Source organism: Thermobia domestica, chromosome 3, assembly GCF_964235325.1.
Source record: "Thermobia domestica chromosome 3, izTheDome1.hap1.1, whole genome shotgun sequence".
Lineage (NCBI taxonomy): Eukaryota > Metazoa > Arthropoda > Insecta > Zygentoma > Lepismatidae > Thermobia > Thermobia domestica.
In genome coordinates this window covers 18071291-18183981 of record NC_137456.1, presented here as the reverse complement: position 1 = coordinate 18183981, position 112691 = coordinate 18071291, and the positions used below count along the sequence as shown (strand labels likewise).

General features: G+C 37.1%; 2 protein-coding genes across 3 annotated transcripts; one reads left to right on the top strand and one right to left on the bottom strand.

The window, feature by feature from the left end:
* Nucleotides 1-9376: 9376 nt before the first annotated feature.
* Nucleotides 9377-39310, bottom strand: LOC145680210 (josephin-1-like). Of its 2 annotated transcripts, XM_081750523.1 has the most exons (6): nucleotides 39097-39310; nucleotides 38803-38890; nucleotides 34783-34887; nucleotides 26299-26516; nucleotides 24315-24495; nucleotides 9377-16128 (listed from the first exon to the last, which is right to left on the bottom strand). In XM_081750523.1, the coding sequence occupies exons 3-6, from the start codon at nucleotides 34885-34887 to the stop codon at nucleotides 15730-15732; spliced, it is 903 nt and encodes a 300-aa protein (XP_081606649.1). In that variant the 5' UTR covers nucleotides 38803-38890; nucleotides 39097-39310; the 3' UTR covers nucleotides 9377-15729. The 2 variants fall into 2 exon arrangements, with proteins under 2 accessions (XP_081606649.1, XP_081606648.1); XM_081750522.1 differs by lacking the exon at nucleotides 38803-38890.
* An 87-nt stretch (nucleotides 39311-39397) lies between these two features.
* On the top strand, nucleotides 39398-101431 carry GTPBP1 (GTP-binding protein 1). Its single transcript, XM_081750521.1, has 13 exons — nucleotides 39398-39526; nucleotides 44855-45194; nucleotides 46840-46951; nucleotides 50527-50707; nucleotides 52254-52432; nucleotides 53655-53818; nucleotides 57610-57848; nucleotides 61499-61643; nucleotides 63947-64129; nucleotides 67752-67887; nucleotides 80373-80506; nucleotides 85186-85353; nucleotides 96684-101431. The coding sequence occupies exons 2-13, from the start codon at nucleotides 45078-45080 to the stop codon at nucleotides 96894-96896; spliced, it is 1971 nt and encodes a 656-aa protein (XP_081606647.1). The 5' UTR covers nucleotides 39398-39526; nucleotides 44855-45077; the 3' UTR covers nucleotides 96897-101431.
* The last annotated feature ends 11260 nt before the right edge of the window (nucleotides 101432-112691 follow it).

Genomic DNA, 112691 nt, shown 5'->3' with positions numbered 1-112691 from the left:
CGTAGGTATGGGCTTGCCCATTTTTCGCACGGGGGTTTCAAATGACAACACGGAATAGTACACAGATAACTTTATCCGGAGTAGCAGACGACATCTAAGTATAGACCACACCTCCAAAACAGAAAATGGACATGACCGTGTCGTTGACCTTTCTCCTTTTCTCCTGTTTTAGGGTTCTTCTCGTCATCTGTGAGCTGTACAGGCATCATTTCTCATCTCCGGTAACAAACACGAGAGAAAACGCTGACGTTGTCTGCATTGAGTGAATAAGGCACCCACGACTCCAATTTCTGAAGCTTTTGCATACATTGAATGTGACGCACAAGAGTCGCCTGTACATTACTCGTGGTTAACTCGCAGTCTCTTTGACGTAGATCACAGTGGATCAAGTCGTTCTAATGTTCTCATCAAAATGTAATGGGCGACAAGAATGTGGGGCGTCGCTCAGGTCAAAATTTTCACTTCCAAACCTGTCAAACCATTTCCGGGATATGCTTTCAGAAATAGCATCCTCTCCATACACCGCATAGGTTTGTTTGGGTGTCTCCGCGGCACTAGAAACTTTGTTCAACTCGTACAGGAGAACATGTCGAAGATGTCCCATCTTTTCAATTTGACACTTTAGACTCTGAAAAACAAAAAATGATTGTGTACCCAGAAAAACAACAAATGTGCCACATATTACTGGTAACATAGTAATACAATTTGATATATTCTACAATACTGCTGGAAATCCTGAAAATGAACGGCACGAAGTAATGAATCACCCAAATATATTATAAATATTAAATCTCAATACAAAATTAATAAATATGTTCGAACACAGTGTAAGTTTATTTAAAAATAAATAAATATGTTCCATGAAATTACTCGTTGTTTTCTTTGATAAGGAATTTGAACTTACTGCAGTCAATTTATAGGACAAAAGATAATGAATGTCCTCAACAGGTAACAAAACCTTGTACAATCTTAAAACAGGGTTGAATTATCTCTTGAACTTGCTATATAGGATTTTGAATTGTATTCGAGTTCTCCACTGCTAATGGTGAAACAACTCTTGGACCCAATCGACAAATGGACATTTTTTTTTAGCACAAATACTAACCTCTTTTCAGCTGCTTCTTGAATTAGTACTTTTTAAAGTATTTTATATTTGAATTTAGTTCTGGTAAGAGTCAAATACAATGCAAATCCTTATATTGGACTGTATGTCCATATCTAAGAGTTTGGGCAGTGAAAAGATACATTAACACCAATATACAAGGATGGAATCGCATTTAAGACTATCTCGCTTAAAGTCATTATAGAAGAATAAAGCTGCGTACGAGACAAGGTGAGACGGAGCTTTTGCAATAGAAATACATACATTTTTGGAGACATCACTAAAATGACTTTTAAGACGAGACAGTCTCGACTCATCTCGTGCGCATCTCTATACAAGAAGATGTCAATTCTAACATCGTATTCGTAGGACATCCCGATCTACAGTTTAAAGTGAAACTCGAACCACCGCAAGACTTTGAAATTAAGATCAATGAGGTGAAGACGTTTCGTTTTCCCTTCCAAAACCAAAAGCAAGTTTTGTAAATGGCGCAGTGTTACTCTCAGGAAGAGCACATAAGTCATGTCGTTCCAGCATATTTGATAACGCATTTTTGTGAGGGAAGTTCGGAATAAATGCAAAACGAGCGAAATTCAGCATTAAAATAGCAATTAAGACCACATACTGCCTCCCCTCCTATATTTGTCCAAACTTACATCATTCGTCTACCAACATAAAGAAAAGAAAACCCTCAATCCAAAGATCAAGACTATTGTTTGTAAGTAAATATCAAAACTTCCTTATAAAGTCTACATCGAAATCTTTACCAGTGATCTATCAGAAGCAACAACTCCCATAAGAGAGTCAGAACTTATCTAATCTTATACATGTAGTACCGTCGTTGTCATAATTTCGAACATTTAGGCACCAGGCAGCTCACAGTAGGATTTAAAAATGGTGCGGTAGCTCAAAAGCTTCATAAGTTTAGCGACCACTGCCCTACTGCCAAGGACGCCCATCAGAGGGGACAAGGTGGGGCGCTCGCCCCTCCCCCTTTAGAGGAAATTGTGCTTCGGAAGATCGAAAACTCAATAGATATTTTCGAATAGTTACCGCAAAATTTGAGACTACATTTGAAATGACGCTTATACTTCCCCCCCCCCTTAGAAACCACAACATGGGCGCCCTTGCCTACTGCCTGTGCAGCAGTGTTTCCGAATACCTGGTACCCTTCCCGCTTATCTAGTGGCTAGCGTGCGCAACTTTTGTGCAGATAGTCTCCTGTTCAATTCTTGGTGGGAGACTTGAAATTTGAAAGTCTTACGGTGGTTCGAATTCCACTTTAAACTGTAGATCGGGATGTCCTATGAATGCGATGTTAGAATTGACATCTTCTTGTATAGAGATGCGCATGAGATGAGTCGAGACTGTCTTGTCTCAAAATGTTATGAATACATTCGGGTCTGAAAGAAGTATTAGAGTCTCTTGGAGTATGGTAGAAGTAGCCAATTATTCGTGAAACTGTCGATTAACATACTTCTTGACCATGAGCGCCTGAAGGGGAGGGCAGAGTGGGGTCCGAGCCCCCCCTGGCTCATGAAAATATTAAATTTCTTAGGATTTTCTTAATACAAATAAAAAAATACCAAACGTAATATATCAACCTGGGATTTGAGCCCCCCTCTAGAAAATTTTCTTCGGGCGCCCATGTTCTTGACAGCAAACTTTAATCATGATTCTTTAAGAAAGTAATTTGGAATAATTAGATTACTTTTGTATTGTCATTATCCATCTACGCTTGACATTTTTTTTTTCATCTTTACCTGTTGCAGTTCGTATATGTCTGTCAAAACTGTACACAGACTACGTGCGAACTGTGAATCTTCCGTTTCGAATGTGAATTAATTGTGTGTTTGAAGAAAGTTGGTCCACGTAAAATATCCTCAAATAATAATAATAATAATAATAATAATAATAATAATAATAATAATAATAATAATAATAATAATAATAATAATAATAATAATAATAATAATAAACAACTAGCTGAACCTGCGCTCTCTACACAGCGAATTATTCATATATAAGCATAAATTTCCTTGTTACTCCTCATCTGTACATGTCCCTTACAGACACAAGTGAAAGATGTCTTGATAAAAATCGGCAAGTGGCATCATAAAGGGAAGATTTTCTTCGATTATTTTTTTCAATATCTCGCACCGTTTGCAAGATTGAGCCTACTTCCGGTTGCAGTTTCTAATTCATGTATGGTCAGTGTTTTCTTTCTTCTTGCATGGAGTATGTAATAAGCAAATACATTACACACACAATTAATTATAATATCAGTGATATATGATGTTCATTGGTAAAACACTCCAACCAATAAAGATGAATCATTCATTAGACTGGAGAAATGGTTATCCTTCGTTTTCCATTATCATCTGGCCATGAAATAAACACCTGAGAGATATACAACCCGTACATACAACACAGTTGTGTTGGAATGTATAACTCATAGGATGTTTTCTTAAATTTCAACACTTCCAGTGTACTCTAAAAAATGTAATAAAGAAATAACAACCACGTTTTCTAAATATTCAGTTGTAACTGGACAATATACACAAAATTTGGAATCGACCAGTGAAAACAGCACGTTTCTAGCACTTGTGGTTTTCGAGATCTTATTGTCGAAAGGGTTAGAGACAAACATAAACTTTCCTTTGGAGACAAACATAAAAACTTAGCATTTTAATATATAGACTAGCTGAACCTGCGCACTCTACACAGCATATCATTCAGATATGAGCATGAATTTCATTGTCATTCCTCATAACATTTGTATATGTCTCTTTACAGACACAAGTGAAAGACGTCTTGATAAAAATCGGCAAAAGATAATACTATAAAGGGGAGATTTTTCAATTATTTTTTCAATATCTTGCACCGTTTGCAAGATTTGAGCCTACTTCCGGTTGAAGTTTCTAATTCATGTATGATCAGTGTTTTCTTTCTTCTTGCATGCAGTATGTAATAAGCAAATACGTTACATACACAATTAATTATGTCAGTTATATATAGTGTTCATTGGGCAAGACACTCCAAAAAGACTGGAGAAATGGTTATCCTTCCTTTTCATTATTATTTGTTTATGAAACAAACGCCTGAGACATATACAACCCTTATATACAGCTATGTGGTATTGGATGTATGAGTAGGATATGATGCTTTATTTTCTTTTTTAATTTCAACGCTTCCAGTGTACCCTTAAAAATGTAATAAAGAAATAATGGCCATGTTTTTTAAATATTCAATTAGAACTGATCTACGCAAAATTTCCAATCGATCAGTGAAAACGTAATCTTTCTAGAGCCTATAGTTTCCGAGATCTCATTGTCAAAAGGATTGACCACAAACAGTAGCGTCATTTCAGATTTGGCTTGGGGGGGGGGGCAAGACCCCTTGATATAAGTAAATTTCGCGTTTTCCACTGACTTACTACTATAAAATCTATGTAAATCTCAAATTCAGAGGAAGGCAAATGCCCGTCCCTGCCCCCAAATGACGCCCCTGACCACAAACATATAAACGTCCACAACATATAGTTTAAAAGAACTCGGAAGATGGCAGCACAATTCACGTGCATTGATTTTGGAGAAGGCTTATTAAAATAGAAAGACTTTGAACAATAATTTTAAAACATAAACTTTATAAAAAAGATGTATTTAAATAATTTATTTAAAGTACACATACTTTAAAATATTTATCTTTATTAAAAGTGGATCACAAATAACCATAAATCAAAGGTTTGAAATCCAAAGTTAGAAGTTGGGAGTTCAGGCGCTTTTCTTATGCCAAAGAGAGGGCGTAACCCTCTAATGGCTGGGGTTAGTTTGTTTGATATGAAGGCAAGTATGATTAAATAAACAAAAATAGATGATTAAAGAAATTTTTTAAACCTAATCCCTTACCTTTAAAAAACACTTTTATTGCTATTGTACCATTTTAATAGTAGATAATAATAATAATAAAGTACATTTTAAGTGAGTTCTGCGACAGAAAATTGTTTCCCACCTTCACACAGACCAAGCAAAAAACAGTTTCTAAGTCATAACTTTACAGTCGGTTCCTCCAGTATCACATTATTAAAAGAAAATGCGGCCTTCATTTTTTAAAAAATGAAAATTATTTAACGGATCATTCAGAAATGCTAAACATGTTATTGTGAACTGGCCATGTTTTAAATGTTCATAGTTCATGTATAATCTATAACACTATAGATAGTTCACGTGATGTCCAATCCAACACTAGGTTGTAATGAAGAACCTGCTCGAGCGTTGGTGCCAAAGCTAACTTTTCATTGTGTGTAATGTCCATTTTCATGTAAAGGAATTGCAGTCATGCCAAAGTTTCTCAAAGAGCCATTTCAATTTTCCACTGAAAATCCCCACAGCTGTACAGAAAATTGACAGACTAATCAACGTAGCTTTTCGTACTGAAGAAAAAGATATCTTAATTATCAAGCTGAGTCAACACATTCGAAAATTATCGCATGTTGAATTTAACATTAGAGTATATGGCCAGAAGTACGTTTTTCGATTTTAAAAGAGCGGTAAGGGAGAGAAATGCAGTTCTTAGGAAGTTTCCAAGAGAAAATATCAAGGCATATCCAATGGTACTAGAGCTGGTTTCCGGAAAGTTCTGGAATATCGCTTAAATCGGGATCAGTTTTACTGAACTTGTTTGAAAGTAGACTTATCTACACAAAACCAGTTCCAACATTAACATAAAAGCCAGATAAGACAATTTGATGCAGCATTTGTTTGAAACATATGGTTGGAAAAACATTGTAAGGTAAAAAGAATTGTGAGGTGAAAAAGTAAGCAATTAAACAACTACCTTGCTCTGCAATACGTTCATCATATTAACTGTGTATTTCTTGTTAGTATACGAATTCACTTTTCAACTTTCTCGCACAGATCACAATTGTTTTTACTTTACAATGTTTTTTTTTCCAACCGTATGTTTCAAACAAATGCTGCATCAAATTGTCTTATCTGGCTTTTATGTTAATGTTGAAACTGGTTTTGTGTAGGTAAGTCTACTTTCAAACAAGTTCAGCAAAATTGATCCCGATTAAAGCGATGTTCTGGAACTTTCCGGAAACCAGCTCTAGAATCACTGGATGTGCCTTGATATTTTCTCTCGGAAACTTTCTAAGAACTAGTTTTCTCTCTCTTACTGTTCTTTTAAAATCGGTACTCTAATGTTAAATTTAACATGCGATTATTTTTTTTTTTTTTAAAGTCTCTCTTTCGTCAGTACGAAAAGCTGCATTGATTAGTCGAAGTCAATTTTCTGTACAGCTGTGCGGGGTGGGTGGGTGCGTGGGGAATTTCAATGGAATATGGTCTTTCAGGCCAAAGAAAGAAACTATTATAGATAAATAGTAGTAGTTAATACGAAATTGATATGAATAGTAATTTAACTTATTTTGTTTCTCTGCACTAAATACACAACTAACGGTACATCATGGTTCACACTGAAATTCTGATGTTGATTTCCCTCAGTTTTCATAACTGAATAAGTAAATTTTCCCTGACTCGTACACATTATAATTTCTGGTTAGGCTTAGAAAAAATATTTTTTTAATGGCCTTTACTATCGCCATAGTCACCCAACGCCCTCCTGTTTATATTTAAGTACAGTATAGGCCTAAGCTTGCATTCTTTCTGTAAATATAGTGGGCCGAAAATCACGAAAGAGTTATGTGAATAACTTTTTTTTTTTTAATTTATCATTAGTTTTCCTTGACATTTCACAGACTTAAAGACCAAGGATGGGGATTGTTTACACTTATATGTGGAATATCTACTGCAAGACGCACAATAGTCTCAAGCATGTTTCGATATCGATCACCAGTCACCGTTACTACATTGGTTTCATTATCTTCAAAGAAGTATGGCCATTGGATTATTTTCTTTGGGGCTATCTGAAGTACAAAGTGTATGTGTACAGTCCGCAGCAGAAAACCTGCAACATAAGCATGAAAGTTTATTGTGAAACTACGCCTAATAGCCCAGAGAATCAACATAATGTCTAAGTGGTACGAATCATGCCAGGAGAAACCTCGGCGTCCTCCCCTGCACAATTATTTTGGAGTAAAAGACTTCGTCGTTTCACAATAAACTTACATGCTCATGTTGCAGGTTTTTTGCTTCTGACTATATAAACCACAAACAATTCAGCAGCTCAAGAACAATATTCATGCTGAAATACGGACACCCGGAGCAAAAGTGGTTGACTTCTGTTATGGATCATGTATGCTACACAAGGCCCGTACCTGTGTGGCCCATGATGGTGGACACGTACCAGAGATTATATTCCACACATACTTGTAAACAATCTCCCATCCTTGGTCTTTAAGTCTGTGAAATATCAATGGAAACTAATGACAACTAAAGAGGTTATTCACAGTTATAACTTCTTGTTGACTATTGGTCCATCCTGTACTTATTATGAAACTTCCTGTAATTGGAATCCAACAAAACATTAGTACCAAACAATTAATTCTCCAGTAACGATATATTTAATATTTCGGCATTCTGAATACACTTTAACATACACACACAAGAAAATATGAATGATAATCTGAGTTCTCTTTCCTTTGTATCATTTGAATTTTTTATTTTTTCTTTATTCACAACTTGAAATTTTAACATTTTTGGGTGTTCCTCAAGCTTGTTTATTTCTGAACATAATTACCCTTTTAATATTCTTTTGGAACCTAGCTTCTTTGAGGTAGTGTTTATAGGTCGTTTGAGTGATAGGAGTTTTCTGAATAAAATAGATGGCATTTTCCATGGTTTCTCTGCGAAATATAGTAATTTTCCTGCTTCGGCATATCTTAAGCATTTCCTTAACTTTCTCTGATTCACGTTAATTTCCCCGACTTTCAAGATCAGTGTGAACCCTGTACTTAATATACAGGGTGACCCAAAAGAAGGTATACAGTCAACTCATTGCTTTTTATATCATTTCTTATTGTTATCCATCAGATAGACTTACTTTCTTTATTATTTGTTCTTAATGTCTTTTTACTTATATCTTAAGCTCGGAACAACCGAAACATTTAAGTCTGCTACTTCTTCTACTTGGGTGTTCCAATTTTAATGTCCAGCACTTTCAATCCTTCCCGACTAACTAACTCTATGACCTATGGAACCCGGAGGTTCAATGCCGCGTTCACAAAAGCTCTCCATAGACTTCTATCCTTAGCCAACTGGATCCAGTTTCTACTTTGTATTTCTATTTCTGTAAGATCCATCTTAATTTTATCCTCCCATCTGCGTCTAGGTCTTTCAAATTGTCGTATTCCGATTGGATTTCCAGTTAAAATTTTGAAAGCGTTCCTACATTCTTCCACTCTGGCTACATAACCTGCCCACCTAAGCATCCTAGACTTGATGACTAACAATGTTTGGTAAACCGTATAAATTATGTAGTTCTTCATTATGAAGTTTCCGTCATTCTCCATTCCCGTTCCTCTTGGGTCCGAATATTCGTCTCAGGATCTTGTTCTCAAATACTTTCAGTCTATGTTCTTCTTTCCGAGTAAGTGACCATGTTTCGCAACCATACAGAACAACATGTATGATTATCGTTTTATATATTTTAAGCTTCAAATTCCTCGATAGAAATTATTGGAATCTTTCCCAACTCCACTACGAAATTGAGAGTAAAGTAGACCTGTCCATCAGTGGCAGATCGAGAAATAAAAAGTGGAGGGGGAGTCAGCCAGAACAAAAACGAAAAAAATCATGTGCCGCCTCTACCATACATCACGTTTTAAAGCTCGTAGCTCCACAACCATTGAACGATTGGGTCTGTCTTATTGATTTGAGGATGTCCCGCCCAATGAACACGCTCTGTCTTATTATCGTTTCGTCATCTACCGTGGTTTTCTTCTGGTGGCTTAACGAAGTAAAAAAATAATAATAATAATAATAATAACCCTCGTAGATTTTTGCCTATAGGGTTGAGCCAAAATATGTTATCTTAAAAGTCATAAAAACCAAAAAAGTAAGAGATCACGCTCTCTAGTGGACAATTAATTGAATTTCGTGTTAAAACCCGCGACACATGATTGTCATATTAGCGCACTCACATGTTCATAGAACCGCTTCTTAGATTCTTTCTGCATGGTAGTTGGTATGTGTGTGTTTACTATAAACTAGGTTTCTATTTTAAATGTCAATATATACATAACACAAATCACTGGACGCTAATGGAAGGGTGTACTCCTGAGAGCTATACTTTAAATAATAAACACTGACCTTTCTTTTTTTCTTTCAAGCCTTCATTTTCTCGAGGTACAAGACCGTCATCACATATATATATAATCATTTTAATAATAAAACATCTCACAACCTGCTCACAAAATCAGGTACAAACAATTGTAATTATTTACACATTTCAAATGACAGTAAATATCTTTAAATAGCTTTACACAACTTGCATGGCAGTATGTATCTTTTTTTTTTTTAATGTTTTGTTAAGTACTTTCACAAAACAGTTAAAAGTTTTACTCGTCTATGAAAAACACGAATTAGATATATGTACACATATACAAATAGAGAACTCTTTGACGGAAGCTCAGAATTAAGGATGATCTGATCCACTCTCTCTCTCTCTCTCTAAATATATGTTTAGACTGTGTATTACATAAATATCTAAGATTATGGCGACGACCAAAAAATGATCATAATGCAACAAGCTTCAAATGCATACAGAAACACAAACTAGTGGAATGACATGAATACAAAATGTTTTTTACCGGGTATTTTGCGGCGTATTCGACGAACTTTAGACTTCTTTCCTGCACTGCAATAAAACAATTCTTTTATCATTATTATGCATACATATACACGTTAATGTAGAGCCTTTCTATGACAAGTGTGCCCTCGGAAAATATGTGAAACGTACTTCGTCTCTACCCCCGCCTCCCTCTTATGGAGGAAAGAAGTGAATGACCTCGGCTATGTTGCCAATTTGTCATTCCGTCTTGACGAGTGAAGATTGTAGGCTACTTAGAATGGCTAATAAGACAGTGCACAGCGAAGTCCGTGAAATAATTCAATGTGGCAACGCTTTCGCATCTAGCTATTGAAAGATCTCGGCCACAGCACTTTGTCCCTCTTCTTCCGAGGGAGTTGCGGGAAAACCACATTGACAGCAGACCCAAGAAGGGACACAGTTGAAATAGAAAGACTAACAGTGTATTAAATAAATGTTATGTTATTACTCTTACTGTTTTCGTCGTACAACAGTTTTCTTAATTTAGCGTCCCACGGTTATGCCTTTTACGCTAACAAGACGGTTGATTAATGGAAGTGAACAATTGTGAAAGAATAATTGGTGTAATACGAATATGGGCAAAACGCGATAAAATTTACAACCTGACTACGATAGGTCCCATAGTAGTGGAGCCCATTTGTTTCACGTTTTCTGCACCCTATAACTCCGAAACTATCTACTTTTGAGCACAGGTCCAGATGAACTTTTCTTGTTATTTTGACGTGAAGAATCTGTTCCCAATATTTTTGTAACACCCTGTATATATACATATCATGAGTTAACATTTAAAATAAGAGAAGAGATACTCCACTAGCAACACTGCGTTTCTCATGTCTTGTGAAGTATATTCTAAGTAAAAATTCCCCCACACAAGTTAAAACACAAGAAAAAAAAACTCTTTTTATGATTTCTTATTACGTAATTATTTACCAGTCACTTCTTTAATCTCTTATTCACGTTTCTTACTCTTAATGAATACATGGAACAGTTTGTTCAGTACGAAAGCAGTAAGAGTAATAAATATGGTATGTTATTATGTACTTTATCAGAGATGCGTTATTCACATAGTCATGGAAAAGATCTAGGAACAAGTATACTGCAATTAGAACATCTTAACTGATGAACGTACTACATTATGATTCTGTTGGCTTTTCATGACGGGGAGCAGTGATGTAATGCTCAAAATTTTAATGAGTATACGCTAGACAGTTTTCAGAAATATAGGGTATACGTAAGTTCTTTCGTAAATTTAAGGTGGGTATACGCTAGTATAAACATATTAGGTAGGTATACATCGTATACGCGCCATCACATCCCTCGTAAGGAGCATCATTAAGAAATATTCACAAGCTACTAACTTTAGTGCAAACCTAATATTATTAATTCTATTAAACGTACGTTTATTTACATGTGTTGGTAAAATACAATTGCTAGTATACCATCATCACTTTCCTACATAACGTTAATTTAAATTTTCAAATATTTTCAGTTGATATGGAGTACATAGTTGCTTTGTCACAGACTACTTTCATTAAAATCTTTGCTATAATGAGGTCAGACTGAATATTGTCAGCGTCCTTAGTGCCATAATTAAAGAGTTCTTCATACACTTTTCAGTACCGAGCGATTATATATATATATCACAAAAATCTTTTGTAAGCATAAAACAGGGCTTCAAATTACTATTTGGTATACAAAAATATACGACTAACACAGAAAATAAACTTCGCTTAATTCCACCCTATATAAAGTATTTTTTTTTTTTTCTTTTGTATCTCTACCGATTCGAATCAAAAGTAAAATGCTACAAAAAATGAAATGAAATTTTTGAGTTTTGCGTCCCACGCTTATGCCGGTTAGGCTAAAGGAGATGGTGATGATGAGAGATGAATGAAATGGTGGAATGAAGAAAGTGGGAGGAAACGGGAGAATCCCGAGAAAACCCACGCACACGGTGTTTGTCCCCCACAAAGTTCACTTGGCGGGAGCAGGGTTTGAACCCGGGACCCCAAGCACCAGAGGTGAACGCTCTACCACTGAGCCACCGCAGCCCCTACTAAAATGCTACAGAAACAAAGAACCGTCATCTGTGAATCTAATACAACCAGGATTATTAAAATCCACATCAATAAAATCTAGCTTACCAAAAGGCCAAAAGATCTATCCAAGGGGTTTTGACTGAATTTTTATAAACAAAATGATTCTTCATCTGTGCAATACTTCCTGTTCACCGTAAGCGCTGTATTTTAACTATACGTAATATGTATGCTGATGCATATTGTACACACATATTAAAGACTTACAAGTGAATGTAAAATCCGAAATATGAGCTCAGACCGGAAATCGAACCTGAGCAATGCTTAGCCACATAGCCATAAGAAACCTTTGTATACACCATAGAGTTTTGTTTTATACATCCTCCTCCTATTTTTTTAAAAATTATTATTCCGATGAAGAAGTATAAATGTAAAAAAAAAAAAAAAAAAAAAAAAAAAAAAAAAGTTAGCAATTTTAGCAAAACAAACAAAACCACAGCGGATGGAGCGTCTATCAGAACAACTCGGAAATAGAATGAACAATTACACGTATGTTACTAGAAATGAAATTCTCTAGATTATGCACACAATAAAAATAATGGTGTTACCCTCTAATGCTAATTGATGCACCAAACGATACAATAAATATATATCAGTGCTGCTGTGCAGTAAAAAGTGATAATATACACACAGCTATTTTCAGAACCTGTTTAATGTACTGTGTTCACCAGGGTACTTACTATGCCATCACCCTGTTTGTAGTCGCGTAAAACGAACTTTTCTCCAACAATTAGTGACTGATTAATTTGTCTTCCTGTATAGATATTTAACTTTAGATCCACTTTCTTTTTTATCCCTTTTCACGCGATGGGTCCAATAACTTTCTTTCTGGAGAGTTTCTATCGTCTCCTCAGTACAAATAACAATAAATTTAATTTATACATATAATGGGAAGGGGGGGGGGGAGGATGGTGGCTCAGTTGTAGAGCGTTCACCTCCGGTGCTTGGGATCCCTGGTTCGATCCCAGCTCGTGCCGTGTGGACTTTGTAGTGGACAAACACCGTGCTCGTGGGTTTTCTCGGGGTTCTCCCGTTTCCTCCCACTTTCTTCATTCCACCATTTCACTCATTTCTCATAATCACTGTCTCCTTTAACCTAACCGACATAACCGTTGGACGTAAAACTCAAACATTTCATTTCATTTCATTTTTATACATATAATCTCAGTTCCAAAGGAAATGAAATGAAATATTTGAGTTTTACATTCCACGGTTATGTCGACTAAGCTAAAGAAGACGGTGATAATGAGAAATGAATAAAATGGTGCAATGAATAAAGTGGGAGGAAACGGGAGAACCCCGAGGAAATCCACGCACAAGGTGTTTGTCCTCCACAAAGTTCCCTTGGCGCGAGCTCGCATCGAACCACGGACACCATACACCAGAGATGAACACTCTACCACTGAGCCACCGCGGCCCAATCTAAGTTCCAACAGTACTTTTGGTGGTCATCTAGTTTTCACTGAAAACACATCAAACTTTCATTCACGACAGCGCACTAACGAACTGTATATAGAACAAGATGGTGGTAGTGGCTGGATTGGGGTAGTCACTTTCAGCAACGAGACTATATGAGACGCGGATCTACAGTTTAAGGTGAGATCCAAACTCCAGAGTTGAATCTGGGAATCAAATCTGGGTCACCTGCGCCGAAAATGCTTGCACTAATCTTATATTTACATCAAGCTTTTGTAAAAGAAAAAAAAAATGCTCAAAACCGTCAGCCCTGTGTCACTAATCAGCCACAATGAATGGAAATATAATTGGACACTTTGTGCATTTTCATACTTTTCTTACCTATTCGTCCATCTTTTCTACAAACTGTTTTCTAATACTACATATCCGGGATAAGTCACTGTGGCAGACAGCTCAAGCACTTCCATTTGAGCACTTACAATGTGTATTTGAACTGCTTCAACTGAGATCCGAACCACTTCTTGGTTTGAGTTTACATCAAACACTCCCTACCGAGAATTAAACTCACGACCTTGCACACAGAAAGTACGCGGGTTAAGCCATTTGGCCATAAAGGAGTACTGTGTAAATAATCATATACGCAATTTATTATTTTAATGTGTCCATGCCGAGTATCCTTTATTCTGGCCAAATAATTATGTTTTAAACCTTAGTATACTCTAGGAGTTTGATTCTTTTCAATCAACAGCTTAAACTTCGGCATCCAATACGCAGCGAAAAATCATTTCTGTTCTAACCGCTTTTCCACATTTTGCTTTATTTTTTATTGCGCATATGTCGATATGCAAATTTTTGAGTTGCCTAATGCAACATGTCATTATTTCACCCAAATAAATAAAGGAATTTGCCAAAGATTTTAAACGCCTGTAAATCAAAAACATGTTCTTTTATAGTTATTCAAACGCATTATTAAAACAATGACATGATTCAGTCTAGGAAAGAAGTCTGGTCGCTGTGAGACTTAAAAAATTTCCTTACATTTCAGCTCTTCCTTACTAGAGTCTTTCTATTTAAAGTGTGCCCTCGGAAAATATGTGAAACATACTTTGACCCCACCCACGCAGCCCTCTTACAGGGGAAATCTTCTCTTTGGTATGGTGAAAAAAGTGAATGACCTCAGCTGTGTTGCCAATTTGTCATTTAGTCGTTTGGTTTTGGTGAGTGAAGATTGTAGGCTACTTCACATGGCAAACAACATAGTGCACGGCGAAGTCCGTGAAATAATTCAATGTGGCAACCCTGTCCGCATTCAACTATTGAAGAATCTCGGCCACAGCAACTTGTCCCTCCTCTTTCAAGGGAAGTACGGGGAAAACACATCGACAGCAGGGCCAACAGGGACACAGTTGAAACAGAAAGGCTCTAGGAAAGCTAACAGCTGCTCCTTCTTATGCGGGTAGTACTTAACCATACCAACCACACAAGGAGACCATGAAGTTCGCTTTATGTGCCTTCGGTTTATACATTTTTTCTCTGACTTTTTGACGAAATACAAATATAAAAGTAAATACAATTGTATACACAAATTTGACCGTTTATGTATCAATATCAAACAACGAACAAAACTTATAAAAAAGTCGTTTGAAAGTAAACATCATTCTTTAACACATGATTATAAACGCAAGAGGTTCTCTGGAAAGTTTGTCGAATACGTCAATAAAATACCCTGTATTTATGGTGTCAACACCATCTTACACACATATAAATGTATTATGCAAATGCAAATCGTAAACAACATAGCTTGTTCCTCAATTATTATTTCTAATTTCACCACATAAATCTCGGATAAATGAAATATTTGAGCCTTAAACCCTCTTTGATCAATACGCTAAAAAGGAACAACGTAATTATTTTTTACAAATTAATAATCAAAATAACTTAGAATAAAACGTCTCTAGAATGTAACAAAAAAACTCTATATATATATATATCTATATACATAATCAAAAATTACTTATCAGTATTACAAAAATATTGTGGCATCTAGGAAAAAATCGAAGAAATAAAACTTAATAATTTCATATGTTTGTTTAACAAGATGTCTTTTTTTAAAATATTTTCATTACACAGTGTTGAGGAGTATTTTAAGGTTTAGTTGTAAACCCATTCAGCGTATGTGAACGAATCTATTCATTACTCTGTCTTAGTAATGCCAGTACACAATGCATCAGGAGAAGTATGAACACAAGTCGGGGGGAAGAGGAGAGGAAGTGGTTTGACGTCGGAAATAAAACCACCTGAACAAAGGGAAGGAAAATTTTACTATGTGTGTTCGCTTTGAATTAACGGTGTGTTCATTGTTCTTTCTCCGTGCGTATCTTCCGAAACGATATTTAAGTTCAGAGCGTCCATCATTTTGTCGTCAAGAAACTCGTTGCCCACCCCACCCGTATCACCACAATGCCTAGTTTCATTTGCCGGCGGACAGTTGCACACATTTAACTCTTGCCACTCGACTTCGGTCTCTGTGCTTGCAGTTCGTACCATTTCATTCTGACAGCCACCGGTAGTGGGGGCCGTCGATGGCACACAATTATTGGCCACAGTACACGATTCCAGCTGCCAACTATGGCTTCGCTCCACTTCCTGAGACACAACCAGGAACAGCTCCTTTTCTTTGCACTCCAGTTGTTCGCGTAAATAAGCTATCACTTCCGTGTCCTGAAAACAGAAAAAGTAAACATTAGTACGACTATTACTACTATAGACTGATTATAACTAATTCACTGATGGACGCAGGATACATATCAAATGGCTACCTGTGTACTACCTGGTGACGAATTTCCTGATTTCCTATTGTTTTCAAGACAACCCCACGCTTTTTATAATTTTCCAGGGAAACAACTTTCAACAATGATTAAATAAATAAAAATAAATAAATGAAATGAAATGAAATCTTTAAGTTTTACGTACCACGGTTATGCCGCTAGGCTAAAGGAGACGGTGGAGATGAGAAATAAATGAAATGGTGCAATGAAGAAAGTGGGAAGAAACAAGAGAACTCCGAGAAAACACGCGCACACGGTGTTTATCCACCACAAAGTTCACTTGACACAAGCTGGAATCGAACCAGGGACCCCACGCACCAGATGTGAACGCTCTACCACTGAGCCACAGCGGCCCAAATAAATAATAAAATAAAATAAGTTCTACAACCCCTGTTGGTGTTGAGGAAGGTCTGAGAGCACCGATATGATGCACGAATAGCGGCCCCACGTAGCGTAGCTGCTCAACGATCTCGCCTTTGGAGCGACTAGTCTCGGGTTCGATTCCCGGTAGGGACACTCGGTCGAAAAAATGTACAAGCTTTTTTAAGCCAGCCATCCTGAGTGTGGTTTTCCCCATTTACACCAGGCAAATGCCGGGATGGTACCTAACATATAGGTTCCAGGTCGTTTCCTTCCTTTCCTTTCTCCGGATAGTGTGATCGCCGAGGAAGGCACGTCATCCCTCACACGTGACGAGCTAACATGGTCATAGATGCCGAAAGCCCAGAAAACTAATTCCTAATCCCATTCTATCTTTTCATGTAAAAGTTTATTACATCTGACAATGTAAATGAGCATCTTTAGTGTGAATCAGCTACAGTACAAGAAATTGGTGTATATGTAGAAGAAATTAATACAGAGGACTCACCCTTTATGTTAAAACAACGACTTAACTCCAAAATTATGTGCATAGTTACTGAACTTTTGAGTTGTAAAAACACGTAGTTTTCACTATTTTATGGTATATACAGGGTGATTCTTTTAAAACTCACAGATTTCATTGGGGTCTAGAATTTCTAACTGAAGTCCGATTTTCATGCGGTTTGTGGCAAATGATCAAGGAAGGATGGGAGATTTATGGGACTATGTTTACTGGTTTAAATTCACCCGGGGTAATATCGATTGCGCCTCAAGAAAAACAGCCAATTTTCACCAGTGTACCTTACAACTGGAATGAAGTGTGGTGTGGTGTGACGATTTGAGTTTTCTTCGTTAAATGGCAACCTTGCCAAGGTCAATGAGAAACAGAAAACTGGGCCGGCTGTATTGGGAACTGTGCTGTACAATTCTGTGCTACTGTGTGAGTATGATCTAAGGACAGTGAGAATAGTATACTCTTTGGAATAACATAAATTTATCGTTAAAACTTTGGAAAACGGAATCTGTTGTTGCTATGCAAAGGGCATTCAGAAACAAATTTGTCTCACATTCTTCCTCAGACAGGAACATAATGTGGTCGCTAGTGAATAAATTGGAAGAAACAGGATCGGTTCTGAGTGAGATAGGGAAGCATCGGATCCCAAAAGTGTGTTGTGAGAGATGTCAATTATCGACTCCTTAGGTCACCCAAAAAATATCTCCGTCGTTTGTACCAAGAAACCGGCTAAAGCTATTCAACATGTAATTTATGGGCATTACCACTAACACTTAATTTGTATGCTCACTAACACTTAAAATTGTTTTCTGCAGTTTCGCTTCAAAAATCCAAAACCTAATTCTAATTCTAAGGTACACTGGCGAAAATTTGCTGTTTTTCTTGAGGCGTGATCGATATTATCCCGGATGAATTTAAACAACTAAACATAGTCCCATAAATCTCCCATCCTTCCTTGATCATTTGCCACAAACCGCCTGAAAATCGGACTTCAGTTAGAAATTCTAGACCCAAAATGAAATCCGTGAGTTTTAAAAGAATCACCCTGCATATGTATGTTTGTCGTTTTAACATTTATGTAGACAGAAAATGTTATTTTTGTCTCAGAAGTTAGAGGGCAATACTTTAATGGTGAAGATGTCACTTGGTGAGAAATTAGGAAATTCTTGCTTCACTGTTCTTTAAAGCATATTACATCTGTTAAAAATTCTAGCCCCAAACTTGTTCGCAAAAACTGACTATCTTTCGCATAAATGCTTCTTAGAACTACCCCCTGAGGAATTTACAATGTTACTGATTAGAACAGTTGCAATAGGGGCGGAGAGTTCTAAGCTACATTCTCCAATTGTGTTATTCCTTTCGCAAGTTGGTTGAAGTAAGCTTTTGACAAATGTAAGCTGACTTTTGATACTGTCAGCATTTCTGGCCTCCATTGATTCCTGATACACTTAGCACTTTTTAAGATCCAAACAACACCAGGAATGTAAAGGAGACGGGATTTTTTTGGAATTAGAGCTTTAGTGATATGATTTAAAATTACACTTGAAAAAATATAAATAATAATAATAATAATAATAATAATAATAATAATAATAATAATAATAATAATAATAATAATAATAATAATAATAATAGAAGAAGATGATGATGATTAACTTTTCACGTAAAACAGTGACTTACACTTTATGAGGAAAAGAACTTGAAGCGACATCTTCAATGGAAAAAAGTTGTGTGCGATCCATGTTGGTTTTATTGCTTTGGACTTGAACCCTCCTTATCAGCATCGAGGCTAAATGAGACGTGCACCTACAGCTTAACGTGGGATCTAACTATATGGGCTCTCACTGGAAATCGAACCCTGGTCTTCCGCACAAAACGCTCGTAAAATAATTACTTCAAATTTGCTATTTACTGTAATTTCTTATTTTTATTTTTAGGAGTCCTTTTCATGCGGTCTGTTCCATCGATATTTTATTGTAAAAATCACAGCTTTTATTTGTAAGTTAGTGTACTGACATTAAATCCATATAGGTACTTTAAATGTTCCAGTGCACTAACATTCACCAGCATCGTAAAAATATATTGTGCAACATTTTATTATTTTCCCACTGTTGAAATAAAGAAAGATAAATGTGGAGATCTTTGTTAAAGAAACGATTTAAGCCTTGTGATCCGGGCAACACTTGAAATTTAGGAAAGTTAAACACAACTGGAATGATCAATAATTGAGGGAGTATTCTACTAATTATTATTATGTGATCTATACATTCAATGAGTAGTTATTCATATATAACCTATTTCGAACTGATGACATACTGCATGTCTTTATTCTTTGTAAGCGTCAATTATGTCCAATGATATATACAAATGACGTTTAATCTACAATACTTACGTTTATATTTTAGCAATTACATGTCATTTTTCCTATCAATGTGATTATCTGGCTGCTTTCTACGCGCATTAACATGCCTCACACGTATTGTAACCCCGCAGTTTTGAGAACCACCGCAGAAATCTTCCTAGAGAGCTTCGGAAATACCAAAAGTGACAGTCACATGGCATTTCAAAGTGTATTCAAGAAATTCGCCGTTAAAATGCTAACTTCACGAAGTAACGCTGCTGATGCTAAGCTGACTTTTAGTAAATGGAGGAGAAAGCAAAACAAAAGCAGATTTCATAGTTACTTTCAAATGTTTGTATCTAGTTTCCTAAATGATTTAGACACATGAAACAAGAAGCAGAATACCCATAATGGAACAGTGAATCAGAACATGTATAACTAACCGCCATGGAAGGAAACGCTGCCTCGGAGTTGGAGGGGACGGAAAACAGAAAGTTAACGGTATTTCAACTAAATTATCGCGGTATTCTCATTGCCTTCCTTTCAATCCTCCTCCTCCTCTTTTATCCGCAACCCGTGAATTTCAATAGACATAACGGAATGTAATAAATAAAGCGTTTCTTTCAAAAACGCATCTGGAACTCTGAAAATAAATTATTCTGCAGTATAACAAATCGTTTTCAGGGTATTGAGAAAAAAAAAATCAGGTTGCATTAGCTTTAGCAAAAGAAAAGGAAGACACAACGATAAAGCTATTATTTATCATCAGAAGTTTCCAGATTTTTGTTTTGTGGCCAACCAAGAATAAGAGTCAACATTGTTCTTGTTCAGCTTAATTAGTGCTTTTAAGAAAAAAAAAATATAAAATTTTCATAAATTCTAATTGTATAGATTATATTTGAAATTATAGAGCTAAATTTCTATGACTATTTATTCGTGCCAATTTGTTAACAATTTACATCATAACAGATTAAAAAAAAAAAAAAAAAAAAAAAAAAAAAAATTCGTCATTAAACATTTGCCTCGTTAAACATTTGCCTCGATCGTGGTATCTCTATGATACTTCATTAACATCTTTATGAAATGACATTGTTATATTGCTTTAACATATCCAGATTCTTCAACATGATTCTCAAACATATTTCGTTAGTACATATAGAACCTATTATTACTCAAAGAATTAACGATCCATCCCTTCTAATTAGGCGTTCATCACTTATCATATTCCTGTCGTTCATCAAACAACATGTAAATTATGCAGCCATAGGCAATATCATCGCTACTACAACTCCATTTTTAATAATAAAAAAAAATGAGTAGCATCATGCATTACTTTACTTTAACCTATGCATTGTTCGCATAACACATTTAATATGAAAGCACTACTATTAATGAAAGTGATATATTTACAAATGTCTAGCGAGAACGAAAAAAAAAAAAATTCTACATATACTCGACAGGGTCCAATTACTGAAACGCCTCTTAAAGAATTATTATCATTTTAACTTTTTATCTTTGTTTACAACTAATTAAACTTAGAGGGATGGATACGCATAAGAGCAAAGCAAGTTGAGACATATTTTAATGTTATCGGTTTCGATGAGGCAAATATATATAGGCACGAACAGTTAATTACGCACTGTAACTATGGCACGTTCAAAGTAAATATCTACCTAACGGAAAATAAACAAACATAGCACGAAATAGTATTTTATAAATAGTAATGTCGAACTCCGGAGGTATGTCCAGAGCGAAGTTCTCCCGCATCGGCACAGATCTATTACTCGCACTCATCAAGATACGATATTAACATCGGAGGACATGTTATATTCAAATTTTCCTAACCTACAAAACTAAATATATGGTGCAACGCAATGAGATCATACATACGAAAGAAGACTTTAAACCACTAATGTATTAAGAGATACTATAAAAGGGCACACGACAAAATAAGAATAATAGACACGTTCGAAATACAATTTTACCGACATTACACGTATTTAATATGCACACGACAAAATATGGCAAGCACGGATGCAAAATACATTACAAATTAATATTAAAGGGACACACGACAAAAAAATATAGGAAAGCACGCTCAAATCATAATTGTTAACGGTTCTATACATAAGAAATGGAAATTTATCTATCTAACCTACATGCATGTATTACAAATACGACTAAAAGACACTTTAATATATTAGAGCACTCTCAAAAAAAATTTTCATCATAATGTTTACGACTGACATACATCATAAAGCAATATTGAATCAAATGAAATGAATTACGAAATACTTAAATTCTCAGACACGGAATATTCGTGTGTGCGTTCATAGTAAAGGTTTCCCAACCAAAATAGTATATCTCTCAAAGAAATTTCATCATCATTAACACTTACAAATGACATTCGTCACTGAGCATTTAACATTTTAACATAAACCGTCAATTGATCATGAGTGCGTCCAAAGTAAAATTCACCCCGGCAAAACAAAATATATCACACAACAAAAAACAAAAGGCACATATTCGATTTGACATCACGGACAAAATTAATTCCTCTAACCTAACCAAAATACGGACAAAATTAAATTTCCTAACCTAATTGACATAAATACTATGGATCACACATTTACAAATTACACCTAACCTAACCTACAGCAAAAATTTCACAAAATAAGGCATCATCACGAGACATAATTCAGTAACGTGTTTAACATAACCTATTTAACCTAAATATTCAAAATTTTCAAGGTACATTGCCATCGAAAGGTGCGTACAAAGTAAAGTATTACCCTAATATCAACATACACATTTTCAAATTTACGTAGAGACACACATAAGATTTAGTAATTCAATTATACATGCTTGTAGTATGAGTGGATGATGACGATTGACAAGTTTAGAGACGCGTAACGCCCTTTAACTTAGTTACCCATCCTGATTCTTAAAGATGCCATTTGTTGAACTGCTATACTGTTTATAGAAAAATAAGAAAAGATGTTACCCGGTTATCCGCAGGTTTCACAGAATAGTCCTCAGGTTGAGCTGGGTGATCAAACTCCAACTTTGCAAAGTAGGTTTCATCTACTTGCTTATTTGAAAATCGAGAGATGACTCCTTCGGTACACCGGCTACACACTCCACGAACGTAGAATATCTTTCCGGTATGCCGCCGCAATTAACTTCGACAAATTACATCTCCCACTCCATTACTGCATATGTCTAGTAATGGCGGAGACGACATTCGATGGCTTGTAGCCGAAAAAGGTTTCACTAAATTTTGACTTTTGTTAGACTCCTCCGTATCTATTTCTTCCAAATAACATCTCAGGTTAGTCTAAATCACGATTTTGACTAGGTTACAGGCCGAATTACACTTTTAGTTACAGAATTTCTAACTTTTTGGAGGAGCTAACAAGCCATCGTTCTTCCACACTGAAATCTATCAATTCACTGCGTCCTCATACACTCGTAGCCAGGCCTCGATAAACGCGGTTTCTACAGTTATATCTTTTACTATAATTAACACAATTTTACCATAAATACCTATCAATACAAGAAACTAACCGTAAAAATCATGAATCTCTATATCTATTTTTTAATATCTAACTTACCGAAAATCCTACGCGATAAATTATAAAGAGGAGGTTACTTCCTCCAAGCAATTGTTTAGCTTTCGTCATGGCGACGGAAGAATTATTATCACTGTCAAGTCGCCATGTTTGAATTGTCAGCTTCACGTAGAGCGATTCGAACGCCCTCTTGTGGCAATAGCTAAAGGGATCGCCATATCAGCAGTAATATAGTGTAACAAATGAACGTCGAGATAATTAACAAATAAAGGGATCTGATAACACAACGATATTAAACATTTGGTAAACTTTTAAGCTAACATGTAGTCTTACTTGATTTTATTTATATTAATTGTTCCAAAGTACTGTATAAATTGTAAAGAAACGGTTACATGGTTTGGAGTGAATTGGTGAGAACTAGATTTAAAGGAAAATATTTAAAATTTATTCTAACTTTTCGGATGTGTTTACGTGCGTATCTCATATCAAGATTGAGTACATTTATACTTTTGTGCCATTCCTTATACTAACAATATAAAACGAATTAACATTAAATTAGTGTAAACTTACACGTAACAAAACTGGGCACAGTAATATTATGCGGGAACCAACTTCGACTTTACCGGTACACATAACAATACGGATCCAATGTAAACAAACCGGTAATCGGTCTGTTACAGCAGAACTGATTAAAAAAAAAAAATCTCATTTCCTCGCCCTCTTCTTTAGATAAATATATTTTTCATGGAAAATGGTAAAACTACTAACAGGAAGGTATCAACTACTACCAAGATCATGGATTTTAAAACAAAAAATATGAATGATATTTATATAGGAATTTACACCAAGGAAACTATACATAATTTCTTGCTTATCAAGGAGTTTAAGTCAGTGCTATAAAATTTAGTTACTTGGTCTTTCTAAGCGTAATCTAATGACTTTCCAAGTTTCTCACAAATTCAACGGGAGACATGTGAAGCGGTAACCACACATCCAACTTTAAAAAATCACCGACTGGTCGAATTAAGCTCTTAGGAACTTTGTACCAATTAGTTTTTGTTTAGTTATACAAATATATATATATATATATATATATATTATTTTTTTTTTGTTGTAAAGATTAAGAATATAAATATACTACTCAAATGTAGTATCAAAATACACAAAGCAAACTTTAAATAACTGATGATTTTTTTCTTTAGAAAGTGTGTGTAATTACGTATCAAGAGAACTTATGTAAGAAAGAATGAAACCAAAAACACACACACACGCACCCAATACATACTACTTACCCTTCCAATAAGCTCAGGGGATTCCAATTTCGAGTCTAAATTGTAATAATTTCCTTGGATCTCCCGAATTGTCACCCAATGTTTTCTCTTCAGAGGTAAGAAAACAAATCCGAATTTGTAATCACTTGGCACATTCAGAATAAATCCTTTGATATTGTTCAAATTTAAACAATTAGGGTCTCTGAAATACAAGAAAACAATGAATACATTAGTGAAAATTATTTTTTACAGCAGTCAGGCAAGAGTCACGATATATATATATATATATATATATATATGAAAATGAAAATGTTTGTGACTTAATAACCACCCCACCGATCTCGATCAAATTTTCAACATAAATGAGGTTCGGGTCTGAGATGATTTTTATTATTTCACATGGACGGTGCAACTTCGGCGAATGGGAAGGGGAAGGAGGAAATATATACACAAATGATCGAAAATGACCGATATTAGTGACGAATCCACAATTTTTGGAGTCGCTGAGATGAACAGTGACACTTCCGATACCGTTTAAATTCAAATTCATCCCCACAACTTGGGAAATGAAATGAAATCTTTGAGTTTTACGTCCCACGATTTTGCCGGTTAGCCTAAAGGAGACGGTGATTATGAGAAATGAATGAAATGGTGGAATGAAGAAAGTGGGAGGAAACGGGAGAACCCCGAGAAAACCCACGCACACGGTATTTGTCCACCACAAAGTTCACTTGGCGGGAGCAGGGTTTGAACCCGGGACCCCATGCACCAGAGGCCCCGCAACTTGGGGTAGGGGGAGATATATAAAAATGATCGACATCAGAGAGTACTTCAGTAATAGTAGAGTGATTGACTAACGGAACAGATTACTATTTTTTTCTTATTTTAACCCACCGAAACGGGTAGGGAGACGGTGATGGTGAGAACGAGAGATAGCAACGAAGCGTTCTGGGAATCGATATGGCGTTCTAAGAAAAGGTACCATCTTCTCGTTTAACCCTCTATTCAAACTGAAAGTGGCAGAAATCAACCGCTTCCGGTTTTAACGTTGATTGCTATGGGGTGAAAATGACAATAGATAGCGAGAAGCTGTTTTCTACAATCAAATTAACCGTTCCAAGAATATGTTCCATCTTCACTCTAATATTTTCCACTAAAACCTGAAGTGGTTGAAATTGCTACTTCCGGTTTCAATATTAAGAAAATATCACGCCATGCAAACCAAACTCCTTCACGTGATGTACACTCATGACCAAAATTATTGTCTCATGTCTATAAAAATCTTGTTGTAGGAATATAATTTGATAGTGAATTCGCCCAATATTTCTTTTAATGTTAGTATGTGTATAATGAGCAAAGACGTGTATGTGACAAATTTCATGTCTACAAGAGCAGTAAATAAAAACATTAAAAACGAAAATAAAGTTTTCTAGTTCATTTAGCAACATGTTATTTTACTCATTACAATCTTCGTATTTATAATTGTTTTCCTATGAAATTTAGCACAAATATACATTTCCCGATTATACACATCGTACCAGCATTAAAAGCACCCTGCAAAATCATTATCAAATTATATTCTTACTAGAAGACATTTATAGATATGCGACAATCATTTTGGACATGGGTGTACACGTGACACTGCTACTTGTTATTAAAAAAAGTCTTGCTTTCGAAAACGAAGAAAAGATGCTGACACTTACTGGGTTTGTCCGGAAAGTGGTAGGACTCCTACCCAACCAACCTAACAACATACAAACAAAACAATACAGATTTTCAACAGGCTTCAGTTATATTTTGCAAAGTACTTTCCTTCAACTTGAGTAATCTAAATACCATTCCGTCAAAAAAAAAAAAAAAAAAAAAAAAAAAAAAAAAAAAAAAAAAAAAAAAAAATCATCTGATCAATCTCGGAGAACGGCCATATAAGTTCAAAATTATGTACTTTTTCGTTGGAGCTCTGAAAAAAAAGTACGAAATTTACTTGAAAAAAATTTCTACTTACTTTCTTTTATCAAACCATACTGCTTCACAGTTTTTCCTCTGCAGAGCTGCCATGATAACATTAATATCGTAATTGCCTAACCCAAGAAGTGATTTGTGTGGATTGATCCAGTCATTGGGAGAAAGGCTGTAGCAAATGTTGTCAAGTTCAGCCTTCGTGAAAGCGCCTTTCTCTTGGAAAAGATTGTTCAGTGCATGGAGTGCACAAAGTTCTTTCACCTGAAATTAAAGGAAAAAGAACAACTACAGCAATCAATTCATATATATTTTTTAAATATATATATAAATGAAAGTGATTACGTTTGTGACCTAATAACTCCTGAACCACGAGACCAATCTCGATCAAATTGTCAACATAGATGAGGTTCTGATCTGTAAGTGATGTTACCATTTCACTTTGACAGTACAACGTAGGGGAGGAGGAGAGGAAATATATAAAAATAAATAAAAGTTAATAAGTCTTGAACCACGAGACCGATCTCGATCAAATTTGCCACATAGATGAGGTTCGGGCTTGGGGTAGTTTTTATCATTTCGCTTTCCCGGTGCAACTTAGGGAAGAGATATTTAAAAATGATCGAAAATGACCAATATCAGTGGCAAATCCATAGATTTCGGGGTCACTGAGACAAACATTGACACTTCCGATGCCGTTTAAATACAAATTCAGCCCCCATTAGTAATTTATGACCAAAATGAAACGTATTCTCCCCGTGTGAAGAACGCGTATTCTGCTAATATTTAATGTAGAAACATGGATAATACGTAAAAGGGATGAAAAAGACTGGAAGTTTTTGAAATGTAGGTGTAGAGAAAAATGAAGAGAATTAGCTGGGTTGAGCGGAAAACAGACGTATTAGAAATGTGGGGGGAGAAAAGAAAGATTTTTGATGTAATTGAAAATAGGATGGTTGGAGCATTAGCTGAAACGGAACTGAATAAATGGACGTCATACTAGAGGGTATGGTGGCAGGAAATAAAGGGAGGCGGCGAAGGAGATTACAGTTGATGGACGGTATCAAAACAGAAAAATCTTACGTAAAGATGAAAAGATTGGCTAAAAACCACGTGGAGCGTCAAAGCTTCTCAGTTACAGCAAGCAGGGTTGGCTGGTTTAAACCAGCTGTTTTTTTTTCTTTCTTCAGAAAACCAACTGGTTTAAAAAAAAAAACGAAAAATGGTTTAAATCGTGTGAACTTACGTGACACATATCAAACGTTTTCACATATCAAACCATCTGCATTAGTTTTATCTCCTTTTCACCTTATAGTCAAGGCGACCCATGTTCAATTGTCGGTCGAAACACAACCCTTCTTTCAAGTGTAAACCAAGCAGCTGTTCGGATGTCACTTTAAGCGACAGTCTTCTTGATAACCTCGGTATTACATAAAAATGTTAAGCCTAAACACACGAAGCGAAAGCAAATTGTATACCTGAATGCCTGTTCTTTTATAAAGAAGCTAAAGTTGCTTAACAACATTAGCTTGCATTGGACTTTGTTTTAATTTTATTGAATGATATCTACATGATAAATTTGTAATTTAATACCTCAGTTTTAGCGTACTGATTATGATACGTTGATCTTAAAACTCTACATTCAAACCAATAACGAGTTTTTCCCGTTATTGCTTTGCATTTGAAGTAATAACAGGCTTTTCCCAATGCCTAAGGTGGGAGTTTCCCGATTTATATAATTCTGTATCAACTGTTTATCTTTTTGTCCTTTCGAAATGACTCTTGATAATTATATTAATAAGTATGTAAAGATCAGTACAACGTATTTTTATCAGGAGTCCTTCGTGAGTGAATCGGCAGACTCATCGCATTTGTGGCCAATTAGTCCCGGTTTCGAGTCAAAATGGAGGGCAATTTCTCTCGGATGTAAGCCGAGAAGCGGTTTGGATTCAGTTTTAAGCTTATGCGACCCCTTTCAGCACAACTCCGTTGTTGCATAGTAACACCAAGGTGAAACAAACTTATTTCTGTCCATATGTAATATAAATACATAGAGCAAATTATTAAAAAAAAAAAAAAAAAAAAAAAAAAAAAAAAAAAAAAAAAAAAAAAAAAAAAAATTAAAAAGGGTTTTTGCCAACCCTGACAGCAAGTGACCTGCCAATAATGGCAGAATACCTACAATGATGGTAATATATATCACGGTAAAACGGTTGAACCAACCGAAATGAATTTTTGAATATAGTTACCAGTTACCTCGAACTGGGTTTTTACCATGTTACTTTGATTAAAATGCATATCCTAAGGACAGCAGGGCATGGAGTATCATAACTTATGACGAAAAAATAAATGTCTCAATATTGTCAAGTTAGAAAGAACACAATCGCTATGTAAACTATTCACTAAAAATAACTGGACATGTGTCCCAGCGTTTTCGGAAATTCCAAATTTCAGGGAAAAGGAGAAATTATATATATTGAGCGAGTCAAAAGTCCCTTGCCATAGGCCAACTCGATAGCTATTAAAGATATGAAAAAAATGATAAGAGAGCATTTTGATTGCCAAGTGTGGGTTGTCAATCTAAAATGGTGGAATTTTCGTAATCGGACCAGCCGTTTAAGCTCGACACTGGTATAGAACCCAATAATAAAGAAAAATGCAACGTTGCCACGTCAGTGGGGAACAAGGTGGAATGAAATAATCTGGAGCATGAAATACCTGGGCCAAGGAGAATAGAAAGGGGAGCAAACTAAAGAACAAAGGAACAGACCTATTTGCAGGGCCCAGGACAGTGGCGTCAGCAGCACAAGGGGGGACGGGGAGGAGAGAGGAGGTATTTGAGGAAGACAGACAAATGAAAATAAGTCGTGTCGTTTTCTGACAAGTTTACTGTACATGTTAGTGAGAAGAAATGTATGTACTTCACCCACGCACAGCACTTGCTTCTATGCACGGCACGGCAACGCATAAGCCAATGGCTAGACCCGAATCACCATTTACATAATCATACTACTAGTACTACTACTACTACAAATAATAATAATAATATAGAAAAGAAATATACACAAGCAAACACCAGTGATAGACAATTACATGGACACAAGGAATGACAAGATCCAGTCATTCCGACTGCGGTTTTCCATGGTTTTCCGCAGTCCCAGCAGGCGATGCCGGGATGCTAACATCTCTCCGCACTCCTCATCTTACCTAACAGGGCCGCTGTGACCTCGGCGTTTGTGGCCCGAACCATTCCCTTAGCCCTTTCCTTCCACACATACCTAAATCAATAAATCAATGGTAGAACCCAGCCATAGAAACAGGCGACTTCAGTAGGGATATTAGCTTCCGTACGCTTACCTCTCACAGTAAACCTGTCAGAAAACGACACGACTTATTTTCATTTGTTTGTCTTCCTCATATACCTCCTCTCTCCTCCCCCTGCCCGAGCTCCCTCGTGGCTAAGCGGTTAGCGCACGCGCCTTTGGCGTGGGAGACCCGGGTTCGATTCCCGGCGGGAGCTCATGTGGTTCGGATTCCACGTTAATCAGTAGGTCCACGTCTCATATAGCCTCACTGCTGAACGGGACGCTAAACTAAAATCAACTCAACTCCTCCCCCTGCCCCTTTGTGCTGCTGACGCCACTGTCGTGGGCCCTGCAAATAGATCTGCTCCTTTGTTCTTTAATTTGCTAACCTTTCTATTCTCCTTGGCCCAGGGTATTTCATGCTCCAGAGTATTTCATTCCATCTTGTCCTCCACTGACATGGCAACGTTGCATTTTCCTTTATTATTGGGTTCTATACCAAGGTCGAGCTTAACACGTTCGTTGCTGAGGACGCCCATCGGCGTCCAGTACTGGATTTGGCATATGCGCCGGCCGCCAATCGGCGCTTGTCACTGGAGCTGATTCACTTTCCCGCCAATACCTGCCTGTGCACACTAGCGCACTCACACTTTGTACAGTAATTATTAAAAAGGAGTGAAGGTACATTGCAGTGTGCTTTGTTTCGGTCTACAGTGCTTTGTCTTTTTGTAGGCATTGTTGAACAAAATAATATCTGTTCTTGAACTTTTTAATGGTAATTTATGTGTTTGTGCCAGTGAAATACATATTGTGTTGATTTTTTATTCAGTATTTCGCTTTTTTACGCCTACACCATGAGTGGGCCATCCAACAGAAAGGCAAATCCACAGTATATTAACGTTGATACACTAACAGTGAGTGAATTAGACAAGATATCTTGCAGTTCAAATTCAAGTGATGAAAGTGAACTCGCTGAAAACGAAAATATAGTTTATTTTCCTAGCTCAGGTGAAGAATCAGTGTCTGACAGCGATTCAGAAAGTGATAAACACGATGTTTTGCAGCCTATTTGGCAAGATAATCCTTTGCTTCTGAAATCGTTTCCTTTCGATAAAATAAATCAGCTTGTGCCTGTCCCAGGTAACAACGAACCACATGATTACTTGCAACTGTTATTGGACGATTCTTTCCTGGAGGAAATCGTAGGCTATACTAACGTGTACGCCGCAGATACATTTCTTAATGGAAACCATACTGAACATTCTCGTATTACAAGGTGGAAAGACTTGGCAATTGAAGAGCTGAAAGTATTTCTAGGCCTTGTACTTCACACAGGAACAACTGTTATGCCTAGACTTCAAGATTATTAGAAAACGATAATTTGTTTTTGTGTTGCTTCCCTCAGTACATGAGCAGAGACCGTTTTCTCTTGATATTGCGCTACTTGCACTTCGGACAAAATCCAAATGCTAATGATTCAGAACCTACAGATCGGCTGCATAAGATAAGATGTGTTGTGGACTACTTCAATACAAAGATGAGCTCTGTTTATTATCCAGGAAAGGAGTTATCTTTAGACGAGGCTATGGTTTTATGGCGTGGTAGACTTGTTCAGGCAATACATCAAGGGAAAAAGACACAAGTATGGTGTAAAAATCTATGTGTTGGCGGAACCAGATGGTCTTATACTAAAAACCCTTGTATATATCGGTAGAGTTGACGATCTTGGTGGGAAAGGTAATGCCAGCAATGTTGTTCTACATTTATTGCAAGATTTTCTCAATAATGGACATGCATTGTACATGGATAATTTTTATAACAGCTATGATCTTTCTAAGAAGCTCCTTGACTATAAATCTTACTCTACTGGTACACTTCGGTCAAACAGAATGAACACGCCACATTCTGTTTCGAAAGCTAACTTGAAAGTTAACGAAACAGTAAGTAAATATGTTGGCGAAGGTATTATGATTGGAAAGTGGCGACACAAATCTGATGTCGTCTATATTTCGACTGAATTTCCAAACGACATTGTCTCTTTCGTCAACAAAAAGGGACAAACCAAAACAAAACCTCTGCCAATTGTACAATACAACACTTACATGAAGGGTGTTGATCGGCAAGAGCAAATGGTAGCCTATTATCCGTTCGAACGGAAAACCATCAGAGGTACAAGAAATTATTTTTCCACTTTTTTACAGTTGCTGTTATTGAATTCTTGGATTCTTTACAACAAATACAATTCGATGAACAAAATGTCGCTCTATGATTTTCGTCTACAAATTATACGCCACCTTTTGGAGGTGAAACCACAGGGACATGTAACGCCGCCACTGGATGTACCAAAGAGAAGACGAACGGAAATGAATCACCTGCCAACGAAATGCCCTGTTGGACCAAAAGGACGAATACTGAGAAAGAAATACAGGAAATGCAAAGAGAAGAACAATAGAAAAGATAGCATTTACCACTGCGTGAAGTGTGCTGGTCAGCCTGGATTGTGTTTGGAGCCGTGCTTTAATGATTACCATTACTAAATAAGACTTGTAGAAACTGTCCTAAACTATATATGCGAAATTCTTATATATCATATTTCTTTCAGGTTATAAAATTGAAAATGATGGACGCCTATTGGCGTCCGCAGCACATAGGATGAAAAATTGATGGCATATGCTGAGGACGCCCTTTGGCGTCCTTACAACCATTGCGCATTAAACATATATATTTCAAGTAAAACTGTTATAATCTTGTAAAACAAAGCAAAAACAACAATATAATTTTTTAGCATATCCGACCTATGCGACCAAGCTCAGCAGGCAACGTGTTAAACGGTTAGTCCGATTACGAAAATTCCACCATTTTAGATTGACAACCCATACTTGGCAATTAAAATGCTCTCGTATCATTTTCTCATATCTTTAATAGCTATCGAGTTGGCCTATGGCAAGGGACTTTTGGCTCGCTCGGTATACATATAGATAGATTAACAAATAAAACACAGTTCTGACCAGAGCAGAATGAAATATATTAAAAACTATACTTACAATGTGTTACAGTTTCAAGGACCTAAGGTCCTCTTCATCAGACAAGAGTGTTTGTGTCTGATGAAGAGGACGTTAGGTCCTTGAAACTGTAACACATTGTAAGTATAGTTTTTAATATATTTCATTCTGCTCTGGTCAGAACTGTGATTTATTTGTTAAGTTACTTATCCAGAGCCATGGAGTTTGTTCATATAGATAGATATATGTATTTTTGCCACACTGAAACAATCGCTGTTTGATGTTTGTGATCCCACCACGGGAGAAAATAGATGAGCTGTTTTGGAACATAGTATCTACCTCGAGTTATGTTTCACTGTCACTTTGATTCAGGAGCGGTCCTAAGGGTCATAACGGGTAGATCCTAGAATTTGGCACTGATGATAACCTGTTATATACTTCGCTAATATTAATTGAATGTTTTTTTACAGGTGGTCAGCTTAGTTCATCATCTTTGATCACATGGCGTTTTGTTGGAGCGAAGTAATTTATAAGAGGTTGCATCTGAATCATAAAGTGTATGCCTTTTGTGATGGGGTCCCGGGTTCAAACCCTGCTCCCGCCAAGTGAACTTTGTGGTGGACACTCCTCGTGAGTTTTTTCGGGGTTCTCCCGTTTCTTCCCCCTTTTTCATTCCACCATTTAATTCATTTCTCATCATCACCGCCTCCTTTAGCCTAACCGGCATAATCGTGGGACGTAAAACTAAAAAAATTCATTTCATTTCATTTTGCAATAAAGAAAAATTAAATCTCTTCCCTACCAAGTGATGTTTTATGAATTTTGGTGATGAATGTAAAACAGGTATTCGTTACGGATGTATGTACAGTCTGAGTAAAGAGTACTGACACTACCACATTTAAACAAAAGAATGCCTAAGGGCCATGTAAAGCTAACCACCATGCAAAATGAAAACTCTTTCAGTTTAACGTCCCACGTTTAGGCCCTTTCCGCTAAGGGAGGCGATGATTAAGACAAGTGAATGATGATGATAGAATTAGTGGAGTGAGAAAGTGGGAGGAAACGGAAGAACCCGAGAAACCCCACGGACACAATATTATTTACCAGAAACTTACTTGACCCGGAGATCGAACTATGGACCCCAGGCAGCGGAGATAAGCGGCTGAACCTCCTTTCTTCAGCCTTTTGGGGACATTTTAAAGCAAGGTTTTGGATGATTGGAGATTCCAGTGTCGTAAGTGTCGAATTGTCCGCGTCCTTTACACGTTCCTTCGCGGTAGACAACAAGTCACGGCTTTCACTAGCTAGTCATCAAAATAAGGCCTATCACCATCGTTAAGTCAAACCACTTCATGCTACATAACGTAGAATCCCCGTCTTTTAAAAAGGTCGCTCCATCTCTTCCAAATGACTCCAACATATCGTTCAGGGGCTTAACATAGCTTAAATGGTTCATAATTTAGTTCCTCGGAAGGACTCATACCACCACAGCTTGAACAGGACGCTTAGAGAACGTCTTATTGTTACACATACCTACCGACAGCGCATGATATAGCACCAGATAAACAATACAAGCGTGTTCAGCATAACTGACAATCACAAGTAAAGTCGCTCTATCAGTCCATAGCACTTTTTCTTTCAGTCCTCGACACTGAAGTCACTTAAAAAACCTTCTTTTAACGTAAGTCGTTATGTATTCTCTGTTGTACCGCACGAGTGGACACACTGGCAAGGAACTTAAGTTGTCCAACAGTTTAGGAATACTTTTCGCGCAGTCTTATATGTAAGTTTGGAGAAATACTGCAGTGGTGTAATAGTTTTTAAATATTTTTACTTAATTGGCCCATATGTATATTCATCACATTGACTTCCTAATTTAAGATTAATAACTCACGAAACCAGCAATTCAAAATTACAGCAACAACCACTACGCCGGAATTATGTAACTCAGAAGAATGTATAATTTAGTCAATTATCAAGTACTCCTAAACCACAGAAATTCAAAGAGTGGAACTTCTTAATTCTGAATTTCATTGAATTCTTATCTAAAGAAACAACAATGGACTATGAATAGGTAGTTCCGTCCATATCTCATAGAGCCTTACCTCTACGCAGTCGAAACCTGGCCCTTCCAGAATAAATGTCTAGTCAAGACAAAACAGTAAACTATAAACGTTAATATATAGAAAAAAGTACTCATATTCAATTTTTTTCTTCCCTTACCTGTTTTTCATGATATATGTTACCATTCATTGCAACACCAATTCTGTTGTCACCATATCCCCAACAAGCATCTAGTCTGAGATTTTTGAAACAAAGTTTCTGCATCTATAAGGGCAAACAAGAAAATGAGTAGAAAATCAATAGTTACTAGTTTTAGTAAATTCGACAAATCACAACAGACAAATTTACATTACAATAAATGATTACATTAATAATATACAAATTGTAGTCATATTTGAGAACAAAATTGCTTATCGGTTCCATCTATATTCTATCGTTAATAGCTTTGGAATCGTTGAAATCTTTTGTCTGTTTTAACGATTGTGTCATGAAGTTATGGATGATCAACACAAGTGAATGATTAAAGAAGATTTTTTATATTCACCTCAGTATTCCCTGAAGACAGATATAGTGCATACACAATCTCAATATCTCAAATGCTACCCGATTTTTCTTCATGCGACATTACTTTTTTTTTTCCACATATTTTTATTCCTTAGATCTGTGAATCTTCTGACTAACGTAAGCAGGTATCTTATACTTCAGGAATTTTGTTTCACACACACACACGATAACCAATGATGTTAAGACATTTCGTAACCTTGTTTTCTCATAATTACATACACATGATTTTGCTTGCAAGTAAGTTCATTAGAAATCCCACTTTTAGAACTTTATATATAAAGAGAAAAAAGTGATACAGCTCTCCCTTCTGGTGCGTGGGGTCACTGGTTTGATCCCAGATCATATCAATGGACTTTGTGGTGAATAAACAGTGCGCGTAATTTTCTAGGGGTTCTTCCCAGCATTATCATATACCTTATCATTCACATCCCTTTGGTGCTAACACTTATGGGACGTTAATATATATATATAAAACTTAAATGTAACAACAGGCACACATATCTAAGGAATCGCAATAATAAAATATTTGTTGAACGTCTTGTGTAATTTAACCCAAAAAACATTACAATTCTATAATGTGCAGAATGCAATGTAAAGTTATTGTTTTGGTCAGTAACTTGATTTTTTTTTTCTCTAAGTAAAGCATGTGTATTATCCACCGTGTCTCTGCTACTTTCCGGCTTTGACTTACTAAGGCTCCCACACTCCCCAATTGACTACAACATAAATCCCCAAGGTGCAACCACAGCCCTATCTGGTAAAAGTTGCAAGTCATTGAACACAATTGAAGTTATCATAAGGCGACTTTTCCGAAACCATCATATGCGAAATAATCATTTTCTGTCTTCGAAGCATTTTATTTGCACACTTACAGCGATGGTTGGTGAATTGGGTACTTTTGGATTTTGAGGGCCAAAATCACGTTTTTTTTTTTTTTTTTTTATTATTTATTTATTAAAAAAGGGGAAATGAGTTGATGTTACGAGAATATAATTAAGTATTAACCTAACTTGAAGAAACAACAAATACACAAAATATAGCTAGAAAGTATGAATTTTAACTCCAAAAATTCTGGCCCCAAATCCAAAAATATGCCGGTGTATTTATGTAACGTTGCAATTGAAATATAGGTTATCAGGAAAGGAAATAATTTTGTATTCATTATTGTTATATACATATATCCTACCTCTACACAAAGATATGTTTAAAAAGAAGGTTGCTGATGTAGTATTGGCGCACCACATTTTGGAAGATTTACAGGTAAAATTTAATACATTCCATGAAAAGACATGTTTATAAACAACAAATTTCCACAGGCGACAGAATTAAAGGGTTAACTGCTGTATCGCCGGACCAATTTTAGGAAATTTGCTGTGTCAATTGGAGAATTTATTTAAGTTTGTGAGGAAGAATGAGTGAAAGTCAGGTAAGGGGAATAGTAAGTTAAGAAAATGGTTGTATTTTTTGGTTGTTTTTGATGTCATAAGCGGCACTGTATGAGGAGGCAGATGGACTATTTCGCGGAGAGGTACACTTGTTTTACTATACGGGTCCATAAATTGTAAAAGGGGAAAGAAAAATTTGCGAGAACAGAACCCAACTAATCCCTGCGGGGCTTCTAACCCGTTCCTACTACTACCACTTATATTATGGATCCGTATAGTAAAACTACACGCCTAATAACGTAACGCAATGTAATCCAACCAAATATAACCGAATGCAGTAGATTTTGGTACTTTTTTCGATTTACAAATTGGTCCGGCGATAAAGCACTAATGCCGAATTAAATAATACAAAGTAATACGGGTGTATTTTGGGTTTACAAGTGTAGGGTTACTAGTGTAAAATCATTACAAGTGCTTTACGACAGGCAAAATAAGTGAGTGCACATGAAAGATGACTCTACTAGATGCTATTTTCCACCGGCGATGTATTCCTGCACAATGTACAGAACCTGTACTTTATGTTTACAAATGGAGTATTACTAGTACAAAACCATGACAAGTGTTATTGAAAACTTGTATCACTGTCAAAACCCACTTCTTTACACTACTCTAGCTTGCGTATACCCATCACAACTGACGCGCCTCCTCTCATCGTATCCCTCTTTCCGGGATCACCAGCTTCGCCCTGTACTCTGTTAGCATTCGTGCTTTTTAATGGCCACCTAGCACCGTTTTGTGGTTTTTGTGTTTGTTGCACTGTACTTTTTATGCTACACATCCGGAAGCCGTATTTATGGTACGCAAATCGTAAAAGATTGCTTTACCTTACTTTACAGAAACTAACAGTACAGTATTGCTTGTTATTAGGTTCATTAATCCGTGCTCTTCACAATCTTTTAGAAGATCTTGCTCGTTATCAACGCATTGCTTCATAAATGTTAAAACTGTTAGTTCATTGCCCTTGTACATTCGCCATGTTGATAACATAAATGCTGGTTTCTTTCCTACAATGCAACTGTTCAGTTACCTTCCGCCAAGTAGTTCCCTCCGCTCGCCGTATAGTCCCATGTTTATAACCGCTTATATATAACAAATAAACAGATTTTTCGAGACTCTTATATATTATCAAGCACACAAAGGATCAAATTATCCATATCCTTCCTGTAAATTTTAAAAATTTTGCTGCAAACGGACGCCCAACTTTGGAACTTAACCCTAAAAGAATTGTAAATTTTCAACAATTACTATTTTTCGTGACTTCTTTAATTTTATCTATGCCAAGTGAGATATTTTCATCGCACAATGGAAACCTTTCAGGAGATAATAAGAAAATAAAATAGTAAAAGAATTATAATTTTTCAACAATTCTTTCTAATGGTACATCAAAAAGTAAGCCAGTACGAAAACAATACTTGTACAAATATCTTTGTATTATAATGTTAGCAACAAACAAAATTACGGGTTAGTTCCAATTGCGGGGGGCTAATACAACGTAATGTAACCTAACCTAACCAAAATTAGGTTACTTATAAAAAAAAAAAAAAAAGTATGAATTCTTAGGAACAAATTCTGACTCCCTTAACGGAACATTGACCATTAGAATTTATCCGACAAGTGAACGGCACTTTTGTCGGCCTTTGTGCCGCAGAGTAGGTTGAAGAAGGCTTAGGTTAGTTTAAGTTTCATACTTCTGGAGCTACTGTACTCTACAGCACTTAACACTTTTGTCAAATGGAAAGTGCAAAATTAGTGCCATATTAGATTAGAACTTGAGTAACCATCAATTTAAGGTACCACTTAACTTACCTGAAATAACCAATTAAATGTACTCAAAAGATGTATTGATGTAATTCTTTCCTGTTGGACGTGGTCCCTTGTACGACTTGTAAGATCTTGCAATTTAATCAAAGTTTAAGCATTTAATCACTATTGCGCAATATTAGCGTAATGTTAGATAAATATTATTAATAAAACATTTACTGCACATTTGACACGTCGCTTGTAACTGACCATTTAGTTCAAGGTCTGTACAAGGCAAGACACGATAAAAGTAAACTTAATATTTCTTAGGAATTTAAACAGCAAAACCATAAAGTAGAATATTATTCTTACTCCATGATAGGACATACAAATAGATCGTTCTTCGTAGAGACCTAGAAGCAATACTCACATGATTTCCAGAGGAGAATGCAGAAATCGACAGTAGTTTAACAAGATTACTTCACTAACTTGGTGTAAGTCAAGTTTTCGATTTTAAACTGAAAGAAAGCAATTCAAATTTCATTACCACTCTACTCCTTAGTTGTCACCGGTAAAGACAGGTGGAAACAAACACTAGATTTACTACAAATGAAAAATGATTTTCGTGAATCCCTTGCTATCGACAAGAAAAATTTATATTAAGAGAAACTAAATAATAAATACTATTTAAAGTTTCTGTCAGGTTTTTACATGATCTACAAACCTTGAAATCCTTGACTGGCTAGTCATCCTATAAAGATAGACGCCAACAACGGAGTAACCCAAATTTTCGTGCTTTATGAATTATCATGGTTCTTCACCGATCTTCAAGTAGCAATGAAAACAAATTCCCGAAGATCACTATACAATACGGAAGTAAAATCAACAGACACTAAAGAAGTCATTGAATACATTTACACGCAATTTTTCTTTCACCATAGTAAAATATTTTAAAATCTTTAGATAAAGAAAAATTATTATCTTTTTATTTTGTAATTTAGGATCAACATTTTAGCTTTTACATAAAACAAAACAAAATCAATCGTAAAGTCACTACGAGCGACACAGGAAGTTACGTTTGCTCCCTGTAGGGAAAGGGAAGTGATGACATAAGTGGCAACAGTAGCAGCTCAATATCATTGAATTTATTTTTGGTAAGTTAGAATTGTTTACAAATTTCATTAAAAGTTTATCTTACAAATGTATTCTAGGCCATAGTTTAGAGTGCCATTGTAAGTATGAAGCTTCAGTTGAACTCAAATTCATAACGTTTTAATTGTAAACGTATGTTTGTAATCAACCGTGGTCGTTGGTTTAAAGGACTATCCTTTCATAGTGACAGATATTTAAAAGAGAATTCTGTTGTTAGTGACGTAAAATAAATGCTGTAGTAAAACAAATAGAATTAACTGAAAGAACTCAAGATTTAGAAAGACTTTTATAGATTATACAAAACAAATTTTCCTGTTGAAGTTTATATGTGAACAGATTTCGAAGTCTTAAAATTAATTCTATCCGAATTTGTACGATTTCCTAAATTATGTATCATTGGGTCCTAATCTTGTCACTTAGGAATGATTTTCGGTGCAGATTAACAATAGTCCATCAAATTAAAAAAGCATTTTTCTTTCACCTTTCTTGCTTTAAATGATTCCCTAATGCGTTCAGAATTGTTATTAGTTTGGTTCATACCCAAATAATTGCGTACAGATTGATAATATGCGTGGAAATTGATGTTTCCTAGTAATGATTACGTGCTGTCTTATTATATGCAATTACTTAAACACAAAATTCATTCGTAGTGCCTTAGAAATTGTTCCTTAGGGTAGAAATTGTGTTCATCGGTGCAGATTCTCTTTAGAGGACGTTCCGTTATGGGTATAAATACACGTCTGGACGTATGCCATAAAAGCGGCTGTCCAAAAATACAAACCAACTTATGCCTGGTGTGCGCTAAAACCGTGAACTGTCTAAGCAAGCCAAGGCAGAACAGTTGAGTCCCCCACACTGCAGCACTGGGTGCAGAATGTCCATTCTTTGTACGGCAGAATGCGTTTCATTTTGGACATAAAGGGCAGTAAGACTGTCACCAATCAACTTAGGGTCCGCAGCAAAAACTATGAATTCGGCACTAATATCAGTCATTTTCAATTATTTGTACATGTTAGAAGTACTAATGGGAGCTGAATTTGGATTTAAACAGCATCGGAAGTGTCACTGTTAATCGCAGCAACCCTGAAAATTGTATTTGACACTAATATCAGTCATTTTCGATCAATATATGTAGGGTGTCTCAAAAGTCCCCTGACATGGGTAACTGTTATTATCAGAGTTACAACAAAATGTAAGAAAAGAAACTATCTCCAAATAGGCTTGGACGTCCGATAGTTTTCTACCAAAATCTTAATAAAAGCTTTTTTTTTTTTTTTTTTTTTTAATTTCTACGTTCTTAACTGACTTTAGGGTACCTTTCGTTACATCGCGAGGTGGGGGAAAGATTGGGTTAGGATCTAGAACAGAGGTACCCTTGGACTTATTACCCGCCATGTTGATAATATAAATGCTCATTTCTTTCCCACAATGCAACTATTCTGTTACCTTGCGCGAAGTAGTTCCCTCCGCTCGCGAATAGTCCCATGTTTATAACGGACGTCCAACTTTGGAACTTAACCCTCCAAATATGATGTTTTCAATCTAAAGTGAAGGAATTTTTTAAATCGGACGAGCCGTTTGGGCTGTACACTCTGTATGCACCAGGGTTGGCTGGTTTTTTCAAAAGAAGAAAAACCAGAAAACGAAAAATGTTCGTAAAAGTGTAAGTGTTTGTAAAATTTTAATGAACACACATTTGTAAGTTATCACGTTTCATTCCCATATATTATTCGTATTATGTTCAGACCTAAATTCCCCATTCAGTACTCAAAAAGATTATACTACAAAAGCAACTTTTTTATATATAAGTTTATGATTTTTTTTTTTTTTTTTTTTTTTTGTAGTTTGTTGTTATGTAATTGCAATCAAAGAAAAATTCTAAATATTGTTTCGTTTCAATAATGTTTACTATTGATAAAATACATCGAAATGCCGTACTTTGTGTGTTGTGTGTGTGTGTGTGTGGGGGGGGGGGGTCATACAAACCCCACGAGAACCATTTAGTGAAATGAGAAGTATTTAAGGTGTGAATCAGGTTTATTGTCCCAAAACGAAAAATAAGAAAGAAAAAAAATGAAGCGTGATTCCCAAACCAAAACTGTGTATTTCATAGACTACAGGATACATACATGAATTAAAATTTCTTCAATCAGACAGCATATGGGCCTTTTTTTTTCCTGCCACGCATCTTCTTGAAGTTGGCAAAAAGGCGTTTTCCGTGTTTTGCAACCACCTGCTTCGAAATACGGGTCGAATTTCGCTTAAATTGCGTTATCTTTTCGCAAAGAAGCTTTTTAGCAACAATTTCTCTCTTCACCATAACTCAGAACCGCTCTATTGGTCTACACTGTGGCACAGACGTTGGGTTGTCAACTCGTGACACATATGAGATGTGATTGTTCTCCAAAAACTGCACGGTGATCTGAGCATAATGCGGTGATGCCTTGTCCGGACAAAATAAAATGGGCTGGGTAATGTTAACACTACGTATCCATGGCAATAAAATGTTTCGTAGACAAGTGGATACATACATTTCACTGTTTAATGTTTTGTCGGTCACAAACGCTGGAGAAAGCCTCCCATCGTGTGTCAGTGCCTGCCACACCATCATTTTCTTTGGAAATTTGGATTTCGGTTTTATCGTGGCTTCCAGAGCGGGTTGGCATCCTGGTACAATAGAGACGTATTCATTAGCATTCATCTCTGAAGCGTCCCATTCGACTTTAGTTTCATCATCGATGATGAAAAAGTTACCTCCCGAAGGTATGGCTTTCTTATAAAATTTTTCTTTGCTTTCTCCAATTCATCTTTTCGTATTTTTGCCACCGTCTGTCTGTTTTGTGAGTGAATTCCGGCTGTTTTCCGATTTCTCATTGATGCTTGCGAAATGTTTAGTTTTAGAGCAGCTTGTCGCGTTGACGGATTTGGTTGTTTCACGAACACCTTCTTTGTTTTTTCCACCATCTTCTGGTTACATGCTGTGCGCTGGGACCCTGAATTTGTGTTGTATCGAACTTCACCAGTGCAAAGAAATCGTTTAATAACTCTGTTGATCCTTCTCACACACACATCTTGTTCTTTGAAGTAAGACATTGTCACCTGTCGATCACAATTTTGCTCCTGGAAGAACCTGGCAGTTGCAATGTTTTGCTTTTCCGTCTCTTTTGATTTAGGCCTACTGCCCATGTGAACCGTACTATCGCTATCAAACACTCATAGGTCACTGCACAATTTGGGTGCAAGGCGCCTTTACTCCTTGCTCCTGTTCGCAGTGTCGCCAACTCATAGTTTGGGACAATGAACGTGAATCACACCTTATATATGTATAAATGAGTCTGAGCCAAGTGGACTCAAATAATTCGTATCTTTATTCACTTTTCTTACTGATATGCAAATTAAGTCGTTGTATTTCTTTAATTTGGACTAATAAAAGTCGTTGTTAACTAACTTAACTAAATTAGTTCTTCTGTACTCCATAGTACTTTGAAATTGTCCATATGTAATTCTGTTTAATGGTTTCACTTGTGCAACTGTTTATCTTTTGTCCTTCTGAAATGACTCTTGACATTTATGTTAAGAAGCATGTAAAGATCAGTACAAAGTATTTTTATCAGGATTCCTTCGTGAATGAGTCGGCAGACGTATCGCATTTGTGGCAAATTAGTCCTGGTTCCGAGTTCAAATGGAGGACAATTTCTGTCGAATGTAACTCGAGAAGCGGTTTTTATTCCGCTTTAAGCTTATGTGAACCCTTCCAGCATAACCCGGTTGTTGCATAATAACACCAAGGCGAAACAAACTTATTTCTGTCCATATATTATATGAATACATAGAGCAAATTATTTAAAGAAACAAAAAAAAAAAATAAAATAAAATAAAAAAAAATAAAATAAAATAAATAAAAAAATAAAATAAAAAAAATAATAAAGAACGGTTTTTTGTTTTTTTCAATAAAAACCATGGCTTTTGCCAACCCTGGTATGCGCCCAATGTTAAATGAAACAGCGATGTTGCCATTTACCGGGACCCACAACATAAATGAATAAAGTTAATTGTCTTTTACGCTAATATATCGATGCCCAACCTTCATGTCAAATTGTAACTTCATGTATTTATGCTTCAGCATAAAATGAACTAAAAAGCAGCAAATACTTATATAGTGTAAACTTAATTTAAGAGTCAGTGATTGATATTTGGAGTGATAATGTACTTTGATAGTTACATTGTATTTACTAGTCTTTATTACATACAAATAATGCAAACTGATACTATCGTTACAAATTTGTATTTTTTACAAAACTGTGTGTGGTGAACCAGGCGTTGCTGTATATACCATGAAAAAATAAAGAGGGTTATTTAAGCGAAGTCGAAAACGATAAAGCTATTTATTAATTTTAAAACTAATTGTTTTTAACCAGTAATTAGGGGAAAATAATGATAAAATGAGCGTCTTGTGGGTTTCTTCCATTGCATTTTCTTTTGAATCGAAACCTCTTGTCTCGTTTGGAATTCAAAATACGAATCTGTTATCCGGACCCCGGACGCCCGAAGGGTAAGGACAGGGTGGGACTCTGGCTCACGAAAATATATACGTAATATAGCAAACCACGCATATTAAATACCAGGCGTAATATAGCAACACTCTAGAAAATTTTCTCCGGGCGATCATGATCCTAACTGAGAACCTTTGGCTTTTCTACATCGCTATTTAGACATCAAGGGCCTAAAAATATGAGTTGAGTGCGAGTAGAGTAGTAAATCAAAGGCATACACATGCATAAAGAAATCGTTTGTACAATTGATAATAATTTACATCAGTTTTAAGTCTAATAGAAACCGAAGAAATATAAGCGCACTGTTAATATTAAACAAATTGAAAATAGTTCGCAAAATGTGTTGGTAAATATCGGTGCCCATTTGCCGATACAGATATATAAGTGTCAATGTTAATATTAAACAAATTGAAAGTAGTTCGCAAAATGTATTGGTAAATATCGGTATCCATTTGCCGATACCGATATATAAGTGTCAGTGTTAATATTAAACAAATTGAAAATAGTTCGCAAAAGGTATCGGTAAATATCGGTGTCCATTTGCCGATACCGATTAATCGGTACATCCCTAATTAATATCTGGCGGTTGAAAGCAACAAAATTGTTGCCGATATCATACCAGAAATGTAACATCTAGTTAGGATTTTCAGGGTACACATAATAGATTAGGTAATTGATCTTGTCATTTCGTTGTGACATAAACACATTTTGCATAAATTGAATTCTATTGTGATGTCATAAAATGTTGTTGCTATTATATTATTATTTATTTTTTAGGTGCAAGCAGATTTGACAAGTTCCTTATGATCCAAATTCAGTGAGAAGTGGTAAAATGCAGTAACCTATATACTGCTTTTAACAAGTAGTGCAGTTAACCTGTGTACAGGGGGAATGTCCACTATACTGAAGCTTTTCTGGTTTATTTCGATGGTTGACCATCGAAGACGAAAGACAGTGATTATATAAGAATTTCATGTGATAGGAAAACCCAGTATTAAATATGGCAGCTGTTGTAGATCAGACTCCAACAAAGGCAGAAACCGCTGCAAACTTATTTAAACCTCTTTTGGACAATACATCTCCAGTGAAGATAGACTACTCCAGCATTCAAGGCAAGGTAATTGTCATGTAAATATTCCTGTTGTAATTGCATAAGCAAGTTTATTGTTTTTAAATGTGAGATTGGTGAATGTTTATTGAATATTCTGGTACTGTGACTTACCAATGTTTTACTTTCATATGGCAGGTAGATAAACGAGGTTGTTTTAAAATAGGCAGTGTCACCAGAAATATTCTACTCCGCGATGCTGCAAAGTAAGAGCTTCCATGCGCCACAGGTCTCAGTTATTTGCTCCATCTTGATGTAGCAATGTTTTAATACCTACCATCAATTACAGCCTTTCTATCGTTCCTCTTTTTCGTTTCGCCTACCTCCTAGCACGTTCCTCATAAAATAAAATGAATTCTGTTTTCGTTTCGCCTACTTTCTAGCACATTCCTCATAAAGTAAAATGCATTCTTTTTCTCGTTTCAGCTACCTTCTAGCACATTTCTCGTAACATAAAATGAATGTTTATTTTAATGCCCTAGGATATTGCACGGATGTTAAGTAAGATGACGATAATGAATGAAATGGTAGAATGAAGGAAGTAGGAGGAAACTGGAGAACCTCGAGACAATACATGCACACAGTGTTTGTTCAGCACAAAGTCGGGGTCGAACAGTTACTCCACACACCAGAGGTTCGCGCTTTACCACTGAACCAACACGACCCTCAATATTCCTCATGATGCAATGTCCCAAACAATTTCTGTTCTTTTTTTCTTTTTTTAATTATTTCTAATTATTATTCCTAACACTTTCTGATTCGTTTTCCCTTCGACCCAGCTAATGCTTTCCACTCTTAATTAAATTTTTCGGGCATCCATTCCATATCCTATTCGGGGATTTATTCCAGTTCGTCAGACTAGGAAATTCTCCATATAAATGTTTTTTGGTTTCAGATTCTCTGGCAGCCTCAGAACTAGAGGATAGATTATTTTCCATTTACTTTGTAACGCCTCCACTAGCTTCATCCAGTACACTTTCGCTTAGTGGTCCGAAATGAGAACACCGACCTGGAAGTGAAAGAATGAGTTGCTGTTCTGAGAAACGGACTGGGTGACGTAGTGGTTAATGCATCGGCACGGTATGAGATCCCGGCTTCGAGTCACGTTCCAGTCAGCCACTTTTTCAATCTTTATGTGTTATATAAGAAAAGTTTGTCTTAGATAAGAAAATGCGCATAATTAAATCATTTTAACCCGAGAAAGCCCACGCTAATTTTACCTTTAAAAGGCCCAGGGGCTGCCTCTGAGGCTACCTGAACTCACTACGACCATTTGTATTTTCCATCATTAATAGGAAAGGCTAGTCACTACTTTGCTACGAAACCATTTGTCAGTGGTAATAAACAATGAACAGTATCAAATAATTAGAAAAGTACATACTTCAATAGGAGCCTCAGAGGCACCCCTTGAGCCTTTACGATAGTATAAAAAATAACGCTATATTTTTCTGAAGTAAAATAAGAAAACGTATGAACAACTCAATCAGGGAGCATATTCCAAAGAGATAGGAGAATTCTAGAGCGGAAGACACGGGAGGAAATATCTATTAAGAATAATTGCATTAAAAGTTTACCAGGGTGCCTCTGAGGCACCCCCTGGGCTTTCTCGGATTAACAAAGTTACTAAAATCAGTATTTTTTTTTCTTTAAATAGACATCCCTTGTGAGTCCAACAGAAGAACAGTTCGATCTGCTGCAGAAGAGACTGCAAGAGCGCATTGAGGATGGAAGAGGGGAAACGATATTTGAAGTTGGCGTTGGAGAAGGTTTGTGGAAGGCTTTCTAGTATTATTTTGCATGTCAGTTGAATAGTTAATTGTAAACAATTTTACTTACATTTGGTTCTAATTCTAGCCGTCATCGTAAGTATTCAGCAGTCACTAACAATCAACTTGTCGCTACTTTATTGAGAGTTTTGATTTACCAACTAAACCTCCTTTATATTGCAATATTTTGTTTGATAGAGTCTAATAAAAGTGCGGGATATAAAGCCTTTCATCTATTTTATTTACAAAATAAATCGCTATAACAATTTTATAAAGTTTCTTTTAAAACACTGAATGTTTTCAGAGTTAGCACAGTCCTTGGTATACACAATAGATGCTTCGGTGTAAAGGTTCAATATTACTTTAGATTACGAGGAAACTGCTTCGCTCATTGCAGGCTCCAGAGATAGGTTTAAAGGAACTCCATAGCCCATCGCAGCCTCAGGAGAAAGATGTTGATAGGTTATTGCTCAGCTGTTGTTTGATGCCTCTGTTCTCTTGAAGTCTTCTTTTATAGACGTCTCCTTGAAAGGGAGGTCGGCCATCTTCGGTTTTCTTCCGATCCGTCTTCCATCGTCTGCTGGTGTTTGTGTTTTGAACACAGTAACACGTGTTCTTGATTGAAGCATATGTTTATAGTAGTTACCTATACGTGAGGGTGTGAAACCTTGCAATATATTTACTCTATCTGTTCGGAAGAGAAAACCAAGTCTGCCCGTGTGTTAGAGGTCTTCACGGGCTTGAATTTTTAGCCCGGCCGAGCTTGTGCCATAATCAAATGATTCCGAAATAAGCTCGAATTACAGGAACTTAATAATTCACGCAAAATTCCATTTTTATTTACAGCAATTAGAGGTTTAATTCTGCAGCTGTACTTTAAAAGTTCTCCAGAAAAAACGGTTCAATAAATATCGTTGTACAGTATAGTTACAAAGTTAGGCCAGAAAAGGCCCGAGAAATATGGTTGTATATTTACAGATTTAGGGTCCGAGCCCACACAGACCTCTACCGTGTGTCCGTCCGGGAAACAAAAAAATCTCAAGAGATACGTAATGGATCATCATTAAAGATGAAATGAAATGAAAACCAAGAGAACGATTATGCCGGTTAGGCTAAATGAGACGGTGATTATGAGAAATGAATGAAATGGTGGAATGAAGACAGTAATAGGAAATGGGAGAACCCCTGAGAAAACCCACGAGCACGGTGTTTGTCCACTATAAAGTCCACATGGCGCGAGCTGGGATCGAACCAAGGACCCCAACCACCGGAGGTGAACGCTCTACCGCTGAGCCACCGCGGTCCTTAGGATCATCATTAAGTTTGGCCAGGATGTAGAGGGTCATAAGCAGTGTTGCCAATTTGGGGTAAAAGTCACTAAATCTAGAGGACTCTACTTCCAGATAGCGACAAAAAATGATATTTCCGATTAGCGACCTTTTGGATGATTTTTAAATGACGATTTAGCGACTTATTTACAAATCTAGCGACTTTTGTATTCGGAACAAATCAAGTACTTTTTATATGTCCGTTTTCCTTTGACTTATTTGAATCAGTCCAAGCGTCAAGGTGTTCGGCAAATATACGTACAGCCTATATTGCGAGTGAAATCTCCAGAATCCCGCTTTGTTTTCTGATAGGTTACAGTGGATTAAGATTTTTTTTTTTATTTTAATGAACTTCGTGAAATTTCACGCGAGAGAGAGAGAGAGAGAGAGAGAATGAGAATGAGAATGAGAATATATCACGAATAACTTTTTAGGAATTATTCACCCAGATTGGAGTCATTTCACCTTCCATTAGTGGCTTTTTGTGTCAACTTCTTGGCAACACTGGTACTGGTAATGTTACCTAACGAGTTCGTTAATGGAGGGGATCCATCCGCCGGAAGTGGTAGAAATCAAACATTTCCGATTTTGGCGTTGATCACTATTTAGCAAAAAGTAATTTCTTGCAATCGATTAACCGTCTCAGGAATACATTTCATCTGTAACCTTGACTCTTTAATAAAATCGGAAGTGATAGGAATCCATTACAACTTCTAGTTGTAGCATTCATGTACATAGAGCAAAAATTTGATTTGATTTTCAGTTCAGCGTCTCTTTGAGCAGCGAGGCTATATGAGACGTGGACCTACAGCTTAAAGGGGGATTCGAACCCATAAGCTCCTGCCGGAATCGGACCCAGGTCTCCCACCTAGAGCGAAAATGATAAAGAGATAGCGAGGAGCATTTCTTTTGGAATCAGTTTAGCGTTCTAAGAACAGGTACCATGTTTTCTATTAACCTTCTATTCAAGCCGGAAGTAAGTGGCAGGAATCAACGGTTTCTGGTTTCAACGTTGATCGCTATAGAGGGAAAGCATTAATAGATAGCGAGAAGCGTTTTTTTCTTTTTTTTTTTTTTTTTTCAATCAGATAAACGTCCCAAGAACATTTTCCATCTTCACTCTAATATCTACTAAATCTGGAAGTGGTAGAAATCTGCTACCACTTTCGATGTAAATGTTAATTCAGCAAATATCACGTCATACAAACCTCGTGGTATCCTTATCGTCTTCTCGTGGTATCCTTATTTATAAAACTTCCACATACTGTGTTCCTCCATATCGTCCATATCATTTGCCTTTTTATTCTTTTTATTTATTTATTTATTATTATTATTATTATTATTATTATTATTATTATTATTATTTACTATGCCTTCTATCATTATCACTAATAAGGTCACTTCTTTTAAGGTAGTGTCCTAACCAGTTTATTTTTCGTTTCTAACGCCTTTACTATTACAGTTGTCACCAGTTCCTCCTTCACAAGCTTTACGCTTAACGAGCTTCGAAATTTAGAAACTTGTATTTTACCCCCAGATAAAAATCGATTGAAACTAAAGCTTATAGATAAGGAGCAAAAAATTAGGATTTCTCCTGGACCAGAACAAGCCTGCGGCTAATCGTTACTATTTCCTCTCGACTACTACTTATGATGGCTCTATATCTTGGTATGTTTCATCTTGACTTCATAACTGGTTTAGTACCTGGCCAGAAAAAGAAAATGGTACGGATGTGTATGTGTAAACGTGACTCTTTATATGCAGATATCATAAGTTGAAGTTTGGTGGAAGAACTTCTGATTGGTACCATTCTAAACAAATTACATTGTGTCATCGTTCGTGTACATAGCATTATCATCTTCCTGGTGGTTGTTTGCTTTAGTTTTAGTCAGTGTTTCTCCCTGAGAATAAGAAATTTTCGAAAATTTTCAAGTTTAGACTTCTTAAACGAAAGTGTTACTAGTCAGAATAGCAATAATGATGCTTTCCAGAATGAATTTAATTCTGTCTGTGCCTTTTCTCTCCAATTATTGCTAACACACAGATTTTTTTTCTTTTCGCTCCATTCAGCTATTTATGAGCTCCATATCTTCATTGCTAATACTTCCACGTGTTCAGTTCGTTAATTCAAGCATATCTGCAAGTAGAGCATAAAATTTATTATAATTTTAATGATTTTCGTCGATACTACGAGTTTACAATGTTAACGAATTGTTCTATAATAGCAACTGGAATGTTCCTTTTCAGATGGTAGTGAGAGTGGGCTGAAGGAAGATGAATATGAAGCCTCGGTGGCGACACTTCAGTCTCTCGCTGCAACACTGGATGCTGACTGTGTCCTTTTACGCCAAAGGAAGTTGGAGCAAGGTATCACGGGACAGTACCTGGTTAGGCGACGCGTAGATGAACAAGACTTTTTGGAAATCAGGTGATTTTTTTTTCTGGAAAGTAAGTTTAATATTAACACTAATAGACTTTTTGTAAATTAATCGTTGGTAAAGAATACGAGTGATACTTGTGTATGTATGATCGAGGAAAATCATGCACGCCAAATGTCGAACTTCTCAGTGAATTTCAAATAATAATAATAATAATAAAAAAAATGTGCGACTAGACTAGGAATCAAACTCAGGTTGCCGGCTTACCGTGCCAAAGCAGTCACCGCTATGATACCCAGAGTAAAGATGTGTAGCTGAATAGGGATTGGACTGAATGGTTAGTACACTTGCACGGTAAGTCGGGAACCAGAGTTCGATTATTGGCGCAGTCATCGTATATTTCCCACACACTGAATTCCGTTGAATTTTTTACCCATATAGTGGGTAGTCCAAACTCAATTATTCTGTTCAGTTATGATCCATGTCTAACTGATTGTGATGTACGTTTTCAATGGTGTAAAGGGACAAGATTTGCCGATAGATGTCACTACAATCTTCGTATCTCTCCCATGCATTTTTTACCTTTCACGAAAATTTACAATTTCTTTTACAAATTTCAACCTAGAGAGTTCAAATTTTTAGAGAAGGAACTTCATAACCTATCAAAGGGAACAAACCGTGCCGATTTTTTATTTAGAATTTTCTTTATTGTTGAAGCAGTTCCATTGTTAAAGATTTAGATAACCATTTCAACAATCAAGCAATTTCAACAATGAACAAAATTCTAAATAAAAAATCGGCACGGATTATTGCCTTCGATAGATTATGACGTTCCTTCTCTAAAAATTTGAAGTTTGTAGGTTGAAATTTGTAAGAGAAATCCTGAATTTTCGTGAAAGGTAAAAATATATATATATATATATATATATATATATATATATATATATGGGAGAGATACAAAGATTGTAGTGCCATCTATCGGCAAAACTTGTCCCTTTAAACCAACCTTAATATATATAACGGGAAATCGAACTCAGGTCTGTAGCTTACCATGCTGTTACATTAATCAGTATCGTACCCAGTTTACACTCTGGTTAGCATTTACGAGTAAAAGTTTTTGTGTTGATCAGGAAGCGGACTGGGTAGCATAGTAGTTAACGCATTGGCACTGTAAACTGGAGAACCTGGTTCGATTCTTGATCCAGTGGTGTATGTTTTTCCTCTTTGAATATCATTCAGTTTGCATACATGTGGAGGAAAAAAAATGAAATGAAATCTTTAAGTTTTACGTCCCACTGTTATTCCGGTTAGGCTAAAGGAGACGGTGATGGTGAGATATGAGTGAGATGGTGGAATGAAGAAAGTGGGAGGAAACGGGAGAACCCCGAGAAAACCCACGAGCACGGTGTTTGTCCACCACAAAGTCCACACTGCGCGAGCTGGGATCGAACCAGGGACCCCAAGCACCGAAGGTGAACGCTCTACCACTGAGCCACCGCGCCCCCTACACGTGGAGGAATTGGTATGGTATGCGAAAAAGAAAATGAGTTATTTCCTTCATTTACTATAAGATTTACATATTTGTCTTATCTCCAGGGTTGCAGTGGTAGGAAACGTAGATGCTGGGAAATCGACGCTTCTTGGTGTATTGACGCATGGAGAGTTAGATAATGGAAGAGGCCACGCGAGACAGAAGCTTTTTAGACATAAACATGAAATGGAATCAGGAAGAACAAGTTCTGTTGGGAATGACATCTTGGGATTTGATAGTACAGGTAAATTGTTCGTGATCTTTCCAACGTTGTAAAATTTTCTCTCGTTTTTCTTTCGTATATATATATATATATACACACTGATAACCGTGTTCCCTTTTCCCCCAGTATTTGGGATGTGAAGTAACTAATAATTTTGTGTTCTTTGTAGGCATAGTTGAAACGTCAATGGATGTTGGAAATATTGTTTCCATTTATATGAGGGGATATTCCCGATTTGAATGATTGGTTATCCCAGTTCAACTAAAAGTAAGTAAGTATAATTTATGCACGCGAAAAGGAAGCAGTAGAGGTTTTATTTCTTTCGTACTGCAAGTGTTCAATGTGAGATACAAGCATAACACATCAAGTATGGAATAAATTTTTGCAGTGATGTGTGCCAACATGTCAGCCAATATTACTGGAAATGGCGTGGTAAACACGCGATCTCTGACAAAACTCAATAAAAAGGAAGTAATCCGGAATGATATTTAAGGACCGTACTGACGAACGCAACAATTGAGACTCTTTAAGTAATCATTGAAAATTGTGACAGTTCTGAAAACTGCAATGATAAAGCGCTGTCATACTATTCTGCTAAAACACGAAGTCCAGCATTATATTCCTGGACCTGCGGGTATAGCTATTGTGTCAGCGCCCAAATACGTAGAGTTCTTCAGAGTGCCTTCACAGATACTAACAAATAATAATAATAATAATAATAATAATAATAATAAATCTATCGATAGGGAATGGCACAAAGAATGTTAATTTGGGTGGCACCACGTTTGTTGTTATAAAACAGGATGGAGATTTGTCGAGTATCCCCATGTCTACTCGTATTCACTTCCCAGGAATGTGGAATGCTGTTTCATCATTAAACTCCAACTTTCTTTTCCATGAAGTATAGCTGATTTGCAGAGGAAATTAGTATAATTTTTTGCGAACCGTGTTATCAAGTTACTCATCCAAGTATGATCTACTACAAATCATGTTTCTAATTACATCGTATGACCAATGGTATGATCTTTGTGATACAGCGTTCGAGCGTTGTTATATCGAAAAACTTTCTGTGAGATCATTTTTAATAAATTAAGGAAGGTAAATTTTCATCATATTGGTGACGTTGGTTGTAAAGCGTAAATATTTTTTTTTTTTTTTTCAGACTTGAATTCTCTGTAGTATAGTTTATTCATGAGGATAAATAAAATAAAATAGTTTTTAAATTTTGTTTCTAATATTCCAGGAAACGTTGTTAATAAACCAGAACATGGATCTCTTGATTGGGTGAAAATATGTGAAAAATCGTCTAAAGTAATAACGTTCATTGACCTGGCTGGCCACGAGAAGTACCTGAAAACCACAGTGTTCGGAATGACGGGTCATGCGCCAGATTTTGGGATGTTGATGGTACGTATTTTTCTGTTTTATTCAAATAAAAATCGTAGCAGTAAATGCAGATATAAGTAAACTTTGCGAAGAGTAGTTATAGAGTTTTAATTATCACCTCGAAAAATCGAAGCTACGATCATTAAACTTAATAATGTTAATCTTCTGTACATATTCACCTCTCAATGCGACGCATTTTTCCCAACGATGGATGACTTGGCGGAGATCGTGGTTGTAGAAGTTTTCATTTTGGTTGTTCGGAGAACGTTCCAAGAAGTCATTCCGAAGGTTTCTTCATGCGCGGAAAAACGAGGAGGTCACTGGATGCCATGTCTGGAGAATCCGGAGGCTGAGGCAAAATTTGATAGTCTACAGAAGCAGCATGTGTGACTATGTCCTGTGAAGAATGAGCCGAGGTGTTGTAGTGGAGCAAAGAGAACCTCTTGGACAGTTTCTCTCGACGTTTCATCTTGATAGCTGTCTGTTAACTCGTCAGGACATTTCGGTAGTATGCTTCTGTGATGCTTTCCCCGTGCGAGCATGATCTGTTAGCACTACACCATGTCAGTGTTAGAAAACAGTCAGCATCACCTCGCCCGACGATGGTTGGATCTTTGACTTTTTCGGCAGTGGTGTTCCACATGTGTGCCACGCTTCCTTTGCTCCTTTGTCTCGGGGTACACGCAGCACTCGTCCATGATGATTAGGCGGTTTAAAGAGGTCACCTGGATTGGCCTGTCACATCGTTCGGCAGGCTTTTTGAATGCTTGTGAGCAGTTGTGGAACCCAGCTGGTGGCGACCTTTGTCATGTGCAAAATGTTGTGCAAGATTTTGTAAACTGATCCATGACTGATTTTCATTTTTTCTACTTTCGCCTCGATTGTGATACGCCGGTCTGCGAACACCAAGGCCTCTACTTCTCTTGCGATTCTCATTTCTTCACAGAGAGATGGTCTGCCACTTCATTCTTTGACATTCAGACTTGTCTATCCACACTCAGGGGGGCACGGTGGCTCAATGGTAGAGCGTTCACCTCCGGTGCTTGCGGTCCCTGGTTCGATCCCAGCTCGCGCCGTGTGGAATTTGTGGTGGACAAACACCGTGCTCGTGGGTTTTCTCGGGTTCTCCCGTTTCCTCCCACATTCTTCATTCCACCATTTCACTAATTTCTCATTATCACTATTTCCTTTAGCCTAACCGGCGTAACCCTGGGACGTTAAACGTAAAGATTTCATTTCATTTGTCTGACCACACTGAAAGCGTCTGCGCCACCTAACTACTTGTCATATGATGATGCATTGTTGCCATAAACTTTCACCAACTCAGCATGGCTTTTTGCAGCGTTCTTTTCCTTCAAATGCAGACAACGAATTACTGCACGAAACTCTACTTTATCAATGGGTGGGCTGTTCCATTTAGTTTTGGCTTCGGTAGCGGCGTGCAACGGTACTGTGGCGCGGGGATTTTAACGTGTACGAGGACTACAGAAATGTACCTGTAAAGAAACAAAAATTAGTTAAGTAACTTTATTTATCTGAGGTGATAATTAAAACGTTATGACTAACCCTCGTACATCCCATAAAAACCTTGGAACAATTATATCGTTGTAATAGTGCAGTACTGGGATATCTATTATTTCGAGAATACATTTTTCTATTTCCTACTGTACTTCAGGATATTGTTGGGTAATTGAGCGTTTAATGATTATTTACTCTCCCAAGTATTTAATTCTGTTCAAATATATGCTGCCGGAAACATGAAAAAATGAACTTTGAAGGTCCATAGCTCTAAAACTATGTGACTTACCGCAGTCGGTTCAAGACTTCACTTAGGAACTAGTATGTACTCTATTCAAATTACCATGTTTCAGAATCCTGTGGTACTTCCGCAACATTTTTTGCAGAGGCTGTTTGGCTACGCGCATATAATTTGAAGTACTCACCAACTACCTTTATAAAAATTTGCAGAATTCTGATAGGATATTAGGATAGGGCACATACTAGTTCCTAAGTAAAGTCTTGAAGCGACTACGGTAGGTCCCACAGCTTTGGAGCTATGGACCTTTAAAATCCATTCTTTCATGTTTTCGGCAGCCTAACTCCGAAAGGAAGCATTTGTGCACCCAGGTTGCTCTATACCTCCCAAATGTTGTCGGTGTTGTTTTGAAAAACCCTGTATATATATGTACTAGACCCTCGCTAATCCGGCCATTCCTGGCACATATGGGTGCTGGATTATTGAGTGTCTGACATTTATTTGATTTATTTATTTATCTTGTTTTTTATTTATTTTGAAAACATAGGGGATATAGTGTACTGTACTTTATTAAATCAAAGGATATAATTTTAGAACATAAAGGATACACTTTATTAAATCCAAGTATACGTTAATTTTCAAAGAAAACAGTCCTTGAGTAGTATCACTCACAATGAAACATGTCCCTAATTTTTAACTGTCGCAGTGATGATACGCGACGGTGGCATGCTTTGTCACGCAACCGAACTGTAAAGAATGCTACAATTTCGAATACGTACAGTATATAAAGCATTGCGTTGATGATTTTCTGTTGAATAATTATTTCATTATCACTCCAAAAATACGTCATCTCTAAATAGTAGTAAAATGGAAATCTGTATTATTATTATTTTATTTATTTATTTTCTAATACAATCTTTGTCCAGAAAATTCGGTTAACACTTTCAGCCCCATGTGTATCTTTTTGATACACAGTGAGGGTTTACTGATGGACCACGTGTATCAAATAGATACACATTGGCTGACAGTGTTCATAGCAAACTGTAGTCTGGTCCCGGGATGAAATTTACTCAAACAGGGTTGGGGCTGAAAGTGTTAATGTATCTATGTTTAGAATGGATTGTTGTCTTACCTGTAACAACAGGCACTCTCCTTAATCTTATTCAATCAATATCATCCGTTGAAATGCTATCCTTAACTTCACTTAAGCACCCGTTTTATTAATTTATTCGTATACGTTTCGATGACTCCTTGTCATTAGCATCGGTATGCGATTGTAGGGAATTTTTACTTCGAAATTACTAACTTTGTATACGGTCCTGTAGTAATTTCAGTTTATAAACATATACCCCATAGAGGTCAGTAGTAAAATTTACACTGATTCGTGGTCTGACATAATGGTAAATTTTCACGTACGTGGAATAAAACTACTATTATACTTCGTTAACCGGAAAAAAACTGAATTTTTTACTCCAATAAACAACTTAAAGGATTGATGAACTTCAGTTCCACACAATGCATAGTTTTCTGTTTATGTCTTTGGTAAAATAATTCGTGGATGAAGAACCAACTTAATTTTAATTCTGTGGCTAGAAATAACATAAGATGAGAAAATATTCTCTGTTGAAAATTGTTCAATCTTCAATGTCGGTTACTCGTTTCTTTTTTTCTGGGGGGGAAGGGGGGCGAACTTCAACTTCTATCCAACTGTTGAACCCATCTATAAGAACGTTTCCTCTATGAAAAACGTTTTGGCATTATATTAACTTAAAATTTAACATTATATGAATTCACATCAACCAATATACAAATTCTTTAGTCATGTACCGATGATGATGACAATGGATCGTGGAAACGCATATGAATAAATCAATAAAACGAGTGCTTAATTGGAGTTTAAAGTTAGTGTTTCACTTACAAATATTGTCAAGTTCTGTATTGATTTTTTTTTTTTTTTAAGAAGTTACTCGAATAAGCCTTCGAGAAATTAAATTATTTTCGTAGATGATACCTCTCCTGTTTTATCATTAGTAATTTTTTGTGTTTTCTTGATTAGGTTGGAGCAAATGCTGGAATAGTGGGCATGACAAAAGAACATCTTGGGCTTGCTCTGGCGTTAAACGTACCGGTGTTCGTAGTCGTTACAAAAATTGATATGTGCCCACCAAATGTCCTTCAGGATACCCTTAGGCTTCTGGTTCGAATTCTCAAATCTCCCGGCTGCAGGAAGGTTCCTGTCATGGTCAAATCAAGCGACGATGTAGTCATCAGTGCCACGAATTTCGTATCGGAGAGGTACAGCGTTCATTAATAAGCATGAATAATAGTATTTCATGTTAACTTTTGTGTATTGGGTTGGAGGTGCTCTTGAATTGAACGAGGTATTAACCCATATATTAAATTTATCTATGTACCTACACAGCAGCTGTCATTGGCAATGCAAATTTGACATTTTTTAAGATGATTATTTATTATAGAATGTATCTGTATTGGTCATAAAATGCCAGAAAATAATAGAAATAATTTATCTCTTTATTGGTTATATAGATAATAAAGATTATACGTTTTTCAAGTTTATTTTTCAAGTTAGGAGAATGGATCAAAAAGTAATGCCTTCTGTGGCATAAAATATGTCTTAATGAACATATGACAGCAAAAGGTATTACAGATCATAGCCTGAACTGTCTTCTACAGAAAATTACCATTCAACATGGGACCGCGGTGGCCCAGTGGTCGAGTGTTCACCTCTAGTGCATGGGATCCTTGGTTCGATCCGTGATATATGTTCTAAAAACGGCTCCCACGGACCACAGAGCATTATTCTACAAGTCAAAATAAAGCAAAAAATATGTATATCTGTATACCTTTCGAGTCTCCGTCTGGTGACACAAGTTACACTATATAGCAACGTTGAAAATAAAGAACCGTAGATTAGATCTACCAGTCTATCAAATAGTTATATCGATTCTTTCCAGATGGCAATAAAGTCGATATTGATTAACACTAGGATCACTTATTAGTTTGAGCTCCTCCGTGGCTAAGCGGTTAGCGTACGCGTCTTTGGCGCGGGAGACTCGGGTTCGATTCCCGGCGGGAGCTCATGTGGTTCGGATTCCACGTTAATCAGTAGGTCCACGTCTCATACAGCCTCGCTGCTGAACGGGACGTTAAACTCAAAATCAACTCAACTCAACACTCATTAGTTTAGCAATCGATTCAACTGCTTGTTGTATTCGTAGAGTAACGGTAATGGCTCCAAGTTAATCTGCGGCGTTGCCACATTGTGCAATTTTGATTCCTCATAACGACTGAAGGAGGCCCTGGAGCGTAAACAATCATATAACATTCTTGCTTTATTTTGGCCTGTAGAATAGTGCTCTGTGGTCCGTGGGGCGCCCAAAAGTAGGTATATAGTCCCGTACAGATCAACTCATTATTTTTTATATCATTTCTTATTATTATCCATCAGTTCCTTTATTATTTGTTTTTAATATATTTTACTTATGTCTTAAGGTCGGAACAGCCGATGCAAATAAACCTATAAGCTAGAATGTTACACTTGATCAATGCAGGGGTGTATATCTACTTTTGGGCCACCCTGTATATATATCGGGTATTCTAAGTATATATCTTAGGCAAGACATTAGGTTCATAAGAGATAAAAGAAGTTATATCTGAAATATTCTGGAGACTTAAGCTGCCATCATCAAAAGATTCATGTTAACAAAAGAATGAAAGCATCATTTGAAGAGCTGTCGTATGAATAAACATATTCTACTGTTGCTTTATTATCAATATTGTTTTATTGCTTTATTCAGAAAGAAAAGATCGATGATTGATGATGGGAATAAGTCTGTTGCAGTGTGGAAAAGGTAAATATCTTTTGAGCTATAAGGATATTTCGGTATGAAGTTGGTAAGAATGGGTAGTCGAGATTTGTTAAAAGGGAGCATCGTCGTACGAGTGACTGTTCTTCCTCCGTCATAGAGTAATAATATAATATTGATTCTTTATATGTTAAAAAAAATTTAAGAGTAATTTTTCTTTAGGCCATATCAAATTTCTGTTCAATTAGTGTACATATTTGATTCTGATACAAGCGTATTTTGTGTGTGAAGTTCGCTTGACATAGGATGTAGTCAGTTAGAGTTATTTGTAGCATATAGTGTATATACACACACAGCGTATTCTGCAATCTTCGTGTAAACGTATCAACATCATATAGAGGATCTCAATGTGAATGGAAGATGTCAGGGAGCCGTTCCTTGAAACCATCTAGGATATTTCAACATTGAAAGTGCAGTAGAGATAGCACAGGGTTGGAAATTGAAGGTAATTTCTCTGATTACTTGCAAAGTGAATAGTACATACATAGTCCAGCCATGTTAACAATGTAGTATTGAGGGATTGTGTGTCCATGCTATCCTTGACTGTAGCTGGATCTGTTCCAGTGGAAAGTAAATGGTGTGTATTCAGATCCGTTATTACTTGATGGATTGGCCCTACAAAGATATACAGGGTGGCCCAAAGTAGGTATACAGACCCGTACTGATCAACTCATTGCTTTTTATATCATTTCTTATTGTTATCCATCAGATAGATTTAGTTTCTTTATTATTTGTTCTTAATGTCTTTTCACTTATATCTTAAGCTCGGAACAGCCGAAGCAAATAAACCTATAAGCTAGAATGTTATACTTGATCAATGCAGGGGGTGTATACCTATTTTTGGGCCACCCTGTATAGTACGACCTATATTATTAAGTTATATTGACGACCAATTTGGAATTCCTGTTCTGTATTGTATCGTTTAGTACTTGTTTGCTGGTTCGGTTTTTTAAATCAGATAACCAGAATATTTGTTTGGGATTCAGTAATCCTTTCGAATATTGAAGGTAAAATATAATTTGGAATCCTAACCACATAAACTCGTATGGGAAATTACGTATGTGACACGTGTCAATTCACATATCACCTTTTACGTCCGGTGTACATTAAGTGGTGGACTGAGTGAGTTCACAACGTCCATTGTTATGGGTCTGTACATCTAATGGATGTACAACTTGATTCAGAGATACAGTGTCACCCCTTTAATTTCATTGTTGTTGTTAGACAATCCATTGTTTTCAACTAAAATCGATCGTCTATAAGGGTGAAAGAGGGTTAAGGGATTTACCAAGGATTTTCAAATCAGGCTGTAAACTTAAACAAAGGGAGGCTGCAATTGAATTGCAGGGTGTATTATGCTTTCAGTTCCTTTTTTAAGTAAAATTTTTGTTGTAGAGGTGGTGATGCCTAGATAAATATTTTTTAAGCTTTTGACCAACTCTGAAGTTTGGAGATCAGCCCACAAACTCTTTGACAATTAGATAAATGCATAAAATCGTTCCTTGAGGGGAAATAATCACTGGAGTTAATTTAATAATAAAACTGACTGTACCGTATTATACCTGTATATTCTGTGAAAAATTTCAAAAATATTTCTGTTGGATGGAGCGGAGAATCGGGCTCGATTTCTGGTTGGAACTCGTGTGGTTTGGATCCCACGTTAAGCTTTGGTGCTGAAAAGAACGCTAAATTCTAATCCATCAACAATCCTCCCGTCGTAATTAGTTCTATTTTTAGGATTGTGTGAATCAGTTTTTCCAAAAACTCGTACAAGTGACTTTTTCTTCGCTGATGCACTTCGTTTCGCCACAAACTTCCCCATCACAAACAAGATTGGTGCAAATGATAGCCGTGTGTAGTCTGTAACTTCGTTGAAGGTGACTCATTTTTTAAATTTGTCTTGCTTATATCTGGACTATAGTTCTTCGACATTTTTGAGTAATTTTGAAGACTTCTGTGTAGTCCTAATGTATTTAATCAAGTATTACCGAACATTTTATATTACGGTACCTATACACATATTATATATTATTATATATGTATTGTTTTACTTTGTAGGTTATGCCCAATATTTCAAGTCTCCAATGTAAGTGGTGAAAATCTTGATCTCTTAAAAATGTTTTTGAATCTGTTGACCACGAGGATGTCAAGTCACGATGATGAACCAGCTGAGTTTCAGATTGATGATACCTACTCTGTTCCTGTGAGTATCTAAATAAAAAAAACTTAACTAATTAATTCGATTATCATATTATACACAACACTGATCGTTCTTACAACGTCCTCCTGAGATATTAGTTGTAAGTTAAACCTTGTAATGTGCAGAGGTGCCACAGTACTGCGCGTATATTACGGTAATATGTTTTTAAGTGATATTGTTTATACATGATAAATGATTTAAGAGGGTAGACTACTAAATATTTTTCAAAAGCTAACAATTTTTCTTTTGTCGGTTTTTTGTAAGTGAAAAGAGATAATGAAATGTAACCTACCACAATAATAGATAATGTTATACTACACCTGAAAATACGAATCGGAAGAATGCCATCCATATAAACTACATTGTGACCAGAATTTGAATTACCCAAAAATCTAGGTTAAGGCAGCGACTAGAAAAATGAACTCAACGGTAATTGATGACTTATCATGTTGTCTATGTTCCTTGTTAACTACTTTTTAAATAGTATTTGTATTTGTTTTGTAATAACTTACATAAGTTTTACAAAATAAATAACTTACATAAGTTTTACAAAATAAATAAGTTATTACAAAATAAATACTAGTTAAAAAGCAGTTAACAAGGAACATAGACAACATGGTAAGTCATCAGTTACCGTTGAGTTATTTTTCTAGTCGCTGCCATAACCTAGATTTTTGGGTAATTCAAATTCTAGTCACACTGTAGTTTCTATGGATGGCAACACTGAAAATTATTCCGATTCGTATTTTCTGGTGTAGAATAGCATTACCTATTATTATGGTAAGTTATATTTCATTATCTCTTTTCACTTACGAAAAACGGGAAAAAGAAAAAATTGTTAGCTTTTGAAAAATATTTCGGAGTCTGCCGCCTTAAGTGATCATGCCAGAAGTAGAATTTGCCCCTCATACCAATTAATAGTTTAAATTAATTCTAACAGTGTAAACTAGCTTCTGAGCGAGGAATGTTGAATGATTTTATTTCTTTTATTTACTAAAAAACAAAATATGTTTCTGTATTCAAAGATGGAAGGAATTTTAATTTAATTACTTAAGTTCTTATTTTTTAACTGTTATCAATTGTTAACTGAATCAGGTTATTTCATTTTAGAGGTACTTCCACCGACATATGAAAATAACATATCTTATTCACAAATTTAAATGTGATATGCTATTTTCTTTTCTCGTAGATTGTACAGCGGGGGACACTTCTAAATGGTACAGCCATATGGAGATTTACGGCTAAGGTGTACCATTTAGAAGTGTCCCCCGCTGTACCAAGTTGCCTGTTGTGAGCTTTTTTCCTGAAGCAATCTTGATGTAATTTCACATATAGACGGGAAAAAGGGCTTTTTGTTTTCTTTTTAGTTAATCAGTATTTTTGTAGAAAACGATTTTCGTAATACTTCTTTGAATCGAAGAATAATGCAATTATATGACGATTAATTGTGTTAACTACTTGTTTACCAAATTCTGAAAGTCACGTTATTTACCGAATGGGATTTAGCGGATATATATATATTAAAAAAAAAGATAAATGGAATTATTAATAGATTGTTAGTATAAATACGAAGATTCACTTTTTCTTTTCAATGTTATAATGTTAAAAAGAATGCACATATATCAATAATTTAATCGTAAAGATTTGGTAAACTAATCATATATTCGATGTATCTTATTGATGTCAGCAATTTTAGAGGTTAATTGAAGGACATCTTTTCTGGAAAATTAAGAAAAAAGTCTTTCACAAAGATGTGAAAACAAGAATAGGCATTTATTCTTAACTAACAACTAACTAAAGTCATAGTAGCTCTTTTTTAACGGAAATGGGAAAGAAGCGAGAAATTCTGATATATATGCAAACTGAAGATTAGTATATACGTAAGCATTACGTGTAGGGAGATGGATGGATGAATATAATAATCCCCATTAGTATATAGCACAAGGAATCGTGCGTTTCAAAGGTTTAACCTCAAATTACAACATTACAAGACATTACAAATAACAATTACAATTATACGTAAAGCTCGGAAACACATACCAGTGTCATCTAGAGTTTTTCGAAGTAGCCTCCAAGGAATCCACCACACACTGCCAACGAGGAATTGACCACACCCGAGTTCGTTGATGTGGTAGAATACCAACCAGATAGTCGGAGTTACTCAGAATAATTACTTTTTCGTCTTAGATTCAAATAGTAATGTTTAATAAGACCTAAAAAATATATTAAATGTACAACGTAATAACGATAACCTTTAATGTACTAGAAATAATAATAATACGCTTTTTGTCTTTCCTTTTTTTCAGGGCGTAGGTACTGTTGTATCAGGGACAACATTAAAAGGAGTCATTAGATTAAATGACACCCTTCTTCTTGGCCCAGATCCTTTGGGTCATTTTATCCCAATTGCTGTGAAGAGCATTCACAGAAAAAGAATGCCTGTGAGAGAAGTGCGCGGAGGGCAAACAGCATCATTTGCACTCAAAAAGGTATATTTCAGAATACTACTTGTATTTTGGTAAACTTAGACCCAATCCAGAGAAAATATATGTTAGTCTGTAAGCATAGTTTGTGAAATAACTTTTTCTTTTTTTTAATAATCAGATGATCATTCTCTAGCTAAACTTAGTAAACTATTTCATATTTAGTACTAGAATTCTCAGGTTCGATTCCAGGCTGTGTGAGGGGGGCGCGGTGGCTCAGTGGTAGAGCGTTCACCTCTGGTGCTTGGGGTCCCGGGTTCGATCCCAGCCCCCGCCAAGTGAACTTTGTGGTGGACAAACACCGTGCTCGTGGGTTTTCTCGGGGTTCGCCCGTTTCCTCCCACTTTCTTCATTCCACCATTTCACTCATTACTCACCGTCTCCTTTAGCCTAACCGGCATAACCGTGGGACGTAAAACTTAAAGATTTCATTTCATTTTTTTCCAGGCTGTGTGAATCGGTGATGGACATTATCATGCCCGTGGATTCTCTCGGAGTTCTTCCGTTTCTTCCAACATTCTCATTCCACGAATTATTTGATAATGATCTGCTTAAATTAATCATCCTTTAGGGTTGCTACTGGTCAAAGAAGTCAGGGAAAACTCAGAAACAATGGTGCAGGTCATGGAAACTCACGGAAAAAGACTAGAAATCAGGGAAAGTCAGGGAAATTTTATAAACGAAATATATATATTTTTAACATTGATTGCACACCATTTTCAACTTAGCCAACCATTAATGATCACAATGTGGAACGTTGTTCAGATTTTTATGGGTGGTAAGTGGAATGTACGTATGAGCAATTGATTATTTCTCTCTATGGAATAAACGTTCCCATATATAAATATTCATCGTTATTTATTCCTTATTTATATATCAACGTTATCCGACACTTGTCATGAAAGTCGGGGAATTTCCTGCCAAAGGTTCAGGGAGAAGTCAGGGAAATAGATTTCTCCAGATCAGTAGGAACCCTGTCCTTAGACTAAAGAACATAATCGTGGGACGTAAAAGTGAAATATATCTTTTCATTAATTACAATAAATTGTAATTTCAGTGGCAATTACAGCACTGAAACTTACTATTTTGATGTTTGCTACGTTATATAAAGGTCACTGCAGGTATTATTCTAGGTGAGGTGCGAGGGAGGATCTAAGGTTACAAGGTCGATATTTCTGGAGTTTCGTCTGTTATAGAGGAGTGAGGAGTGTACGGTAATTGTAATATATGGAGTTGGTAATTGTGAGAGTTTCATTCACCCGCCAACCACACAAATGGCAACTCGTTTGGAAAACTGGTCTCGTGAAGAAGTGCGCTCAGTTATTTAATTTCTGTGGGCGAAACATATAACTGTGGCTAAAATTCACCGGCAGCTGGTAGAGGTTTACGGAGAGACTGTAATGTCTCATCATCATGTCGCAGAATGGTGTCGAAAGTTTGCGGTTGGTAGAGACAGAAGACCACCACGCTCTTTTGCTAGGACATCATCGACCACCCTCCCTACAACCTGGACCTCGCTCCAAGCGACTTTCATCTGTTCCTGCACTTAAAAGAGCACCTAGGAGGACGTTGCTTCGCTTGAGACGAGGAAATGAAACATTTCATGACAACGTGACTGAACACGGAAGGACAGGATTTTTACCAGGAGGGAATCTTCAAACTCATCCCACAAGTGCCTCAAGCGATATGGAGACTATGTCAAAACATAACCTAATGTATATACTATCTGTTGGCTGTATTGGTTGTATGAAATAATAAACACATGTTTCACTGCAGGCTTTGTAACCTTACTTTCTGATCACTCTTCGTACTAATATATGATAAATCAACAAGTTATTCTGATCCCTTTTAGAAATGTCGACTAATGTGGCTAAGTAGTTCGTGCATGTGGCCTATATCAGATGTGGTAATCTTCCTCGTATTGAGTATTACGGTCATATATGTAGCGAGCAGAAGACTAACTACCTATACGGCACGAATCTAGCCCACGCGGACGACTTCGCAGTTTCATCACTTTGATGGCCGTGTTACGAAACTTTTTCCATTAGAATGTACGTATATATATGAAGGGTACAATTCAAACTAACAAAAATAGTAGCTACATTCAATTGCGTGTGGCGTAGTCGCCAACGCTCTTACCTTTGGTGTGAGCGGTCCCGAGTTCGATTCCCGGTAGGGTCACTCGGTGGAAAAAGTGTCAAAGCTTTTTGAGACCTGCCATCCTGAGTAAGGTTTTCCTGGGTTTTCCTCATTCACACCAGGCAAATGCCTTGATGGTACCTAACACAAGTCCCAGGCCACTTCCCTTCTCTCCCCAATCCTTGCTTCCTTCCTTTTCCTCAGAAAGTGATCGCCGAGAGACTTCATCCCTCATACGTGATGGGCTAACATGGCCACATATATTAGAAAGATGGTTAGTATAAACACAGTAGAGCCTAGAATAGTATTGACTCTTTCATCTTTATTTACTTTCTATATATATACATTCCTTTTAAGTACCTAAATCCCTTTTTATAAAGATTTTACAAAAGCTTGATTGAAATAGTGGAAAACACGATGATTCATGAAAATATGAGTTAGTAACTTTTTTGATTACACAGAACAAAAGTAATTGCAGCATTTTCCGCTAGCGCGCGCACAACTTTATTGAATTCACAAAAGAAATTACAGCCTTGCTCGCTGGTCTAGTGGCCAGCTCGCGCGTCTTCAGTGCGTGCGATCCTGGGTTCGATTCTCGCTGGGAGAACCTTGAAAAAGTTTAGATGCATTACGGTGGTTCGGATTCCGCCTTAAACTGTAGGTTCACGTTTTACATAGTCTCAGTGCTGAAAGAGACGTTAAACACCAAACCAGCCAACCAACTGAAAAGAAATTGCATCATGTGCAACAACTATGTTATTTTTTTTTGTTTCAGTCTAGCCGAAAATGCCTGATCATATTTGAAATAGCATGCTATGGGCTCATTTTTCACATTAAAACATAATCAGTTGTAAAAAAAAAAAAAAAAAAAAAAAAAAAAAAAAAAAAAAAAAAAAAACCTACAGTTATATTTTGAAAGTCTCTTTTCGATTAGATTACTCACGGTACCTTAAAAAAAAAATCGACCCATATAGCACTGTCCAGGAACTTGATGAAAGAAGCAGAAGCGGCTTTCGAAGCCTTATACACGGGTATTTTTGACAGTAAATATCTGTTTTGGTGATACTTGATGCATATATTTAATATATGCTTTGTATGTTTGCAAACGAAATTTTTCAGTAGGTCGCTAAATGACAATGTAATTGATACGAATAGACCACCAATTATTCCAGATTAGTTCAAAATGCATTGAAAAATCTGAGTTTCTGTTAAGTATTGTTCTAAGTTAAATTAAAATTGCGTAACTGGTAAGAATGATTAAAAGAAAATCTGGCGTTAGTTTACTGTGTAATAAGTATATTTATTGTTGGGATAAACACAAGTTTAATCTTAAAATCTGTTGAAATTCCGATGGTTACTGAAATAGGGAATAGTCATCAGCAAAAGAAACTTTTGTATGTGTGTGTATGTTGTGAATAAAATGAGTTTTGTTAGAGAATATTTTTTATTGTATGTAACCACTGTTTAAAATATACTGTTCGTGTTACAGATTAAACGCTCTCAGATAAGGAAAGGAATGGTGATGGTATCGCCGGCAGTTAATCCAACTGCATGCTGGGAATTCGAAGGAGAGATCCTAGTGTTGCATCATCCTACGACAATCAGCTCACGTTACCAAGCGATGGGTAAGCGGATGAGTCATTGTAAATTTGAAAGTTCATTTTAGATTTTGAAGTTGCTTCATAATATTTTAAAAACACAGCAAGTTTCGACTTTTAGATAAATTAAAAGATATTATTTTTCTTCCGATGAACATACGAGGTGTGTTCAGAAAGTATCGAACCTTTGATTGGCAAAAATGCATTTATTGATTTGGAAATCTGAAACACTAATCCCCTTCAAAGTAGTCTCCTCGGGAAATCTGAAACAATAATCCTCTTCAAAGTAGTCTCCTCGGGAAATCTGAAACACTAATCCCCTTCAAAGTAGTCTCCTCGGGAAATCTGAAACAATAATCCCCTTCAAAGTAGTCTCCTCGGGAAATCTGAAAAACTAATCCTCTTCAAAATAGTCTCCTCGGGAAATCTGAAACACTAAGTAGTCTCGTCGGGAAATCTGAAACACTAATCCCCTTCAAAGTAGTCTCCTCGGGAAATCTGAAACACTAATCCCGTTCAAAGTAGTCTCCTCGGGAAATCTGAAACAATAATCCCCTTCAAAGTAGTCTCCTCGAGAAATCTGAAACACTAATCCTCTTCAAAGTAGTCTCCTCGAGAAATCTGAAACACTAATCCGCTTCAAAGTAGTCTCCTCGGGAAATCTGAAACACTAATCCCATTCAAAGTAGTCTCCTCGGGAAATCTGAAACAATAATCCCCTTCAAAGTAGTCTCCTCGGGAAATCTGAAACACTAATCCTCTTCAAAGTAGTCTCCTCGGGAAATCTGAAAAACTAATCCTCTTCAAAGTAGTCTCCTCGGGAAATCTGAAACACTAATCCCCTTCAAAGTAGTCTCCTCGGGAAATCTGAAACAATAATCCCCTTCAAAGTAGTCTCCTCGGGAAATCTGAAAAACTAATCCTCTTCAAAATAGTCTCCTCGGGAAATCTGAAACACTAAGTAGTCTCGTCGGGAAATCTGAAACACTAATCCCCTTCAAAGTAGTCTCCTCGAGAAATCTGAAACACTAATCCGCTTCAAAGTAGTCTCCTCGGGAAATCTGAAACACTAATCCCCCTTCAAAGTAGTCTCCTCGGGAAATCTGAAACAATAATCCCCTTCAAAGTAGTCTCCTCGGGAAATCTGAAAAACTAATCCTCTTCAAAGTAGTCTCCTCGGGAAATCTGAAAAACTAATCCTCTTCAAAGTAGTCTCCTCGGGAAATCTGAAACACTAATCCCCTTCAAAGTAGTCTCCTCGGGAAATCTGAAACAATAATCCCCTTCAAAGTAGTCTCCTCGGGAAATCTGAAAAACTAATCCTCTTCAAAATAGTCTCCTCGGGAAATCTGAAACACTAAGTAGTCTCGTCGGGAAATCTGAAACACTAATCCCCTTCAAAGTAGTCTCCTCGGGAAATCTGAAACACTAATCCCGTTCAAAGTAGTCTCCTCGGGAAATCTGAAACAATAATCCCCTTCAAAGTAGTCTCCTCGAGAAATCTGAAACACTAATCCTCTTCAAAGTAGTCTCCTCGAGAAATCTGAAACACTAATCCGCTTCAAAGTAGTCTCCTCGGGAAATCTGAAACACTAATCCCATTCAAAGTAGTCTCCTCGGGAAATCTGAAACAATAATCCCCTTCAAAGTAGTCTCCTCGGGAAATCTGAAACACTAATCCTCTTCAAAGTAGTCTCCTCGGGAAATCTGAAAAACTAATCCTCTTCAAAGTAGTCTCCTCGGGAAATCTGAAACACTAATCCCCTTCAAAGTAGTCTCCTCGGGAAATCTGAAACAATAATCCCCTTCAAAGTAGTCTCCTCGGGAAATCTGAAAAACTAATCCTCTTCAAAATAGTCTCCTCGGGAAATCTGAAACACTAAGTAGTCTCGTCGGGAAATCTGAAACACTAATCCCCTTCAAAGTAGTCTCCTCGAGAAATCTGAAACACTAATCCGCTTCAAAGTAGTCTCCTCGGGAAATCTGAAACACTAATCCCCCTTCAAAGTAGTCTCCTCGGGAAATCTGAAACAATAATCCCCTTCAAAGTAGTCTCCTCGGGAAATCTGAAAAACTAATCCTCTTCAAAGTAGTCTCCTCGGGAAATCTGAAAAACTAATCCTCTTCAAAGTAGTCTCCTCGGGAAATCTGAAACACTAATCCCCTTCAAAGTAGTCTCCTCGGGAAATCTGAAACAATAATCCCCTTCAAAGTAGTCTCCTCGGGAAATCTGAAAAACTAATCCTCTTCAAAATAGTCTCCTCGGGAAATCTGAAACACTAAGTAGTCTCGTCGGGAAATCTGAAACACTAATCCCCTTCAAAGTAGTCTCCTCGGGAAATCTGAAACACTAATCCCGTTCAAAGTAGTCTCCTCGGGAAATCTGAAACAATAATCCCCTTCAAAGTAGTCTCCTCGAGAAATCTGAAACACTAATCCTCTTCAAAGTAGTCTCCTCGAGAAATCTGAAACACTAATCCGCTTCAAAGTAGTCTCCTCGGGAAATCTGAAACACTAATCCCCTTCAAAGTAGTCTCCTCGGGAAATCTGAAACAATAATCTCCTTCAAAGTAGTCTCCTCGGGAAATCTGAAACACTAATCCTCTTCAAAGTAGTCTCCTCGGGAAATCTGAAAAACTAATCCTCTTCAAAGTAGTCTCCTCGGGAAATCTGAAACACTAATCCCCTTCAAAGTAGTCTCCTCGGGAAATCTGAAACAATAATCCCCTTCAAAGTAGTCTCCTCGGGAAATCTGAAAAACTAATCCTCTTCAAAATAGTCTCCTCGGGAAATCTGAAACACTAAGTAGTCTCGTCGGGAAATCTGAAACACTAATCCCCTTCAAAGTAGTCTCCTCGGGAAATCTGAAACACTAATCCCGTTCAAAGTAGTCTCCTCGGGAAATCTGAAACAATAATCCCCTTCAAAGTAGTCTCCTCGAGAAATCTGAAACACTAATCCTCTTCAAAGTAGTCTCCTCGAGAAATCTGAAACACTAATCCGCTTCAAAGTAGTCTCCTCGGGAAATCTGAAACACTAATCCCCTTCAAAGTAGTCTCCTCGGGAAATCTGAAACAATAATCCCCTTCAAAGTAGTCTCCTCGGGAAATCTGAAACACTAATCCTCTTCAAAGTAGTCTCCTCGGGAAATCTGAAAAACTAATCCTCTTCAAAGTAGTCTCGTCGGGAAATCTGAAACACTAATCCCCTTCAAAGTAGTCTCCTCGGGAAATCTGAAACAATAATCCCCTTCAAAGTAGTCTCCTCGGGAAATCTGAAAAACTAATCCTCTTCAAAATAGTCTCCTCGGGAAATCTGAAACACTAAGTAGTATCGTCGGGAAATCTGAAACACTAATCCCCTTCAAAGTAGTCTTTTCGGGAAATCTGAAACACTAATCCTCTTCAAAGTAGTCTTTTCGGGAAATCTGAAACACTAATCCCCTTCAAAGTAGTCTCCTCGGGAAATCTGAAACACTAATCCCGTTCAAAGTAGTCTCCTCGGGAAATCTGAAACAATAATCCCCTTCAAAGTAGTCTCCTCGGGAAATCTGAAACACTAATCCTCTTCAAAGTAGTCTCCTCGAGAAATCTGAAACACTAATCCGCTTCAAAGTAGTCTCCTCGGGAAATCTGAAACACTAATCCCCTTCAAAGTAGTCTCCTCGGGAAATCTGAAACCGTGCCGTCACATTCCGCATGTCTTCTCTTGACTCAAATCGGGTTCCTGTTATTGGCATTTTTAGCTTGGGAAATAAGCAAAAGTCACACGGAGCCATATCGGGTGAGTGAGGAGCCTGACGACACACAGGAATGTTTTGTTTGGCAATGAAAGCGTGAATCAGATTTCGCGTACACTCTTCTTATGCTAAAATTCTCGTTCAAAAATTGAATGTACCGATCCGATTGAATGATTTCCGCTTGGGTATCGCCAAGCTTTTGGCATAATTTGATGCAATATCACTGCTCAAGTTTTTCTGTCATTTAAAAAAACAAAATGAAATCCGACGACTACTCACTACACGTCTTCATTCGTTGGCCAACTGCCGGCGACTGACGCTTTCTGCGGGCGGGGAAAAACACGATTGCGCATGAGTGTCCCCTCTACATCTACACAGAAGAAAGTTTTTCACGCTTCGTTGGTTTACACGGTAAAAAATAAGGTTCAGTACTGTTTGAACACACCTCGTAAGTTGCGCGCATGACTATTAAAACGAAACTGCCGTCTATAATAAAACAAGTAAGAAATATTAATATTTTAATAGATGTTCCTAACTAGTGCAAAACTACTAAAAAGAGAAAGGGTTTTTATTTCATAGAAAGCGCGCCCTTCAAATCCAAGAGGATTATAGAGAAGCATTTTTACTTGAAATGTTAATTTACCGAGCTTTTTTTTTTTTTTTTTTTTTTTTTTTTAGTTCATAGTGAGGTCTACAAAGTCATTTGTAACTTGTAAGAAAATTAGATCGAAAGAGCATATTAAAGATGTAAAAAATGAGACTCCAACTGCAGGCTTTGAAAACACTATAAAGAAATGTAAAAAGTCTTAAACTTACGATAAAATTTAATATATAAAAATGAAAGTGACACTTGTTTGTGACTTCGTAACTCTTGAAACACGCGACGGATCTCGACCAAATTTTTTAACATAAGTGAAGTTCGGGCCTGGGATGGATTCTGTCATTTGACTTTGACGGTACAACTTAGGGGAAAGGGAAGATACTTAAAAATGATCAAAAATGATCGATATTAGTGTCGAATTCATAGTTGTTGAGGTCGCTGAGATGAACAGGGACACTTCCGATGCTGTTTATATCCAAATTCAGCCCTGCAACTTGGGGAGGGAGAAATATATATTTTAAAAAAATGATCGAAAACGACCGATATTAGTGTTTACGGGGTTGCTGATACGAAGATTCGTTTAAATCCGAATTCATCCCTCATTAGTGTTTTATGTACAAATTTAAAAATATTTTTCCTTGAGAAGAACGGGTAGTCTGCTAGTCAATAATAATTTTGACAAACTATTCATTGATGGTGGAACCGTCTCCTTTAGCTTTGGCGGCATAACCGTGGGACGTAAAACTTAAAGATTTCATTTCATTTTAATTTTCATTCGTGTTGGACTACTTGGTGCGAGTAGCTTCGATAGGAGAAAGTAAATATTCTATTATAACAGACGTGTTGGCAGGATAATAGACCAGCTGCGACAAGAAGCAAAGATGAGAAGTAAGAATACGTAGATTGTTAATGGTGCATATACTCCATTGTTCATATATCAGGTAGTCTAAAAGGTATTGAGCCTTATGTGCATGAGATGGCGTTGTGTCCCAAATGGCATGATATATAAATTGCAGCGCGTCAAGTCATTTGACATCATTTGACAGCTGACAATTAAAGCTATTAGATGTGTAAAAAAGCGTTGAAATTTTTTTAATCAAACATAAGGTATTGGGCCGTGAAGATGAGTGAAAATCCGCAAAACTGCACTATATTTTACAGTTTTATTTTCATAAAAGTGCAAATGCTGTAGCAGTCCGTGAAGAAATTTGTACTGTTTATGTGCAAGATACCTTATCAAAACCAACAGCCAAAAGATGGTTCGTCGTTTTCTTTCTGGAAATTTCGATGTCCGAAATACTCCTCACAGTGGGCAAAGAAGTACAGCAAGAGTGGATGATATTCTGGCAAGGTCGAGCAACACTGGCATGTAGCAGTCATAATATCGCCAATGAACTTAACATAACATCCATCACCAAACAATGTTAAACCATTTAGAGAAAGCTGATTACAAATAGAAGCTCGACGTTTGGGTGCTACATGATCTGACTCAAAAATATTTACTCGATCGAATTTCAATCTGCGAATATCTACTGAATTCGAGCCATTTCTGAAGCTGTTGATCACGAGTGATAAAAAGTGAATAACCTACGATAACAGTGTGCGAGAAATATGATGGTCGAACCGTGAACAAGTTCCAGTCTGTGGCAAAGTCTATAACTGGCGCCCAGGAAGCGCATATTGCATCACGAGCTGCTTTTTACCAGTCAGAACGATAAACTCGGACCTGTATGTCGACAATTAGCTCGGATGCATCTTAACAATTCAAAAGAAACGTTCGGGACTGGTCAATAAAAATTTTGTCACATACCACGCTGACAACGCTAGGCCGCATACATCTTTAACAGCCCGTGACATTAGAGCTAGGCGCAAATTGAGACGTACAGCGCGTGTGAGGTGACGCAGCACAGCACGCTATTTTGTAACTTAGGTGATTTAAATATACAGGGTTTGTCCGGAAAGTAATAGGACTGAGTCGATTTAAAAAAAAAAATTGAGCCAATCGTTACAATTCTTTAAAAACTTTCAAAATAGGCTCCTTCTGCGTCGATGCAGCGTTGCCAGCGCGATTTCCAAGCATTGAAGGCGTCACGGAAGTCATTCTCCGGAATAGCCTTGAGAGCCGCGGTGCAAGCTGCTTGGATCCCCTCTGTCGTCTCAAAATGCTTGCCTTTCATCGGGCGTTTCAGGCAAGGAAACAAAAAGAAGTCGGGGGGGGGGGGGGCACATCTGGGCTGTAGGGCGGCTGCGGAAGCGTTGGGATGCCGGCCTTGGTCAGGTAGCTGTTCACAAGAAAGGCGGTGTGAGCCGGGGCGTTGTCGTGGTGCAGCTTCCAGTCGGCTCCGATGTCTGGTCGGACCCGATTGACCCTTCGTTTGAGTCTCTTGAGCACTTCCACGTAAAACTTGGCGTTGACGATTTGTCCAGGAGGAACAAATTCATGGTGGACGATGCCTTTGATGTCAAAAAAGACAATGAGCATCGTTTTCACTTTGGATTTGCTCATTCTTCCCTTTTTTGGGCGAGGAGACGCAGGCGTGTGCCACTCGGAAGATTGCCTCTTTGTCTCGGGATCATACTCAAAGATCCATGATTCGTCACCTGTGATTACGTTATTCAAAAATTGGGGTCACTTTCACACATGTTCAAATTTTCTTGGCACATTTCCACTCGCCGCAATTTCTGGTCGTCAGTGAGCACTTTTGGGACAATCTTCGCGCACACCTTCCGCATGTTCAAATGCTCCGTCACAATTTCATGAACCACAGTTTTTGGTAAATTTAACATCTGGGCAATTAAACGAATACTTAGTCGACGGTCTGAGTTCAAAACTTCGCGCACACGAGTCACATTGTCGGTATTTGTCGAAGTCGAAAGTCTTCCAGCACGGTCTTCATCGGCGACCTCTTCCCGGCCCTCCGAAAAGGCCTTGTGCCACCGAAACACACCACTTCTTGCTAAAGCATCATCTGGGTAAGGCTGCTTGATCATATCAAACGTCTCTGTCGCAGATTTACCGAGTTTAACACAGAATTTAATCGCGTACCTCTGCTCTAACGAACGCTGCATTTTCGGCTTGCACCACTCACAGAAACACGTCCCGCGAAAAAGCCTGTCCTGACTCTCCGTGTGCTCGGAGACAACTGACCAGCCGTTCGTTCGTTAGCTAGGAACGCCCTCTACCGGATCCAGTCGGTGCGCACACGCTCCGAAGTACAGTCATGACGGAATAAAATTAGTCCTATTACTTTCCGGACAAACCCTGTAAAACGCCGCAAATTGGAAACATGGCGCTAGGCAGCACTACTAGTGTTTGCTGACAGTTGTGTGGCACTGTAGTTGAAACAGTTTCTCATACTCCACGTGTTTAATATTTCACATTTATATTGTAAAGTTCTGCTTGTAAAGGAGTAGGTAAAGCAAATTACAGTCCGGAATCGTTTTCTCCCACTACCGATTCTTTTAAAAATAAAATTCTCTATAAACAGTATTTTACAGAAATACTACAATAATGTAACTTCTCTAATATAAGGTAGAGAAAGGTGACCCTAGACCCAAGCAGCCTAGAGCAGGATCTCCACAGAGCACCGAAGCAAGCTAGGTGGAGTGGATTAGGAGTTCGAAGCAGACAGAGAAGGGATTAAGAATCACAGAGCTCCGAAGTAAGCTAAGCGGGAGGAAGGAAAGCCTAAAGTTCTGAAGCAAACTAGAGGCTTTGGGTTAGGTATCTCCTAGAGCTCCAGAGCAAGCTAGAGGAGGGGTTGACCAGTCGAGGCTGATAGCTGTCGTAGTATTCCTGTCATATAGACGCTCTAGGTGAGACTGTAGCGCTGCTTTTCCCTCGTCATCACGTGACTGCTAATGTCGCTGTTTTATCCGTAGTCTGCAGTTGTAGTACTCCATAATAAGGTGCACGTGGTGGTTGTTTGTAAATAAGAGCACATGTTAGATGTTTGTAAACACAAGCACGTGGGACATTACAGTATTATTTGTATACCTACATACATACACATTGCAATTGACATTGAAAAATAAAAATAAAATGAAATAAATAAATAGTTGCAACATTTCGTGTATCTTACAATAATGCAAACTAATATCTATGAAATAATTTGCAACAATATTGTGACATATTTATCATCTACCCAAAGAAAACTGTAAGTTTTTTTAAGTTAGGAGCATATTTTAGGCTCAACACCCATTCGAAGCAATGACTTACTGAATTGTTCAATGTGCTTGAGAAAACTGGCTTCGATACATTCGGAAGTAATTGATAAAATCAGCATGACTTATCTTAGATGTGGTTTTAAATTGTCTACAGCTTCTCTTTCACACAGTATATACTTATTTTGTGATTTAAATTTTCTGATTTATCAAGAAATACAGCATTCAGATTCGGAATTCAAATTTCAAATTAACAAATGTTTTCGTAGTGAGTTCGGTATCTTTGGATGCAGGTCACTTGTGAAAACTGCATCTCAATATGCAGACCACTACACTAAGCGTGTGGGGCGTGCGCATCATGCCATTTATATCGTATCACCTCACACGCACCATATGTGTCTCAATTTGCGCCTAGCCAGTGCGGTAGTTATCTTATATTGCCTCGCTGCTGAAAAGGACACTAAACTCAAATTAAAGCAAACTTTGACTAGGTATGCGAAGTGATCGACCTTTACTGATTATTCGTAGAACTTTTTAGTGCATCAATAATTTTCACCAGTGAACACGACATGGAAATAGTTGAATTTGGCAATCAGCGGAAATCATAGTGGCTTTGAAAAAAATATGCTTTTTTAAAAAAAAAAATAAGAAAAAGTGCTTTGTCCTATTTCTGATGCTGAAAATTCTATTTTTCATTGTTTATAATGGGAATTCGCCCGCCAAATGTTTTCCCAATGTTAAGTCTATGGTCATCCTGTTTTTCAATGATTATTCTTCAATGGCATGTCCCGATTGGGACATGCGAATCCCTTAGAACACTCAGCACGCGCTCTCGAATCACCGTGTCAAATTTGGTTAAGAACGGTTCAGGCATCTCGGAGAAGTATCCGGCCAAACGAACGCCTAAGTCGAGTAAAGAGGAATTTTGCTCCAATAAAAAGAACTTAATTGGTTAAGAACGGTTCAGGCATCTCGGAGAAGTTTCCGGCCAAACGAACGCCTAAGTCGAGTAAAGAGGAGCTTTCGCTCTAACGAACCGTCAAAAATTCAGAGAACTTGGCATGAGAGGTTTTAATGCATTCACCGTATAGCCTGGACGTGGCACCGTCAGACTTTCATTTATTTCTGTCTCTGCAGAACTCCCTGAATGATGTTATTGTCAAAAGAGGCCTGTAGAAACAACGTGTCACAATTTTTTTTAACGGAAGCAACGGAATTTCTGTACTGACTGGATTATGGTGTTGCCTTAAAAATAGCAGGTCACTGAATAAAATGGTGTGTATTAGGGTGGTCCTTAATTATATGGAGAAAAATTGTTTTCAGAATTTATTTGCTCCCAACTCGTAAACTGGTTCCATGTCGGACCAAATTAATCCATGAAAAAAATTGGCTCAATTGAAGAATATTTATCCAATCCCCAAGCGACCTAAACTTTTGAATGCATTTATATGTAGTATATGGCAAAAGGTTGGAATAAACTTTTGTAACTTTGAAACGGGTAAAGAGAAAAGAATCATATTTTGTATAAAGGTAGTTCCACACCTAATACTGAGTGGTACCATGATGGCGGCCATCTTGAAGTACGCCATCTGGGATTCAGACCCAAAATTTTAAATAGAAATTGGATCGTGCGACATATCCTTTTTGGGGTAGCTTTTCACCATAAATACAGATCTGTCTTTATTTTAAACTTATTTCTGATCATGTAATAGTTATTACCTTTATAATAACAGTTCAATATCCTTCAATATGTCTTTTTTCATAGTTTACAGAAGTATTTAAGAAGAGGTACATAAAAGTAACAAGAAAGCAATTATATATGTTTATTATATAATAGCACATTCCGTCCCAATGCACATCAGCCTATGTTGAAATTATTTACATGAAAAAATCATAATTAATATAATGAAGGTTTAAAATGACAATCATAATAAAAGCTGAAGACTGTGAATATCTAGCCATATTTTACTGCCTGATTAAACCTATTTTTGTAGCGCCTAGATACTTTTCCCTGTGTTCACTGACGATCTGCAGTATGTATTGCTTTCCTTTCTTGTCCTTGGTTAAAATGTTTCCATATTCTTGTATCAGTTTCACACCTCTCTCTGACACATCGTTTACCAACATAATGTATTTCAATACCTGCAACCCACGTTGGAAGTTCACATCTTGTTCCCAACTAGATGGGCATATTTTTAGAAAATTTGTATCTATAGAAAATCGTGGGAAACATGTCTTCGAATCTGCAGAAACGAAGTCCGAGAATTCTTTTTCTTTAAAACTGTTGACTTCTGCACTATTCATAGAGTGTCGCTTTACTTGGTTTTGTACATCATATTCATCTCTACTCTCCGTCCGTTACATTAGAAACCATTTTTTCCTTCATGTGGTATGGCACATCATCATCAAAGAATGCGAATATCGCAGATTCTAGTGACAGATACCATAAATGGTTTCTGAATTTTTTAACATAACAATTACTAATTTCAGGATCTACTTCCATGTATTTGATTAATTTCTGTAAAAACTTGTAATCGTGATTCCGAATTTTCGCAGCCAATGGTGCAAGGAACCAAGATTGTAAATAGACTCGGACAAGGAGAATGCATAGTCTCTTGATTCAATTCTTCTGTTTTCTCGTCAGTTCAAATTGATCTTCGAATCTTCATATATATATAGTCTTTGCCATCCACTAAGCATGGCTAACAGCTCCAGGAATGCGAAATGAAACTCCTTGTGGAAGGGTGCCGCCTAGAACGATCGTAGCCATTTCTATGGAGTTTCTGGTGTATCTGTTGTATAAATTCCAGTATACTGAAACAGACATCTTCCGTAACATAATCTCTCCCAGTTCGATTGCTTTTGTCGATGGACGACCAGGATTGCCTAAATCTTTCAAACAAAAGCACATCAGGCCCGGAACGTATACTGGTAGCAGTAGCACCATACATTACTGCGTGAAAATTATGCTGAAGAACTAATTCGAATATGTGATGTCGGCACGGTAGGAACAGTAAATCACGAATCAACTTCTCAGGGTTTGTACAGCGAGGGACACTTCTAAATGGTACACCTTAGCCGTAAATCTCCATATGGCTGTACCATTTAGAAGTGTCCCCCGCTGTACAAGCGCCATTTATTCTGCCGGTGTTGCTTGCAGTTGTATCGAAGCATAACGCTTGTATTTTGTGTTTTATGCTCCAATTTTCCACTGCTTCGTAAAGAGCTGTAGCTTGTGCTTCTCCTGTAAATGATTTTATTTCAGGGATGCCAAATAATTGTTCTTTGCCGTTAAAAGTTACAAATATCGCTAGTCTGTCAACCTTCGCTATGCTACTTGTAGCTGGGATACCCACATAGTAGAATTTTCGATATTAGCGCATTCCGGTATCATTACAGAAAATAACCTACATGTATATTTATAGTCCAAAGGTGTTAATTATTACATGATCAGAGATAAGTGAAAAATAAAGGCAGACGTGTGTTTATGGTGAAAAGCTACCCCAAAACGATATGTCACACCAATTTCTATTTAAAATTTTGGGTCTGAATCCAAGATGGTGGAGTTCAAGATGGCCGCCGTCATGGTACTACTCAGTGTCAGGTGTGGTCTACCTCCATTACCTCTATCCAAAATACGACCCCTTTTCCTTCAGTTGTTTCAAATTTACAAGGGTCTATTCCAAACTTTTGCTATATACTATACATTGTAATAGTCAGAAGTTTAGGTCGTTTGAGGGTTGGTTAAATATTTTTCAATTGAACCAGTTTTTTTCATGGGCTAATTTGGTCCGACATTGAACCAGTTTAGGGGTTGGGAGCAAAGAAATTTGGAAATCGAAAATTAAGGACCACCCTAGTGTGTATGTGTAGTTTCATTATGTTATTTTCAAATCACAATAAATATATTCTCATTTTTGACCTTCAACGGTTTTACTTTTTGTAAGATGAGTTCTTATTTATTTCCTCATGTTGTGTTTTACATATGTTATTACTTTATCTTTACAGTTCATTGTGGTAGTATACGACAAACAGCGTCTATTCTCTCTATGTCCCAGGAATGTCTCCGAACAGGAGATAAAGCAATGGTACACTTTCGCTTTATTAAACATCCAGAATATCTTAAAGCAGGACAGAGAATGGTAAGTGTTCACTTTCTGTTATTAAAAATTCCTTTTTTAATTTTGCAGTAGTTGGATCTATCGTAACTTTTTAGTGCTTATTCTTTTTTACTGTTTCTTTTTACCGTGACACCTGACAGCTCGTATTCCATGTTAACCACGACTTCATAACTAAAGAAAGCTGATTGCAAGAACTGTCTCTTCAGTAACTTCTTTTACTATTTTTATATTGATATATGTAAAGAAAGTTGAACCGTAGACCTAAAGGAAAGCATGATGTTATGTATTTTTATTCGGGAGAAAACAGAATCAACCTTCAAAATTAATAAGTACAGGCTACTCATCAAATTTGTTCTTATTCAGTTGCCAAATCTGGGGGGCGCGGTGGCTCAGTGGTAGAGCGTTCACCTCTGGTGCTTGGGGTCCCTGGTTCGATCCCAGCTCGCGCCGTGTGAACTTTGTGGTGGACAAACATCGTGCTCGTGGGTTTTCTCGGGGTTCTCCCGTTTCCTCCCACTTTCTTCATTCCACCATTTCACTCATTTCTCATTATCACCGTCTCCTTTAGCCTAACCGACATAACCGTGGGACGTTAAACTTAAAGATTTCATTTTCAGTTGCCAATTCTGTCCCAAATGGAAGACATACCTTTTAATTTTCACTCGAAATCATTCTTAAACAATTATTGTATATTATTTCTAAAACTTCATCTCAAAAAACGATACATAAGAGCAACAAAACATTATATGTATGTATGTGTCAAGAAGTAGACGTATTGAGTAAACTAAAAACGGAGGGAACAACTATTTGTTTCGATATTAGATTCGTACACGGAGAAATACACTGAAATTCAGAGTGAAAAATTGCGCATTGAAACCCTATGTCCGGCTTAGCGTGAAGCTGTACTAACCACCACACTACCCAATTCTTCACTAGATTAGTCATATAATTTCATTCTCAAGGTCGATTTTCATTAAACTTAAATCACGTGAAATATATCAGAAAGTGATTCATTGATCAGTTGGGGTTTAATGGGATCGTCAGCGGCGGAGCTACTTGTTTCCGTCACGGACATGGTGAAGCCAATCGTATAATATATATACTAAAGGAACTAAACTGATACATGATCAAAACTTTTAAATTAAACTCAGGAATGCATCTATTTCATAATCCCGAAATTTTCGATGGAAACTCCTACCTTCGTCAGCGGCTTATATATTTACATTAACTTACATTGCTGATTCATCACGTCTCATGGTTCCAATTATGCAGAGGAGAAAAATGTACTCACTGTTCGTGATTAAATAATTTCTAAACAAAAAGACTTACGCTCATTAATCTAATACATAATGTAGTGTAAAGTATTAAATTTGTCGTGATAGACGGAGCTGGCAGTTTATCCGCGGTGGTTGCTGATGGAACGAACCAGTAATATTAGTCAGTGCAGCAGAAGACAATCGAGTAGCATTCGAAGCCGACGGAACAGCTAAAAATGTGCACAAGGAAAGATCTGCCCGACTATAAACAGCTACAAGTCCGGCGTCCAGTGCTGCGATGTTACAACATTTCACTTAATCAACGCAAAAATCAGTGAACCAGGGAGCGCGCGAAAGTGGGGTGAGCCGGTCAAGTGTAAGACGCATTCTGAAGAGGGCAAAGTGGAAAGATGCGATGCTACACGCGATGAATGAGGATGACCCAGATCGAAGGATGGTATACTGTGAATGGTTTCAACACAAGATTGAGGATGTGGATTTACAAGAAAGTTTGTGTAGACTGACAAGGCGCAGTTCAAGCTTAACAGTACTGTGAACCGCCACAGTTGTGTCTCTGAGGCCCCTGGAAATCCTCACGCTCATGTGGACAGAGCAGTGAGTGAATCTACCTTGAGTTGCTGTGTGGTGTGGTCTATTAGTGAGTGGTATGATTACGCCCTTCTTCGAGGGTATCGTAGCTAGTGAGGGGTATCTTGGTATGCTTCAGACAAGGATTTTACCTGTCATCTAAAACCTGTGTGGTGATTCACTTTTTATTTTATTTTATTTTATTTTAATTTTAACATGCACGTCACTACCATCAAAATGTCAGGTTGTACTATATAAAACTATACCCGGTCAGTGAATTGGTCGAAGAAGTTCTATTGAGTACCTACTTCGGTCTCCTGATTTGACATCTGTGGACTTATTCTTTCGGGGGACCGTCAAGAATGACGTGTATCGACCAAAACCAACAACAATCGACGAGCTACGTGAAAAAATTGTAGAGTCATGTGCTACCATTACGCCAGATACGGTAATAGCCACAGTTCAGCACCATGGGCGGCGTATAGAAGCAAGTACGGTAAAGTTTACTTTTAACGTTCTAAAAGCAAAACACATAAACCATGCTAATATATAATGGAAACCATGAGACGTGATTAATGAGCAATGCGAGTTCATGTAAATAAATAAGTCGCTGACGTAGGTTCGAAGGGGGGGGGGGGGCATTGAAAATTTCGGCATTACTAAATATTTAGATTCATTCTTGAGTTTATATTCACTTAATAACAGTAGGTATAAAACAGTATTGCAATACGACAGAAAAAGTATCTTCATATAGTCAGGCGCCCTGCAAGCGGAATTTTGATTTGATTTAAAGTTAGCATCCCGTTCAGCAGCGAGGCTCAGCTCAACCACATAAATTTCCACCGGGACTTGCAAAATGTGGAGGTTGAGGTTCGAATTCTAAAGAGAATTAAGTAATATCTACTGATAGAAGGTATAGAGCACGTACTCCTATTTGGTCTAGGAATTAATTCGTGCGGGTGGACAAGAGATGGCGCAACGAACGGAGCGTCCCACAGTTCCGTGTATCCACACATGTGTTGCAAACCCCTGTCATCGCGTATCGTTCGTAGTATAGGGCAGTGGATTAAAGCGTCAACAACACCAGTTTGTAGTTAAGTGAACATGGCGCAATTTGTGCCTGATAAAGTGTTTTTGCGGGGTGTCCTGCTGCATTACTTTAACATGCAGAAAAGTGCGACTGAAAGTCATCGTATTTTGGTGGAAGTGTATGGTGACCATGCTCTAGCTGAGCGAACGTGTCAGAAGTGGTTTGCACGGTTTAGAAGTGGTGATTTCGGCTTGGCAGACCAAGAGCGAGCTGGACAGCCAAAAAAATTTCAAGACGAAGAATTGACAGCATTGCTCGAGCAGGATTCGTGTCAAACGCAGGAACAACTTGCAGCAGCATTAGACGTTGATCAAACATCAGTCTCCAAACGCTTGAAAGCTATGGGAATGATTCAAAAGATGTCACATTGGGTTCCACATGAATTGAAAGACAGAGACGTTGAAAGACGAAAAACCATTTGCGAATTGCTGCTTCAACGACAGAGCAGAAAGGGGTTTCTGCATCGAATTATTACGGGTGATGAGAAGTGGATCCATTACGAGAACCCTACACGAAAAAAGGCCTGGGTGAAACCAGGTGAACCAGGTCCATCACAACCAAAACGAGATATTCACTGTGCAAAGGTTATGCTGTGCATATGGTGGGATATGAAAGGTGTAGTGTACTATGAGCTGCTGCAACCGGGTGAAACTATGAATGGAGAACGTTATCGACGACAATTAATGCGTTTGAAGCAAACTCTGGCCAGAACACGACCAGAATGGGAGAACAGACATGATAAACTTATTGTTCAACATGATAACGCTCGCCCACATGTCGCAAAACCGGCCAAAACCTATTTAGAAAATGTCGGATGGGAAGTTTTACCCCACCCGCCGTATTCACCAGACGTTGCTCCTTCGGACTACTACTTGTTCGATTGCATGAACAACGATTTGATTGGACAGCGGTTTACTTCTTCAGAAGATATCGAAACATGGGTCTCTGACTGGATCGCTTCCAAGGATGAGGACTTCTTTCGCCACGGAATCCGTACATTGCCTGACAGATGGGCGAAAGTGGTGGCTAGCGATGGACAATATTTTTCTTAAGGTATTTATGTATTTTGTGTTTGTACTACAGCTTCAATGTGTGCGTACCAACCGCACGAATTAATTCCTAGACCAAATAAGAAAAGTGGCTTATACAGAGGCACAAAAGTAAGTCACTTTTCTTGAGAATGAAACAGGTGACAAGTAATGGAAATGAGATTCTTAAGAATCATTTTCAGAAAAACAAAGAATTCATTAGGACTTACTTATCAAGAGTGTTTGAAAAAGAGTAGGAAAGCTAGAATATGCTGATATGTACATGTACAAAGAAAATGAAAAGAGAACTATTACCTAAAATGCTTTTATGCATAAAAATTACAGGAAGACACTCGCGAGGAAATCCAAAGAATAGATATCAGGATAAATTTTGTACTTAACGTTCTTCAACAACAGCAAGGGTGTATAGAATGTGAGCCCTGGCAGCAGGAAGGACATCTGGCAGACAAAATCGTTGTGGGAAGGAAGAGAATTAGATAAAGCTAGATCTAGGATGAAGAGGCCTCGTATACACATCTTGCCCAGGGAGATGCTGGAATCAGGAATTAATGGTCATGATGAATCCTTGAAAATCATGCGATTAAAATTCGTGTTATTGCATAACTTTGTTCTTATTTTGTTTATGTTACTTGTGCTATTCTTAAAGGAAAATATTAATATATAATTTTGATTTCCATTTTTTTTTTATTGGATATTTAAAGATTATTGTTTGCCTAGGTATTCCGTGAAGGAAGAACGAAAGCTGTTGGAAACGTGGTAAGGTTAATACCTCAGGCAAACCCAGGAGCACAAATTCCTCGCTCGAAGCCGAATAAAATGCAGAAACAAATGAGCACTCAGACTTCGCCAACAGTACAATTGCCACCGGTTTCTCCCATGCAACAGGTAAGTGTGTTGTTAAATGATAAAATTAAATATAACCTGAGAAAAGTGCGTGAGAGCATGGTTCAGACTGAAATTCTGATAATGATTTCTGTGGCTTTTCATGCATAAATTTTCCCTGGCTCGCGATCATTTATGGTTAGCCTTAGAAAAAAAAATCCATATTTTTAATTAGCTTCCATCTCCCCATCCGACGTTCTTTTTACATTTTTAGTTCAATGTAAGCTTTCTTTGTTTCTGTAAATTTTTATTTTGAGTCAAACTTCCTATATTTGGAATACAATAAAACATTAGAACCAAACAATAACAATACACTAACACTAACAAAATTTTCAATATTTCGACATTTTGAATATACGAGGGAGAATCAGAAACTAAGCAGGGTGTCTACTGACCTGGAAAACCTTGAAAACCTGGAATTAGCCTGGAATTTACTTTTGGACCTGGAAAACCTGGAAATAGCCTGGAATTAGACGAGAAACCTGGAAGTTTTAAAATTGTTTTTAGGATTGGTATGAAATAAGTATATTTTTGTAAAATGCAAGAAAGTTATATACTACAGCATAAGTTAAAAGCCAGTAATAACTTGTTCAGTGGAGACGTAGTTGAGAAATACAGACAGACGTGAGCAGAGTGCGGCGGTGAATGTTTTTGGAAAGTATGTTGAGGGTACAAGAAGAGACTGAATAACATTTTGTTTGGTATGGTCGTTGTGAATAACAATTACTACAAAAAGAGCTAAATTAGTCCCCGATTATGAGAGTAAGGTAATTGAAAAAGTTAAAATTTATGATCTATTAAGTTTGTGTCTTACACTGAGGGGATACTGGCATACAAGCCAGAAGCTTTCTCTGTAGTTGCTGCTTTGTGAAGACATTGGTTTACATGTTTCTGTAGCAAGAGTAGTAGACAGGTCTGGAACAACATTCCGCTTATACTCCTGTGCCGAAGCTTTTTAACAGAAGTCCAAGCCTGCGGATGTCGCAGTGAACACCATTCCCGGTGGCCGAAAGGTGTATCACAGGAAAAAAGTAAAATTGCCCACATCATAACGGAATCACTTTTTGTATTTAGGTTAACATTTTACTAGTCTTGCAATAAATCCTGTTACACACTAACAATTAACATTTTATTTTTCAGCCATTAAAATAGGGAAAAGTAAAACTAAATTCCAGGACTCGTGGAAGGGCCAGTGAAAATGGTTATTAGGTCCAACGATCCATTTAAAGCTGGTTGTAAACTCTGCAGAACTGATTTTGACATTTCAAATATGGGAGCTGGATCATTGAAATCTCATGAAAAAGGAAAGAAACATCAAATAGCTGTTAAAGCTCTTAATACACAATGTTCGATCCTCAAGTTCTCAAGCAATGTTAACAAAGAGCCTTCCTGTTCAAAAAATTCTACAGCGTCTTCCAGTTCAGTGATTGGCACATCATCTACTCCAGTTGTTCAGGAGAAAAATGAAAGCCCAGCAAAAACTAGTGGTGTAATAAATAGTTGTCTTATCAAAGATCAAGTGACAAAAGCAGAAATAATCTGGACATTACACAAAGTTACAAGTCATGCATCGGCCAGAAGCCAAGCGAGTGCAACGGATTTGTTTCCTTTAATGTTTCCTGAGTGTGAAGTCGCTAAAAATATGCAGTTACACAAAGACAAAATAGCTTATGTCATCATTTTTGGATTGGGTCCATATTTCCAACAGACGTTACTTCGTGAACTACAAAATTGTGAATTTTTTGCAGTATCGTTCGACGAAAGCCTAAACACTATCACACAGAAAAATCAAATGGACTTAGTAGTTCGTTTTTGGCACAGTGGCGAAAATAAAGTTTTAACACGTTATTTAACATCAGTATTCCTCGGACATGCTACTGCCCAGGATTTGTTAAGTGCATTTATAAATACTTTCAAGGAAAAGGGTCTCGATTTTTGTAAGTTATTTCAGATTTCTCTTGATGGCCCCAACATTAATTTGAAATTTCTGAGTGATTTGAAAGCCTATCTGAGTGAAGAAAATGGTGAAGGTCCACAGCTTTTGGAGACAGGAACGTGCTCTTTACATATTGTTAATGGGGCTTTTAAGACTGCGCATATCAAAGCTGATTTGAATGTGACAGAGTTTTTGAGAGCGTTGTACTATTTATTCAAGGACTTCCCTTCAAGAAGAGCAGATTTCATGGCAGCATCTGGAACAGCAGTTTTCCCTCTTAAATTTTTTTCTATTAGGTGGGTGGAGAATTCTAAAGTTATCAACCGTGCCATAATTATGATTCCTGCCTTAAAAGCTTATGTTGATGCAGTGAAAACAAAACCTCCTGAAACATCAAACTTCTCTAAAGTAAAAGCTCACATCTCTGATGTAATGTTGCCTGCTAGATTAGGGTTCCTTCAATCCGTATCTGTAAAACTAGAAGAAATCCTCACTAAGTACCAGACAGACAGTCCATTACTACCGTTTCTATGGAATGACCTAAACACGTTGATTCGTAGTTTGTTAAGCCGCTTCGTAAAATATGGTCTTAAAAATAGCTAAAACTTTAAAAAAACTGACCTCAATAGATGTTTTCGATAAGAACATCTTAAAACCACTTAATCTAGTTGATGTTGGATTTTCTGCGGTTACATCGCTTAAAGGAGTGAAGGATGTTGATATATTGAACTTTAAGAATGCAGAAGATTCTTGCAAGAACTGTGTAAAAAAACTTATGATAAAATGTCCTTTAAAATACAGTGTAACAAGAGCCGCAAATTGCTTGTCTCCAGAAACTATGACCAAGGAAACCCTTCGTATCACACTCGCCCTGGAGACATTTGTCGAGAAGGAGCAAATAACACCTGTAAATGCTGATATGGTGAAACGGGAATATTTAAAAGTTTGTTCAGACCAAGACACAGCACGAAAACTGTCAAATTTCAGTTACAAAAATGACAGATCAAACGTTTTTCTCCATGATCTGTTAAGTAAAGGTGTCCCCAATGCGTTTAAAACATTCAGGCGTAAGATATGTGTACTTTTTCATAGCAACGCAGCAGTGGAAAGAAGTTTCTCCATTAACAAAGAGTGCATTGTTGAAAATCTCCAAGAGGAGTGCTCGATTGCCCAGAGAAGTGTGTTGGATGCTGTGCGTGTTGCTGGTGACATACCTACGTAATATGAATATCACAAAGAGTATGATCCAGTATGTGAGGAATGCATCAAGCAGAAGAAATGAATATGTGAAAGACCGCGGTGAAAAAGAAGACAGAGCAGCTCGAGAAAAGAAAGATATTAAGAAGAAAATAGAGTTGGAATTAAAGAAGAAAAGAATACTAACTGACGCCGAAGCAGAAGTAGATGAGTTGGAAGAACAGGCGAAAAAGTTGAAAGGGATGTTTGAACTCTAGAAGTTAAATGTCAAAAACTGTTCACTGCGACCAAAGTTGTTTTCTATATTTGTTCATATAATGTGCGTGATTCCATAACATTTTCAGTTTTTTAAACTTTTATGTTACAATACATTTTTAAATAAAATATAACTGATGGTCAGTCCCCATCCAAGAAGAATGTGCAGTAACGTTTAACAATATGGACTACTTTGCGTTAAGAATTTGTATTATATATGATCATTTTCTTTTTACTTCTCAACTAATACTAGTTTGACAAAAATGGCGGGACAATAGCTTACTCACCGCTAAGTCCTACCAGTACTTAGCATAAAATACCACAAGAATACTTTAAAGGGAAGTGCTTGTAGTAAAATACTCTTGTGGTGTTTTATCCCATAACTTAGCGGTAAGCTATTTTCCCGCCATTTTTGTCATTGTTCATCAACACTCACGTGCTACTACTATAATATTAGTTTATTTGAAGTAATGTTTTTGACGGAAATTTACTATTATACAGGGTGAACCTTAACTAAACCGATAAACTTCGGGAGGTGATTCCCGAGCCCGAAACAAGAAAAAAATTCCTCTAACTTTTCTCCACGGTACATAGTTTTGGAGCTACAAGGTGCCGAAAGTGTGGGAAAATGAACTTCCGAGGCCTATATTTCCAAATCTATCCAACGTAGAGAGTGCAGCTTAATATCTCTTTAAAGAAGTCTTATCTGTTCTGAACATATTATTTCCTTTGTGAGATTTTAAGCAGCACTCTCTACTTTGGATAATTTTGGAAATATAGGCGTCGGAAGTTCATTTTTCCACACTTTCGGCACCTTTTAGCTCGGAAACTATGCGCCCTGGAAAAGAGTTAAAGAGGATTTTTTTTTTCTTGTTTCGGTGCCGAGAATCTTTTCCCGTAGTTTGTCGGTTTAATTAAGGTTCACCCCTGTATAGTATTCTTACATTAGGATATTTAAAGCTACTGCACATTTTTCTCAACTGGCCTTCTGGTAGGGTATATTTTAATTAAACATTTTCTTGTGTAAAATGTTTTGAGAACCTACATTTCAGTCATTTTTTTTCTTTCTTTTCATTTTGTCACTTAAAGAAACTATCATTTGCTATATGCATTCTCTAATGATAACCAGTTTTTGTTAAGAACTATATAAAATTGCATCAACTTGTACGTGTAACAATATATGTCACTCTAGTGAATAGACCTGGAAAAAAAGGAAAATAAACCTTGAAAACCTTGATAAAACCTGGAATTTGAAAATGAACATTTAGTAGACACCCTGCTAAGGTTACAAGATCGATATTTCTGGAATTTCGTCTGTTATAGAGGAATGAGGAATGTGCGGTAATTTTAACACATACAGTTGGCAACTGTGCAGTTTCAGCCACCCGCCAGCTATGGCGCTAGTTGTAGGTAAACATAAATGGCGACTCGTTTGGAAAACTTTTCTCGCGAAGAAGTCCGCTCAGTTATTCAATTTCTGTGGGCGAAACATGTAATCGCGACTGAAATTCACTGGCAGCTGGTAGAGGTTTACTGAGAGAGTGTAATGTCTCGTCAGTATGTCGCAGAATGTTGTCAAAAGTTTGCGCGCCTCCATACAGTCCAGAAGACCGCCACGCTGTTGCAGCAGTTTTGCTGGGACATCATCGACCACCCTGCCTACAGCCTGGACCTCGCTCCAAGCGATTTTCACCTGTTCCCGCACTTGAAGGAGCACCTAGGAGGCCGTTGCATCGCTTTAGAGGAGGGGAGTTGAAGCACTTTGTGACAACGTGGCTGAATACGTAAAGACACGATTTTTACCAGGAGGGAATCTTCAGACTCATCCCACGATGCGGCAAATGACTCAAGCAATATGGAGACTATGTCGAAAAATAACCTAATGTATATACTATTTGTTGGCTGTATTGGTTGTATGAATTAATATATATACGTTTCACTGCAGGCTTTGTAACTTTACTTTCTGATCACCCCTCGTGTCATAAACAAGTACACATGTATCATAATTTGGTCTCTCTCTCTGATTACCTACAATCAACAAACCTAATATCTTTTGTTCTGTAGCATTTAATTATTTTTTATATAATTTGTTCTACTTTCAAAGCTTGAAGTGTTATCACTAGGACCCAGAAATTGAGGAAAAATCCTCTTTTTTACGGGTGCCCGAAGACAAGGCTTAACATAATATATGTTCATTTTGGGTCATTGTAGGCCAAAAAATGGAAGATTTTATTTGTCCTTTTTTCCTTTTTCGGTGTTTTTTTTATTGGTCTTTTTTAAAAGCTTTTCATAGGTTTTTTTTTTTTTCACTTCATCTTTCTACAATAAATTTACCGGCCTTAACTCGAATCACCACCATTTCTAAAACGCCTGTGTAGTTCAAAAGATAAGACATTCTTCAACGATTGGACTGATAAGACCAGATCTGTAACAATCACAGGTCAGATAAGGAGGCGTAACAATGTCCTCCAACAACGGGGAGGGGGGTGAGGAAGTTTTCTTATTTTAGTTTGTAGTTCAGTTTGTGGAAGGACAGACCGTTAAGCTACCGGAAGCTTGTATTTCTTGAGCATTACATTAATTAAATATATAATTCTAAGTAAATTAGGTCTTATTTTTAGTCCTTTTTTCCAGTTTTTAGATATTTTTAGGTCTTTTTATAGGTCCTTTTTAGGCACTTTTTAGGTCTTACTTCCGAGCCCTAGTTATCACCTTTTAGTATTTCTCAAGCTTCATTATCGCTAAAGGATTTTTTTTTTTTCCCTTTTTCTGTAACATCTTTCTGAATCTGTCCTGATTCTTTGAGATGTTCTTCATATCTCTCTTGCGCATCGATAAAAATAATCTTAACTCATCCACGAAGTATAATAGATTTCCAAGACATTCGTCATAGTTTGAAGCATTTCTCTAATTTTCCCGAAATCCCTTTAATTACTCCGACTTTCAAAATCAGTATAAATCTTGTTGAGTAAAAAGTTGTTACTGACTGCTCGGAACAGAGCAGGTGATGGTCAGTTATTGTTAGTGTTTCCACAAGTAACTAATTTATGTACGTACGTCTACGTAGGAACGCCAGATCTCCAGGTATAGCCCAGAGGGCTCGGGCTCAGAATACGGGCCAACAAACTAAATCTACTGGCTAAAATACCGGGTATATCAAAAAATGTATACATACTTTGAACTGTCGTAGAAAATTTATTTTCCAACCTACAAAGTCAAACTTCTGAGACAAGTAAGGCTACAGTGTACTTTCTGGTCAAACTGAATTTTCAAATGGTGGTTAAAGTTAGTGTTCAAAATGGTGGCCTTCAGTATCGATACACTTCTGAGTATGAGCCACGACTGCTTCCATACTTCACACCAAAGTATCCAATGTGATTCCTACACACACAGTTTGAATCTCATCCCAAAGTATGTTCAGGTTACGTGGTTTACGGCGGTACACATGCTCCTTTCCTCTGCCCCATAAGAAAAAATTGAGCGGCGTAAGATCTGGAGAGCATGCAGGAAAGTCGATTGGTTCCCTGCATTCTGTCCACTGGCCTGGTACATTCTGATACAGGTATGCTTGCATAACCCTGTTAGGAGCAAAGTGTATTAGTGCGACTGAGCATTGTCTTGCTAGTAATGAAACCCGTCATTACTGTACATTGCACGAATGGTAGTGAAAATGGAACCATCAATCATTGTTAGGTACTTTTATCCAGTTACAATACCGTCAAAACGGAAAGCTCCAATAAATCACCTAGGAGACAAGCCAAACGACACATTTACACCAGGCAAATTCGCAGCTTTTTCGGAAGTAATGTGGGGATTATCTTCAGCCCAGTGTACACAATTATACATATTGACAGCTTCATTAAGTTTCAATTGTGCTTCATCTGATCAAACAATACTAAGCATAAATGCCAGTTCCCGTGTAACCATCTCCTGAATCCATTCACTAGATTGTATCGTGGGATCTGAGTCGTCGTCACTTAACTGTTGCACCAGCCTTGGAATGTACACACGCAACTTTCTTCGGTATGCATAACATGCTACTAGCACCACTCACGTGACCCTTGCCTTGAAGATTTTTATGGAAAACGCTGAAGTAGTTCCAGCACTTCTAGCCATGCGAAGTCTCTCTGGTCGCCCTTTCTTCACATCATACACTGTTCTATGAACCTCGAATCTGTCTCGTAGACGTGTAGTTGTTACCCTTGAAGGTGGATCAGTTTCATAGTCCCATGTTCACTGTTTCTGAACCACAGCAACATTCTCAAATTTCCAATACACTTAATAACCTGCTTCCGCTATTCAAAGCTCAAACGTCTGTCCGCCGTTTTGATGTTACCCTCTTGCCACTAACTGGGTTGCAGAGTTAGACCAACAATTCTGCTGCCATCTATTGAGGAAACATTACTTTTCCCAGAAATTTAACGTGTAGGTTGGAAAATATATATATATATATATATATATATATATATATATATATATATATATATATATATATATATATATATATATATATATATATATATATATTTTTATGACAGTTCAAAGTATGTGTACATTTTTCTGACGCATCCGGTATTAATTATCTAGCCATGAGTGCCTTATAACAGTTTACTATTACAAGATAATTACAAGAGTTATATTTTTATTGTAACCATAGGCTAAGTTTAAATTCGTTTCATTGTTGCGCTTGCATTATCTAACGACACCAACTGTTTTCGTTATGATTTAGTTCTTGAAATTAGTATCTTTGGAAATGACGTGTACAATGATTTTTCTGTTTTGAAAGCTGCAGTATTAACATTTGCTGACGAGAAGGATAATAATAATGTAAACTATGGAGTGCGTTGCACGAAAATTGTTGAAAATATTGCAGCATATGCTGGCTATACTAGTCAGTAATACGCATGTCGAACGAGTATTTAGTGTAATGGAAACTTTATTGCCAGATGATAGAATGTCTAACGAATCTTGTGATGGCCGAAATACGGGTTCAAGTTACTTGAAAATGACTTGTCAATTTTCTCACAAAACGGTTCCAGAAAGTGGGACCCATCTTGACTTAGCGAGGAGCTCCAAATAGTGTAAATAATAAGCTTACGTATTGTTTTATATTATTTTCACTTAGTTTAGTACAGTACATGTTAATAGTTCGTAATAGTAGTTACAAGAGTTAGAAGTAGCAATGTTGGTAATACAAGGTGACCAACAAAGTTAATGCCATTCTAGAGCAGTGATAAACAAAGAGCAATACGTACATTCATGTCCAAAATAATTGTCGCATATTTATAACTGTTTTCTTGTAAGAATATAACTTGATAATGATTCTGCAGGGCATTTTTAATACCGATACTATGTGTATAATCGGAAAATGTATATTTGTGGTAAATTTCATAGCAAAATAATTATAAATACGAAAATTAGAATGAGTAAAACAAAATGTTGCTAAATTGACAAGAACGTTTTATTTTCGTTTTATTGTTCTTATTTACTGCTCTTTTGACATGAAATTTGCCACATACATGTCTTTGCCAATTATACACATACTAACATTATAAGAAATACCGGGCGAATTCGTAATCAAATTATATTCCTACAACAACATATTTATAGACATGCGACAATAATTTTGGACATGAGTGTACCTTTAGGTTTCGAAGTAATCTCCATCATCATCCAACACCTTTTGCAAACATTCCTGCAGCTGTGCAATACCCTGGTGATAAAACTCGGCAGTTGTGGATGCAGAAAGTGCGTTTCGCAGGTCTCTCTTATTTGTGAAGGATCTCCCATGGAAATGGTTGTCGAGGAAATGAAATAGGTAATAATCTGTTGGCGCAAGGTACGGTGAATATGGTTCACGACACAATGTCTCCAGCCAAGTTGCTGAAGGTTCTCCTGAGTCCTGTTTACCACATGTGGCTTGGCATTGTCTATGCAGGACTACCACACCCTTGTGATTCACCAATGTCGGCTCTTTCTGCCGCAATGCACGGTGCAAGCTTTGCAACTGCTGAGAGAAGAGGTCAGCAGTGATAATTTGACCACGTGGAAGGAGCTCGAAATGCACCACTTGCCGACTATTCCACCATACAGAGAGCATAACCTTTCGTGGGTGTAGAGGTGGTCTTGAGGAGTGAGGGACAGGGTCATGTGATAACAAATGTTTGATACGCTTGGGAGTGTTACAGATGACCCACTTTTCGTCACCAGTGAGCAAGTGATCAAAGATGGGTATGTTCAAGTGCCGACTGAGCAACGACAAACAGGTCACTCGTTTTTCCTTATTGGCTGCCGACATTGTGTAGGGTACCCACTTGCTTAACTTATATGACATCCCTATCCATGCATGTGTAGTCTGACTATTTCAGCGGAAACATGGAACCTTTCTGCATGTTCTTCATACATTAGACCACTGTCCACCTGGATGGCTGCTTTCATGGGCTAGTCATCCAATACATGTGGTCATCCGAAAGGCTCACATCTCCCGAACGGAATTTCTGGAACCAATGCCTGGTGGTGCATTCATTCACGGCATTCTCCCCAAATGACTGGCATAATTGGCGGCTTGATGCGACAGCTGACAGGCCCACTTTAAAGTCATATAACAAGTTACGCGTACAAGCTGCTTTGATTCTTTCATTTCTCTTCGACGCTGGACGAGCTATAAGTGCTGTGCTTGTAATATTGAAGGTCGATGATTAGACTAACTTCAGATCGCTTGGCAGACACATGCGTCTTGTTTCCTCTCTGTTAGCGCGTGATTAATGGGACGTTAAAAGCAGCAAGAACTTTTTTCGTTACCTTGTAACATACAGACACATTCAGTTTCAGATTTGTGTCCCTAATAACAAAAATGGCGCTGGTCTCCAGATTTGACTTTAGTTCACTCTCGCAACCATACAAAGGTTAAGTTTTCTGCATAGATTGTAGTAAATTCGAGATTGGAATTTTTCTCCGTGGATTCTTTCTGAAGAACACAAACACGCTTAGAAGAGCTTTCATTACACTTATCTAGTTTTTTTCTTTCGTTTGATACTGTGTGGACTGACTTGTGTTCATAATGAATGGAATAAGTTCGAGCTAATATACTTGGACAGGAAAATTCGTTAATATACGTATGGTCATAAATTAAGAATTAAGAAAAATGGAGAGAAACGAATGAAACATGCTGTTGAAAGAAAACGTTTCCAAATGCACACTGATTGCAAATATGAGAATTTAAAAATCACATATAGGGCACATCTACAGAATCTGGACAAAATATTGGTCCAAAATTATGAACACACAAAATATCAGTGTGGAATATAATATCTGTGCACATCGAGTGGAAGTATGACAATGTAGTGGCATACTACGGATCAGGTTATCGAGTATACGTTGGCATATGACTTCCTATTCTTGCACTAGTGCCAGTGCCAGTCGGAGATCTGGAAACATCCGTGGGGATGGAAGACAGGCAGCAATACTTTAGCCGAGAGAAATCCAATCATGCTCAATCGGATAGAAGTGAGACAATCTTACAGGAGACGGCATTTGCCCAATATCTTCCATTTTTAACTACCACTCCACGATGGCAGTTGGATGTGACCTAGCATTGTCGTGCATCAGTATGAAAGCGGGACCCACAGCGCCTACACACATGACCTGTTACAGTTTTTCTGTCTTAGAGACGAATTGGTGTACAGACCCATATACAAATCCCGCTCCACACCAAAGATATGTATTTAATATACAGAATAGACTTTTTATTAAATGTTGCATTTATTAAACTAACTTGTATCAATATATATATAGTTGGAAAAGTATATAGAAGTTTGGAACACGAATTCTTGACGGTATTGTGTTAATATGAGAAAATAGTGATGTTTATAGGTTCGCATATATTTTTATTATTATTGTCATCAATGTCTTTTTGAATCATAATACAGGGCTTTTATTGTTTCAGGGATCTCCACCAGTGGACAGTCCGATGTGTACACCACCATTTGAGCTTGTAGCAGATAAACGGGAGAACATGCCACAGAAATCAGGAAAGAAAAACCGCGGTCGTCGAGGGGGACGAGGTCGCTCGGGAACTGCTGGCGGTTCAAGTACCTCCTCTGTTAAACCTCTCTCGGAGCAGAATCCAGTGAGCGCACGAGCCAACCCCAGAATATAAACTCTCTTAACACACAAAAGGTCAATGGGACTTGGTATTTTTATGGGAAATGATGTTGTGCAGACCATCTTTACATTGTGAAATCAGTTCATTAGCCTTTTTGCAGCTGATGTTTTACATATTTTCGGTGAAAATACTTCTGTGAACATACCGCCTTGTAGTCGGAGCCTTGTGATAAGTTCTTTAGCAATCACATAACTTAAAACACCTTAGTGAACGGCGTTGAGTGTCTTGTACTTTGACCCATTTGCAGGTTTTTTTTCAAAACAATATAGAAGCAAACCAGCCGCTTATTTATCAACCTATGAGCATTCTGGTACTTAAAAGATTACTGCAGAATCTAGTAGGTGAAAGCTGAAAGACACAAAACATTTGACAAGAAAATCAATGGATAGGTAATTCGTACTATTTCCATACGACATTAGATGGAATGGTGATTATTTCGGGACAATATGCTTTATATTAATGGTCGAATGGAAGAAAGAAACGTTACATACGGAGGAACACTATAAGGAGCATTACCGGAGTAATTGTATTCTTTTGTTGTGTGTGTTTCAGTTTGATCATTTTCACCTTTTCGACGATTCCGTTCATGTGAAGAAAGTTAACGGAAGATAATGCAAAGTGTCTCCTTTTTTTCCTCTTTCCCTATATTCACATAAAAGGATATATGTGTGTATAGCCTTCTAGCAATAAGTGCGTTGTTTTATTAAAAAAGAAAGACAGAAAAAAAGGAAAGTTTGAGGATTGCAATATTGTAGAGTATTCATCAGAAAGAGTATTAGGCCGTAAGTAGGACTCGTGGGGATATATCTTAACCCTGCCTACCCACTTTGCGAGTCTTAGGGATAAATGGCACTTCCTAGGCTGAGGTATTTGTCGTGGTGGTCTTTGTTCTATATCTTGAAGGAGAGTGGGGTAACTATAAACATCAACAGTCTCCCTAACTATACTAGATAAAAAGAACGAATCAATTGGATTACTTCCTTTCGAAACTCCCTAAAGTGTATGAAACCTGGAAGAATTTGTCTTTCTTTGTTTCAGTACAATGCCCCATATCTTATAAAAGCTCTCTCTCTATCTACAGTTACACGTGTTTAATGACCCGTAAAGTCTTGCTTATGGGGCCAATATTTTATAAGGAAGAGTGAAAAGTTTCGCAGTATGTTGGTTGCTTACTTGTTTTATGCGTCAAGTTACAGTGAAAGCTACGTAGCACTCCAAGTAGACGCCATCGTGTTGCATTGTCGGAAGCCACTATTCGAACACTTTTTCGATCTCACGCCGATATCGGTTCTTGTCGTTCGCGGAGAGCTGCACTGCAGATTTCACGTCGTCTTGGTTCTTGAAGCGTGGTGAGTCCCAGAGGTAAGCTATGGATTGGAACAATAATCAAGGGGTTCTAGGTCGTGGCTAGATGCTGAGTGTGGTATCAGTTCCTGGAAATTATTTCGAGTTTTTCGAGAATATGAGGTTTTTGTTTTATATTGCTGCAAATGGGCTTGCTTTCTGTTCACCAGTACATGGTATTTTTTGACACTCAGCAGCATCAATACGTCTGCTCTAACGTTTCGGGGTACAGCTTTACGTTAATGGTTCGACCTTGCGAAACGAATTTTGCAGCGAATTATCGCTTCATAATTGCACCAGACGCGAAGGAACACCCTGTGTTCGAAACAGCTGTGTTTGGCGACGAACTTCGACACCTGACCCTTGTTTAATCATTTCTTATGCAGGTTACTAATTTGGAAGAAATCACTTTTCGTCGCATGTTGTTATTCTCTTCAGAAAATGCAGATCACATGGGTTTTGCAGGAACTTCTTGCATATGTCCACACGCTTCTGTGCTTGAGCTGGAGTTGGTTCCGGGTGATTTTGCTGAGGTCGTGAAGGTTACGAATCACACGGGACTGTGAGGTACGAGTTAGTTCGTCTTACAACATCCAGTGTCAATTGTCAAATTTGCCTCTATGATTGCATGCATGACCTTCAAATCCACGACTTTTTGTTTATCTGAACTTGGCTGATTAGCAAGTTTCTCCAACCCGAGCGAAATTTCTTCAGTCATCTGTCTGTTTTGCTATAATCAGCTGCCCCAATACGCATCGTACAACAAATGTTTCCGGTTGTTTCTTCACGGCGTTATGACCCATTTCGAACTCGTAAAGCAGAAGTTCCAGAATTAGCCGTCATTGCATTTTTATCTTTGTGGCTGTCAAATCACGTATTGAACACAACACTGTACAACCTTTTAGAGCACGAATGTACCCCTGAAAGCGATTACCGTATTGCTTCGGTCACCTGATAGGCATTGCAAACGATGCATATTTGCCAATATTACAAAGCTTTTGACTCACTCGTGTAAAACATAGTCGAAAGTGAGTTATGTAATAACAAGGCTTTTTGCCTCCAAATTGATTAAGTTCTTTCGAAAAAAATTAAAGAACTTTAGAGAGAATTCATTCATGAGTGGGTTGTTGAACCTTGTTTTCAAACATTAAGTAAATCAATGAAACATGCTGGACCGTTTTAACACAGAAATATATAAATTATGTAAGATTCTGGTAAATTTTCATCTTCTAGTGATCTTCTGGTTTACTACTTTAAATTTTCTATCATTTTCTTAAGGAAAACAGTTAGCATTTGTACGGAAGTATCCGTGATGAATTCACGTGAAAGTTCGTTTCAAATCTATTCTGATTATGATCACCTCGTGATGTAACAAAATAAATTAAATTCTGACTAAAATATTATAGGATAGAAAACCACTAACCTTCTATGTGCCCTGAGAACCTTAATTAGATAATTATATTCCTGGTATGATTTTGTCCGTAATCCTTCGACAGCCAGACGAAATAAACAGCTTCGGCATCACAGATTTTTACATGTTAACTGTCTCATATACCTTGCAACATCCAAAAGAGAAAATTCGCGAACGGTTTCGAGGCATTCCTCGCCTCTTCCTCGGCGCATCTGAAGAAAATACTTACTTATTGCTAGTTAAATGGTGAATGTTAATTAAAATCGTCAATTGAGTATTCGTTATTTGTAATCTTACGTAGAAGTAAATTACATACTAAGGACTTTTCATTATCCATACACTACGAAGAAAGAAACCTTTTTATCGACCCATAATGTTACGCCATTACGTTCATTTTACAGGATAGACAAGAGAGAATTTCGCGCATCATTTCTTTTATGTAACAACAAGTTTTTTATTTAGATTCGTCGAGAAGTATGTAAGGAGTGCCTCGAAATCCTTCGCAGATTTTGCCATTTGGATGTTCAAGATATGAATATTTTTATTTAGTAGTAATAAATGTGAAGTCCACCGCATCAGCTAGTAATTACTTTCGCGTAGTATTTAACTCAATAACACTAAAATTAATATATTTCTAAAAATGTTCGTGATTCCCTTCGCATATTAACTCATTACTTGGCGCTATCTCTTCATTTAGTGTCTGGCAGTCGAAAGCACGACAGGTTAGTTGCGGAAATCATACTAGGAAAATAATCATTTGATTAGGATTCCCGGAGCACATAAAAGGTTAATGGTTAACAAAATGTAACAGATTATATCTGTGTTAAAGTATTCTTCAGCGTAACTGCTGATAGATACTATATGGAATTTATAACTCAAATATGAATAGTCTTAACTTGTATCACGAATTTTTATGCTTCATTTAGACAGTTTCATTGTTCACTGACATCTAAAAGTTCTATTAGTTTAGAAGCTTTTGTGTGAAGGTTCTTCTCTTCCTGTGGAACCCTTCCAAGAGAAAAATAGTTGAGAGACTAACAGTTATCTCAAATTTTATCCTATTTTTACTCGCAGGGAAGGCTAAGGAATTAAAATTAGTGATAATCCCATAAACTGTGCATTACACGTTTTCCAAGAAGCAAATTTTTGTATAGTTAGCTACGAAATTTGAGTTATATCTTCTTTTCTATCAGAAGGTTTCCAGAGGAAAGGAAGAGGTACTCTTACTATACTTCCAATGTAGCAACCTTCAGTTGTCGCTGATAAAAGTGTCAGCGAACATTGAAACTGATTGGAGTACAAAAATTTGCTATACAAGGTAAAACTTTTCATATTCTTTAGTATGGCTATTGTGGAATTATTGTTAGGAGATACTCTTTTGTTCTTCAAGTGCTAGTAATACTTCGTAGAAAATTGTAGCAAAAAGAGCCAGTTTTTAAATACGGAGCCGAACATGTAACTTACTTTCTAACGTTCGGCACCAACACTACCAATAAAAAAAAAAAAAAAAAAAAAAGGCCGCGGTGGCTCAATGGTAGAACGTTCACCTCTGGTGCATGGGGTCCCAGTTCGCGCCATGTGAGCTTTGTGGTGGACAAACATCGTGTGCATGGGTTTTCTTGCGGTTCTCCCGTTTTCTCGCACTTTCTTCGTTCCACCATTTCATTCATTTTTCATCATTATCGCCTCCTTTAGCCTAGCCGGCATAACCATGGGACGTAAAATCTATAAACATTGTTCTTTATGTATCACCAAAGAAAAAAAAAAAAAACAATTGGAGACATAAGGAGATCTTATGATTACTGCGGATGGCAAAGGATACCATTGTAATAACCAAGCTCGGGAATCGAACCTGGAATCCGTCCTACATTGGAATATAGGAGTTATGTTAAAAATAATATACTTCAGCAATTTGATTCTATTATAGAAAACACAGTATAAAGAAACATGTAATAGGCGGACTATGCACACAAACACCGAGAAAATTATTGAATAAAATGCATCCTCAGTTCAATTGATTGTATTTGAGATGCTTATAACAGTTACATACTTACTCTACGTGTTGAAGGTTAACAAAGTTAAAATAAATGAATGAAAAAATGTTAAAAGAATTTAACAGCTATCGCAACACAGTTCCATTTAGTCTTCCACTATCTTGCAGAATGCTGTCTCTTTCTTCCCGCGTCCCTGACGAAGCCCCGCCCATGGGTCTAGAACCCAGACGTAAAATGAAGTCTTGGACCCCTCATAACATACGAATTTTTATTCATTGCGTCAGCACACGTACTCTCACTGGCTGGAGCATTATCATGTCCTATAAAAAAGGTATGTGAGAGTGCGTTATCATAATAGTTCCCAAGGTTCAAACTGAACAACGAGTGCATTGTAACGTAAAATGAAAGAAAACGCAGAAATGAAGCGAAATGCATTTCTGTAAATCTATTGCGCAAAATATTCATAATAAAGATCACTATAATCTTGGAGGCCATTCTATGGGTCCGTCATACCCGATCCAACGATCATTGAAGACCTCATCTAAGCGATCCTTCACGTAAGTTGCAACGAAGATAAGACAGTGTTCTAAGCATAAACACTTGCTGATTTGTTTGGCTCTTAAAAAATCGCATTGAAATACACTTATTACTTGGTTAGTTACAGAAGTTTTTATTGGCAGTGTTGGTATCGGACATCCTGTATTACAATAGAAATAGAGAGAGAACATATTTACCAGATGATGGTGGAATCAGCTAAGTTTTTTTGCATTGTCTTCTTGTACATTGTGATGGGAGGTTGACAAAGTGTTTTGCAAAATTTGAAGACGGTGTAAATTGATTAAGTAATTACTTTACCCCATCTGGTATACATGTTTGAATATATGAATTTCTATTGAAACGTTTTGTTTCAGTGTCCTTTGTTGTCAATATTGATCATTTTCTGCTGCAGTTCTCTTAGAAGCATTGATGTCTCTTAAAATGATCTCAGGTAGTTTTCCGGGAAAAGGTTTCCTTCACCTTCCCAGTTTTTCTCTTCTTTCTTTGATCTTTGCACTTAATTTTCTCCACGGTCTTCCTTACATATAAAGACTGAAGAATCAAAAAATTGAAACACATCTATCAAATAATCAGTGGCTCACCTGTATCTGAGCCAGAATTAGACGGCTACTGGGCATGGAAATAGATTACGAAGTCTTGAAGGCGTTGCAGTATTTCAATACAGTCACATTCAGTTAGTTACATTTCGGGGATAGTTCTGTAGAGCGTTGGCACAGTGTGAGGCTTAAATCTAGCTACCGAGGACACCAAGCGAGTACTTGTGTTGCTCGAACCAAGTAATGTCTGGCACCCATGCCTTATGGCGTGGCAGTATGTTAGAAACCACCGCCGATAAACACAGCGACCAGAAGGGAGTACAAAAACTGCCAGATTTTGTACCATCCTCTTCCTTCAAACAGAACATACCCCACACTATTACAGAGGCATCACTACCTTGCTAGTGACATGATAGATCCTTGACTTCCTTTGGTCATTGTTTTGAAATCACAATGTCAAAACAGATAAGGCGCAATATTGGATGCCTGAGTGTTAATATTGTATTAGCAGCCGCATGGGTCTACGACTACCAAACCGCAAGAAGTGCAGTACACGTTGACTGATGGATTCAGTAGTACCTGTGTTCAACTCTTTCTAGAATATACTTCCGTTGCGTGGTTACTATCTTGCACACACTGTTGAGTTCATACTGCACATACTGCCGATGTCTGTCCGCAGTTTTCGTATTTTTGGTACACCCTTGTGATTGTTGGGCAAGAAAGCCCGAGTGGCTGATAAGAGGCCACATTCGTCGCGCCTGCAAATCTGCCCACGGTTAAACGGCCATAAGTCCTTCGTACGGTTCGTCTTTATAGTATCGCTGTTCAGCCAATCGATGAGGGTTGTACCGATGCCACAGCAGGTAATGTGTCAGGTTCACAGTTTACTCCGTGGGTAGCAGGTATGTCACGAAAATGGTGACCTCGAAAGAACATATAACAGCTGTTCTAGATTCTCACTTTTTGAAGAGAATAGAAGAAACACCTTGAAACGTTTGATATGTGAAACACGTGCGTTTTTAAGATAATTTGTCATCAGTTATCTCATGTTTCAGACATAGTGGCTATCCTGATCCATTGTCTATGACTTCTGAGTATCTCCTTGCAATAAAATTATGTTACCTAACTGGGGAAGGCATTCAAAACAACACCGACAACGTTTGGGAGGTGATTCCTGACACCAAGATAAGACAAAGTATAGGCCAACCTGGGTGTAGAAATCCGGTATTTCGGAGTTACAGGCTGCCGAAAACATGAAAAAATGAACTTTGAACATCCATAGCTCCAATACTATGGGACCTACCGTAGTCGAGTCAAGATTTCACTTAGGAACTACAATCCTGCGGTACTTCCGCAACAGTTTTTATAGAGATAGTTGGTGAGTACTTCAAATTATATGCTGGATAGCCTACATACTAGTTCCTAAATGAAGTCTTGACCCGACTACGGTAGGTTTCATAATTGAGCACCAAGGAAGCATTTGTGCACCCAGGGTGGTCTAAACTTTTTGTCTTATCTTGGTGTCAGGAATCACCTCTCAAACGTTGCCAGTGTTTTGAAACACCCTGTATAATGTCGAAAAGTGTTATTACCTGCAGAAAATAAAATGTATGGAGGTCATGCAAATACTAGAAATACTGGTTTCTCCCCTCCCTCCTTCATGTCAATATAATCTACATTATGTGGTGTAAATTAAGTATTGTACAGTTTCTACGACGATCGAATTTTATCCAAAATATTTTACTGTAAAGGTGGATACAATATTAGTGATAAGGACCAAGAGTGTTATGACCGACAATTGAATTGCAATCATTGTTCTCTCACCGTTATCTAATTTGTTTTTATATAACTTATTGTGACTTATACAGAATTATTGGTGCTCTTCCGTCTAGTGAGTGTGCGTGTATGTATTTATCAAGCCAATAAGAGTGACAAAAAAAAATCTTCCTGAACTGAAGATGTACAGTATCGTGATTACTTTGTAAAAGGAACAGTTTATGGAGACGTGTTTCATTATGGTTATTTAGATAAATAAATAAAATTTTACACATAACGAACATTAAGACAAAGGCCAACTACTGTGCTTGATCTTAAGGGTGTTATGGAAAAGACTGATGACTTGTGAGCTGTTAATCTGGTATATAATGTTTATATAAGAAGTTACAGTTTTTGTATAAGATCGCAATCTATTTTTTTCTCCCTCTTTCAGCGTTGTATGTATATTTGCATTACTACATATTGTAACATCTGTGTTAATTTACTCAAAAGAATTTCACTGGACTTTGATATTGCTATCAAAATTAAATCCCACTTATATGAACCAAGGTGTTAATGCAGGTTTTACTGCGAATCCTTAAAATACAGTGAGTGATTTTAGTTTGAATGCCGTCTTTTAATATTTCCATTAGTATTTCCTATTAGATATACAGAAGGTCGTTTCACGTCCATGGTGACGGAAGTCTGAATGCATCTCACCTTAAGAAAAACCGTGACGTCATCAGCGATTGTGTTCCACGTATTACCCATATCTTGCAGCAGAGTTTTCATTGCAGGAGACTGCGTTGAAGAACACTTTGGTCCAAACGATTACAGTCTTCGTGACAAGCTTTCCAAAGACCCTCAATTGTGCGGGGACATCTGCTTCCCAAGGCCGGTTTCCACAATGGAAACTCACAAAAATCCATGGGAGAGGTATCGAAGGATTTAATATGAATGCCCATTTCATGTGTCATTCCATCCATGTATGCTTGCATGGACGTTGCCGTATGACTAGTGTTGTAAATAGAAAAAAAAAGTTCGTATTTTTTCAGAAATGTACGTTTTTTTTAGAAAAAAAACATTGCCTCTCGTTTTTTTTCTAAATTTCGTATTTTTTCAAATAGTCATTTGTAATGCATCTTACGTCTATTTAAGTATGAAATATTTTTATGTAGGTGTAATCACCGTAAAATGCAACATAAATTAAACGTTAGACACTAATATGCTACAAATATTTTACAATTTACATGAATACCATACCTATTAACAATTCGGGTTTCAGCAGTTTTAATCAATATCAACTAAGAAATAAAAGTAGAAATGAAATTTTGTTTTTTCGTGAAAGCATTCCCTTAATATGTACGAAAATAATGTCACAAACAGTATAAAATTCAAATAACTTGTGTAAGGGTAAAAACTAATACTAATTTGCCTAATAGTATTTTTCTAAATATCATATATAAATAATTTCTCGACTGGATATATATGATATGCAGAGCCGGCTCTACCATACTTGTAACACGTGTATTTGCATGGAGCGGAAAGTTTGAAGGGTCCGGCAAAATCTGTTATAAGTAGAGACCGGATGTTTAGGCATTAAAAACTTGAAAAATAGGCACTTAAAATTTTTAAAAAATAAGCAGTAAAATAGGCATTAAAATGTAACTCGAAATAATGAAGATAAATACTCGATAAAATTTAAAAAATATATATATATATATATATATATATATATATATATATATATATATATATATATATATATATATATATATATATATATATATATATATATATATATATAGAGAGAGAGAGAGAGAGAGAGAGAGAGAGAGAGATTGTAATGAACCATGTGCTTGTGTTATTTACAGTATATAAATTATATATATTTCCCAATTAAATCTTATTTCAAAGAAAATGCATAGAATACGCAACATTAGGCACTAAAGCAATTATTTAGGCAGTGAGGTGCGAAATAGGCAAAATAAAGTTGGCTTAAATCGAAACTATAATCCCCAATATAAACTTTAAAACGTTATTTTTGATCATATCTTTAGTATTAAAGAATATAGATTTTTGCCTAACATTCGGTCTCTAGTTATAAGTATATATTATTTAAATTAAATATTTCTTGTGGGAAACATACTTCATGATGATGGTAGTTACATTTACTAAGCTGACCTATTTGAATACTACATTCATAAATTATGTTTAGGTTGCATTCGTTTAAGGTTACATGGACAATGCTAAAGCAAATGGTCGAATCAATCCGAGCACAAATTGCGTGATTGTTTTCAAATACAAGAATTCAATTCTCGAATAGTACCGAATATCTGTTCCATTTAGTAAGTTATCACAGTTTTGATATGACAACTAGTCTTGTTTTTGACAGAAACAAGTTCCTTATCACTGAAGATAGAAAACACTTTTTTAAATAATGTTAAACAGATGTAGAAGAAAAATCAAGAAATAAAGATAAAAGAGCTAGTTGCACTGGAATTGCAAACTGATACATTGAGATTGAAGCTCGATATTGAATTCTATAAAAAGGATTACCATATTTCTTCTGCAGGTGTTTGCTTTATATTTCACTAACATAATGGATTAATATTTAAAGAAAAAAAACAGACACAACGGGATTGCATTTTTAGTATTTAAGCCTTTCTGAGTGCGACTACACTTACCCTCCCCTTCGTTGTTCATGCTGGAGTAGCATACTTAAAAGTATGACTTTTAAGATTTGTTCTTTCTGGAGAAAGGGGGAGGCGGCAAATTGTGGCGACAAATTGCCTAGGGCCGGCCGTGTGTATGATCATGAAAGTTAGTGGTTGATAATAATGGCACTTCTTGTATATGACTGAATTTGAAGTAATGCAGGGTGTTTCAAAATTAATATTAGGGTTTGAAACTTTGTAGTATCTATTATAATTAACTTACAATTATAAATATTATATCAAATGAAAGAGCAACTCAAACAGTTTTGTACGCACGCATGTACATGCATTGTTTCTTCTGTCTGCCGTTAGAAAGAGCAAGTAGCAAAGATGGAGACTAGAGAGCAGAAAGCTTTTTGTGTTTTAATAAAGACTGAATCTGTACAGTGCAACCGTCTGTGTGAAGAATATTAAGGAGACGCTTGCAACTACGTCCTTATCGTTTGCAGTTGCTACAGGTTTAAAGCCTACAGACTACGGTTTACGTGCCAATTTCGCAAGTGAAATATTGCTGCATAACAATGAAGATTTTCTGGATCGTGTCGTCTCCAGTGATAAATCGACATTTCACCTAAGAACTAATGTGAACACTCATAATGTTTGCATCTGACCGTCAGCAAATCCTCAGGAGATGGTACAGTTGAAACGAGACTCCCCTAAATTGAATATGTTTTGTGCCATATGGCGGAAGGTTTATGGGCCTTTCTCGTCTATCGACTAGATGTGTACCATGTGACGAATGAATCTCACATCGGACACTTGTAGCAAAGACTGTTTGAGGTGCTCTTTTATTTGATGCATTGCTTCTAAATGTACGTAAAATGTAATAAGTACTACGAAGACTTAAACCCCGATATTCATTTTGAAACACCCTGCATTTCTCACCAACAGTGCTGGAACTAAGATGTAAAAAGGAAAGAAAATTTTCCTGATAAAGTTATTGTTTACAACAACGATATTATTATTAGTCGATACTAACTACTACAACAACACGAGTTAGTAGTCAAAAAAATGTAATCAAATGTACACTAGGTGGCCAAAGTGGCACACACGGGTGTGTCATTTTTTTTAATCTGCTCCCGTGTGGACACTAATTAAGATATCGGGATATTATTCTTGCCAAATATGGACCATAGTTTAACATATTAATTTCTTTTTCTTCTGGTGTCGAATTTCCTTCTCAAATTTCACCCGTCAAAAATTCAAGAATTTTCTAATTTCGAATTTCCTTTACTCCTTTTTTCCCTGTAGCTTCCTTCGTTGTAGAAAGACCTCCTTAAGACTTGCCAGATAGATACCTCGGATGGATACCTAACTGTTGACATCAATTGGACGGACCTGCGCGTAGTGTTGCCAATTAGGGAAATTAAAACTTCCCTTAATTTGGGCAAAAAATTCGAGATTTTTGTTTATAAATCCGTACCTATACGTTCGAGTGCAAGTCAACTTACGCCAATCGAACATTTGTCCTTACTTAACAAAGGCAAGTACAGATCGTTACAATGGGGTAATTAGGGAGCGCACAAAAAATTCGTATTTAGGTTCTAAACCTTGATTTTTCTAGTTTTTACCTTTTATGTTTACCGTAATATATTTTTGGTAATTAGAAGCTTTGTTCCTTAAATATCGTCATAATACTTGTAGGATATATTAGTGGTGTACCAGTGTTTCATTTAAGATAGTTTGTGTCTGTGTGGTAGCAGTGTTGCCAGCTACAGAAAATTTTAATTCCAGATTTTAGGGGAAAATTTTGGGAAAATTATCTGTTTTGTCTCTATTATTTCCTTCTTGTTAGCTACAGCGGAACAAACGTACCAGTATCTGGAAGTCTCGTGTTTTCCCTACACAACGCACTATAGAAAGTTTCAATAGGGTAATTAGAGGAAGTACAGTTGAGGTTTACAGTAGACCTTGTTCTCTAATTGGAAAGATAACAGTGATTTTTTTAAGGTAGAATGAGATTTTTTATTGACATGCTTACTTTATTAGATATCGTCACAATACTTGTAGGATATATTAGGGGGATACCAAAGCTTATTTTAAGATAGTTTGTGTGTGTCTGATAGCAGTGCTGCAAGCTACAGAAAATTTTAATTCCAGATTTTAGAGGCAAATTTAGGAAAAAAATCCCTTTTTTGTTTCTATTATTTCCCTCTTGTTAGCTACACTCGAACAAACATACCAGTGTCTAAAAGCTTCGTTTTCAGCCTACACAGCGCACCATAAAAAGTTTCACTAGAATGATTAGAAGAAGTACAGTTGAGGTTTATAATAAACCATGTTCTGGAAATGGTAAGAAAATGGTGACTTTCTGAGGTAAAATGAGATATATTTTTTTAAATTTCGTGCTTACTTTGTTAGATATCGCCATGATACTTGTAGAATATATTCTTGGAGTGCTAAGGTTTATTTTCAGATAATTTTCGTCTGTCTGATGGCAGTGTTTCCAGCCAAAACAATTAATTCCCGATTTTAGGTGAGAAATTCGGAAAATTTCCCTTTTCCCCTTTATTATTACCCTCTTGCTGGCTACATTGAAACAAACGTACCACTACCTGAAAGCTTCCCCTTTGCCCTACAGAACGCACCATAAAAAGTTTCAATAGGGTAATTAGAGAAGCTGTAGCCCCGGCATATTTGTTGATTTTTGCTTCTGAGCCGTAAAAAGTGTCAAAATTTCATGTGTATGATGACAGAGATTTTTTTCTTTCCCTCTTTGAATAGAAGCCAGCGACTTCAGGATTTCACTGTACCTTGCCAACACACCAAAGAATTTGTTTAGGTGACTTGAACTCATTTAACAGCAGTGGTGCTAGATAGAAAAAAATTGAAATTCGGTTAGGGAATTTTTGGTAAATTTTCACCTCTACATTTACCTCAATAATTTCCCACCTATTGGGAACACTGCAATGCAACTTACACCAAAACATAGCCATATCCATTTTCTAAAAAACAAGGCCTTAACCATATCAATCGAATTAATGGTTTTTGAGCAATAAGTCACTAACTGAAAATGTAGGAAAACGCCAAAAATGACCTGGGTCCGAAAGAAATAATCACACAATTTTGCTCATATAGGTACAAAGAAACAAACGATTTGTAAGTTACGAGGGCTTCGACTCAAGTTCTGTTGATTATTTCAATAATCTGCAACATAAATCAATAAATAATAGTTGCCAGAAAAAAAACAGACATTTGAAAAAAAACATGAAAAAGAACAATGTTTTTTATTGAAAAAAAACTTCACAGAAAAAAAACCGTTTTTTTACAACACTACGTATGACTAGTCCTGGTGCATGACAACACAAGATGTGTTGCTTCCATAGAGAGAAGGAATATCATGTTTGTAGAGTGGCTCCAAAATGTTTCTCTGGTAATAGCCAGCATTGATTTTAGCCTTTTGTCCACTTCGCGCAATGGAAGTTAGCTGTTGTAGCAGTAACTACCAACAACCATGAACACACGTGGAAAACTTTCAGCACATTCATCTACCGTCAATTGGACCTGTAGAACCACGTGGACGATGTTTCTTTTTCCTGTCACATTCTGACACAAATACCCATGCTTCATCCAGTGACACTACATACTTTCTACTGTCACCAGCCAGATGGCGTTCGTAGAGTTTTCAGCTGTTGGTCTTCCTCCCCTGGACATCGGAAGCACGCAGCTTATGAACTTGAGTCTTGTTTTTACGCACGAGTTGTAAATCTTGGCCCATGATGCGATTTACAGTTACGGGGGAACATTGCACTACCTGTACAATCGCTCTTTGTGTTACCAGATTTTCACGTTGCACCAAGGAGCTCACTTTCCGCACAGTAGCGGAGGGACGCTTAGGATTCTGATATGTTCGAGGTACACTTGGGTTGTTTCCAGTAACATATACGGTGCACGCTTTTTTTGGCGATTCAACATTGCGTTGATGCCCTTCTTTAATACATGGAAGACTTCCGTCTTGCATTATTTGTCTGGGTATAACGAATGTCGGAAAGGACACAGATGTACCCCTTCCAGTAGACTGGGATTTTCGATGCCATGTAACCACTCACTCATACACATACACGATCCGTCGTCTTTGCACGTCAGCACACAATACTTTCACACTACCAGTTGTGGTTGCCCTCTGCTGTGAACACATGCTGCATCCTGATGTTCGAAATCGTTACCATGAACGTGAAACGACCTTCTGTAATTCACTTAACAGTGATTCAAACACTTGAAGAGTCTCTCTCTCTCTTTATATATATATTCACAGAACAAAGTTCCTGATAGGCACGAGTTGACATTCCATGTGGATTTGCATCAGACCACAAATGTTGATTGTAAGAGTTGAACACTCCATCACGGGAAAACGTAGCTTCAACTGTGAAGAGAACACGTGACATAAAGCAGGGTGTATTAACGTGCTGTTCGTGTAGCCACCGGCCAAACTCCTGCATAATCAGAGGCGTGTAATGCATGAACCTTTCGGACTTGGAAAAGGTATTTTTGATTTTCGTGAAGCACGTTGCACACCTGCCGAAGTTCGAAGTTCAGCAGCTACTACCCTGTGCTGGTGGATAGGTTTTTCTGAACTCGAGCAAGAAAGTCCTCAAAAGCTACAGTCCGTGCTGTTCTGTTTCGTCCAGCATTGGGCCTGTGTGCTTCCAGCAATTCTGTTTCTCGTAATCTTCGATCTACACTGGAGAAGGTTGCGGCGTGTGGAATTCTACGATTAGGAAATTGTCTGTACAGCCTTGTGCCAGCCGTCTGCTTTCCCGTATGCTAGATGAATGTGCTAGTTCCTCACGTTTGTACTGCTCCATCACCTCTGTAATCACAGGCGTTGGTTCTGCATACCGTATGGCGATGAAATGAAGCGAAATTAAAGTCGGAAATGGTAGATGTTCCCTCTGCCGTTGTACTAACTGTCTAGAATCGAAGATAGCGATGTTGCAACTTAGTGCAACTGTTCGGTCAGAGAATGATATTTGTCTGTACCGATTGGCAAATGTGTAAGTCCTATACCGTGACGGAAAAGATACCAGACCACAAGACAAAAAAGTGCATATGCCACTAGCACGACAGATGTAGTACCTTAATGTCTTATCGAACACATTCACATATGAGGTTTCGGTCATTAAAGAAACACACACACTACCATACATACAAATTAGAGGTGCGGTGCACTCTAATGAACCCAAATAAATGAACATAGCCTTTAACAGAAATGATATACCCAGTTTTTCGTTTATGAAACATACGAGCAGAACTAGCCCTCAAAGGAGGATTCATTAAGTGTCCACAGTGTCGATTTCAGTTCTTCCGGAAGCAATGAACAAAGCAGCTCATTCACTCACGTGCACTGACTCCAGCGCACGCACAGTGCAACAGACAAATGAAAGGGGATAGCAAAAAAACCAAACAAATATCAGGTTGCTTAGTTGCCGTGTTTCCTGCAAATAAAGCGTTTACGAATAAAGTAAACCGACAGT

Coding starts and splice junctions, on each gene's coding strand:
- LOC145680210 (XM_081750523.1), bottom strand. CDS start 34,887: ATGCAGAAACTTTGTTTCAAAAATCTCAGACTAGATGCTTGTTGGGGA. Junction 26,517..34,782: donor ACATATATCATGAAAAACAG/GTAAGGGAAGAA, acceptor CTTTAATTTCAG/GTGAAAGAACTTTGTGCACT. Junction 16,129..24,314: donor CCCCTGAGCTTATTGGAAGG/GTAAGTAGTATG, acceptor TTCTGTTTTCAG/GACACGGAAGTGATAGCTTA.
- GTPBP1 (XM_081750521.1), top strand. CDS start 45,078: ATGGCAGCTGTTGTAGATCAGACTCCAACAAAGGCAGAAACCGCTGCA. Junction 57,849..61,498: donor ACGAATTTCGTATCGGAGAG/GTACAGCGTTCA, acceptor TTTACTTTGTAG/GTTATGCCCAATATTTCAAG. Junction 85,354..96,683: donor CGGTTTCTCCCATGCAACAG/GTAAGTGTGTTG, acceptor TTATTGTTTCAG/GGATCTCCACCAGTGGACAG.